The sequence below is a fragment of the Myotis daubentonii genome, chromosome 2, assembly GCF_963259705.1.
Source record: "Myotis daubentonii chromosome 2, mMyoDau2.1, whole genome shotgun sequence".
Taxonomy (NCBI): Eukaryota; Metazoa; Chordata; class Mammalia; order Chiroptera; family Vespertilionidae; genus Myotis; species Myotis daubentonii.
In genome coordinates this window covers 52250992-52375256 of record NC_081841.1, presented here as the reverse complement: position 1 = coordinate 52375256, position 124265 = coordinate 52250992, and the positions used below count along the sequence as shown (strand labels likewise).

Below are 124265 nucleotides of genomic sequence, written 5' to 3'. Positions count from 1 at the left end.
AGTGCTCAACCTCGGTGAGGGTGCTGGAGGGGCACTCACATGCGGCTCCTCGATAGAACCTTTTGGGGAAACAATTTGGCATTATGTATATAATGCCTTAAAATACTCATACCTGTTGGCCCTATCTGCCTTCAGGAAATAATACAGAATAAATGCTTATGAAAAGTTTTAACCGTTGCATGTTTATCGCTGTAAAAGGCTAGTAACTTAACTAGGCAATTATAGAAGACAAAAAAATTATGGCCCATCCATAGGATGGAGTATTATTTAGTAATTAAAAGGTATGGTTATAAAAAGCCATGAAGTGAGAAATGAATGTTAAATGAATGATAATGATGATAAATGAGATCATGTTAAATTAAAAGGCAAAATACAAAGATGTTGCCCTGTGTGGTGGCTCAGTTGGTTGTGGGGAGGGGAGTATTGAGGGTTCGATTCCAATCAGACCACATACCTAGGTTTCCGGTTCCATCCCTGGTCAGGTCAGGATCCCTAAGAAGGCAACCCATTCCTCTCTCCCCCTTCTCTCAAATCAATGGGAATACAGGATGTCCCCCAAAATGATACACGCTTTGATTATAAAGTCAGTGTTTATTAACATACAGTTCATTTTCAAAATTGAGTTATCAGTTATAAAAGTATGTATACATTTTTGGTGACCTCTTATATATCCTGGGGTGAGGATTAAAAACACACAAAGCTGTTTACAGTTTTATTCTAATTTTATTATAATATATATCGGCATAGAAAAGGACCAGACGGATATTGTCAGTAGTCATTGCCAGAATAATTTTTTACTTTTTCTTTAAACATTTCAGTATTTTCTAAATCTTTTACAAATAAACAAGTGTTACTTTCAAATTCAGCGAAAATGCTTATAAAAGATAAAATCGCCTATATCTTTCTGAAAAGAGTTTACTTTCTTTGGCTTGAGAAAGAGCTTGAGATTGTAAAAAAAAAAAAAAAAAAAAGCCAAAATTAGGGATCTGAATTCTCCTTTTCTTACCAATTGACAACTTGGGCAAGTATTTTAATTTCTCTAAGTCCGGTTTTATCATCTAGGTCTAGGATCTAGGGTTGGAAACGGTGATCAAAGGTAAAAGGAGGAGTTTCTCAAATGAAGTCCTCACTTTGTAAGTTGTCACCTACCTGAAGAAGCCCCATCCTCACCAAAAAAAAACAAGACTGTAGACACCCCCCCCCCGCCGCCCCCCCGCCCCCCACACACACATGCAAAGTCACGCAGAGGCACTGTCTGCAAATGGGTCAGTGTAGCTAGATGAGTAAACACCTTATTTTTATACTGCTCTCCTTCACCCCCCCTGCTCCCTACCCCCCCAATAGGCACCTCCCTTCTCTAGTCCATTAAACTGGTCTCCCAGACTGCACCACCCACACCCTAGGGCTCCCAGCTGTGGTGGGCACAGCACTAGGGGACTAGGTTAGTTTCCTGGGGCTGCTCTAACACCACAAACTGGGTAGCTTAAAATAACAGAAATGTATTCTCTCCCAGTTCTGGAGGCTAGAAATCTGAAACCAGGGTGTCAGCAGGCCCATGTTCTCCCGGAAGGCTCTAGGGGAGAACCATGCCTGGTCTCTTCTAGTTGCTGGTGGTTCCCACAATCCTTGGTGTTCTTCCCCAATCCTTGGCTGTGGAAGCATAACTTCAATCTCTGCCTTCGTCTTCCTATGGTCGTCTTCCCTCTGTGTGTGTATCTCTGTCCAAATTTCTCTCTTCCTATAGAGACACCAGTCACTGAATTAGGGTCCACCCTAATCCAGTAGGAGTTGACGTAATTTTAACTTGATTACATATGCAAATATCCTACTTCCCAGTAAGTTCATAGTCACAGGTTCTGGGTGGACATGAATTTTAGGGGCCACTATTCAGTACAGCATGTGGACCAGCCGCTGTGGTTGGGAAGGGAATGCTGAGCCCTCAGGGACACGTCTCTGAGGCCCAGGGGAAGGGACTGTTCTTTCCTACACCTCACTAAGTGCTGCCACTGTGGCCGCACGACCAAGAGTCCCAGGGGGGCCCTGCGGTCGCTCTGCTCCTAAACCGCAAGGTCAGCCGCATACCTGAATATACAGCCCAGGCAACCAGACCACGGGGTCTCCACATCCAACGCCACCTCACTCAGCCCACTCGCTAGCAAGACATTCCACCTCCCTAACCCTCGGTTCACTTGTCTGTAAAATGGAGCTGATAATCGTTCTGCCTCATAGAGGAGTGGTGAGGATGGCTGAAGACATTGCATAGCGCCTAGCAGAGTCTCTGATGCATAGGAAGGGATATAAAAGGAATGGCTATTCTTACAATGACGATTTGGCCTTTACTATAATCCTGTGAAGTGGTTGAGGCATGTCAGGGTGTGTTCAGTTTATGGGCGAGGCAACTGAGACCTAAGCAAGGTAAGTGACTTGCCCAGGCTCACATATAATTAAGTGTCGAAGCCACAGCCTGCTGGTCCTGTCCTTCTTCAACACTGAAGCATCTCATGCTTTTTTTCAGGGACTGACCTTCAAGAGCCAGCTGAAGGTGGGGTCCGGGAGGGAGGTTAGGAATATCCTTCACACCCTATTCCTGAGAGTTTGAGGCACCCGCTTAAGCCAGAGATGTCCCAGGTGACGCATCTGCCCTGCCTTTTAGGTCCCAAGCTGCATGGGGACAGACTGTGCTCCCTGCTGCAGCCTGGCTCTCTTCCCACCCCTGAGGCCTCAGCGAAGTGTCCATTTCTGTCAGCCTCTTTGACTTTAGGGCAGGACCCATATCACAGGCTATGGACTCCTCGTCAGCCCTGCTCTGTCCCTTTGGCAGAGATTCCCAGAGCTGCCAGGATTCCCCTTTCCAGGAAAAAGTCCTCCCCGCTGGGCTCCACCGACGAGACCACCTGGTGCTACAGCTGGCTTCTTGCTTACAGCAAATCAAGACACCCCACCCCTTGGTGCGCAAATGAGCAGCGTTATTAATCCCGAGAAGGGGGCTCTTCAGTCATCCAGTCTACAAACACTAAACACATAGTATCCAAGGCACAACGTATAAACATAGGTAAGTTCTTGCCCGCATGGAACCTACAATCTAGAAAAATATGCATTAACAAGCAACAAAGTGTTGACCTGGCTGTTGTGACTCGGTTGGAATGTCGTCCCGTCGTCCCGTACACCGAAGGGTTGGGGGTCTAGGATTTGATAACTTGAAGCCCATTGGTCATGTTTACCTGGGTTGCAGGTTCGCCCCCAGTTGGGGCATGTACAACAGGTAACCAATCGATGTTTTTCCCCCACATCGATGTTTGATGTTTCTTCTCTCTCTTCTCTCTCTCTCTCTCTCTTCTCTCTCTCTCTCTCTCTCTCTCTCTTCTCTCTCTCTCTCTCTCTCTCTCTCTCTCTCTCTCTCTCTCTCTCTCCCTCTCTCTCTCCCTTCCCCTCTCTAAAAACCAATAAGAACAATGTGTTATAGCATACACCTGAAAAGGGTGAGCGAGGGCAGTTAGGAGGGCATGATGATATAAAACTCTGTAGGGACAAGCTGAGGAGGCGGGAAGGGTTTCAGGAACAGGCCATGATACAGCCAACTCTTGGAAGATAAAAGAATGTTTCCTAGATAGACAGGCTTGTATGGGGCAAGGGAAGGCAGGAGATGGATCCTGGCACAGGGAGCAGAATGAGCAAGACACTGCAATGAAATTGCCTGGCACTTAAGGGAACAGTGAGCAGCATGGCAGCACACCCAGGGAGTGCAGCGTGAAGAAGGATGGTGGGGGAGCTGAAGGTAGTGTTGCAGAGACAGACAGACATGCATTTACACTTGGAAGTACACTATTCTCCAGAACACTAGAAGGGTTCTAAGCAAGGAGGGAAAGTGACCGTATCTGTGTTTTAGAAAGACCGCTTTGCTGATCCAAATAAACCTGAACTTTGTGCAGATGGTTGGAGAAAGGAAACCAGAGGCCATTCCAGTAGCCCAGACAAGATAGGAGGTGGACCTGACCCGAGGCAGCAGCAATTGAAATGGGAAAGAGAAATAGGTTCAAGAGGTTTTAAAGAGGTATGAACTGCAAGAGCGATTGGATATGAGGCGTGAGGAGGAGGTGAGGGTGGCCCCCAATGACTCCAGGGTAACCTGACTTGCCCGGCTGCTTGGTGGCTCCGATGCCAGACAGTCCCACTTCTCCCGTATGAGTCTGGGTCTCTAGAGACTCTCCCAGGACTGCAGCTCAGAGCCTGAGACTCCCTCCCGATTGAAAACGACAACTGCGCCCTCAGCCGCCAGCCCGCTCCGCACGCACCTCTGCACTTTTGTATTTTACTTCCGCACTGCGCCTCCTCTGAGTCTCAGTATGCTTTTCTCTTTCCTTCTAGTTGTAGAATTTCCACTCAGCCAGCCTTCCTGTGGTTCTGGGTGATGTCTGTTCCGTGTTTTAGTTGTATTTTTGAAGTGGTTGTGTGAGGCAGCAATCTCTGGTGTTTACCTATGCTGCCATCTTTGATTTCTCTCGGTCATCTATTCTTTAAAAGAACTTGGCTGTGATGGGAAGGGGAGATTTGGGTTTTCTTCAGAATGATAGACCATGTTCTCCCTGCTGAAGAAACAACTCAAAATGCTTGATAAACCAGCTAGAAAGTGAGAACACCCAAGTCAAAACTAAGGAACAAAGATAGAAGAGCAGAACACCAAAGCTGGCTTTCCCCTTGAGAACATTTGGATACCAGGTGAACTTGAACTTTGATTTTCATTTTTTTTTATTTTTTTAAATATACTTTTATTGATTTCAGAGAGGAACAGAGAGGGAGAGAAAGCTAGAAACATCAATGATGAGAGAAAATCATGGATCAGCTGCCTCCTGCATGCCCCACACTGGGAATTGAGCTCGCACCCCAGGCATGTGCCCTTGACCAGAATCGAACCCAGGCCGATACTCTATCCAGTAAGCCAAACCAGCCAGGGCTGAACCTTGGTTTTCTAAGGCGAGCTGGATACAGGGGACAGGACACAAAACCTAGGTCTGCCCAAGGTTAAGGTCCTTGGGCAGTCTAATAAGTGACCATCCGCACAAAGCTGTGACCCACAAAGGGTGATAGTACCCTCATGTGACCAATGAACTAGGAACACTCTTCCAGAAGACTGGAAGGGAAGTTGCCTGACCTCGATCTTGGCTCTGAGTGAGAATGGGGGGAAAAAATCTTCATTGAGGATTCATAACCCACAGGTGGCCTTCATGATTTAATTTTATTCCACATTCACCCTACCTGGGTGGTTTGAAAAACTACACACTATTTAGATTCAAGTGATCCTAGGCTGGTGGTGCTCCTTGGTTGGACCTGGAAGGAAGAAGAGCAAACCCTTTTCAGAGGAACCCATCTTCAACTCGGACTACAAGGAATCCTCACAGGCAAAATTCCAAGAAATATAATCTGCATAGTTAAATCCAAACAAATAGACAAATAAATAACAGTCAATTTAGAATTGTATGCCCAGAGAAAATATCTTTTAAAAGTTAGAGCTTAATTGAAATGTATAAGTTGTGTATGAATTCGTGTATACTTTGTCAATTGTCAGATATTGACTAATAGAAGAAAAACTCCCACGGTGAGCGAAGGAAGGAAATAGAATGAGATAATAATAATCCAAAAGGAGGCAAGAAAGGAAAGGAAAAGGGATAATATTAAGACGGAATAATAAATAGAAAGCACAAAATAAGATGGTGAAAATGAATTCAAATATATCCATGATTATAATAAATATAAATAGACTGAATAATCCAACTTAAAAGTACAGATTTCTAAACTAGACAAGAGAAAGAGAGGAAAGGGGATTTCCAGGACACAAGATCCCAGAGGGATTTCCTTTGTTTTGTTGCTTTCCTAAGAAGGAGAGACTGCAACGCAGATCATTATAAAGGAGCCAAGAGTTGCTCAAAGACACAGGAAGAAGGAGTAAGTGATGACACCAGAACCCAGGGTGGATGAGGGCACAGGATCAAGACCCAGAGGTACAGGGAGTAGCTATGGCCTGGAGGAGAATATTACCCTCTTGGAGGCTTGAGGAAAGAGGTGAACAAAGAGGTTTTTAGGCATGAGAGGGTCACTTGGATGTCTTCAGTCATGGCCATCTGCTTTGTGACAATATGGTCAGGAGGCAGGATGGTATGTATGGTGGGTGTGCTCTAAGAGAGTGGTGAGAATTTGTAAAAGCCACTGTGGAGCATGGAGTGGTGTCCAGAGACTTAGAAAAGCAGGAAGTGATTGCCAAGATGGCATTAGGCTAGGGTTGCGAAACAGAGAGTAAAGGTCATGACATGCCTCTTTGTTTGATGGTTCAATTTCCTCTGGAAATGGCCAGCAACCCAGGGTGGGACCAGAAAAGGAGATATTTGGAGGCTGAAGGGGTAGGAGGTGAGGTGTAGGGATTGGTGGGAGAGCAGATGGGCCAGGAAGTTGAAGGAAGCAGAGGGAGGGCCGCTTAGGCAATGGAAGGAACTTGAACTTGAAGTGTCTAGTGCAGCCGTGGGCAAACTACGGCCCGCGGGCTGGATCCGGCCCATTTGAAATGAATAAAACTATTGAAAAAAAAAAGACCGTACCCTTTCATGTAATGACTAGGGGCCCGGTGCACGAAATTCGTGCACTGGGTGTGTGTGGGGGGGAGTGTCCCTCAGCCCAGCCTGCCCCCTCTCACATACTGGGAGCCCTCAGGCGTTGACCCCCATCACCCTCCAATCGCAGGATCGGCCCCTTGCCCAGGCCTGACGCCTCCACCAGAGGCATAGACCCCCATCACCCTCCAATAGCCTGATCGGCCCCTTGCCCAGGCCTGACACCTCCGCCAGAGGTGTCAGGCTTGGACAGGGGACCCCCATCTCCCCCCGATCACTGGCTCTGGCCCCCGCCCAGGCCTGAGGCCTCTGGCCCAGGAATCATGCCTGGGCAGGGGACCCCCATCTCCCTCTGATCGCTTGCTCCACCCCCCTCCCAAGCCTGACGCCTCTGACCCAGGCTTCAGGCCTGGGCAAGGGGACCATCATATCCCCCCAATCCCCGGCTCCGCCCCCCGCCCAGGCCTGATGCCTCGGCCAGAGGAGTTGACCCTCATCACCCTCCGATCACCAATCACCGGATCGGCCCCTTGACCAGGCCTGAGGCCTCCGGCAGAGGTGTCCGGCCCGGGCAGCGGGGACCCGCAGCTGCAGTGGCCCCGCGATTGTGGGCTTCGCTTTAGGCCCAGGCAAGGGACCCCTAGCTCCCGGGACTGCCAGCTTCGACCGTGCCCAGCTCCCATCGCTGGCTCCACCCCTACTTCCTGCTATCACTGGCCAGGGCGGCAAAGGCGCCTGATTCTCCGATCATGGCTGGGGGGCAGGGCAAAGGCGGCCCCAGGGCCGCCTTTGCCCTGCCCCCCAGCTCTTAGCTCCCCCCTGGGTTTCCGATCACTGTCAGTGGCAGGGGGCTTCTTCCTGCTTTCCCTTTCGCCTCCCTGCATTGTGCCTACATATGCAAATTAACTGCCATCTTGTTGTCAGTTAACTGCCAATCTTAGTTGTCAGTTAACTGCCAATCATAGTTGGCAGTTAACTGCCAATCATAGTTGGCAGTTAATTTGCATATAGCCCTGACTAGCCAATGAAAAGGGTATCGTCGTACGCCAATTACCATTTTTCTCTTTTATTAGATAGGATGTTTACTTTGAATTTATATTAGTTCACACAAACACTCCATCCATGCTTTTGTTCCGGCCCTCCGGTCCAGTTTAAGAACCCATTGTGGCCCTCGAGTCAAAAAGTTTGCCCACCCCTGGTCTAGTGGCTGAGGATGGGAAGCTGGTTAGAGGGACTGATACCGGCCCGAGAAGCCCAAAGGCCCTGGTCAGCATCAGGGACTTGATGTGGTCAGCAGCATGCAGTCTGTGCTCAGTGGGCTCTTGGGATGGGGATGAGCTGTTCCATCTTGAAGAAAACCCTCCCGAGGCTTTTCTTGTTCACTTTCTGCTCCAGAGGCCATTGCGTGATTTTAGAGGCAAGCCTTCTTTCTTTTCTCTAACCCTCACACTGACCTTGTTCTACCCCAGTGCCTCCTTGGTAAACAGGTCTGGTGCCCTCAGCCTTGATGATTCATATTTCAGTTTCTATCCCGGCATGCCCAGTGGCCAAGCAGGATGGCTCTCCTGGTTATTCTCCTTCTGTTTTGAACCTCTGAGCTTTTGCCTATCTGGCCCCCCTCTTCTCCAGGCCCTCAGTGAAGCCACAGTCCAGAGTCTCATACCACACATTTCTGGTACTGCTACTGCTACCACGGCCCTACCTCCTGGCCATGCCTCCCTGTAGTTACCAGGCACACCTCGCATAACTGTGTTCCGAGAAGGTCCCTTTCATTTTGTCGTCTGACTTATTGAAAACACACAGGCTCCCTATGGACGCATAACACCCAGTCAAATGAATGCATCCTAAATCTGGAGCAGATTTTAGAAAGTATTTAGTTTGATCCCATTGTTTTTACAGAGAGAGAACCTGAAGTTCAGAGAAGATAGTGACTTGTACAGCAAGATCCAAAACTGGCCATCAAGACCTCTCCATGAAGCTCTCTGTTCCTCCTGTTTCACAGACAGCCGCGTCTTCCTGCACAGTGCCAGCCTGAGACACGATGGTGAAGGTCAGAGTGAACAGATTTGGCCTTAGTGGGCGCCTGGCCACAAGGGTTGCTTTTAACTCTGGCCAAGTTGATTTTGTTGCCACCAGTGACCCTTTCATTGACCCTAACTACATGGTCTACACGTTCCAGTATGATTCTACTCATGGCAAGTTCAAAGGCACAGTCAAGGCTGAGACCAGGAAGCCTGTCATCAAAGGAAAGTCCATCTCCATCTTCCAGGAGTGAAATTCCACCAATATCAAATGGGGTGATGTTGGTGCTGAATATATTGTGGAGTCCACTGGTGTCGTCATTACCTTGAAGAAGGCTGGGGCTCCAATAGCAGTACCAGAAATGTGTGGATGAGCCAAGAGGACCATCATCTCTGCGCTTCTGCAGATGCCCCCATGTTTGTGATGGGTGTGAACCATAACAAGTGTGATAACTCCTTCAAGATTGTCACCACCAACTGCTTGGCCTCCCTGGCCAAGGTCATCCATAACGTTGGCATCATGGAGGGATACATGAACCACCCAGAGGACCGTGGGTGGCCCCTCTGGGAAGCGGTGACAGGATGGCCAAGGGGCTGTCCAGAACATCATCCCTCCTTCTACTGGTGCTGCCAAGGCTGTGGGCATGGGCAAGGTCGTTCCTGAGCTGAATGGGAAGCTCACTGGCTTGGGCCTCCATGTCCCCACTCTCAACGTGTCGGGTTTGGATCTGACCTACTGCCTGGAGAAGCTGACCAATCCAATGACATCAAAAAGGTAATGAAGCAGGTGTCAGAGGGCCCCCTCAAGGACATCCTGGGTCATCCTTAGGACCAGGTTGTCTCCTGCAACTTTAACAGTGAAACCCACTCCTCCACCTTCAAGGGTGGGTCTGGCATTGCCCTCAATGACCACTTTGTCAAGCTTGTTTCCTGGTATGACAATGAATTTGGCTACAGCAACAGGGTAGTGAACCTTATGGTTCACAAGGCCTCCAAGGAGAGCCCCCTGGACCACCAGCCCCAGCAAGAGGAAGAGAGGCCCTCAGCTGCTGGGCAGTCCTTGCTCCAGATCGATCCCCCAACACACCGAGAATCTCCTGACCCCCACAGGTCCCATCCCAAACCCCTGAAGAAGGAGAGGGGTTTAGGAAGCCCTACATTGCCATGCACCATTATCAATTAAATTCACTGTACCCCCCCCCAAAAAAGACCTCTACATGATATCCATCCAGAATATTTCCCCTACACATAAAAATAGTGTGCAGAGACTGACCATTTACCCTCCTAAGAGCTTTATGTAGGTTATTCATTAACTCTTCACGACAAGCCCATAAGAGAGGTACTACTATTCACCCATTGTACAGATGAGGAACTGAGACATAGAGAGATTTTAGAAAACTTGGCCAAGGTCACCAGCTAATTCTAGCCCTGACAGCTCCCCTATTGTCCTGGCTTTCTCTCTCTCTCTCTCTCTCTCTCTCTCTCTCTCTCTCTCTCACACACACACACACACACACACACACACACACACACGTCCTCCTCGTTCAGTTCATAGTCTTCCCGTGCCTGCTTCCGCTTTCATATCGGGATGACAAGAGTGTATGGCTCTCACCTGCCTACACCCCCTTCTCCTAGGTGAGTGCACAGTCTGCCCTCTGGCCACAGATGATTGCACCAGGGTTGGGCATCTGAACCAAGGGAAAGCAATAAAATAAACTGGCCGAGCTAATCAGCTGCTCTTTCATGAGCATTTGAACTAACGAGGCATAGAAACCAAGTTACTTAGATGGTGGTGGGTGCCACAGAGGAGTGCCTGGAAGCCACGTTGGGTCATGTGGTAGCAGGGAGAGCCAGGAGAAGAGAGGGGGCAGAGGCAGGGAGAAGGGGGGGGGGGGCGGGGAGGGAGAGAGATTACCCAGGTATGCCTGCTGGTAGGCGTGTGTGCACACATGCCCTCCAGCCTCGCCCACAGTCACAGTCCTCAGCACATACCCAGCCCTCTGCCTTTTCCCATCCCTTGAGATTTGGCGGTATTTCCCACGGTACATTTCTTTGAGATTTCCATGCATCTTTCCAGGAAATCCTCTTTTCACTTCCACTGGTTTGAGTGTGTTTGTCTTGTAGATTAGGAGCCGTGGCTAGAACACCAGCTCAAGGAACTCTTCCCTGCCTTCAGAAGGAGCTCGGGTCTGTTTCCTCCAGGAAGCCACCCCACCCCCACCCCCCATCTATTGGGTGTGTTCATGTCTTCTTCCCAGACAGATTACAATCCCCACCACTTCCATTTCCCTCATGACATTCAGTAAATACTTACTGATTGATAGAATCTTCTGACTTTGGGACACCCATTTCTAATTTTGCTATTTGAACTTGAACTATATTGCTATCATTTTATGTCCTAGCAAACCCCCGTGTCCAGCCATCATTTCTTTACCCTGGAACATGTATTGGATGTCTCTGTATTGGATGTCTATGTGCCAGGCACTGGGCTAGGCCCTGGGAATGGTTCGAATGAAGTTCTTAGTTCTTGCCCTCTGGGAGTTTTCTCCTGCCTGTTCCTCCATCCCCTTCCTCACACCAAGTGCCCACCCCTGTCTTCAACCTGTCCTCACACTCACACTGCTCTCTGCTCAGGAAGATGCCCTGCAGTTCTCTCTCCCCCCTCCACTCCCCCTCCTTTTTGATCATTCTGTGGTACAGGAATTGACACTAGCGTCTGAGTGTGTGTGCCTTTATGCTATTTTAAGACCCCAGCACTTTGCGAAAACCTGGTGGAGAATACTGCCAAACCCGAGGGGGTGGGGGCTGAGCAACCTGAGCCTGGGGCCGACTGGGTGTCTGGGAGCCAGGTTATCGGAGCCAGCTACAGAGCTGGCTGGGACCTGCGCTGTTAGCTGTTAACCGCTGCTTGCCTGACCCAGTCTGGCCCGATCCTGCCTTTACCTTCTCTTTGTGGGGCCCAGCCCTCATTTCCCCCCTGGGTTGCTTAGGCGTTTGCATACCAAGCAGCATGTAAAATTGTTGTGTTTCTGAAAACACACACACGCACACACACACACACACACACACGCAGAGAAGCCTTGAAATTCTTCTTGGAACAGGTCCAGGGATTTATTTATGACATTCCCAGGGGGTGGGAGAGACAGAAGTCTGGACTTTGCAGACTGAGTGCTGTGCCGTCATCTTATCAACAGAACCACCGGCTCTAGCGTGCACTTACTAAATACCCACCGCATGCCTGGGCCAGGCTGGGGAGGGCGGGGGGGGCGGTCGGACGGGGGGGGGGGGGGAGGGGAGGCCAGTGCACAGGTGCTCAGTACTCCCTCGTCCCCCTCCCCACCAGAGGAATAACAACATGGTATTGACATACTATGACCACCGGTCCCCCCTCTGCTCACTCTCCCACCAGCCCCCACTTCCTCACTTTCTGGCTCTCCTTCTCCCTGTGTCTGCAGCCTCTCCCCTTTGGCCACTCCACTTTGGGGGCCATGCTGTCCTGTGCATGGATGTGTGGTCCTCTAAAGAAAAGCTTCATGACTGGCTTCTACGCAAGTGCGAAAACTGGGAGCTGGTTGCAGTGTGCGGACTCTTCTCTGATCCGCTGCAGCTGGACATTGAACAGAAGCGGGGTTTATGCTGAGGCGTGGCGGGGTCTGGGGCTGCTGGAGGAAGCTGGGGTGTCCACGCCCCTTCGGACGGTTTCAAGTCCTGAGGATGGACGTGGGCCTTTCAGAGGGAACTGGGTGGAGGCAGAGAGTCAGGCCGATGGAGCGGCGGAGAGGACCTTCACTCTGCCCCATCAGGCCTCTGCCCCTTCTCTAGTCCAGCATCTGAGCGGGAACTTGGCAGGACTGGAGGCTGCCGTTGCCTCCCTTGTCTCTGTAGAGGTGGGAAGAAGTGGGTCTAAAGACGTCCTCACTTTCCCATGGAGACCCTGGCTCTGAAGGGAAAGGCATACGATCAGTATCTGTGCCATGATAGATCTTAAGCAAATGTGATTTTCTTTCAAGACCGAAGAGGCGAGCTCTCAGTTGAAAATATAGAATGGTCTGTCGGTGACGAGACAGAAAGACAGATAGTTAGAAGGCCACTGCACTTAGCGCAGGCATCGTAGGATTTTAAAAAACCAAAGGCCACCATCCAGAAACTAATCAGATCAGGGGACAGGTAATCAAATACATGAAATAAAACATGGGCACTGGAAGAGCACTGGGGCCGCTGTCCTTCAGGGATGACAGAGACCTCCCTACCTTACCCAGCCGAGGCTCCAAGCTCTGAAATGTAGGCTCCTCACTCTTCTTAGGAAAAAAAATCCCAAAGGTTCCAGTGGCCTCACAGACCTCTGGACGCTTCTCCCTCCCTTGGGAAGCGGGGCCTAGTTATGCAGAATGAGTTGGGGTGGGGAGATGTGCCTTCTAGCTGCCTCCCCCAGGGGAGCAAGCAGGTGTGAGCAGGCGCACCTGCCTGGGAAGCCTGGTGTGAGGAGGCGGCCTGACCCGGCTGGGAGAGGACAGCCTCGGTGGGCCGGGCCTGTGTGCGAGCGTGTGTGGACGTTAGAGAACGGGTTGGCACCGTGCTAAAGGCACAGAAACACGCCCCTCCCCCCACAAGCCCCTAACGCTATACTAGGCAGTCCTGACCTGCCCGCCCATGTGAGCGCAGGGCGGCCCAGATCTGCTTGGCAGAAAAAAGACCCTGGGCTCAAGTCCCATCTCTGCTACCTACCAGCTGTGTGATTCGGGGCCCATCACTTAACCACTCTGACCTTAGCGTTCCTCATCTGTAATATGAGAAAAATAATTTTTATGTTGAAAAATTTGGGGGACGGTAGAATGAAACCATCGTTTACCAATTGGCAAAGGCTGTGGACAGGAGAGTTATGAGTTCTTAGAGGCCCATAACGCAGACTGCCAGGTTTTAACCTCACCACACCGGTCTCCTAACTCGCAAAGCCGGGATAATAATGGTCCTACCTCATAGGTTTGTCGCGAGGATCAAACAAGTCAACACAGACACAGCACCTTTAATGGTGTCTGGTCACAGCAAGCACTCAAAACATGCCGGGTGTTGCTCTACAGATTGCCTAGCACGGAGCCTGCGCTCACACCTCTGCTGTCTTTTGTCTCAGGACCAGCCCCACTATAGAGAGCCTGTCCCAGCTTGCCCTGCCTGTGGCTTCTGGCCAGTTTGGTTTTTTTACAATAAAAAAATCTGTTTTTCCCCCTAAGCTGGTCCTTCCCAGGCGTGCTGTTGCCATGGGAACCTCCAGGGGCCGCTTGGATTTGGCGGAGAGAGGGGTTGTGTATTAAAACCAAGGAATCCCGACAGTGGGCCAGCCACCACGCTAACCCCAGAACAGATGTAGACAGTGGTGGCCACAGGGAGGAATTTATGGGGGTCACGCCCCGCCCTGCTACAGCCGGCCAGGTGGGTGAAATCCCATGATGCAACACTCTCCACCACCAGGCCTCCATCATCTTTGCAGAAACGGAGCTTGTAGTGAATGAACACCATTGCTTCCTTGTGGGGCTGAACCAAATGCACGGCTTAGAATAGAGATTTATAATTGATTTTTTACTCCTCTTTACCTTTGGGACAAAGTTCGCTGCGCCATAGTAGCATAATTAGCCTCACTTAGATGGGGAAACTGAGGCCTCAGAACACCTAAGTGACTTGCTGAAGACATTTAGGAAAATGTGAAACCTGCACCGAGAACACAAGTCTTGCGATCTCTGTCATTACACCGAAATGCAAGGGGAGGGAGGGAAGAGGGCCAGAGCTGGTCCCCAGAACCCAGTGCACACATTTCTCTCTCCTGGGAGGTGATTCTGAGAAGACAAAACAACAACAACAACAACAACAACAACAACAACAAACACCACTCTTCTCTCCTCCACCACTGAAATGCCACTCTTGAAAACTGAGGCAGCCATTTTTTTAAAAAAGAGCAAAACCGCAACCTATCAAGAGCCTTAAAGCATTTCTAAACTTGGACCTCATAATTTCACTCCTAGAAATTATCCCAAGCATATCCATATACTTCCTGACCCTACAATTCTATTGTAGGAATTCATCCTAAAGAAATACTGTAATCCAACATATGCATCAAGATTTGACTCAGGAATGTCATCACAGTTTTGGCTGAAACAGCAAAATATTGGCAACAAATGAATTTTCAAAAATAGAAAATTATTCATGCAAAGAACATCTATATAAAGGATTATAGAATAGTGTTTAATGACAAAAATATGTTGATGATATAGTTAAAGTGGGAGAAAAGCAGGTTATAAAATATGTATAGTATAATCTAATATTTATTATTAAATTAGGCAAAAAAGAGCTGGAAGGATATTTAGCAAAATGTTTGCAAGAGTTACTTCTGGGTGCTAAAATTACAAATATTTTCCTCTTTTTAAAATTTTTTAAAAAATATTTTTATTCATTTTTAGAGAGAGAGGAAGAGGAAGGAAGAGAGAGAGAGAGGAAGAGGAAGGAAGAGAGAGAGAGAGAGAGAGAGAGAGAGAGAGAGACATGGATGTGAGAGTGGAACATAGATCGGCTACCTCCTGCACACTCCCTCCTGGGGATGGAGCCTGCAACCTGGGCATGTGCCTTGATTGGGAAGCAACCTGGCAACCTCTGGGTGCATCAGGCAATGTCCAACCAACTAAGCTACACCAGTGAGGGACTCTTCATTATTTATATCATCAACATTTTAAAAAATGACTAAATGTGACTATTATAATTAAATCTATATAAACTTATATAAATTTAAAGGAATCATCCCCAAAGATATACATTGCGGCATGATTTATTGTACAAAAAAATCCCAGAATATATATGCCTAATAAATTATATAATATAGTGTATTGAATATTATGCAGTCATTACAATGATTATGAAGTCTGTGTAGCAATATTAAAATATTTATGACACATTAAGTGAAAAATACCAGAAACAAAAGGGAATGTGCACCATGGTTTTAAGTATGTGAAGTATGCATGCAAAAGAAAATGTTTGCTTCAGTTTGGTAGGGCAAGGTCATGTGTCATTTCTTTCAAAATTACCAAAATATGGTTCTTGGCCTTTTCAATTAAAAAAAAACAAACTCATGGGATGATTACAATGCTAAGCCTTGGGGCCTATTTTGGAAACTATTCTAGAGAAATTAGTGCAGAGTTCTGACATCCCTTAATCAGTCCTTACCTCCTTCATCCATTGAATGTGTTAATAAACAGAGTATTGTTATTATTTATTGAATACCTACCATGTGATACATATCTCATTTCTAACTTGCACACTAACTCTGTAAGATAAGTGCTCAGGACTTTGTTCCTTCCAAGTAATCCAGTCTAGCTATTTAAGAAAATATTTTTTTATCATTTTGACTTTAAGGATCCAGGGGTTTCTGCCAGGCTCAGGGCAGCTGGTCTCAGTCAGTCACTGGAAGCCGGATGTCCAACAAACAAGACTCTTTCTCTCTTTCTTTATGCTGACCAGCTTTCTCTGCTTCTCATCCTCACAGGAATATATGGCTCCTGGCAGCCTGGGGTTTCTGCTCCGTCCAGCACAGGAAAGACGCCAGTATGACTCTCTCTGGATCCCAACTCCTAATTCAGGAGGTAGGACTGAGGGTCCAGCTGGGATCAGGTGTTCACTTCTGACCCAGTTATCTGTAAGGAGTGGGTCATATCGGTAAAAACATGGCTGCCAGGAACCACCACTGTTCACAAATAGGGAAGAAAGGACAGTTCCCAGAAAAAGTACATGAGAGTGGGTAGGTAGGGGCGGGTGAGGTAGTTGAAAAGGAAAAGCAATATATGCCAGACATAGCAGGTATTCTTATTTCTCTTTCTATGGCTGAGGGAGGACGCTGAGGCTCAGAGAGGTTAGTCATCAGGCTTAAGGTCAGACCTTCAGCTCAAAAACAACAGAGCTGGAATTCAAACCCGGCCTGCTTCACTTGGGAGTCCACTCTGTCACACCACCACACACATTTACTCAACATCAAGTTAGTCAGACTAGGAGTGTCCTAGACAGAGGGACAGTGCGCAAAAAGGCCTGGAGACAAACATGGACTGTGGGTCTAAGGCAGGGGTCCTCAAACTTTTTAAACAGGGGGCCAGTTCACTGTCCCTCAGACCGTTGGAGGGCCGGACTAGAGTTTAAAAAAAACTATGAACAAATTCCTGTGCACACTGCACATATCTTATTTTGAAGTAAAAAAACCAAAATGGGAACAAATACAATATTTGTATTTGCATGTGGCCCGCGGGCCGTAGTTTGAGGACCCCTGCTTTAAAGAGCTGAAAGGAAGAAGTCTAGTGTGGTTGGAGCACAAAGACGAAGGAGGGCTGTGGAAAGAGATGTGAGCAGAGTTATGGGCCTGGTCAGATCAGGCAATAAGGGCCTATTGATAAGGAGTTTGGAATTTCAGCTGAGGGCAGGGACATTCAGGGGAGAGCATTGTGGAATATTGATTTGTATCTTAGAGGAACTTCTCCAGCTTCAAGTGAAGGTTGAACTGAAGAGGCTAGATGGACGCAGGAGACGAGGAGGAGGTTCCACTAACCTAAGCGAGAGATGCTGGTGGCTGGGTAGGGATGGAGAGAGGTGATCAAGCTGGAGAGATAATTTGAAGATAGAATAGACAAGACTTTGTGTTTGACTGATTGATTGATGTGCCGGGGTGGGGGGTGGGGGGTGGGGGGGTGATAGGGAGATAAACCATGAACAAATCTCATACGATTGCTTGAATAGTAATATCCTCTGAGCATCAGAGATGCAGCAGGTTTGAGGTGACAGGTAACAAGTTCTGTTTTGGGCGTGATGAACGTGGGGCGCCTGGGAGACACCTCAGGCACCTTCCAGAAGCAGCTGGGTCTTGAGGTTGAGCTCAAGAGGGAGGTGAGGGCTGGAGACACAGATGTGAGCATTAGAGCCAAGGTGTGGAGAGCTCACCCAGGAGGCACATGCAGGTGGAGAAGGGGGCCTCGGACAGAACTGGGAACACCAGCATTTACAGGAGACGCCTACAAGGAAGTCTGAGTAGGAGTTCTGGGAGAGGCAGGAGGGAGACCTGCAGGGAATGTCAGGAAAGCTGTGGTGGGAGTGACCAGCAGTCAAATGTTGCCCAAAGGTCAAATAAGGACTGGGCTCCTCAACAAGAAGGCCAGCAGTAACCTCCAAAAGATCAGTTCCCATGGCAGTGCCAGGAACAGTGAGCTGGGAGTGAGTGGGAGGTAAGGAAACAGAGACTTTCCCAATAAATGTGACCATGAGCGGGGAGGAGAGAGATTAAGGGGGTTGGAAGGGGAGTGGGGCTTTTGTTTGCAGCAAGTTCATGCCCTGGTGGGAAGGGCCTGATGGAGAAGGGTGAGCTGAGGTTCATTCAGAAGAGTGAAGGGTCATTAAGACCCAAGAACCTGAAAGGGGGGCCTGAGGGGGAGAGATGTGGGTGCGGGTGAGTTTATAGGTATGGTTTGACGTCAGCATTTGAGAGCATCCTGGGACTTCCATTTTCTCGATGAAGCAAAAAGCAAGATAAGTGGAGATCTGAGAGTCACAGCCCTCTCATGTAGACAACTGTGACAAATCTGTTTTTACCTCAATATTATGCAATCAAATGCTCAAATTCTGAAATACAAGTGTAAATCTGGAAGAATTGTGGGAAGACAAGTTTGAATTAGTGGATATTGGTTTTTTGGTTTTTTTTTAAAAAAGGAAAACAAGTAATTTTATTCATTTCAGGTACATAAAATAACATAAAATATTACCTCCTGGTTGAGAAATAATCATTTGTAATTAGCATAAAAACTGTTTGGAATGTAAATTAGTTTTTCAGAAGTACTTGACTATGCTTAAAAACAGTACTTTAGTATTTTAAGAATCCCCTTGTGGGGTGAAAACCACATTATAGTTATTTTTGGGCCTTGTTAAGTCTGCTTAAATGTAGTTAAAAAAAATTTTTTTCTGAAAAAGATACCGGGTACATCAGAAAACAGTTTCTGGCAAAGGTAAGATTGTGCAACTGTGCACTGCACAGGCTCTTTCCAAAGGCCATTTCCACCAGAGAGCAGATCTGATTGCGGGAGATTGTTACTAAGGGAACAGTGGGGCGTGAATATAAATTTCATTTCACAAAAGACCTAAGTAATGTATTGATCCAACGGGAGCAGCCAGTGACTGCACGACAGGAGCCTTTTCCTAATTGAAAATACACACGTGTAATACACACATTCGGATGCAATCATCGGCTTTCACCTTGCTCTGCAAATCTCTCCTTTTTAGCTGCTGCCCAGATGAGCAGACCAGGGAGATTAGACAGCCAGGAGCTGGGGAGAGGTACTGCCTTTCTCTCCTCTCACTAGATGGAGGAACAACTCGGCAGTGTTGACACCAAGCTGGCCTGTAGCTCTGCACAAGGGACGCTGTGACGCTATCAATGAGGACAGCATACTATTAGTATTAGAATTACTTTTAAAAAATATTTTTTATTGATTTCAGAGACGAAGGGAGAGGGAGAGAGAGATAGAAACATCAATGATGAGAGAGAATCATTTCATTGATTGGCTGCCTCCTGCACACCCCACGCTGGGGATCAAGCCTGCTACCTGGGCATGTGCCCTGACTAGGAATCAAACTGTGACCTCCTGGTTCATAGGTTGACGCTTAACCACTGAGTCACGCTGATTGGGCAGTATTCGCATTATTATTTATTGAACAGCAATTCTGGCCCAACACCCGATTGATTCCTCACAACCACCTATGTCGTATCCCCACTTCGGGATGAGGAAGCTGAGGGGTCTGTGCTGTTTCATGCCCAGGATCGTGAGCGGGCGTGTGGCTGAGTCAGGACTCAAACTCTGCAGTCCTTGGTCCTGTTTTCTCTTCCCCTGGTATGGGCCTCAGGTTAACCACGTGGTAGCATGCTATCACCCCTGGCCTGTGCAAGCCAGCAAGGCCCTTCTCAGATTATTTATTACCTCTTTCTCCAATCCCCTTTCCAATTCTATCCACCTTGTCCCCCTCACCCCACAGTCACTCTAGTGTGCTTGCTCGTGTCCTTTAATACGTGCTAAACCTGATGAAGAGTGTAGTGTTGTTTTGAATATATATGCATTCTATTATTCATTTGTGTGTGTGTGGTGAGAACACTGGCCATAGGCCTGCCCTCAGCCTATTTTACAGCATACAGTACAGTACTTTCACTCTGGGCTCTATGCTGCACAGTAATCCCTAGAACTTACACATCTTGTAGAGCCGAAACTTTGTACCGCTTGACTAATACCACCCCATTTCCACCTCCTGCCAGCCCTGGCAACCACCATTCTATTTTCTGCTTCGATGAGTTTGACTAGAGTCCTCGTGTAACTGGTATGTAGAATTTGTCCTTCTGTATTTGACTTATTTCACTTAGCTTGATGTCCCCCAGGTTCATCTATGTTGTCACAAATTTCTTTTGTTTTAAATATTAAAATTAATTAAAGGCTGAATACCATACCACTGTATGTCTGTACCACGTTTTCTTGCCTGCTGATGGACATTTAGTTTGTTTCCATATCCTGGCTACTGTGAGCCATGGTGCAATGAACATAAGAGTGCAGCTATTTCTTTGGGATCCTGATTTCAATTCCTTTGGATATATACCCAGCAGCGGGATTACTGGATCCTATAGTAGTTCTATTACACATTCTAAATTTATATAAAAGGGATTGTGCTATAAGCCTCATTCCCTTTTTGCCAGTCAATTCTATATTTTGAAGCTCTCTCCGTGTTGCTGTATGGATATCCATGTGCTGTACGGTTCATTGCTTCTGGATGATATAGCAGTCTGAAATATTGTCCACACATTTTACTTATCCATTCCTCCGAGGAAGGGCACCAAGGCTGCCTCCAGCTCCCTGCTCTCACAAGCCGCACTGTGCTGCACTCCCTCACGCTTGTCCCCGTGTGGACTCCATGAGAATTTCTCTGAGTTATGAACTCAGATATGGCTTCACGAGGTCAAATCACACAGGCTTACCCACTTGCACTAAGGCATGCTACAAAGGCTATATCGGTTTTGCCCAGCCTGTGTGACTCAGTGGTTGAGTGTCAACCTATAACCAGGAGGTCACAGTTCGATTCCCAGTCAGGGCACATGTCTGGGTTGCCGGCTTGATCCCCAGTGTGGGGTGTGCAGGAGGCAGCTGATGAATGATTCTATCTCATCACTGATGTTTCTATCTCTCCCTCCCTCCCCCTTCCTCTCGGAAATCAGTAAAATTATATTTAAAAAATAAAAAGTCTATATCAGTTTATACTTCTACAAGGACTGCACAAGAGTCACAATCACCCCACATCCTTGCCAATACTTGGCATTGTTCACTTTTCTAATTTTGCCATTTTGATGGATGCTAGTTGTTATGTCATTTAAATGTGCATTTCTCTGATTGCTAGTGAGCTTGAGCATTCCTTTCTATACTTGTTAGTCATTTGGGCTTCCTTTTTGTGTGAATTGACTCATGTCTTTTGGCCATTATTTAAATTGGAGGGGGGGGGGTCTCCTTGATTTGTGTTTCTCATATATTGTAGATATTAATGCCTTAACAGTTTTAGGGATTGCAAATATCTCCTTTTGGTTTACCATTTACGTATTCATTTCATTAACTCATTAATGTTAAATGTATTTATGGTGTATAGTAGAAGAGTGACGTGATATCATTATAGCCATATATTTCTTTGTTTTGCAGTCTGTTTTAAGGGTCTTGTTGAAGTCTTTTCCCACCCCTGGGTCACAGGATGTTCTCTTATATTGTCTTTTATTGGCCTTGCAGTTTTGCCTTTCTATTTTTGGTGCTGTTAATCCTCACCTGAGGATATTTTTTCCCATTGATTTTTAGAGAGAGTGGAGGGAGGGAGGCAGGGAGGGAGAGAGAGAGAAACATCAATGTGAGAGAGGCACATCGACTGGCACATTTCCCTCAGGCCCCCCCCCCCAAACCACTGTGCCCTTTAACCATTATCTTCACTAATTTTCGATGCCACCTTTTTCCCATTTCAGTTTTCAGGTGAACACAGACCTAAGTTCTTTATTCTGTTCCACTTATCCACTTGCTTTTGTCCATTTGCCTGGTATTATTCTACTTCTATTACTATCGCTTGTCTTATGCCTTATTACCTGCTGGGGCACGGCTTCACTCTTTCGCTGCTTCAAAATGAACTTGGCCAAATTCACACATCCTTTGACCCCGGAATTCCACTTTTTAAAAGTTATCAGCCGAAACCGGTTTGGCTCAGTGGATAGAGCGTCGGCCTGCGGACTGAAAGGTCCCAGGTTCGATTCCGGTCAAGGGCATGTACCTGGGTTGCAGGCACATCTCCAGTGGGAGATGTGCAGGAGGCAGCTGGTCGATGTTTCTCTCTCATCGATGTTTCTGACTCTCTATCTCTCTCCCTTCCTCTCTGTGAAAAATCAATAAAATATATTTAAAAAAAAAAAAAAAAAAAAAAAAAAAAAAAAAAAAAAAAAAAAAAGTTATCATACAGATACCCTTGAACTAAGCAGAACTATGTACATACACGTTTAGTCATTGCAGCATTATTTCTCATAGCCAAAAATTGAAAACTTCCAAAAATAGGAGACTGGTTTAATTATGGTACATCAAGTAGAATACTATGTTGCTGTTTAAAAGAAAGAACGTTCTATCTGCTGATATGGAAAGATCTTCAAGATACATTATTACGTGAAAAATGGAAGGTGTAGAACAGTGTAGACCAGGGGTCCTCAAACTTTTTAAACAGGGGCCAGTTCACTGTCCCTCAGGCCGTTGGAGGGTCGGACTATAGTTAAAAAAAAAAACTATGAACAAATTCCTATGCACACTGCACATATCTTATTTTGAAGTAAAAAAACAAAACGGGAACAAATACAACATTTGTATTTGCATGTGGCCCGTGGGCCGTAGTTTGAGGACCCCTGGTGTATAGAATAGGCTACTTGTATATAAAAGGTGGGAGGGACAAGGCTCCATATTCAAATTCAATTATATACACATAAAGACAGTCTGAAGGGACAGAAACATAAGAAACTAAGACCAATGGTTTTTGGGGGGTTAGGGAACCTGGGCAGGTGGGAGACAAGGCTGGGAGGAAGGGGTTTCATTGTCTGCCTTTGAGTCATTTATTTTTGAATCATGTGAGTGTATAACTTATTCAAAAAGTAACCTAAAATAAGGAAAAAATGGCTTAGCTCCTCATGAATTTATATTCCTCTATATAAAATTTAGAATAAATTTATTGAATTACTAAAAAAAAAAAAAAAACCACCAAAAACCTCGCCTGGAACCTTGACTAGGATGAAACCTTTGTCTCTTCACTACTCGGCTCCTTCCATCAGTGTGAGCAGCGCAATGGCAGAGATGAGGGCCGGAAGCCAGGAGAAAGCCCAGTCAGGTGGTAACCAGGACTGAGAACAGTGAAGAGTTCATGCCCTGACAGTTTGGCTCAGTGGATAGAGCATCGGCCCGTGGCCTGAAGGGTCCTGGGTTTGATTCCGGTCAAGGGCATGTACCTTGCTTTCGGGCTTGATCCCCAGGAGGGGGCGTACATGAAGCAGCTGATTGGTGTTTCTTTCTCATTGATGTTTCTAACTCTCTATCCTGCCTCCTTCCTCTCTGTAAAAAATCAATAAAAATCCTAGATAATAAAAGCCTAATATGCTAAGTGTCTGACTGTTTGTTCAACTGTTTGACCAGTCACTATGATGCGCACTGACCACCAGGGGTCCAACCGGTAGGTTAGCTTGCTGCTGGGGTCCGGCCAATGGGGACTGGGCAAGACGGACCAGACATGCCCTGGAACCCTCCTGCGATCCTTCCCTGTCCCGATCGTGCACCAGTGGGGTCCCTCGGCCTGGCCTGTGCCCTCTCGCAATCTGGGACCCCTTGGGGGATGTCCGCAGGCCAGGCCCAGGGACTCCACTGGTGCACAAATTTGGGCACCAGGCCTCTAGTTTATATATAAAAAACGAATTCAGGAGAAAGTCTCCAACTTGTATTGGGCTACTGGTTTCCTTTTAAACAAGGCCATTCAGAACCATCTATTCCACTTCTTTCTGTGTGCAAAACTGTTGTATTGAGGAACTAATCTGGGGGAAGAGGGAAAAAGGAGTATCAGATATAAGCCTTTAAAGAACCTCTCCGTGAGCAATGACTACTGTACCTGAAGCACAAGTGTCTGGCGAAGTGTGTGTCTCATCATACACCCGGTGGCAGGTTATTGTAACTGCAGGCCGAGTGCTTGAGAACTGTGGAGCTGAGCTTACAAGTCCAAACCCCAGAAGGAAAGCCGGACATGCTTCGCAAACTTGTTTATTTTCTTTATTTTTCTAAACATCAGTTCAGTTCTTGTCCTAAAGGATCATAGATCCAAATTAGTAGAGTTGAAATTAATGAGATTTTCCAGTAATGAGCCTGAGACTAAAATTATGGAAAATTCACTAATTATAGACTGCAACCACCTAACCACGACTTGGGGGAGAGAGAGGGAGGGGAGACGGAAAGTGGTAGATGAAACCTGTGCCTGACCATTCTTCCTTCCTCTTGCCACAGCCCTTTCCCCTGGGCTTGGTGGCCTCATAGCGCCCAGGGCTTCCTGCCTCTGAGCTCCTAACTCGCCCTCCCCCCACCTGGGCCCTACTTCTAAGGACTGTGTGAGGCTAAATTCCTGGAAACTACAAAGTAGGGCCCAAGAGGAGGTGGGGGACATGTTTTCTCCTGGGTTCTGGGAAGCAGTGGGGTAGGGGAGCTGGGAGAAGGAAGAGGGTAGTAAAGGCAGACAAAATGCCCATTATACCCCAAGCCCGTCAATTTCCTTTTTTCATCTCTTTATCAGTGTTTGTGACTGAGCTTCTTATCAACAGGAAACGCCTGCCTAAGGGGATGAGGCAGGTCCAAGGGGACTGGACGCCAGGGACCGGGAATTCTGGGTAATGCATTGCTGGTGTCCAGCCGGACTAAGTAGCCTTCTGCTTCCCAGGACCCAGTATGGCTCCCAGGCTTTTTGCCGAGGCACCTGGTGAACCATTAGGAAGATGGCACACCAGACAGGCCCCGAGGCTGAAGGGAGCCCTGGGTGGGGCTCCAGGCCTAGCCCTCTTGGGCCAAGGACAGGTCATCAAACAGCTCAAGCTATGACATGAGCATTGCCCTTGTCCCTAAAACCCACCAAACCCCCTCTTTTCTAGCTGAGAGGCCAAGTGCTGTGACAAGTTCTCAGATGACTTAGTGGCAGTCACCCACTGGCCCTTCTAGTGTGTTTGCCTCAAGGCCTCAGAGGAGGGTGCCTGTGCTGGGCATCCAGGCCTGGGACAATCAGGTGCTTGGCACAGACTTCTGAATGAAGGGGAGCAGGGGGCTCTAGCATTGGTTGACCTCCTACTGTGTGTCAAGGTGCTTTACAAACATTGATCGTCGGGTTAGGATACTGGTCTTCCAGACGGGGTTCCCAGGAGAGGGAGGGACTAGGGGTCAGATTTCCCATGAGATAAAAGTCAAATCTTAGTGCTGAAAATAAATGCCCGCGAGGGATGTCTGGGCCAAGCAAAGCCTTACGGGTGGCGGGTAGGAACAGGTTTGTCCAGACGTCTCTGTATGGGAACTGGCTGTCCTCCTCGCAGAGGTGGGAAAGGTTTGTGTAGAACAGAGGATGGGCCACCTTGTGGCTGGCTCCTCGCTGCCCTCTGCCTATCAGCTGCCCTGAGCAGCCACATTCTGCCTCTGGTGATGGCGGTAATAAAGGAAATTCCAGTGTGCCTCTTGCCCTGTCCCCGTGTCTCCCTGGACAACCCACTCTCCCCCCACCCTACCACTTGCTCCTGCAGTGGGGGATCTAGGTCAGTAAGAGTGGGTGGGTGAGAAAGAACAGAGAAGAGACTCATCCAGACATGACACCCTGCAGGGCAGCAGGGACACACTTTAACCTGAAAACTGCCTGAAAATAGACTGTGTCTACGACATTATGCAAATCATATGCAAAGTCGAGAAACCCTCTGTCTCTATTTCTAGCAAACTGAATGTGGCCCTGATGGAAGCAGCCTCTTCCAAGAGTCGCCCACCCAGAGTGACGACTGCGCAGCTAGCATCAGTCCCTCCCTGGGAGACTGGACTCGGGACATGCACCCCGCCACTCCCCTCCCAGGGCTCGGTCTTTTAGGCATGAGGCCTTTGCCATCTCTGGGTCTGATCATCTTGATGCGAGTAAAGATATGGGGGAAGCAGAACACGCTTCTTGAAGGCTGATGTGAGGCAGGACTGAGGGAGAAAGTGACCTTGAGGACCCGGGTACTGCGAGGGGGCAGGGGTGTTCCCCAACGTCAAAGCTCATGCTCCAGGGACCACCGTCACCCCCACTTGGGCATGTTACAGACACTCATCACCCCTTAGGGAGGGTCCCCACAGGTGATCCCCTCCCTCTTTGTAGAGGTGAGAACATTGGAACCTGGGACTCCCAGGAAAACAGGGCAAAACTGCAAAGAAATGAGAGGTTTTCTTTCTTTCAAAGGCAGACAGGTTCCCTGAGGCTCCACTCAGAGACGGGGCTCAGACAGGTGACCCCCCAAGAGCTCTTCTAACCCTGCAGGGCGATGAGCCAATTCTCCTTCCCCAGATCCCAGCCAGACTTCTGGTAACTCCTTTTCTGCAGCTTCCCTCCTGCCTTTCTTCCCACTCTGCAACCAGTGTGGACACCAGGGTGTGGCAGGCACGGGGTGGGGGAGAAAGGCTGCCCTTGTCGGACGCCAGGAATACCCTCACTTCCCCAGAGCCGGCTGGGAGGTGCCCTGGGAAGGAGGGTACGCACTGTATGTTATTTCCACATACACATGCTCCAGGCACGAAGCCCACTGGGGGAGAGGGGGCTGCCGGGAGTAGGGGAGGACCTCCGTAGTAAAGAGAATTGGGGTGCCCTTTCTGTACATTCCAGGCAAGGTGGAGACCCCATTTGAAGAGGGAATTGAAAACAGAGAATTCAGGCAGGCAGGTCCAAGCCGCCTCTGAGTGAGGAGCGGAAACCTCCTTCGAGGTGTGGTTTTTAGGGGACAGTACCTGCACCGGGAGCTCACCCCCGCCGGCGGCGCCGGGGCGGGGCGAGGAGATCCCCGGGAAAAGCCCACCGATCCGGATCCGTGCAGGGGCGGGAGGGCGGCGGCCGCTGGGCAGCCCTGAGGCCAGCAGAGGGCGGTGTGGCCGGCGCCGCCAGCAGCCTGAACCGAGCCCGGCGTCTGAACAGAAATTTGGGGCCCTGCACGGGTGGGGTGGGGGAGGGGGGAGGGAGGTGGGGTGGGCGTGGGGTGCCTGAGCGAATTATGAGCTGCCAATTAAGGGCTAAGTCCCGGCATGATACCCTCGGGCCTTCTCCCTCCCCACCCCCTCCGGCTCCCTCTGAGGCGGGCCACTGCAGAAGCACTGGCCTAGGAAGACTCCGCTGGAGCTCAGGATTCAACCACGGTTTTATTGAGGACCTACTATGTGCTAAGCACCAGCTAAGTGCTCTCACAAACAGTATCTCCAGGTAAGAGACTAATTTTGACCTGGCCCACCTTCCCGCCCTCAGGCAGAAGCATTATGCAGACAGCTCACCAGTGCCCACATCCCTGCCTGGCCCCCTTTTCTCAACCCTCCCCCTGTCACTCCACCTCCTGCCTCAGACCTTCTCCTCTTAGGGATTTTCTAGGCTGTGAGGAGCTGCTGCCTTCAGTTTCTGGCTGTGGAGTCTCCGAAGGCGCCTTTTGGCCCCTAAATTCATGAGAGAGAACCTTTCAGGGCAGGACTGATTCCCGGGCTGGGTGGGTTCCAGCGATGAGGAGACACGAAGCCAGCTGCCCCGTGGTGATCTGGGAACCCAGCAGGTCCATCTAGCTTTCTGTTTTCACCCAGTTTCACTTCCTCGTTCTCCCCCAGGACCTTGCACAATGCTGGGAGCAGGCCTGGGAAAGTGCCCTGGGTGATGGTGGAAGGGGCTGGCCTGGGAGGTTGCCCTGGGTCATTTACATCAGGAGGCTGTTTCCCAAGGGCTGGGGGCTGTGAGCTCAGGTCTTCCCAAATGTGGGGCTGTCCTTGTCCCTAGCATGAGCCCCACCCCACCCCCACAACCCCCCAGCCCATCCACCTGCCTAGGGTAACCTCCTCAGTGCAGGGACATACACCCTTGACTTCCAAACGCCAAAGTTTCCCTGTGTTTCTCTACAACCATCAGGTTCTTTCTAGGCACACACTTTCTGGGGCGTGGCCCAGGGTGTGAGCCTGGGCCAAGGGGCAGTGGGGAGCAGGAACCTGGGTGCTAGAGGCTTACTGGCTGGAGTCAGATTTCTCCTGAGCCTTGGAGGCCCTGCCGGAACCCAGCCTCACCCCTCTCAGCTCTGGGTAGAGAAGGCAAAGCCACAGAGGGGGCTAAGGCTGGCTTAGACGAAGAACCAGGTGCTGGGACAGTGAAGGCTCATTCTTGTCACTCAGCAAGCATCCAGGACCAGAGCCTGCATCTCCGGCTCCCAGCTGGGCCCTTCCCCAGCCATGCTTGGCCTCTGTGTCCTCTCAGTCATTCTGAAAGTCCTGGGCCTTACCCACCTGACCTGCCACTTCTCCAATGGCCTATGACACTGCCACACCCACAGCAGGGCTCCTTGGTTTTAATGCCCCAATAGGTCAGCTAGGATGGGGTAGAGGAGGGGCCCAGGATGGGCCCCAGCTCTCTCAGGCAGCTGGTAGGCAGCTGGTAGGCAGCTAGCAGGGGTCTTGTCCAGGAGACAGAGGCCCATGGTATCATGGAGCTGAGATACAAACTCATGGGTCCTGGGTGTCTGGGGCTTGGCCAGAGGAGAGGGCCTGGCAGGGCAGGGTGTCTACTGAAGGCTGGGCGGGGCCCTGTGCCCCGTGGCAGCTCTGGTAGGGCAGTGGGGTTGACCGAGGGCAGGGAGTAAAGTGCAGGACCAGGCTCTGGGCCCAAGAGACTGGGATTCCCTGGCTTGGCCATCCTGGCACTGGGGCCTCCTTTGCACTCTGTCCTGGGTGGTAGGGAGTGCGCCCAGGGCATGGAGGTGGGGACAGAGCCAGGCGTCAGGGAGCCTGCTGCTCGGAGCAGGCCAGACAGTGGGGAGATCGGGTTTCAGCCCAGCTGTATTTTTGGCTGGATGGGTTGGGGGCAGAGCTGGGCAGGCACAGCTGCCCCTAGAGGGGCACCCCCTCTCCAGCACACACACACTACCTCCACCCAGACAGACCACCATTTACCGCCCACCCCCACACACACACTGCAGGCTGAGGAGAGTCAAGTGTCAGCCTGTGGCTAGTTGATCACTTTGGGCTTCTCGAAGCTGTTGCTGAGTTTCTGTAGTGTCTTCTTGATCCGCAGAGCAGTGAGGCGGGCGGAGGGGTTGGGATACCAGCACTCCCGAATCATCTGAGCCACCCCTGAGAGGACCTAGGGGGAGGGAGAGAAAGGCAGGGGAGAGAAGCAGAGACATGGGTCAGGGAAGATGGAAAGGAGGAGGCGAGGAGAATGGCCCCATAATGGGGAGACACAAGCAGGAGACAAAGGACGAGAAGAGGGGCGATGAGAGTGTGAGAAGGAGGCGGAAGGAAAGACGTGAGCGGTAAGTGGGGGATGGAGGGATCCAGGCAGGGATGAAAAGAGTAAGATGAAAAATGGAAGAGGAAGAGTGGGATGAGAATGGAGAAAGGCAGGCAGGACGGAGGTGTAACTCATCTTCAGGAGCACTCAGGCCCCCTTGGTGAGTAGGGTCGGTGGAGCACCTTCCCCCACCCTCTACTGCCACCGAGACCCAAGAAAGGGGAGATATATCAGTCTCGGGGCTCCCACACCCCCATCAGACCCCAGTGCTGAGGGCTGTGTCTCCCAGCCCCACCAACCCTGGCTGGGCCCCGTGAACACTGGACGAATGGGTGGTGAGCACTGCCCCCAAAATGCACATGTCCAGGGAGGAAGCCACCCAGGAAGTTCAGATTTAACCCCCTCAAGCTGGTTCTGAAGAGGGATTGTATGCGTGTGTACATCTGAATGCATGTGTGGCCTTTTGTGGATATGTATGTTGTATAAAAATGTACATGTGTCTATGTATACATACATGTATGTATGTGTGTACATTTATTCATTCTTTCAATAAACATTCACTGAGCACCAGCTGTGGGCCAGGCACTGTCATAGGTAATGGGGAGATAAGGGTTACAAAGGAGACATGCTCTTTGTCTTCACGGGGTCAGCATTCTGGCACATACTTGCACGTGTATGTATCTGTGAGTGAATATTTAAGTAGAAGCCTGTGCGTGCCTATATATGATTATATACAAGTGAGTATGTGTATTACAAAAGTATGGGAAATATTTTGAGAAAAGATGAAAACAAACAACAAAAACTTCATAGTAAGAAATGTAGCAGAGAACCTCTGATTTCCCCAGCAAGGTGAAGGTTCTGAAAATCCCAGAATAACTAGAGTCCCTCTGGGGTGCGCGGGCCGGAGAGATGGGAGGGTGTGTCCAGGGAGGACCCTGGGATCTGCCCCCTAGAATCTATCCCGGGGAAGCTGAGGCCTCAGACACAAGTTCCTGGGCCCAGAAATTCCAGCTGTGAGCCGCCACCCCCCACCCACGCCATCCCAGCCCCGCCGGGCCTCACCGGATCTGCAGCCAGCCTGTTGTGGATGGTGGGGGTCTGCTGGTCAACACACACCACCTTCTTCATGTCCTCAAAGCTGGGATCATTGGGCACCACGTCATAGAAGGGTGGCTTATAGTCCTCCACAATGCCTGGGAACCGGGGGCAAGGGGGGACAGGGCAATCACTCGGGACCCCAAGAAGGCCCAATACTACCTAGAGGAGAGCCTTGCCCTCCCTCTGTCCAGGGGCCAAGATACCAGTTGTCTGACCATGGTACCCTTTAGAGGGACACTATAATGTTATAAACATATGTCTAATAATAATTACTACTACCATTTATGTTGCACTTACCATGTGCCAGGCATTGTGCTATAAATACTTTATATGCATTATCCTGTCTTTACAATAATCGTATGCAGTGGGTACTGTGATTACCTGTGTGTTACAGATGAAGAAAGTAATGCTCGGAGAAGTGGAGGCCAAGGTTACACAGCTAGTAATGGCAGAGCCAAGACTTCAACTCCTCTCATTGGATCCTGAGGCCAGACCTTGTTCCAGCCTTTCCATAGCTGCTTCCTACGCAGGCCCGGGCTCTGCTCCCAGGTCCCAACTATCACAGATGCCATAATGCCCATGTTTACTGTCCTAACTGCATTGTATTAAATCCTCACAGTAACGCTAGGAAGTACGCAATGCTATGGGAGCCCCCTCTATAAGCCATGAAATTAAGGCCAGAATGGTTAAGGAGCTTATCTAAATGCATAGGTAATAAGGGAGAGTTAGGACCTAAGCCCGGAAAATCTAACCAAAGGCCATGCTCTTGACCTCCATGCTACACTAAAGGGAAGGTAGCTGGCTGATTGTTGGGTGAGGGTGTGGAACCAGGAGAAGGGGGAGAAAACGTCTCTCTTAAAAGAAAGGAATTTTTACCCAAGTCCAAACAGCACCCACCCCTCTCAGGGATGGCACCCCCTCAGCCAGCACCTCCTATACCAAGTGCACAGTCCTTAGCAGGAGCTTTCTGAACATGATGCCTGCGGAGCTGCAGACGGCCCAGGCAGGAGAGGCCAGGCTCGGAGAAAGTGCCCCACGCCCCACCCTGCTTCCCAGGCCGGCCGTGGACCAGGGCCACAGCCACAGCCACAGCCCGGAGAGCCTGCGCCAGCTGTTCTCCCCATGGCGGGCTTCCAGGCCAGCCCCCGAGCTGCTCGCGCCCTAATCAGTGCTGCACAGAGGCCCGAGCGTGTCTAATGGGCCTTTAATCAGTGCCGGGGCTGACACCAGATTACAGTGTTTATAATGCGCCACGAATCTGTGTGGGGCTGATTCCCTCGCCCAGGAGCCTGCAGTCAGCCTCCCCTCGGCCCTGGCTGGTGCAGCCTTCCTTTCCCGCCGGCAGCCTGGTCCAAGGGGCCTCAGCTCCGCCAAGGCGCCCCCTTCCCTGACCCCAGCCCCTAGAGCTGACTCGAAAAGCTCATGGCTGAAGGGGCAGGAACCTGAGCCCCTTGAGTCTCCCAGAGGGACTGGTTAGACCTCAGCCTCCACCCAGCGGTGACTGCTGAGAGCAAACGAAGCCGGGCATGGAGCTGGCCCCTCACAGATGCTCAGGAAATGAGAATGTCCCTCTCCCCAAGGATCAGAGCTCCAGTCATATCTTGAGGGTTGTCTCCAAGCTGTCAGGACTCCTGGCAGCCCCTCCCCATGGGCAGCCTCCACAAAGACTGACCAGCCTCTCCACCCAGTCCAGACGCCACCCATCCTCCATGCACCCCAGGCTGGGGAGGCACTGGCCACAGGGCTGCCCACGGTACGGGGCCAGCAGGGATGAGGTCCCTCTGCCTGCGCCAAGTCACTCTAACTCTGAGTCCCCTGTGGCACTTATAGTAACAAGAGGAAGCAATAAGCAGGCAGTGCAGGCACTATTGTATCTCGCATGTTTTGTGGTCAAGGAAACCAAGGACCAGAGAGGTTTAAGTAGCACAGTGATAAACAGCACTGGCCCTAGAGTCAGAGTGCCTGGTTTCAGACCCTGGTGCTGCATCTAACCAGCTGTAATTCTGTGCCTCAGTCCCCTCATCTATAAAATGGGGATGATACTGTGTCAGGGATTCATTATGACAACAATAATTGCTACTAATATTTACTGAGCTCCAGATCTGTCCTAAATACTTTATTTGAATTATCTCAACAATTGGAAACTATTTTTATTCTCACTTTACAAATGAGGAAACTGAGCACAGAGAGGTTAAGTAACATGATGATGGTCAGTGGCAAAATCAGGAATTGAACCTAGGCAGTTTGATTCCCAACCTACGCTCTTAACTACTGAAGCGATACCAGCTTTCTGCCAACAGGGACGATTTTTTTTTTTAATTAAATCTTTGTTGTTCAGATTATTACAGTTGTTCCTCTTTTTCCCCCCCATAGCTCCCCTCCACCCGGTTCCCCTCCCATCCTCCACCCTCACCCCCCCCCCCACTGTCCTCATCCATAGGTGCACGATTTTTGTCCAATCTCTTCCCGCATTCCCCACACCCCTTTCCCCCCAAGAATAGTCAGTCCACTCCCTTTCTATGCCCCAAACAGGGACGATTAAATAAGACAATACATGTATATCACATGGCATCTGGCACATATTTAAGCTCAATAAATGTTAGCTGCTATTAATATTCCTGTTATTATCACTTACCCAAGATTTCACAGCCAGAATCACAGACTCACAGACTCAGATGAACCTTAAAAGGTTGCTCAGCTGAACAAGCTGGTGAGTAGCAATGAACGGAATACAGGCAGTGCGGCCCCAAGCCCCTCAGGCCACAGGCACCAGCCAAGCCAGGAAGCCCCCATCTCCTGCCTTGCACCCCCCCCCCGCCCCCGCCTCACCCTGTGCAGGGTGGGCCCTCACCATTGACGATGGTCCGGCGGGTGATCTCCCACAGCACCAGGCCAAAGGCCCAGATGTCCGTCCACTTGTAGGACTCGAAGCAGTCGGTGCGGATCTGCTCATCCAGCACCTCGGGGGCCATGTACCGCTTGGTGCCCACTCGCGGGTTGTTGCCGATGTCCAGATAATCGCTACCCTGCGAGTGCATCACAGCCAGGCCTGTGGGTACCAGGGCTGTCACTTCTGCTGCTCACCCCAGCCCACAGACAGGGTGGCCCCAGAGGCTGCGGTCGGGGGGCAGGGTGGGGCTGCAGGCAAACGGAGACCTGCTCTGAGGGGGGCTGGGAGAACAACTGTGTAGCGCTCTCTGGGTGCCCAAGAACCCAGCGAGATGTGAGTGGGCAAGGCAGGCATTATTACGCCCATTTCACAGGGCAGGACCTCAAGGCCCATGAGTAAGAGCGATGTGGTCAGTGAAGCCCAGAGGATAACCGGGGTTCCTGGCTCCTTGCTCCTTTCTCCCGACTCCTGGAGCCCGGGGTGGGGTCGGGTGGTGGAAGGAGTTTACGCTTCAAAAGAATGTTAGGCAACCCGTGGGGCTCTTGCGGAGGGGAATGGAGACCGCCAGCATCTCTTTAAGCTTTAAAGCGCCGATCAGAATCGCCGTGGTCGCCAGGCACGCACACAGACACCTAGGCGACGGTGGAGCCAAGTGGACAGCGCACGCACGGCCTGCGAAGGGGCCGCCCCTTCCCTGCCCCGCCCCTTGGAAAGGCCCACCTTAGTCCCCACCCCCCGCAGCTCACCCAGGTCTGCGATGCAGCACTGCAGGTTGCTCTTGACTAGCACGTTGCGGCTCTTGAGGTCGCGGTGGGCGATGGCCGGTTTGCCCTGAGTGCCGAAGATCTCCACGTGCAGGTGCGCCAGGCCGCAGGCCGCGGACACGGCCAGCCTCAGGGCCAGGCGGGGCTCCAGCGTCTGCCTCTGCAGAAAGTCGTAGAGCGAACCATGCTCGTGGTAGTGCGTGATGAGCCACAGCTGCGTGCTGGAGTTGCGGGAAGTCATGTCCGAGGCTATAAAGCCTATGGGCAGAGGGTCAGGTGGCTCAGCCAAGGGTTTAGAGATGAGGGAGTCTGGACTGGCCAGCGTCAGGGCTGGAGGCACAGGATGGCCTGCGTCAGGGCAAACTGGGCAAACTGGGGCTGGGGTGGTGGCTGCTCTGGCTTAGGGCAGAGAGGAAGCCGGAGTCAGAGGTTGGTTGGGGCTGAGGCCAGGCTGGGAGTCCTTCAGGGTGGGGTCAGTGACCAGAGGCTGGGGACTCCAGCCTTGAGTGCAGGGGATGAAAGCCGGGGCCTGGCATAGTTCCCCCACCCCCACCTCCACCCCCTCCTCTACCCCCTGCCCCCACCCCACCCAGCTTGCCTAGGATGTTGTCGTGTCTGAGCAACACTGTGTTGTAGATCTCAGTCTCCCGGAACCAGGACTGTTCATCCCTCGAGGAGAATATCTTGACCGCCACACTCTCACCATGCCACAGGCCTCGCCACACCTCGCCATAGCGGCCCTTTCCTGATGCAATGGCAGGGGGGTGGAGGGGAGAGCAGGTCACACAAGCCCCTGGGCACAGTGGTCCCCAGCTGCACTGACCCATCTGCAGAACCCCTGACACTCATGCTTAACCTAATCCCTACCCCCACCCCGCTTGCAGGCCACCCCCACCTGCCCCTTGTTCCCTACTGGCTTCTGCAGAAGGACCTAGCCCTGACTGGTCTCCACCGACTCCGTGTCCAGCAGAATTCCCATTCTGAGCCAGGCCTGGCCCCGTCTGTGACTCCAGAGGCCAAGAGCTCTCTTACCCCTCCAAGCTCATGGGAGCCCTTGGTCCCCATCCCCTAGGCTCACCCACTGCTCACCCACACACTCCACCAGGGCGACCTGCCGTGCCACCGTCCTCTGCACCAGGAAGGGGAGCCCTGAGCCACTGCCCGTTGTGCAGTCACTGTCCAGGAAGTCCTGAAGGTACAAAGAGGCCACTGAGAGCTGTCCCTCACCCAGCCCCCTTCTCTCTCCCCACCTGGCCCCTGCTACTGTGGCTGCATGCTCCTCCCTCACCCACCCACTGGCATCTGAGTGTCTGTGATTGTGCCCTTCTTGGCTACCTGTCACTCTGCATCCCTCCGATACTGTGGCTTCTGCCTATTCCTCCCCCTGCTCCCCCCATGCCCCATGTTCCCCATGCTCATACCCCCAACATGCTGTCCCCCTGCTCGGAGGCCTTCAGGATGAGTCTGGATTCGCCCAGCTCGCTGTGCAGGCGCTGATGTTTCTCCTGCCTCCGCCGGACATGCCACAGGCCCAGGGCACCCAGGACCACCAGGACCAGCAAGGCCAGCACAGGGCCCAGGATCAGAGGCAGCTGGCTGTCTCCTTGCGGCTGCTCCGGGGTTGGGTAGGCTGCCAGAGAGAGGACACTGAGACCCGGCTGCCATCGGGACATTTCCCCTCCCGCACCTTGCCACTGCCATTAGGTCCCTGGGTCCTGCCCCCCATCCTCCGGGCAGGCACGAGAGGAAACAGGGTGAGAGGGCAGGGTCTGAGAGGTGGGGTAGGTGGTGCTGAGGCAGCAGACATACCCTCCAGCTCCAGGGACACGTTGTGGTTGCAGAGGGAGCTGTAGCAGCAGTAGTGGTTGAGGACATCATTGGGGCGTGCCCAGCAGAGTTCTGGGTGCAAGTTCCCACAGCCACGATGTTCCTGGGGGTGCCGGCCCTCCTCCCGCACCAGAACTACAGTGCACCAGGTCCCCTGGCAGGTAGGCGCCCTGCATCGTGGGCCCTTACACGTGCAGGTCAACAGTGAACCCCGAGAGGGCTTCACAGGGTCACCTGGGAGACACAGCAGAAGCTCAGTCACTCTGAGCCCAGTTCCCCAGGCTGAGCCCAACACCCACTGCTCTTTCCCCTCTGACCTTTCAGACAAACCCCTTGAGGCCTTGGTCCCTGAGTTCCACCCTCAGATTATCCTTCCCTCCATGGGGCAGCTGAGACGATGAGAAGCAGGCCTCCATCCCTTCCCTGATCCCAACCCCTCCTCCCCAGTTCCAGGCCCAGCCCTGGCCCCCAGCCCCAACCCTGAGGATTCTTCCAGGCCCTCCCTGCCAACATCCCCACTCTCTGCACCCCCCAGCTAGAGCAGAAGAGGGTTGGGGTAGCCTGTCTCCTGCCCTCCAGCCAAGCTCCAAAGTCCCTTCTCCCCAACTCCTCAAACAGCCCCAGCAAGAGCTGAGCCCCTGTTCCCTACAGGACTCACCCTGGGTCAGGTTCAAAGCCATCAGTAGCATCAGAAGACATCCCCTGGGGGGGTCCAAGCTCATGGTCCTGGAGAGAGGCGCAGGAGAGGGGGTGCAGCAAGACCTGCGAAATGTGATCCCCTCAGTGTTTTCAGCCACTGACCGTGGGTCCCTCCCACCCAGAGGAAATCACTGGGAGTGTTTGGGGGGGGGGGGGGGGCAGGCAGGGCTCCTCCCGACTCCACTGCGCCTGGCTTTGGGGTGGGGCCTGCAGGGGAAGTCCTGGTTCACTTCCCCATGGAAACCATCCTGTTAGGGGTAAAGGGTGGGGAGCCATGTTTAAGTGACTGAGAGCTTGGGGAGACTCCCAGCCCCATAACCCTGATGCTGAGCTACAACTGGAGGGCACAGAGGGCTCAGGGCTGGGGTGAAGGACCATCTCTTCAGTAGCACCCCCTTCTATCCTCTGCCTCTTGCCCATCCCCTTCCAGCCTCCCCCCTGCCCACCCATTTCCCAGTGCCCCACCCCTCCCCAGCCCTGGCTGCCTCAAACATAAACAGGCTCCTGTCTTCACTTCCTGCCATTCAGAGTCCCGCCAAGCTGGGAACAGGAATCAAGATTGTTTAGATTGGGGTCTGGATAGAACAGGCAGGAGTCACGCACAGCATGGAGGTCAGGACACATTCCCAGGGCAGGCCGGAGCGGCACAGGGTCTGGGGAAGCCACCGGCGGCTGGAACAGCCCTGTGACCGAATCCGAATCCGAGGGGACACCTAGTGACTCACAAAGCCCAGCTCTGTTAGAGATGACAGGATTAAGGCTCAGACAGGGGAAGAGACTTGTCCAAGTCCAGACAGGATTCAGTGGCGGGACCAGGAGCACAACCCCAGTGTCCAGACTCCCAGTCCAGTGCTCTTTCCTCTCTGTCTCCCAATCCAGGTGGCGGCCCGTGTCCGAGCCCTCAGGGCTGTAGCCACCACACCGAGCTCCCACAGTGCTGGCTCACGAGGTGAAAGGAGCCTCCTGCAGCCAGAGTGTCAGAGGCCCTCTCTGCGCCATCCCCGGGCCCCCTCCTCTCTCCCTGCTGTCCTGGAAAGGGTGGGGGCAGGGCCGGCGATGTGGGAGGGAAGTGAAACACACTGAGACACGGAATGTTTGACCTTCCACGGCTGGCTAAGGTTGACCTTTTCCAGAAGTTGGATGGAGAAGGTTAAGGGGAATAATTCTGGTCTATGACAGTCCCCAAACCTGGTCCCAAACCAACTAGTGCTTCAAAGTTACCCGCTTCTTCATTTCTTAAAGGTTCAGAACAAGAAGATAAGGGCCGGGGCCGCAGCAAGAAGGACTGAGGTCAGGCAGTAAGAAGGACTTTCTGAAAGGTGGCAGAAAAGCAGGGGTTTGCCTGTGGACTGGATCCCCAGATAGGGGCCACTAACACGAGGGGCGGGAGTGTCGTCCCCCAGGGTGAGGCTGACTATGGCCACAGAGGCTCAGAAGGCCATGGCCTAAGAATGGTGCCAGGTGAAGATACAAGATGCTAAGGCTCTGGGGCAGGATGGCTGGGGGTGGGGGGAGCTTTGTATGCCTCTTTGCTGGTGGCAGCTCTGCCTTCCTGCCTGGGCTTCCTCTGCCCCAGAGGCCCAGAGCTGGGGGAGGAAATGGAGCCCTGGGCTGCCGCAGCTGTGTCCCCAGCCTCTGCCTGACCTCCTGCCTCTTGCCCCTCCTGGCAGGCAGTGAGGACTCCAGCAGGCACTCCGCAGTGGGACTGGAGGCTGAGAGGGAGCCCCAGACAAGCTGAATGTGTCCACTGGGGTAGAGGCCGGAAGCCATCCTTGGCAGTAGCCTTGGCTTGCCCAGGGAGCAGCTAAGGAAAGGGTATGGGGCAGGAAGGAAAAAGTGGAAAACAATGAGGATAACTCTGGCATCCTCCTAGGATCCTTTCCCATACTCCACTTTTCTGACCATGCCCCAGGGCAGGGCACCCTCTCACCTACTTTATTCGGCATCAGAATCACCTGAAGGGCTTGGTTAGAAACGTACATTCTTTGGTCTCATCCCCACTCCAGATTCTGATTTGGTCAGAATCTGGGATCAGCAAGAAACATGCTTTTTTTAAAAAAAATCCTCACCCCAGGATATATTTTTATTTATTAGAGGGGGCTGGGGGGAGAAACATTGATCGGCTGCCTACCATATGCGCCCCAACCACATATGCAACCTAGGAATGTGCCCTGACCGGAAATCAAACTCACAACCTTTTTGGTGTACGGGATGATGCTCCAACCACCTGAGCCACCCCATCAGGGCAAGAAACATGCATTTTAAAAAAGTTCCCCAGGGAATTCGAATCAGTGGGTACCATAATGTCCTACACCACATAAGATGTTGTCTCCATGCTTTCATTTCATAGGACCTGCTGGTGAGTGGGAGTGGGGTGCAGAGGACAGGACTCTCACTCCCATCCAGGGACCTCCCCCTTTACGGGAGAAGAAAGAAACACAGGCTAAACATGAAAGTCAAGGTCTTGGAAACACTGTGGAGGGAGGCCGGGTCCAGGGCTTTGCTACTGACATCCAATCCTCCTCATCTCCCAGGCCCAGGAACGGTACGGGGAGACCCACCTCTGGTCTCATCTGGGAGTGTCGGGGAGTAAAATTGTGACTGTCTGATTTCTAACTGTGCCCAGTGTAAGGTTAAGTACAGGAGGGTGCCGGCCATTCCAAACTCAGAGCTGACCCCGTGTGATTCATCCTGCAACCTGACTCTAGCACAAATGGACTCCTGGGGACTGATGGTATCCTTTCGTTTCTAAGCAAAACTTCACGAAAGATCTCCTGCTGACAGTAGCATCACTGTTATTGGCCAGAAATCACAAATGCTAAACTAATATCAAACATTAACTTACCACTATGAAGTCCTTAGTAATAAGAGTTAACCTTCTCCGAGTATAACTTATGTGCTATGGACTGAACTTTAACGGTTGACCTCATTTAACCCACACAACATCCCAATGGGGGAAACTGAGGCTCGGGGGTGTTAAATTTGTTGCCCGTAATCACCACGTGTGTCTTGATCCACATACATTACTGATCATAAATCCTTCTTTGGTCACTTTATTCCTCCAACTGTTTGGTGTTGGGTGAGCCCCACCAAGGAGGAAAAAGAGTGAGTGGGTCTCACCAACATTAACAGATTGTCCACTGCTGTCACCAACAGGTACCCGGTGTGGCTTTGTTTAGATGTGGAGATAGAAGTCATGTTAGCTGAAGGCTTAGTCACAGGTGGGAGAACCAGAGTAGGGGGTGCTGGGAAGGTGGGTGTCAATCTCTGCTCCCCAAAACACCTGAGGGATTGATAGAAACTGCCCCGGTCAGACGCACTGGCTCAGCACAGCAAGGAGGCGCCTCACTCCGCCCACCCGCAGGTCCGACCCAAACAGGAGAGGCCGGACTGAGCTGCTCCCACCAGGCTGCCCGACCAGCTGCCCCTTGCCAGACACAAAGCACTTTCTCTGCATCACTTCACGAACCCTGAACAGCAGTGCGATACAGCACCACGCCTGTGCAGAGGAGCGCGGAGGTTAGGATCTGGCTCTGGCTCATGTAAACTTGAATTCAAATCCTGTCTCTGCCACGTGGAGCTATGAGATTTGGAACAAGTTACTTAAACTTTCTGAGGTTTAGGCTTCCCTGCGTAAAATGAGGAGAATAATAGTGCCCATTTCATAGGTATCATGTAGTAATATTAGTTAGCAGAGGAGTAAGTGGTACATAGTAGGCACTTAACACATGTTAGCAAAGCCCAGCCATCCATGTGCACCATCCCTGGAGCTTGGGACAAGCCGTTGCCGGCTGTAGGACGGGTATAATAACCCTTCTGCCACGCTGTGGCGAGGATTACACGAGAAATACACGTCTGCACAGTAAGCACTCAATAGATGGCAGCTCCCTTTAACCCCCCAATGAGATGGAAGGGCAGGTCCTAGGACAAATGGGGTAGGGAGGGGTTAGAGAGGACAGACCTGATGCAGCCAGCAGCTGCCCATAAACACAGGAGGGTGACAGCTACTGTCCACCTTGGCCCTGACCTCAGAGAAGAAAAGGGGGGCGGCTTCAACTGCACTGGCCTCCAGGGCGGACTGGAAACCTGGGGTTGCTCCTGCAGGGAGCCTGCGACCCCTCTGGCCTGCGAGCTGCAGGAAGGCCACGGCAAGGGGCGACCTGACCACGCAGGGTCAGAGGCGAGGCGCGGGGCTGGAGTCACAGCCTCAGATCTAAGCAGGAGCCGCAAGGGCTGGGCTGGCTCAAGGCGTTTGACCTGGCCCCTGTCTCCCAGGTCCGCCAGCTGCCAGCAGGGACAGGGGACCCGTTCTCCGTGGGTGAAGCACTCCTGCCCTTTCACGTGGGTTACAACCGGAGAGCAGAGACGCCCAGGACCGGCCAGTCCCCGCCGGGTTCAGTCCGCCCCTCCCCGTCTCAGGTGGGGGGTGGGCCGCCGCGGGTGGGCGAGGGATAGCTGTGCCCCCACGAGCTGGGCTGACCCTGCGGCGACCTCACCGAGGGGCTCTGCCCCAAGGAAGGGCCGCTCGGGTGGCTCAGGCCGCCCCCCTCCCCGGCCCCGCCCGCCGACCTCTCTCACCTGCGGGCCGGCCCGGCGGCGGGCGCTGGCGGGTGCGGGGCGGCGGCCGCGGCGGCACCGCGGACCCCGGACGGCGGGCAGGGGTCTGGGCGCGGCCCCGACGAGGCTGGGCCCTGGGCCGGGAGGGGCTCGCTCGGCGCTGCTGGCGCGGCGGCCTCCGGGACTGGGAAAGGGGCCGGAGCGAGAATGTTTCTTATTCCAGCGTCTTCCTGCTTGGCCCCGGCCCCACCACTCCCTCCTAATAAACCGTTTCCTATTGCCCAGCGCGCCGACGGGCCGCCGCTCGCCCCTCCTGGGGCCGCAGGGCCCGGGCCTCCCCCGCGCGGCTCCGGACCCGGGGCAGCCCCCCAGCGCCCCCTCCCCGGCCCCCCAGCTCCAGGATCGCGGCCGCGCCCCCGCCCGAGCCTCCCACATCCGCCTCCCCGAGGGGGCGGGCCTTGGACTCGGCTGCAGGGGTCGCCTGGGGTCCGGCCCGGAGCCAAAGGGGCTGGAGCTCCATGGGAGGCACCGTCTGAGCGGGGGTCGGGGTGGGGTGCGGTGGGGGCGCCCCCGGCCACTCGGAGCCGCGGAGGGGTGACCGGGCATCTTGGATGGCGAGCGGGGCGGGCTTAGGGGAGAGAAGTGACCCGTCCTTCCCACCTTCAATCCCCGTCCAAGGGCAGAGCGTGGGCCCACGGGGGGGGGGGGGGGTGCGCGAAGATGTGGGCCCCTCTGCTCCCGCCCTCGGGGAGTCCCCACTCGTCCAAGTCCTCAGCCTCCTCCCTCTGTCCCTTCACCCCCGCTGGTCCCCTCCCGGCTTCCGCAGCCTCTGCTCAGCGCGGGGAGAGCAGGCCCAGCGGGGCGGCGAGGACAGCCTGAGCCCCTCCAGCTGGCGGCCTGGAAGCCAGTGGCCAAGGCGCCTCTGGCCACCGTGGGCCTCGGGGGTGGAGGGAGAGCTAGAAACTTTTGGTACGGCTCCCTGTGAGGCAGCCCCCCGCCCCCCGAAAGGGAGCTTTAGCCACGGGGACCAGAGCCTCCGCCGGACACTGCTGGACAAGGGGGCCCAGGCTTTGGGAGGGAGCAGAGTGGCTTCTCCCCGGCACCCTGAGAGCAAGGTGATTCCTAGCCTCCTGGTTACCCACCAAGACTCCGAAGTCCGGGAATCCACCTAGTCACAGAAGCTCAGGCCACCGACACCCCCCGGTGCCCCAGTCCCCATCTGTTAGGTGGACATCACACACAGCCTCATAGGATTGGCTGAGTCTGACGTAGGGTAGGCCTCAATGGAAGTGTTTAATTCCATGAATAAATAAAGAGGCGGAGGAGGGGTTGGTCTCAGCCAAGGAGAAAGACATGGGTATTAGAAGCAAGAGCAGACCCCTATGCTGGTGGGAATGCAGACTGGTGCAGCCACTACGGAAAACAGTATGGAATTTCCTCAAAAAATTAAAAATCAAACTGACCCAGTGATCCCACTTCTAGGAATGTACCCTAAGAATACGGAAACGCCAAGAAGAAAGAATATATATACCCCTATGTTCAAAGCAGCACTATTTACAATAGCTAAGATCTGGAAACAGCCCAAGTGCCCATCAGTAGATGAGTGGATTAAAAAGGCCGTGGTACATTTACACCAGGGAATACTATGCAGCTGTAAAAAAGAAGGATCTTTCACCCTTTGAGACAGATGGAGGGACCTGGAGAGTATTATGCTAAGTGAAATAAGCCAGTCAGAGGAAGACAAGTATCACATGATCTCACTCATATGTGGAATCTAATGAACAAAATAAACTGCCGAACAAAATAGGTTCAGAGGCTTGGAAACGTGACACAGGCTGATGGATCTCAGAGGGAAGGGGGTGGGAGGTTGGGCAGAGAATAACCAAAGGATTTATATGCACACTAGAGGCCAGATGCACGAAATTTGTGTGGGGGCAGGGGGAGGACCCCCCCTCAGCCCAGCCTGTGCCCTCTTGCAATCCAGAACCCCTCACTCCTAACTGCCCACCTGCTCGCTCCTTACCGCTTGGCTCACTGCTCCTTAGCACTGCTGTGGAGGCAGGAGAGGCTCCCGCCACTGCTGCTGTGCCCGCCAGCTGTGAGCCCGGCTTCTGGCTGAGCGGCGCTCCAGCTGTGGGAGTGCACTGACCATCAGGGGGCAGCTCCTGCATTGAGCATCTGCCCCCTGGTGGTCAGTGTGCATCATAGCAACCGGTCATTCTGGTCATTCTGCCTTAAGGGTTGCTGGGCTTTTATTATATAGACTAGAGGCCCAGTGCATGAAAATTCGTGCACTCAGGACAGGGTCCCTCAGCCCAGCCTGCACCCTCTCAGTCCTGGAGCTCTCAGGGGATGTCCAACTGATGGCATCCTCTGCAGGAGGCGACCGGGCAGGCAGATCAGGGGACAGCGCCAGCTGGCGAGTGGCAGGCCCTGCCCCTTCCCCCGGATCGCCTTTCCGCCACTGCTGGTCACCGCCACTGCCTGCCCCCTCCCTCCCCCCGATCATCCCTCCACCGCTGCTGGTTGCTGCCACTCCCCAATTGCTGTCCCATCCCTCTGCCTGCTGGCATGTGCCTTGGCTGGCCTGGTGCCTCCTGCTCACCGGCCCTGTCCTCCACCGACTGGTCATTCCGCCATTCAGTCGATTTGCACATTACGCTTTTCTTATATAGGACTAGGGGCCCAGTGCACCAATTTGTGCACCTTGAAAGGAACTGTGGGCTGCGAGGCTATGGTGGGCACAGGGGCGGGTCTCAGCCCATCCTCCATGCCCCAGCACAGCCCCTCCCTTCATGGCCCCCAGCCCCCTCTCTGCCAGCAGCCCCACTCTCACTGCTGCCACTCCCATGCACTGACGGTGCCAGCCCCACTCATACCTGCTGATGGCGAGGAGCAATTGGGGCTGGCGCCAGCAGCGGGTGCAAGTGTGGCTGGGTCCGTTAGCAGGTGCTAGTGGCAGTTGCTGCCCCAGTCACCCCTCAGGAGCAGGGGGAGGTGGAGAAGCCTTCAGGAGTGATCCGGGCCAGCAGCCGCCACTTGCACCCACTGACAATGAAGAGCAATCAGGACTGGTGCCGGGTGCCGGCAGCAGGTATGAGTGGCAGCTCCAGCACCAGCAGTGGGTGTGAGCAGGACCATTGCCGGCAGTGGGTGCAAGAGGCGGCTGCTGGCCCCGATCGCCCCTCAGGAGCAGGGGGAGGTGGAGAAGCTCTGAGGGGTGATCGGGGCCGGCAGCCACCACTTGTACCCACTGATGGTGCTGAGCAATCGGGGCCAGCGCTGGGCACCGGCAGCGGTGAGAGCGGCAGTTCCAGCACTGGCAGTGGGTGCGAGCACCAGGCAGGACTGCGGCACACAGGAGCAAAGAATTTTAAGTAGCCATCAGAGGCTTGCCCCAATAACAGCGATCGGTGCCCCGCCTTGGTCTGGCACCCTCGCTCACCTGTTCCACCATCCCACCACGACCAACACCCACCATGTTCTGTGGGCACCCCCTGGTGGTCAGCACACATCATAGCGACCAGTTGTTTGGTTGTTCTGCCATTCAGTCTATTTGCATATTAGGGTTTTATATATAGAGATATGCATAATCAATGGACATAGACAATAGTGTGGTGAAGGCCTGTGGTGGGGTGGGAACTGAGTGGAGGAGGGCAATGGGGGAAAATGGGAGACATCTGTAATACTCTCAAAAACAAAGATTTAAAACAGGAGCAGACCTCTAAGGTGTCTTGCTCTAATATGGAGATTCTGTAAGATGGGCAAGGGACCCCCACCCTTTGACGGCAATGGAGGCTGGGGGAGACAATAGCTAAAGGCATCAATTGTTGACTGACCTCACTTCCTTTGCTGCAACCCTCCCGCTCCACGCCGCCGCCACCCCCCCCTCCCTGCAGCTGCTTCACAACATGAGCCTGTGAATTCCAGAACCAAGGCACACCCAAATTTCAGTGTCAGGACAGACCGGTGTCCTGCAGCCAATAGGAAGTACTATAGGATTACAGTGTCTGCTCTTTCAGATTATAGCGGCCACTTGGCACTCTATTAGCTGGAGACATGAGCGTGTGGCCGCGCGGCCGTCTTTCATACCCACTCTCTCCCCTGCCCTGCCATGGCTTCTGATAAACCTCTCCCAGCCCCAGCCCACGGATCTCTGTCCTGGGACGTGGAAGTCGGGCTTTCCCAAGGGAAGCGTTCATTCTGAGACACACCCTGAGAACAGAAACATCACCGTGGACCGGAGCTGAGAGTCGCCAATGTGAGTCAGTGGGGGTGGGGGACTTTATCTGGAAACGGTCCATGAAATAGATAAAAGTAGAGCACTTTTGGAGGAGGAAGACAGGGCCGGATGGGGGATGGGCTGCTCATCAGTGCTGCAGTCTACACTCCCCACCCCCTCGGCCCCCAGGCATTGAGTCCTCTGGACACTGATTCATGCTCTTGGGAGCTTCTTGTGAAACTCATGGCTCCCACAGCATGCAGAGAGGCTGGGGCAGGCATCCCAGGAGGGACAGAGCTGGAGAAAACAGTGGAGGCTGAGCCCAGTGAGGAAAGGGAAAAGGAATTGCAGGCTGCGTCCAAGTCTACAAGAATTAATTACACAGAAGGACCAGCTGTTCCCCATCATCAGCGAGGACAGAACAAGAGGAAACAGGCCCGAAGGACTGAGATGTAAATTTAGATACTCGGAAGGATTTCCCAGCAGTGCGAAGCAGAGGCTTGCTCCTGGGAAGAGTGTGTGGGTGAAACCTCAAGCGGATTCTCACCTATGGAAGGCCGGTGCCCCGGAGCTGGCACGAAGGCAGAGGAATGAACAACTTGATTTTTCAGGACCAGCGACGAGTGTTGAGTTTAAGTATCGCTTTTACCACCTGGGGAAGGGCCAACTCCACGGTTTTCACCTTCTGAAGATGCAGGGCGCCCCATGCCATCTAATGCTCTGCTGCTGCCATCTTGAAATTCTTAATAATATGTTTGAACAAAGGGCTCAGCATTTTCATTTTGTGCTGGGCCCCACGGATTATGTAGCGGGCTCGGCACCAGGATGAGTAGGAAGGAAGAGCAGGGGAGGAAATTAGCAGAGGGTGAGCTGGGCTGTGCCTCCCTTCAATGGCAGAGTGGGAGACTTAGGTCAGACAACCTAGGGATGTTTCAGATGAGAGACATGAACAGGAGAACAGGGTACCCGAGGAGGAGAACTGCGTCTCCTTTGGGGGAGAAGGGAGGCAGATACCTGTGAAGTCCATGTTCCATCTCTTCCACACAGAGGGGGGATCCCCAGCTTTGTGGGCTGGATGCAGCTACGTTTTGCCTGGAGGAAGAAGTGGCCCCCTCCGTCTCCTGCAGCTCAGGGCAGGAGGTGCCACGGGGCCCTGGGTTCCAGGCCTGGATCCAGCTCTCTGGGCCTCAGTTTCTTCCTCTGAACACCGAGGTGTTTACACCGGAGAGTTGCAAAGATCCTTCCCAGCCTTGTATGATCTTCTTTGACTCTAAGATTTGGGAAACTACCCGGTCTTCAGGCCTTGTCACCACAGCTCAGTGTGGCTGGCGCTAAGGTTTGGGGAGGGTGTGGACAGCCCAGCACCTTAGGAAGAGGCTGGCAGACAGGGGCCCGATTGGGTGAGCCACCCAGTCACCTTCCTGCTCCTCTCCGGCTCCTCCAGGATGTCCTACAGGGCTCATCCCCTCCTGGCCCACCCCTGAGCCCTGGGATGACTCATCTCAGGATGGAGCCTCTTGAGGAGGGCTGGCATGTCAGGGCAGGAGTCTGAGATGACACGGTACCCACACAATGCCTCGGGGTGGGTTGGCCTGCAGCCTGGGCTCTGATGAAATGCTGCTCCAGGACGGCCTCCTCCCTGAAGCCCAGCGACCTCTGGAATGTCCCTCCCCACAGGCCGCCTCGCCTCCAGGCTCCAACTCTCCCCTACCCCACTGGTCCGGCCAGAGGAGGGAGAGGAGAGGGAGGGGAGGAGGCCACTTTGGAGTTGGAGGCGCGATGTGTGGACATCAGCTCCCATACCTGTAAGGAAGGGCTGGCGATACCGCCTCTGCCAATTCTCAGAATGAAAACAAAACTTCTGGGAGCGTCCTCTACCAGCTGAAAACCCACACGGATGTTCGGATGTTCGGTTTGTTTTGAGGGAGGGAGGCCCAGCTGTGGGATAGGGGAAAGAGCATGAAGCTAGAGTCAGGAGACCAGAGGTCTGGCTGTGAGACGGGACCTCTGTTTCTTACCTGCTCAGAAATGGGGGCTGAATGGTGCCTCTCCTACTAAAAGCTGCCTGAGGGCCTTGTTATACAGATGAGTGTGTCGCTACCACAGTGGACTTTGAAGTATGAAGCAGCCATTCTGAAAAAATATTCAAGGCATTCCTAAAAAACACAGGGTAAGAATAAATAAATACGTGAAATTCTCAAGGTTTCAGCCATTCATTTCTTGGACATTTACCTCGATAACCTAAGTAATGTTTACAATGCTATCTCCAGATGTTGTTCAGCTTCGTTGAAGTATAATTGATAAATAACATTGCAAGATATCTAAAGTATACATCTCAATGACTTGATATACGTATACATTGTTGTTGTTAATCCTCACCTGAGGATTTTTCCCGTTGTTTTTCAGAGAGATTGGAAGGAAGGGAAGGCGGGAGGGAAGGAGGAAGAGGGGGAAGAGAGAGAAAGAGAGAGAAACATCCATAGGAGAGAGACACATTGACCCGTTGCCTCCTGCATGCTCCCCGACTGGGGCTGGGGAGTGAACCTGCAACCCAAGTATGTGCCCTTGATCAGGAATTGAACCTGAGACCCTTGGGTGGTTGGGCCATTCCTCTGACCACTGAACCACACCGGCCAGGGCTTGTGTGTGTGTGAACATTTAAGTACTACTCTCTAAGCTAATTTCAGTTATACAATACAGTGAGTCACCATGTTTTACATTAGATTCTGAGATCTTATTCATCTTATAGCTGAAAGTTTGTACCCTTTTAACATTTCCTAGTTCCTCCATTCATCCACCCCCAGCTCCTGGCAACCATTTTTTTGTTTGTTTTTTTGTTTTGTTAATCCTCACCCGAGGATATTTTTCCATTGATTTTTAGAGAGAGTGGAAGGGATGGGGAAAGACAGAGAGAGAGAAGCATCGATGTGAGAGAGATACATCCATTGGTTGCCTTCTGCATGCACGCCCATCAGGGCGGGGTATTAAACCTGCAACCGAGGTACATACCTCCCACCAGAATCAATCTGGGACCCTCCAGTCCTTGGGCCAACCCTCAATCCACTGAGCCAAACCATCTAGGGTGGCAACCATTTTTAAAAACTCGATTTCTATGAGTATGACTTTTTTTACACTTCATATATAAGGGATACCATGTACTATTTGTCTTGCTGCTATTTATAGATTTTAAAACTTCATAATTTAGGTCATTTAGTTTCTCTTCCTCCTAATTATTTATCGTTATGTTATTTTGTAATAATACCCCTTTAGTTCCTGTTCTATTAGGGTCACATGGTATCCCTTGACCCTTCCCTAATTAAGCATAGTGGCCCCTCCACCCTTCCCTAGAGCTGCAATTTTGTACAAAAAAGGAACATGTGCCAATTAGCTGAGGCACACAATCCCCACTCAGGATGGGGGGACGCCTGCAGGGCCTGATGAGCCCTTTGGATGGCACAGCAGTTCCTAGAGGCACCCAGATTTTGTCCACTAAGGAAAAGCAGGGCCTGCGTTTGCTGGGGTGAGGGTGGCCCACGTTGGCCCGCAAGGGTGTGGGGGTCTGGTAGGCTCTGGGGTGGTGCTGAGCAGACCCTCGCAGCTTGGGGATAGAGTCTGAGGGGCTACGGGGACTATTCCCAATGGGGAGGGCTTGGTATTTGGACAGGATGAGGTTCCCAGGATTGAGGGCAAGTCCTGGCCCTGGCTGAGAGGCAGAGCCTTTGACCGAGGGGCAGCTGGCTGGGCGAGGCCAGAGGCCGGCGGGATTTCCTCTAGCTCCAGGCACTCGAGGGGTGGGACCAGCTTGCTGGAGCTGGACACAGGAATCTGCCTTTGTTTCCAGCTTGAGGGGAAATGCCATAATCCTGCCCCCTTCCCACCCCGCCAGCATCCGTGCCCAGGCTCTGCCCTTCCCAGCGCCAGAGGGCGCGGTACTGAGGGCCTACAGCAGTCTCTTATCTCCAGAGCCCCCCATCCACAGGCCCCTGTTCCTCATTCCCCGAAGGCAAACCCCTGGCCCGGGAGCAGGAGACGGGTCAGATTTAGTGCCCAAGGCTGGTCTGGAGTAAATCGCCACAAAACAGTTTAGGTTTCAACCCGCTCACCTTTCTCCTCTTCCTCAGAGGGACCTGCCTTTTCACAGCGAAAGAGGGTACCTAGGCCTAAAGGGAGGACTTGCGGGCAGGCCTGGCCCTCCCTCAGCCCCCTCACTCCTGCTGCACGTGGTCGGACAGACTCTGACATGTCAACGGAAGTCGCACAGGCGGTGTGGGCCGTGGATGCCCAGGGGAATGCAAAGTGTTGTGAGCAGAGGGGACAGAAGGACGGGCTGGGCCAGGAGCCCCAGGCAGTGGGCGGGGGGGAGGGGGACCCTGTCTTTATTTTTTCCTGGTCAGTGAGTCTATGTGCTGTGTACCTGTGTGAGGGTTTAGGGGTGCTTGTGTGTGTGGCCTCTCTGGCTGTGACTATGAGTTCATGGGCCAATGGGCCTGTGTGTACTTCTGTGCCAGGAGCCTGATGGTCCCTGTGGGACCCTGGCTGACCGTGTGTCTACATGTGACACTGCCTGTGTGACTGTGGTCAAAGCTTCACAGTCCATCCAACCCCAAGCCTCCTCCCTTCAGATTTAGTATCTTCCTTAACCATGAAAAGGCTTGATCCCTATGAAAAAGGGGAGCAGCGAGCGGGTCTGAAAATCTGCATGAACCCTGGCCGGGGTTTCTCAGCATAGCTGGCTGACATCTGATAGGGCCGGCAAAGGGTCCTGGGAGATGGGGGTGAGGGAGGGACTGGCGGGGTGGGGGGGGGTGGGGGGAGGGGCCCGGCTGGCCTGGTGGTTGGTGTGGTGGAAGATGCGTGGATGTGTTCAGCCATTTGGAATGTATGACTGCTGGAGAAGAGGGAATCCTCTCTAGATGCCCCGTTTGGGGAAAAGGGGACAGAAACCAATGATTCCCCACCTGTCCTCTGTCCTCCCTTGCCTTCTCTTGACTCAACAGGGATTTCCTGGGATGACTGAGATCTGCGGCCCCTAGAACCAGAGCAGCCCTGAGAGGAGGAAGGAGACGATAAAGGCCCCTCTGAGCAGCGTGGACCTTGGTGGGGCCTGAATTCAGTTCCTTTCTGTACACATTCATTGAGCCTGTACGGGCTGGGCACTGAGCCAGGGGTCAGGAGACAGACGGGGTTTCTGCCCACACAGGAGTGAGGGGAGGGTTCCCAAGGAGTCCCCACACGCCTGGCTAGCAGCCCAGGATGTGTCAGGACAGCCAACCCTGCAGTCCCTTCTGCGGGAGCCCCTGTCTCCAGGGTGGGGGGTGGACACATGCTCACCCAGGGAGCACGGTGGCGGCTGTCAGTGCTGGGTGACGGGAGTGGGCCGCAGGGGCCTGGGGCTGGGGGCGCGGGACCTTCCTGGAAGGCTGCCCGGGATGAGCATGTGTCTTTGTTTCAGGGCCCCCCAGAATAGTATCCTAGAATCACAGGGGAGGCCATGGGCTCCAAGGACACGTCCGCTGGCCTCCTCCAGAGAGCTGTCCCCGTGGCATTTCCTCACCCTGCCTCGCAGCCCAGTAACAAAAGCTCTGCTCACTGGGCGCCCAGCCAGGCGCCGCCCAGTGCCTCGCATACCTCTCAGTGGTAGGTCGCACAGAAACCCTGGGCAGTATTTATCATAACCATTCGATGCTACAGGTGAGGCTGGAAGAGGTCCTGGGCGGCAGGGATGATAAGAGGCAGGACCAGGAATCAAACCCCGGTCTGTGGGCTGTAGCAGGGCAGCTTCGCTGTGGCCTGTGTTCTGCACAGCCCGAGCCTTGTCCCGGCTCCCTGGCCTCTGCGGACAAGCACTCAGTTGGGAAGCCTCAGGGGCTGGGCTAGGCGCGGGGAGAAGCTGGGTGGTTAGTAGAGAGGCTGACTTTGGCTGGCACAGGCAGAGCAGCCAGCAGCCCTTTCCTCTCTGGTAGCCTGCAAGGCTGTGAAGAGCTGAGAGAGGATTAGAGAGAGATGGCTGAGCCCGAGAGGAGGAAGTGCAGAACTGCAGGCCGGGGATGCTGGCTGCCCTAGAGCTGGCCGGGGACAGAGGGGTGGGTGTTCTCCAAGGTGGAGAGTAAAATGTCCACCTGAGGCCCAGTCCTTACTGCCAGGTCAGCCTCCCGGCCAGGGTCCACGCCACGCCCGCCGGGAGAGAGAGCCCCAGAAGGCTAGCTCTCTGGCCCTGAGGATGCTGTGGCCATCCCTGTAAGACTCAGCCAGGTGGACGTGGGCGGGAGAGGCGCAGAGGCCAGTGCTGCAGGGGAAAGGACATCGTCGGCTTGAGAGTCCCACAGACTTGAGCTCCAAGTGCCACTAGCCACTTACCAGTTGGTGACCTTAAGCAAGTCCCTTAACCTTCATGGCCTCCGTTTCCTCCCCTAACAAACGAGGTGAGGATTAAGTAGAACAATAGTGACTGAATCAGGCCAGGTGCAGCGCGGAGTGCTTCGTTATTTCACTTAGTTCTCACAACGGCCCTGGCAACGTTATTATTACTTCCAGCCTACAGAGGAGCCTTGAGGTTCAGAGAGGACGAATAACTTGCCAAGGTCATATGCCACCTTCTAGACCAGTGGTTCTCAACCTTCCTAATGCCGCGACCCTTTAATACAGTTCCTCATGTGGTGGTGACCCCCAACCATAAAATTATTTTCGTTGCTACTTCATAACTGCAATTTTGCTACTGTTATGAATCGTAATGTAAATATCTGATATGCAGGATGTATTTTCATTGTTACACATTGAACATCATTAAAGCATAGTGATTAATCACAAAAACAATATGTAATTATATATGTGTTTTCCGATGGTCTTAGGCGACCCCTGTGAAAGGGTCATTCGACCCCGAAAGGGGTCGCGACCCACAGGTTGAGAACCGCTGTTCTAGACAGAAGTGTGTAACCACCAAGCTGTCCAAGCCTGTCTGCGGAGTTTCTTTCCCTGTCTGCCATGCCTGTGCCGGCGCTGGCTCCATGTGCTCCGACGTCAGCAGTGGGTGGGAGGGAAGAGCTCTAGCTCCACCCTGAAGGCCCAGAAACAGCTCAATCAACCCCAGTACCCCGGGCCCTCCCATAGCACCTCAACTCCCGGTCGCACTTCACATGTCACAGAGCCTGTTTACCCATATCATCTACGGGATTGTTTCAATAGCCCTGTTTCCACCCATTTAACAAAGGAGCGGTCAAGAGAAATGTACGTGCCTTCTTAGGGATCACACAGGTGGGAAACGGCAAAGTTAACCTTCAACCCATTCCAGTCCCCCATGGCTGCGTTCAGAACCCTCTGGAGAGAAACCACACACTATCGTTTTCACCCCAGTGTGTGTGTGTGTGTGTGTGTGTGTGTGTGTGTGTGTGTGTGTGTTCTCCAATTCAAAGAGCAGATTTATTTTTTAATTTTTCAAATTTTGGTAACACATGATTAAAAAGTCAAAACATTCTGAGCAGAAGAATTCCAAATAAATCCATAATTTATGCAGGTAGCCCACCACCAGGAAGATGGAGCATAACTCCCCACTCCGTAAGTGTGGGCTTCATGCAGTGACTTCCTTCCGAAGAGCACAGTATAGAGAGCAGGAAACAACAGTCTCTTCACTAAACGGCGTGGGAAATTGGACAGGTGCATCCAGAAACATGCAACTAGACCACCAACTCACACCCTCCACAAGAATAAACTCAAAATGGATAACAGACTTAAATGTAAGTCTCAAAACCATAAAAATTCTAGAGGAAAGGATAGGTAGTAAAATCTCAGACATCTCACAGAGCAATATTTTTGCCAATGTGTTTCTGAGGGCAAGGGGAACAGAAAAAAATAAGCAATGAGATGACATCAAACTAAAAAGCTTCTGCACAGCAAATGAAACCATCAGCAAAACAAAAAGGAAACTCACCCGATGGGAGAACATATTCACCAAGGATTCACCTGATAAGGGGTTAATTTCCAAAATATATAAAGAACTTATACAACTCAACACCAGGAAGACAAACAATTCAATTAAAAAATGGGCAAAGGACCTGAATAGGCACTTTTCCAAAGAAGATATACAGATGGCCAATAGACATATGAAAAAATGCTCAAGGTCACTAACCATCAGAGAAATGCAAATTTAAATTACAGTGAGGTATCACCTCACACCTGTGAGAAAGGCTACTATCAATAAATCAACAAACAACAAGTGCTGGAAAGACTATGGAGAAAAAGGAACCTTAGTACACTACTGGGAGGAATATGGACTGATACAACCACTGTGGAAAACAGTATGGAATTTCCTCCAATCAGAAAGAATATATGCACCCCTATGTCCATAGCAGCACTATTTATAGTAGCCAAGATCTGGAAACAGCCCCAGTGCCCATCAGTAGATAAGTGGATAAAAAAAACTATGGTACATCTACACAATGGAATACATGGTTGTAAAAAAGAAGGAACTCTTGCCTGGCCGGCATGGCTCAGTGGTTGATTCCCAGTCAGGGCACATGGCCGGTTGGTGGGCTTGGTCCCCAGTGTGCGGCGTGCAGGAGGCAACCAATCAATGATTGTCTCTCATCATTGATATTTCTATCTCTCTCTCCATCTTCCTTCCTCTCTGAAATCAATAAAAATATATTTTTTAAAAAAGAAGGAACTCTTACCCTTTGCAACAGCATGGATGGACCTGGAGATTATTATGCTAAGCGAAATAAGCCAGTCAGAGAAAGACAGATACCATATGATCTCACTAATATGTGAAATCTAATGAACAAAATAAGCTGATGAGCAAAATCGAACCAGAGGCATGGATACATGGAACAGACTGATAAATGTTAGAGGGGAGGGGTGGGGGGACTGGATAAAAGCAAGGGAAGGGATTAGCTAAAGAACAGATATGCATAGCCCATGGACACAGACGATAGTGTGGTGTGGGCCAAGGGAGGGGGAAAGGGCCGAGAGGAAGTGGGCACAGGGGAGGGGAGTTGGGGGGCATCTGCAATAGTGTCAACAATAGAAATGTTTTTTAAAAAGAAAGAAAGCAGGGAAGAAGAGTGATTTTACTGTGGAGAAACATGACAAACACTACCTCAGCCACGAGATCAAGGTCAACTCCACCATGGTAAGTCATGTTCATAGTACGCACCCTTGATATGATGTGATGAGAATGGTCCATCACCTTTGCTATCTTTCTCCCCAAAATCCATAACCCCAGTCTAATCGTGAGGAAAACATCACACAAACCCCAGTTGAGGGTCACTACAGAATACCTGACCAGCATCAAGGTCACCAGGAACCAGGAAAGCCTGGGAAACGCTCACGTCTCCAGGAATCTACAGAGACATGGCAACTAAATGTACAGTGGCATCCTGGATGAAATTCTGGACAGGAAAAGGACACGAAGTGAAAACTAAGGACATATAAATACTGTATGGATTTTATTAATAATAACAATGTATTAATATTGGCTCAAATTGTAACAAATATACTGCACTCATGCTAATAATAGAGGAAACTGGGTGTAGGGTATATGGGAACTCTCTTCACAACATTTCTATAAATTAAAAGTGTTCTGCCTGGCCGGCGTGGCTCAGTGGATAGAGCGTCGGTGTGCAGACTGAAGGGTCCCAGGTTCGATTCCGGTCAAGGGCATGTACCTTGGTTGCAGGCACATCCCCAGTAGGGGGTGTGCAGGAGGCAGCTGATCAATGTTTCTCTCTCATTGATGTTTCTAACTCTCTATCCCTCTCCCTTCCTCTCTGTAAAAAATCAATAAAATATATTTTTTTAAAAAAAGTGTTCTACTAGTAAAAAAAATGAAGTGGTTTTTTTTTAAGAGTCAAAAGGTTAAAAAAGATAGTTCAATGAAAAGTCTCCCTTCCACCCTGGTCAGCTGTTCATCTTTTTCCCAAGAAAATCCCATGGTTCTTTCCAGGGAAGTTCCAGTGAGACCGAGGGGGGTTAGTGTTAGGAGACCGCGTCCTCACTGGTTCTCACCCTGATCTCTGTCTGCCGTTTTCTAGCTGGATGACCCTCGGCAATTCCTTACCCGCTCTGTACTCCATGTCCTCCAAGATAAACTCCTCAAAGGATTATTGGGAGTGTTAAATGTACATAGTAAGCACCTTATATTGGTTGCTTTTATTATTACAAATATACAAGCAAATATATTTGTGCAACAAATATGTTAAGAGCCCTAGCCAGTTTGGCTCAGTGATTAGAGTGTTGGCTTGTGGACCAAAGGGTTCTGGGTTCGATTCCAGCAAGGGCACGTATGTTGGTTGCAGTCTCCTCCCCAGCTCAGACCCTGGACAAGGCCTATGCAGGAGGCAACCAATTGATGTGTTTCTCTCACATCGATGTTTCTCTCTGTCTTTCCCTCTTTCTTCCACTCTCTCTAAAAATCAATGGAAAAAATATTCTGGGGCAAAGATTAACGAAAAACAAACAAACAAACAACACCAACAAAAATAACATCAAAAAACCCCCCTCACAAATTCAGCCCTGGCTGGTGTTTCTCTGATTAGAGCATTGGCTCATGCACCGAAGGGTGTCGGGTTTGATTCCGGGTCAAGGGCATGTACCTGGTTTGCATGTACCCTGGTCAGGGTTCGTGTGGGAGGCAACCAAACGATGTGTCTCTCACAGCGATATTTCTCTTTTTCTCCCTCTCTCCCTTCTTCCTCCCTTCCTAAAAATATAAAGGGAGTACCAAGATTTATTTAACTAGTTAATGAGTGAACCAGCAGGATGGATCACAGGAAGAAAGGAAAACCATTATTGACAGTCAGTGGAAAAAAAGAATGCTGGAATAAGATGGCAACGTTGATACATTGGGAAAAAATATCCTCAGGTGATAATTAACAACCAAAAAAAGAAAAGAGAAAAATTTCAAAACTTGCAAATAAGGCACACACAAAATTACTCGGTGCCCCTTCAGAGATATTTTAGACCATTGGCTAATCACCCCACCTATGGGTCGTCTAGGGGAAGTCACTTGGTTTGACATACAATTTCCTAGTGATGGGGCCCAGACTCTGTAAAGTGAAGAGGGTTAACCTGTAGACGATTGAAAAATAGCAAATCATTTTCGTCTGGTCGAGGGGAAAAAAAAACCAGTTATGATTTTATTGCAAGGCGGGAATTAACCTTTTGTATCAACTTTGCAACCTTATTCCAGCATTCTTTTTTTCCACTGACTGTCAATAATGGTTTTCATTTCTTCCTTTGATCCATTCTGCTGGTTCACTCATTAACTAGTTAAATAAGTCTTGGTTCTCACTTTGTATTTGCACTAGTCAAGTTTAGCTCTGTGCAAAGTTGACAAATAGTAGCATGCCATACGCACTGTTCTACCCCTTGGCTATTTTTCACTCAAACCTCTGGAAGATAGTTTCATATCAGAGCATAAAGAGCTGCCTTGCTCCTGTTTTATCACTGTTTTATCACATGGGTGTACAGTAATGACACCCAGATCATTTAGCCAGTCCGCTGTAGACACATAGGCTGTTTCCACTCTTACGCTGCAAACAGTGTTGTATGAATGACCTCGTGCATCGGATGACAGGCAGGAGGGACTCCACAGGGCAGGGCGCCTGTGGGAGGAGCTGACCCCCTGCTCCCAGTCCGGCCTAGCCCATCTTCCCCTGGCCCTGTGCACACCCGGCCTCCTTCTCCTGACTCCTCCTCTGCATCCGGAGCTCCTGGTATCGCCAGACAGGAGGGGCCAGCCTGCGATGCCCTGCAGGCCTGGGCTCTGGCTCACGCCGGCTGGGAGATGAGGGTGCCTTGGAGAGGAGGATCTGGGGGACTGAGGGCTTGGGGCTGGCACTGTCCCTGGGCTGTAGCCACTGAGGGCACATGCTCAGCACACCTTGAGGGCTCTGGTGAGGGACAAGGCCCCGGGGGCCAGGGACCACCTGTGGAGGCTGGGGGGCTGGGGGAGGGGGGGGAGCGGTGCCTAGCAGCTCTGGCACAGACTTGCTTCGGGTCCCAAGTGCAGGTGGGCGGTCAGGGCACAGAGTGTGGCAGGCAGTGGTGAGGAAGGGACTGGCTAGGCTGGTCGTGATGGTCACAAGGTGGTCCAGGACACGCCCCTCCTGAGGAGACTGGGCAAAGGGGAGGCTCAAGGTGGCCTGTAATCTCTCCAGCAGAGAGGGGGCAACCTGAGCCTGGGCCTGGGCCATGAGCCCGGGCAGGGCTGGCCACTCCGGCTGGTAGTGCTGGCTGAGCTGCTCCGCCTGGGGCCGCCGCCGCAGCTGCCGGGTCCTTCGCACGGTGTGGAAGCTGTCGGTCAGCACCGCCCACTCCAGGGCCATCTTGCCCCGAACAGGATCCACTGCTGTCAGGTCAGCCCCTGGGAGGGGGCACGGGGCGATGCTGGGACGGGGATGGGTGATTTGCAGGAGGCAAATGCTTTAGCAGCAGGACTGACTGATTTGGGTTAAATTCAAAACCAGAGGCCCACTCATCTTGTTACGGCTGGAATCTGGGAGTGGCTACAGCCCAGAGACAGGACCAGTCCCAGATCCTAACCTCTGTTTGAGATGGTGAAGGAAGCTGACGTACAGGGAAGGGGAAAGACTTCAGAGAGACACGCTGGGGGCCTCCAAACCCAGAACAGAATAGGGACTCCTGAACCAAGGGCCTGACCGGGGCGGGGTGCAGGGGGGGGGGGTTCTGCTGGTCCTTCTTTTCATCACCAAACCCCTTTAATCCTGGGGGGAGTAGCAAATACTCTGAGTCAAAGGTGGGGGTGCAGAACTCCCTCCCTTCACACCCCAAACCCAATCTGAGGGATGGGGAAGGGCAAAGCTGCAGGCTGGGGCCCCCGGAGTGACCAGCCGAGGGCAGCTCCCCTGAGGGAATAATGAGAGCCTACGGCTCCACAGACAGTGTGGGCTTCCCTCCAGCCCTCCACGCAGCCACACGTCTCTGCACCGTCACTGCGGTCCCGGAACCCTAGCGGGGCAGAGCTGGAATCACCCCGGGGAAGGAAGAGGCCCCGAGAGGGAAGCCACACAGCTAGTGGCAGAGCCAGGATGCGGAGGCGAGGGTCTGCCTCCAGGTACCAGCCTCTTGTATTTCAGTTCTCCAGTTGGCAGTGGTCGGCAAACTGCGGCTCGCGAGCCACATGCGGCTCTTTGGCCCCTTGAGTGTGGCTCTTCCACAAAATACCACGTGCGGGCGTGCACGTACAGTGCGATTGAAACTTCGTGGCCCATGCGCAGAAGTGGGTATTTTGTGGAAGAGCCACACTCAAGGGGCCAAAGAGCCGCATGTGGCTCGCGAGTTGCAGTTTGCCGACCACTGGTCTAACGTATCCTCTCGTTTTCTTTTCTGGGACTTCCGTTAACAATGTAAACAGAGTTATCTATAGCAGGACTTAGACTGTGAGAAGCCCAACCCCCTCCCCTCATCCAGGAAGCCAGCCTAGGTTGATCCTCGTCTCCACCTCTCTCCTCTCTGCAACTATGACAGCTGACTCGGTGTCTGTTGGGGTGTCTGTTGGGGTGTCTGTTGGGGTGTCTGTTGGGGTGACTGGGGAGGGACCGGAAGCCGTGCATCCTGGTCCGTGCAGGCCTATGCACCTGCCATGAGCAGGGCCGCCAGGCATTCAGAGCCTGCATCAGCGCCGTCAGCCCCCGGTCTCGGCGCTCCAAGTCCAGGCCCGAGTAGTAGTTGCGCAGGAGACTCAGCGGAGGCGCGTGGCCTGCAGAGCACCGAAGGCGGATCTGGGACCCCAGGAAAGGGGTGGGGAAGCCCCGGACCCACCGTCCACCCAACACTGCGGCGTCTGGGGTGGAGAGCGTCCTGCGGAGTGCGGCGCTGTGGCCGGGTCTGGAGGCCGGCACTGGCAGCGGGTGGGGTCAGCAGCCTCCCACCTGCTTGGGCAGCCAGCGTGAGGGCTGTGTCGCCTTCTGCGTCCTGTTGGTTCACGTCCAGGAACGGACAGCGGCTGGGTAGGGCCACGACGCTCCCGGAGCCGCGGTAGCAGGCGACCAGGAGGCCGTCTGGGGGCGGGGCCGCTCAGCCCCCTGCTTCCCTCCAGGAGCTCCCGGTCCCCTGCCGCTAAACCCGCACTGTCCCAGAGGTATCCCTGCCGCTAAACCCGCACTGTCCCAGAGGTACCCCTGCCCCGGAGACCGCTCCCTCCTTCCTGAGGACCCGGCACTCCCAGGATGCGTGTGGTGCGGCCGGCCCCAGAGCTGCCCTGGGAAGCACCTGGTAGCTCACCCTCCCATTGCCGTCCGCCTGGGCGGCCTCCTCAGGGGAGACCCCGTCCTCCAGCACAGCTTGAAGCTGGGCGGAGTCGTTGCGCACACAGGCCAGTACAGGGCCCCCAGCCTGCGGTCTGGGGCGGGGGTCCCACTGTCCGGGCAGGACGGTGCCTCGGGCATGTCCAGTGCCCCCTCCACAGTGGCAGCTCTTCCTCCTCCAGCCTGGGGGCAGAAGCGAGTGCCCCCTCCGCGCCCAGCTGACATCTATAACACAGAATGGAGGGGGGCAGGGAGGGGGCTCACCAGCTGCAAGTCTCCCAACGCTTGCCCTTGCCCGGGGAGAGCCTTTTCCACTGGGTATCCCTTCCCACCCAACCTTTGAGGGAGGATAGGTGGAGGCAGGGAGGACACATGGAGGCAGGGAGGATACTGGAGGCAGGGAGGACACGTGGAGGCAGGGAGGAATGTGGAGGCAGGGAGGACATGTGGAGGCAGGGAGGAATGTGGAGGCAGGGAGGACACGTGGAGGCAGGGAGGACACATGGAGGCAGGGAGGACACATGGAGGCAGGGAGGACATGTGGAGGCAGGGAGGACACTGGAGGCAAGGAGGACACGTGGAGGCAGGGAGGACACGAGGAGGCAGGGAGGACACTGGAGGCAGGGAGGACACGTGGAGGCAGGGAGGACACGAGGAAGCAGGGAGGACACTGGAGGCAGGGAGGACACGTGGAGGCAGGGAGGACACGAGGAGGCAGGGAGGACATGTGGAGGCAGGGAGGACACGAGGAGGCAGGGAGGACACGTGGAGGCAGGGAGGACACGAGGAGGCAGGGAGGACACTGGAGGCAGGGAGGACACGTGGAGGCAGGGAGGACACGAGGAAGCAGGGAGGACACTGGAGGCAGGGAGGACACGAGGAGGCAGGGAGGACACTGGAGGCAGGGAGGACACGTGGAGGCAGGGAAGACACGAGGAAGCAGGGAGGACACTGGAGGCAGGGAGGACACGTGGAGGCAGGGAGGACACGAGGAGGCAGGGAGGACATGTGGAGGCAGGGAGGACACGTGGAGGCAGGGAGTACACGAGGAGGCAGGGAGGACACGTGGAGGCAGGGAGGACACGTGGAGGCAGGGAGGACACGAGGAGGCAGGGAAGACATGTGGAGGCAGGGAGGACACGTGGAGGCAGGGAGGACAGATGGAGGAAAAGAGGACACGTGGAGGCAGGGAGGACACGTGGAGGCAGGGAGGACACGTGGAATATCCCCAAAAAGGCAGGAGTGGTTCAAGGGAAGTGAGGATCCCAAGGAGATTCCAGAGGGCGGGGCTTCTCTTTCCCATGGGACCTCACCTAGGGTTGGGGGCTTCCTAGGAGGCAGTCACTGCTGGGGCCCACAGCCTCCCCCAGACTCCTGGGAGCACACTCACCAGTCTCTGGAGCGCTGGAGTGGACTCTCCCCAGGAAGCAACGCAGGTGACAGATGGCTAGACTTAAGCTGGCTCAAGCCAGTTAAGTAAGGATGGGGGCCGGAAAGGCAGGTGCTCTCCTCCGCAGCCGCCCAAGACCCGCCCCCAGGTCCTGCCCCACGTGGGGCCCAGGTCCCAGCTGCTCTTCCCTGCGGGGTGGCTCTGAGAGGAGGACCCTCCTGTCCTCCAAAGGCGCTCACCTTCCACCTTCTGGGGAGACCAGCTGCAGGAAACACATCCATGGAAGGTGGAAGGGTCATGAGGTCTCTGAACACCCCAAGTCCCTTTCCCTTTGGCAGAGTGTGACTTGATGAGGCCGTGGGTGTGAGTGTGGACATCTCTCTAAAGAGGGCTGACACTGGGAAGGGCGGGGAGGGCTCCTGGAGTCATCTGAGCCTATTTGTTTAAGTTCTGGGGAAATTAAAACTTAAAGAATTGCCTAATTAGAACTACAGAGATTATGATATATTACGTTTAATGGAATAGTTTTTTGTTTTATATATTTTACTAGAGGCCTGGTGCACAAAATTCGTGCACTAGGGGGAGGGGGGGGTCCCTCAGCTTGGCCTGCGCCCTCTCGCAGTCTGGGAGCCCTCAGGGGATGTCCGACTGATGGCTTAGGCCCGTGGAGAGTGGGCCAAAGCTGCCAGTCAGACACCCTTGGCGCTACCACGGAGGTGGGAGAGGCTCCCGCCACTGCCGCTATGCTCGCCAGCCATGAACCCAGCTCAGGGTTTCTGGCTGAGCGGTGTTCCCCCTGTGAACACCTGCATTGAGCATCTGCCCCCTGGTGGTCAGTGCACATCATAGCAACCCATCGTTCCCTTGTTTAGTCAATTTGCATATTAGCCTTTTATTACATGGATTGATTTTTTACAGAGAGGAAGGGAGAGGGATAGAGAGTTAGAAACATCGATGAGAGAGAAACATCGATCAGCTGCCTCCTACACACTCCCTACTAGGATGTGCCCGCAACCCAGGTACATGCCCTTGACCGGAATCGAACCTGGGACCCTTCAGTCCGCAGGCCGACGCTCTATCCACTGAGCCAAACCGGTCAGGGCTAATGGAATAGTTTTGGTGTGGTAAATTAAACATGAAATATTTAAGTTGTATTCATATTAAGATACATTAATTTAATTATTCAAATTAAGACATTTATAATTATGTCTTACTTTAATAATAAATTATTCCTCAAAGTAATATTGATATTAAAGGTAATGGATTGGTTTTGGACCTCAGGTGTAGACAATTGAGCCAGTCATATTTCACTGTTTATACCACTCCCAGCCTTATATAGTTTCTTTTATTCCTGATTTCCATAGCTCATTCCCCTCCTACTTCTCTTTACCAATTAGCACATATGTCCTTGAAACTGTACATTTCATTGAAAAATGTAGTGCTGATTGTGTATGTTTTAACTAACACCTTAGAATTATGTGACCTTGGCCTTTACTCAGTGCTGCTTTCAAGACCTATCCTGTTGCTCTCGGTGCAATGTTTCAGCCAGTTGGGCCTTTGGTCATTAGTAATCCAAAGCTGACCTCATGGTGTGGTTGCTGACCTAGACTGGCTGCTCCACACGAGCCCAAAACTCCTTTCAGTGTTTCTTCTGAGCCGCTGAGCTGGAAAGCTAACCACTTCCCAGATTCCCCTGAGCAAGGAATCCGTGATTTAGGTTCTGCTCCTGTGCAAGGCATAAATTTAGAACAGCGCTAAATAGCATGGGACATCCGTTTTGCTGTCACAGATCACCACAGATGCACTGGCGCTCTGGTGAGCAGCTTCCTGATCGTCAGCTTCCTGTAGTGGTGAGTGTTGTTTTCCTGATGGCAGGCCGGGGTCATGTGCCTCTCAAAGCTGGGCGTTGCTCCTGGGCCTGGAGCCTGCTTCTCCCTCCTTTTCTCTTTAAATGAGCCAGGTTTGTTTCTGCAACTGAGCCCTACCTGATACAGTGATGTAAACAAATAAAGGTTTATTCTTCACACAAGATAAAAAAATTCCTGGATAAGAGGCTTTTGGTGTTGATGTAACTTGATGTCAGGGCCTTTTCTGGGAATCTCTTGACTTTTCCTCATGGTCACAAAATGGCTGCGGTACCTCTACCAATCCCAGTAAAATGCAGTGAATCCTACTAGATGATGTGTTAGTCATCACTGGTTAAGTGCACAATCCCTATTTATAACCCCCCTTCTCTTTAGTCACCTTTTGGTTAAGTGTGACCATGTAACACAATTGTGGCCAATGAAATGCAAGCAGATGGGCGGAGCTCCTGGAAACACCTTGCTGTTCTAATAAAAGGTGTGGGGCATACCTTTTTATCTCTTTCCCACCCCCACCCCCCCACCCCCGCTTCTTCCTTCGGCATTGAATTCCATATGTGCATCCATCACATTTTACTTTTCTTCCTTTTAGTGATGGACACCTAGGTTGCCTCCAACTTCCTGCCTCTACAGGTAATGCTGCAGTGACCATCCTTGTACATATCTAGTTGCGGGCCTGCCAGAGAGCATCTCTGAGATTGCTGGGTCATCGGGCACATACATGTTATTGACCGGGTGCTGTCAGGTTGCTCTCTATTATGCACTCACCACTGGTATGTGCACACCAGCAGTGAGTGCATAAATGTCTCCCTACATCCTAGTCACACTTATAATTATTTGGCCTTCTAATTTTTGTCAATCAGATGGCACAGAACTATAAAGTGGTATTGCTATTATTTTACACTGGATTTTTCTGGTTATCAACCAGATGGGCATTCTCCACATACCTGATAGCCATTCTTATTTCCCCTCCTATGAATTGCCTGTTCATAGCCTATGTTTAATGTTCTATTGAATTTTCCTGTTTTTACATTTTTGTTTTTCAGGAATTCCTTTTAATATTCTAGATAATAATCCCATTATCAAGTTTAAATGTGGCAACAGTGCTATAAACCTTTCTGCTAGCTTTACCTGTGATGAACTTCATTGAAAGAAATTCTGAATTTTGATGTGGGTAAATTCATCAAAATTTCTCCTTATACTGTGTGCTTTTGGGTCTTGTTTTAAAAGAATTTCCCACGCTAGGATCACAAAGATCTCATTTCTTGTATTAATTTTACAGTTGTATTTTACTCTTTAGTCTTTTTTTAAAATATATATATATATTTTTTTTTATTGATTTTTTACAGAGAGGAAGGGAAAGGGATAGAGAGTCAGAAACATCGATGAGAGAGATACACCGATCAGCTGCCTCCTGCACATCCCCCAGTGGGGATGTGCCCGCAACCCAGGTACATGCCCCTGAGCAGAATCGAACCTGGGACCCTTCAGTCCGCAGGCCGACGCTCCATCCACTGAGCCAAACCGGTTTTGGCCTCTTTAGTCTTTAATCCATCTAGAACTTACTTTCATACATGGTGTGAGCAAGAGATTTGTTATGGACTGAATTGTGTCCCCCAAAATTCATACACTGAAACCCTAGCCCCCCAATGTGACTGTATTTGGAGATAGGGCCTTTGTGAAGATACTTAAAATTAAGCGATGTCATATGGTGGGGCCCTAATGCAATAGGACTCCTGTCATTTTAAGAAAAGGAAGAAACACCAGAGGGTGCACTCATTCTCTTCTCCCCAACCCCCCATGTGAACATAGAGGAAAGACCATGTCATGACATAGTGAGAAGACAGCCATATACAAGCCAAGGAGAGTCCTCATCAGAAACCAGCACTTGGCACCTTGATCTTGGACTTCTAGCCTGAAGAACTGTGAAAAAATAAATTTCTGTTGTTTAAGTCACCCAGTATGTGGTATTTTGTTATGGCAACAAGACTGGATTTCTTTAAAAAAAAATCTTTATTGTTGAAAGTATTACATATGTCCTCTTTCCCCCCATTAACACCCTCCAGCCCAGCCCACCCCCACTCCAGGCCTTCAACACCCTATTGTCTGTGTTCATGGGTTATGCATGTATGCATACAAGGTCTTTGGTTGATTACCTCCCACCCACCCACCTTCTCCCACCTTCCCTCCAAGATTCCTCATTCTGTTCCATGCTTCCATGTCTCTGGATTCATTCCATTCATCAGTTTATTTTTTTTAATTACTAGTAGATTCCACATATGAGTGAGGTCATGTGATACTTGTCTTTCTCTGACTGACTTATTTCACTTAGCATGATACTCTTCAGGTCCCTCCACGCTGTCTCAAAGGGTAAGAGATTCTTCTTTTCTACTTCTGCATAGTATTCCATGATGTAAATGTACCACAGGTTTTTGTGTTTTTAAAAATATATATTTTATTGATTTTTTACAGAGAGGAGAGGGAGAGGGATAGAGAGTTAGACACATCAATGAGAGAGAAACATCGATTCAGCTGCCTCCTGCACAGTCCCCACTGGGGATGTGCCTATAACCAAGGTACATGCCCTTGACCGGAATTGAACCTGGGACCTTTCAGTCCACAGGCCTACTCTCTATTCACTGAGCAAAACCGGTCAGGGAGTACCACAGTCTTTTTATCTGCTCACCTACTGATGGGCACTTGGGCTGTTTCCAGATCTTAGCTATTATAAATTGTGCATACATTCTTTCTGATTGGTGCTTCTGGTTTCTTAGGATATATTCCTAGAAGTGGGTTCACTGGATCAAGTGGCAGTTCCATATTTAATTTTTTGAGGAAACTCCATATTGTTTTCCATAATGGCTGCACCAGCAGTGCACTAGGGTTCCCTTTTCTCCACATCCTTGCCAGCACTTTTTATTTGTTGATTTGTTGATGGTAGCCATTCTGACAGGTGTGAGGTGATACCTCATTGTCATTATAATTTGCATCTCTGTGATGATCAGTGGCTTCGAGTATTTTTTCATTTGTCTCTTGGCCATCTGTATGAAGAATGGCTTTCTTTAAATCTGTCATCCACTTTACTAATTCTCTCTTTGGTTGTATCTTATCTGCTGTTCAATCTGTCCATTTAATTATCTTAAAGATCTATGATTTCAAACGTTGTGAAATGAATTGACATTGTTGTAATAGGCTGAATAATAGCTCCCCAGAGATGTCCATATCCCAATCACCAGAACCTGTCAATAAGTTACATTACATGGCAAAAAGACTTTACAGATAAAATTAAGTTAAGGAGATTATTTTGGATTGTATGGATGGGCTGAGTCTTGCTGATAGTCTTTTTTCCTTTTGTGTTTAATGGGGTTTTGGGGTTGTTCTTTTTTGTTTGTTTACTGTGATGTATTTATTTTCTCTGATTTTTTTTTTTTTTTAAACAGAGAACATGACTTTGCTTCTGCCAGGCACTTAGAGGTACCACCAGACCTGAACCACTTTAAACTAAATTCCTGACTGGGAGAGTTTTGGATTACCCAAGTTAATATAAACTTGGGCTGCAGATCAGCTCAAGGATCATCTAGTGGTTACAACTCAGAGATAGAGCCTTTTCATCTGTTTAGCCCCGAGGCAGCTTACCTTAAAGTCTTCTGGAGGTGACAGTGGGGCAGATTTATTTCAGATTCAGTCGTACGTTAAGGGCATACCCTTTGGTGTCATAACTTTTTAAAGAAATCTATTAAATTCCTCACCTTGGTTCTGTCAAAGATAAAGACTGCAGAAATTGAAGCTCAAGTTTGTCTAGTTCAACAAATGTCCGCAGACACAGTAGATTCCTTGTTCTACTTCCCTGAGACCCTGCCTTCCCTCATCAGGGGTGGGGAATGTCTGGCTCTCAAAGTCATTTGGTCTGGCCCTTTCAAGGCATTACGGGTGAGTTAATTAAATGTTTGACGAAATATAGCAGGCTAATTTTTAAGCTGATAATTTTGTTGGCCCACGAATGATGTTATAAATATCCAAATGGCCCTTGGGGGGAAAAAATTTCCCACCCTGCCTTAGATTATAACCTAATAAAGTCTTGCTAGCTAGCCATCTCTTCAATGCTTTTAAAAATAACCTGCATTTGTATTTTAACTAGCACTCAGAAAGATCTGTCCAAAGTCCAGCCAGTCATATTACCAGAAATAGAATTTTCTCTAATCCTAATTAAAGTAAAAATTCAATGAGAAAATGGACAAAAGACATGGCAATTAATTCATAGAGGAAATACAAATGGCCAATAAATATATGAAAAGATGCATAATCTCACAAGTAAGCAGGAAAAGGCAAGTTAAAACAATAATGGCCCTGCTGGGATGGCTCAGAGGTTGAGGGTCGACCCATGAATCAGAAAGTCACAGTTCTATTCTCGCATGCCCAGGTTGTAAGCTCGATCCCTGGTGGGGGACATGCAGAAGGTGGCTGATCTATGATTCTCTCTCATCATTGAAGTTTCTATCTCTCTCTCCCTCTCCCTTCCTCTCTCTGAAATCAATTAAAAAAATGTTTTTCAAATAATAATGAACCCCTAGCCAAGTAGCTCAATTGGTTAGAGCATCAACTTGATACACCAAGGTTTAAGGTTCAATCAAGCACATACAAGAATCAACCATGAATGGATGGAACAACAAGTCGATGTTTCTCTCTCTCAAATCAATAAATTTTTAAAAAACAATAATGAAATATTACTTTTGGCCCATCAGTTTAGCAAAAATTAAACATTAATAATATTAAGTGCTTGCAATGTTGGGGGAATGTAAATTAGTGAAGTTTTTTTGGAAAGCATTTTGACAGTTTCTATCAAAATAACAAATGTATATACACATTGACCCAGAAATTCTGTTTTTAGAAATCTTTCCCAAAATAGTACATGCATATGTGAGTAAAGATATACTGTATATACTTTGCAGTATTGTTTGCAATACTAAGAAAAAGTTTAGAAAGAAATCAAATGTTCATCAATAGAGAAGGGCTTGAAAAATATGTGCATGCATATTATCATTGGGAATCTAAAAAATAATTAGATTCATATGGACTGCTCTGAAAATATCTGAGACATGTTAATTGAGGAGAAAAGAAGCTCAATTAGTGTCGGGGGGGGGGCATGCGTGCACTTGGCTGCTTACATGTATATAAATATATACATAGAAAGGGCTGGAACAGCTCTCAACGTTGGCAGCACAGCGTAATCACTCAGGGACTTTTTAAAAATAGTGATGCCTAAAACCCTCTCCAGAGATTTGAAGTAATTAAGTCTAGGACAGTGATGGCGAACCTTTTGAGCTCAGCGTGTCAGCATTTTGAAAAACCCTAACTTAACTCTGGTGCCATGTCACATATAGAAATTTTTTGATATTTGCAACCATAGTAAAACAAAGATTTATATTTTTGATATTTATTTTCTATATTTAAATGCCATTTAACAAAGAAATATCAACCCAAAAAATGAGTTCGCGTGTCACCTCTGACACGCGTGTCATAGGTTCGCTATCACTGGTCTAGGGCATGACTTGGATAGTGGGAGTTTTCAAATCTCCCCCTGTGGTTCTAATGTGTAGCTCATTAAAATGCAAGGGAGGTGAATAGGAGCGAGGTGAAAGGAGAGCATCACATTTTGCTTTTTAAACTTGTATAATGTTTGAATCTTCCACCAAGATAATTGCAACTTGATAACACAAGAAAAAAAGAAAAGAATCAGAGAAATGTCCCTGACTTTCCTTCTTTTCCTCCCCAACCTCGCCTATAATCAGTTCATCACTCCTTGGTGCTATTTCTGTACTTCATTCATTCATTCATTCATTCATGCAATAACTAATCATCAAAACCTACCTTGTGTCAGGCACATATTTTGTCTTTTGTACACTGGTTATCATTAATCTCGTTCTTGGCTGTTTCCCTGGCCTTGGTCATCTCTGCCTCCTGCATCTAGCACAGTTTCAGCCACTCAGGAACCATGAGCTCCCTGACAGTTTCTCCTGTGGCCTGAGAGCCCCCAGCACCATTCAGGAATGACCATAGAGAAAGGTAAGACTTTAACCCAGCGGTTCTCAACCTGTGGGTCGGGACCCCTTTGGGGGTCGAACAACCCTTTCACAGGGGTCGCCTAAGACCATCGGAAAACACATATATAATTACATATTGTTTTTGTGATTAATCGCTATGCTTTAATTATGTTCAGTTTGTAACAATGAAATTGGGGGTCACCACAACATGAGGAACTGTATTAAAGGGTAGTGGCATTAGGAAGGTTGAGAACCACTGCTTTAACCTATGCTGAGAGCCCCAAAGACATCTAGCTAGTAAAAGGAGATTTCACAATTTGCTTTTCAAATTCCCTTCTCTCAGGCCTAATACAGACCAGCCCGAGCCTCCACCTGGGTCCTATTTCTGCAAGGCCATGCTCAGCCAGCAGGTGGCAGCCTGGGACAGGAATTGGGAGAGCACCCCCACCTGACATAGTTGACGCTGTAGCAGAGGGTTGGGGGTCAGATGAAGAGGTAGGGTCTTGGCAGGACAGGTGCACAGGAGGAGGGTGGTGGGGGTCGCATTTTTGGCCCAAAGCATGAAGTGTAGAGGAGTTATTTCTATAGCTCAGCTTGAGCCCACCTGACGAGTTACCTAGGTTTGTGAGGTTTCTTTTACCTTCCACCAGTAGAGATATCCTGTTCCGAGGTACCCTGTACAGGCCTCTGTCCTCAGGAGGACTCTCTGCTGGTCCCTTCCTGGCCCCTACCCAGTTCCCCGGGCTGGGTCTTGACCCTCCCTGTGTATGTCTGCTGATAGAGATGGCTGAGGTGGTGGGGGAGGGGAGTTTGCTGGTCAATGTGTAAAATAATGGATAGCATCCCGGGTGATACGGGACACCTCAGTCAGTGCCTTCTGGAGTCTTAGGGTGGTGCCTGGGGGATCGACAGCAAAGGACTTGTACCGGTTATGCTCCTTGTGACCTCTTAGCTGCTGGGGCTGACAGGAGCCCACCAGACGCTCTTCTTGCCACTCCCATTTCTTTTCAGCGTCGCTCTCTTCACTGCCTTCTGTGTGTCCCTCTTCTTTCTGTCTGTCTCACTTTGCCTTTTCTCTCTCTTTTCAACCCTTGATCTTTCTCATCTCACTGTCAGGATCTTTCCACCTTTCCATCCCTCTGACAATGACAGCGTACACTGGCTGGAGCACCAGCTTGGTTCTCTCTCTTGCTCTCTGTCACATCTTCCCTCCAGCCATCGGACACTCCTTTAGGCTGGGGTCTGCAGGAGTCTTGACTTGTGGAGTTCAACCAGAAGACAAGGGGGAGGTTTGGGGGGAGTGCACTGGGAAACCCACAGAGAAAGAACGCACGCAGCAAACTCTTGCGTCTGGTTTGGAGCACAGACCTGTCCCCTTTAGGAAACCAAAGGTACTGTCATCTCATCCTCTCCCTTTCTTCCAGGATTTTTTTTTCCTGCTCAGCCCCCTACTCCCACCTTATAGGCCTGGTGGCAGGTGCAGCTGGGGCCAGCAGTCAGTGGGGAATTGGCTCAACTCAGCTTAAGACTAGACATGGAATGGGACCCAGAGGGTGGAATGAAGAATGGAGGAGGTGGCCTCTGACCCCGGCTCTGGCCCCTTCTGGGGGTCCTGTGTGACCTGCCATAGGTCATGCCCCCTCCTCCCTAACCATGATCTACATCACAAAACCCACAGCTCGTAACTCAATGCCAGCCAGGGAAGTCTGAGATTGATTTAGGGCCCCTCTGGCCAGCTTACCCTCACTGGACTAAGGCCCCTAGGGAAGGGGTGGAGATGAGGGTCATGGGTGAAGTTCAGACAAGGGGTCCTGACCACCAGTACATCATACCTGTTGCAGAGCCTTTGGCGTGCACTCTTAGTTGATTTGCTGGGGGAGGGGTCCAGGCACAGGAGGTCAAGGTTCCCACTGACCAGCCTGTTTTCTCTGACTCGGTTCAGGGCCATGCTCAGGGAGCTGTGTGCACGGCCCAATTTAATTCCGGTGTTTAATTCAGGATTCAGGCCCCAGGCATCTGACAAAGCAAAGAGAGCCCTGTCACCCACGGAGAGGGCAGGCAGGTAGGTCCTCAGAACGCCCCCCCCCCTCCACCAACCTCAGTGCCACGGAGCTGCTCAGAGCCCCGTCTCCCCAGCCCAGATCTCACCTGGTGTGTTTCCTGTTGTTAGTTTCCATCTTCCCGCCATTCCCTTCTGGAAATATTTCCCCTATGTAAAACGTTGGCAACTTTCTTGACCATCACTCATACGAAATACATCTACCCAGGACACATGAGCATATGTATAACTAAAAGCAAAGTTTTACAAACCTTTGTGATGCCCTGTGATGTTTTCTGCTCTATTCTATTTTTTTATAAGCGGAAAAAAAGGTTTTGAAGATGATTTTACAAACAATGAAGGGTCTGGCACTTGCTGCTTGTGGGTAACCGCTTGCAGTGTTACACCTTCACAAGTTGTAAAGCTCATTTTGCAAACATAAACATCCATGTTGTCTTCAGAAAAGCCAGTGAGAAGGTAAGGCAGGCTTTCTCATCGGCCCATTTTACAGATGAGGAAACAGACTCAGAGAGGTAATGAGCCCACCTGAGAGTATCCAGCCAGTGGACTCCAGGACAGGTCTGCGAGGGCTGGTGTGCGGCCGACATCCTAGTAGCTTCTCTCCCTACTTCCCAACCTCCCAATTGACATCATTATCTTCCCAGTTTGAGGGCCATCCCCTTCCACGGGGAAGGTGGAGGGAGAGAGCAGCTGAGTAATTTTGTTTTCCATGTCGTCTGTTAACACGGCACCATCTGCCAATTCTACTCTCAGCCCCTCCCTCTCCCCGAAGGCTGGGTGGGGGAGGAGGCAGTTTTCCCGGAGTCTGGACCTCTAGGCCCTCCTCACCCAGGGACTCAGAATAGCGACAGAAAGCGCATTTTCCTGCCCAGAACCAACAGCAGCAGACCAGAGCTGAGATGGGAGGAAGGACGCTGTGACACCAAGGGAGGAAACAATAGGATCCACCCCTGGCTCACTCTCAGGGTCTTGTCTTCACGTCCACACCCCCCTCCACCGTGGTGAGGCTTGGAGCTGCGAGGAGGATGCGCTGATCCCCTGGCAGGAGCCCTGCTGGCCCACGGGGTGAAGGCTAAGGACGCCCATCTTACAGGGAGCCCCGGCAGATTTATGGGGCCTCGGGTGTGGCCGGCTGTTACTCAGCCTCTGACTTTTTAATTCCCGTCTCCTCACCCACCCGCCTCCTTCCCTAGAAGGCCTTTGTGCAGGACAATGAGGAATCTATAAATTCCAGGGGACAGGGGTGTGGGGGAGGGGAGCACCAGCCGTGTCAGGCCCGCACAGAGCCCGGGGTTGGCCTCCATGGACTGCCCATCTCATCCGATCCACACGGGAGCCCAGGGAGAAAGGTGGGCCAAGTCTTATCACCGCCTTTTACAGATGAAGAAACTGAGGCACAGAGGCAGAGGGTTCTCTAGTTCCTGCTTCATCCACTCCATCTTTCACTCATGTATTTATTCTCCTCTTACTCACCCCCTGGTCACTCCCTCACTCAGACATTCACTCTACAAACACACGTGGTCTCTCACCAAACGCCCATTGAGTATTAACTCTGTGCAGGCCAAGTACAGAAGAGGCAACAGGTGGTACACCCTGGAGGGGCACAGAGCAATGGCTGTGACTCAGGAGGGGCCGGAGCATAGCTCTAACCCCATCTTTCCAGGTTGGCAACCACACCCTTCCCGGGCCCTTTCTCCAGCAAGCCCTCTGCTAGCACTTTCACGAGCATTTTTTAATTCAATCCTGGCAGTGGGTCTGGGAGTTCGTGTTATGTAAGCCTCCCCCAGCATTCTGCTAATGTGGCTCCAAGAGGGAAGTGGTTGCCCACGATCACGCCCCGGGGGGGTGGCAGAACACCAGGACCCAGGCCCTTGCCTCCACACCACATCTGCACCCTGAGTGCCCTGGGGACCCAGCGTGGCCTAAACTTCCTCTTCTACTAGTACTTACCCCTTGCCCAAACTAGCCCCATGCCCCCCCACACCTTCCTCCACCCCCACCCCCCACCACACACACACACACACACACACACACACACACACACACACACACTCCTTGATCCTTCCCTGTCGTTCTGCCCCAGCTTCCGGCATAGTTACTAAATGCCCCAGACTCACCTATGGGCACTCACTTCACCCATCTATCTGCTGTATGATAATAATCAATAGATTCAATCCTTATGGTGCACCAGGGTGATTGCTGAATGATCACACATTCTTGCGTGTGTCCTGGTGAGTCTTTGCTTGTAAACTGAGGATATTAGTATTTGCTTCATCGTGCAAGTTAAAAGCAGTTAAGCAGCCCTGGCTGGGTGACCCAGTTGGTTGGAGCACTGTCCGGTACACCAGAAGGTAGCAGGTTCGATTCCCAGTCAGGGCATATACCTAGGTTTCAGGTTCAATCTCTAGTCAGGGTGCATATAGGAGGCAACTGATTGAATCTCTCTCTCTCTCTCTCTCTCTCTCTCTCTCTCTCTCTCTCTCTCTAAATCAGTGAAAACATAACCTTGGGTGAGAATTAAAAAAACCAAAACCATTACTTAAGCCACGTAAAGCACTCAGAATAACCCTCGGCACACGGTAGATACCCAGTAAGCACCGGCTGCTGAGATATTGACGTTGAAAACCACAGGCCTGCCCATGTCTAAAAAGCATGCGGGTGAACACAGGTTAATACAGGGGTCAGCAGCCAGCCCCACCCAGGGAGTAGCCCCTTGGGGTGACGAGTGGCCGGTGGGCTCCCCAGGCCTCCTGCATTCCTAAATGTGCGGAGTGTGTTGAGCACCTGCTAGGTTTGTGCCAGGCATTGTGGTGGCAGAGAACAAGACAGACCAGACCCCCACACTCACGAACCAGCTGGCATTCTGGGAAGGGAGGCAGACCACAACCAAGTGAACGAAGAAGGTAATTACAGAAAGTGGTTAGTTCTACGGAAGAAACAGACAAGGCTAAGTGACACAGGAGGTTGGGCAGAGGGTGTGGGCTGCGTTAGTGTTGTGGTCAGGGTGAAGAGGGAGTTGACATCCCTGTGAAGGATCCGGCAGAGTGTTCCAGGCAAAGGGACCAGCAAGGCCAAGGCCAGAGGTGGGGAAAGGCTTGTCAAGTTCAAGAAACAGGAAGGCAGCCAGTGTGAGCAGCAACTGGGCAGAGGGGAGAATGATGGAGGAGAGGCTGGATAGGCAGGGTCCTGGATAGGAAGTTGGGGCTTTTTTCTCAGCGAAGCCGTAGGAGGCTGTTCAGCCGAGAGTGGCATGCCCTGAGTTGTTGTTTTGTTTTTTTCTTATTTGCATTTTTGAAGGTCACCCTGGCAGACGTGTGAATTGACCCCCTGGGGAGCCAGGAGAGCAGACAGGAGCCTTTGCAGTTGTGCAAGGCAGTGACAGGGGCTTGGACCCTGGGTGGGGTGGGGTGGGGTGCGGGAGGAGCTAATTCAAGATCTACCTTAGAGACAGAAGGGACACATTTTGCGAAGGAATTGGACAACACGGGGAGGATGGGAGAGAAATTCAGGAAGAAAGAAAGGGCCAGGGAAGCCCGATTGGTCCAGTTGTCTCTGTCCTGGGCCCGAGTCCCCCTGCCTCTTGGGCCCTGCCCCTCGCCCACGGAGGCCACTCCAGCCATGCGCTCGGCCCTCTCTAGTCTGGAGCTAAACCAGGGCCCTTTGTGAGAGAGAAAGCAGCCTTGCCTTCCTTCCTTCCGAGCGAGTCAGCACCTGCCAAGGCCCAAGGCTTGGGTTTCAGACGCCGTGCATCCCCTCCGCCTGCCCCGTGTAGAAAACAACCCGTGCAGCCGCCAGCTCCCCTGTGCAGCCTGGACCACCCGCCCCACCTGAACCGCGGAGCTGAGACCCACGGGCGCGGGGCGTGTTGGGACACGGGCCCGAGAGAACTCGGGGCGCAGAGGCGGGAGCGGGAGGGCGGGGGGGGGGGTTGCCTTTCCTAAGGGAATCTCTCAGCCGGTTCCCGAGGGAAGGAAGCCCCCGCTCCCCGCGCTCCTCCCCCCGCTGGACTGCCGGCCGCGAAGGCCGCCGCCCCTCCGCCCGCCCGGGAAAGCACTCGGAGCCGATCTTCCGGCCTCGGGCTACGGGAGGGGGAGGGTCCTGGCCGTAATTGCTGCCATCTGCTCCCTCCCCTTCCCCTCCCCCCACCCGGCCTGGGGGAGGGGCTGGGGCGCGCGCTCACGCCCCCTCTTCGCGCACCTCCAGCACCTGGGGCGCCAGCGGGGGGGGGCCCGCGAGCCCGCCGTGGGGAGCCCCGGGGACCTCCCACCCGACTCTCGTCGGCGGGCGGGCTGGGGTGCTCCCCGCGGAGTCACACGATCACAGGACAGAACCCCAGGGTCGGGTTCTGCTCCCGGGAGTCCGACTTCTGGGGGATCCCGGGCTGTCCTTCCCCGGCTCGCACGCGCGGCCGGCGCTCGCTTCGGGATATTGACTCATCGATCTCCGGACCGGGCGGATGTGACGGGGTGGGGGTGGGGGGAGAGGGGGGAGGAACCGAAGGTCCAGCCTGGAACCCGGGGGAGGAGGCGCGGTGGCTGCAGGCAGAACTTGGCTTTCAGACGCAGCCGGCTGACCACCCCCCAAGCCCCTTCCTCCCTCCAGCTACTGCTCCCCGGGGCCGTGAGCGCGCACCTTCGCGGCTGGGAGCTGCTCCCTGGTCTGTAAGATCGGGTACCCCCGGAGCTACAGCTCGGTAGCCGCGAGGGCGAGGCGCGCACCCTGGGGAGCCCAGCGGCTTCAGCCCCCCGCCCCTGCCCCCCCCCCCCGGGCCCTGGGGAGTGAGGCCGGGCTGCCTGGCCTCGTGGAAGGTGCGGCGACCTCTGGGAACCCGGCGGAAGCGGGTCTCCACTGGGGAAAGGGAGGGTGAGGAGGGACGGAGGGCGGGCGGTCCTGGGGGCACCTCGCTGGTTTCAAGGCTGTCTCCTGCGCTCTCTGCAACGTCCGCTTCAGGAGCCGAGGATGACAGCACTGAGGTCCTTGGGGTGTTCACAGGGCAGAGGAGAGTCCCCCACTGCCCTGGGCAGGCAGCCACCCCCCAAGCACTTACACATCTTCTCACACACACACACACCCCACACACACACACACTCCCAGAGGTCTAACAATGCCCCTGGTACTGAAGCCCCAGTGATCCTGAGATTAGGTTCCCAGACACCAAGCCTAGCCCACCTCCTCAGGTCCAGGTCCCCCAGTGACACAGGGTCCTTCCTGCCTAGGACCCAGGACCTCAGCATGTGGCACAGAATGCCTGCTCGCCCTCTCCCCCTGCAACCTGCCCACTTAGACAAACTTGGTTTGCCACAGAGGCCAGCTCCCGGGGGCCGAGTTACAATCCCCTATGGGTTAGGGCAGTAATGGCGAACCTATGATTTTTCTTTGTTAAATGGCACTTAAATATATAAAATAAATATCAAAAATATAAGTCTTTGTTTTACTATGGTTGCAAATATCAAAAAATTTCTGTATGTGACACGGCACCAGAGTTAAGTTAGGGTTTTTCAAAATGCTGACACGCCGAGCTCAAAAGGTTCGCCATCACTGGGTTAGGGCCTAACCCATCCCATCACCAACCTGATGGCCTCAATCCTCAACACAGATGAACCCTGGGAGGCCAAGCAGGCCTGCTGCCAGCCTGAGGGACTCTCCCTGCAGGGAGGTGATGCAGTGGGAGAGCATCTGGAATCCTAGGGACCATTGGACTACCTGAGGAGTCAGGGTCAGTGGTTTCTGGGCTAGGCCTTGAAGGAGAAATAGAAGAGTACCAGGGGCAGCGAAGGACGCGTAGTGTTCCAGGCAGAAGGAACGGCTAGTGCAAAGACTTGGGAGTGAGGAAATAAATGTGTCTGGGGGAGGCTGAGGAGTTCGGTGTGCCTGGAGCAAGAGTGTTGGAGGGGAGGGGTTGTCTGGGACAAGAAGACACATGTGCGAAGGGAGGCCGAGGTGACACATAAGGCAGGTCAAGGAATTTAGACTTGGGTTTGTTGTGGCAAGTTGAAGTAAGGACAGACAGGGAGGGACAGACAGGAACAGACATGGCTGGAAGGAGTGAAGTTGACTGGAAGTAAGATAAAAGGGTCAGTGCCAGTCCAGTGATAAAAAGGCCGCTCACTCGCTGGGCCTCACATCTGGGATCTAACAGGACTTGGTGGGGACTGCGGTGCACATGCAAGCCCACAGACGCCTTCTGAAGGCCGAGTGGGCGCTCAGCCCTCACCAGGTACTGCCATGCAGGAACGCGAGCTTAGTGCTGTCAGATATTTTCAAAGAAAAGTTAGAAATGTAGATTTTTTTACGTGTTACCCCCCTGATTTTTAAATGCTGAAAACTAGTTTTAAAAACCTTAAATGGTGAGTGTGTCTAAAGCACACATAACGCCAACATATCCGGGAACACAAACTGCTGGCCCAGTTGCTAAAAAGCTATTGAAAATTTTGTAAGGGGAGCAATGATTTGAAAAACAGGCCTGGGTTTTAGGCTGCCCCCTCTGGGACAGTAGGGAGGGATGGCCTGGTCAATGGGGACAGCTGCCAGCATCCAGGCCAGAGGGCTGAGGCCTGAACCACGCAGCTGCCCAGAGAGGAGGGAAGGCTCCCAGGCACAAGTGTAGCGGTCTCCAGGGATTAACCTTCCCGGGGTTAAAAGTTTGTCCCCTATCCCTTTGTCCCCTTTAAGGGATTGCAAACACATCATTGAGTGGGTGGGGAGGCCCTGTGGAGTGGGATGCCCCTGAAAATCGCTAAGATTGACTCTGGCAGGCCACCCCTAGACACTGGGTAAGGCATTCTGAACAGCCCCAAGAGGGAGGGGCTCTTGGGGGAGGGGCTCAGGAATCCGCCTGGCCTTCAGGAAGACCCCAGCCAGCCCTAATGGGAACCACACGTGGGGTGAGCTGCAATCCTGGAGTGCCTGTGATGGTTGGCTTTGGAATCGGACACTTGGCTCCGGTCACTCCTGACCCACTGAAGCCTGAGGCCTCCCAGCCCCAGCTCCCCTGCTAATCGCTGCCAGACACATTCTGCTCTGCACCCAGCTCTGGGGCCCAAGTCCTGGAGAGGGGGTGCTTCTCCTGGGGCCCCCACTTCCTGCTAGGAGAGCAGCTAAGCCCTGGAGGAGTAAGGGTTCTCAGGCAAGAATTCTAGGTGTCCTGCTGGGCCAAAGGGTGATGCTCTCAGAATAACAGATTAAGAATTCCTTTCCAGTGTTCCCCAAAACAGTTTCCTTGAACTTCACCCCCCTTCCCGCGCCCCTCCCTCCCTCCCAAGCCCTGAGCGTCTCTGGCCTTGTAGAGCCTGGTGTCCTCGGCCTCCATCCCTCCCCGGCAGCATCTGCAGGGCACTCTGTGGCTCTGGCCGTCTTAGCCTTCCCCATGCCTCCCAGGGGTCATTTCCTGCAGGACCTCAGGCTCCGGAGCAGGGAGCAGCCCAAAGGGCAGGGGGAGAGCCCAGTGAGCAGGTGGTTTGTCCTGAGGATTCGCTGTAAACACTGGGCAAGGGAGCAGGTCTCTCCTAGCAAATTCCTGGTGCTTTACTTCCCGCAACTCAAACACCTCCTAGCCCAGGGACTGGAGCTGTGTCAAAAGATGTCTCCATACACATGGAGGGCCTAGGAAAACTTCCAGTTCTCATTTGTGAGGCTCACTCCAGCCTTTGAGTTATGCCTGTCATTACACCCACTAAACCCTCTTCATAACCCCCCCAACTTTGGTGTATATATCAGTGTGTGTGTGTGTGTGTGTGTGTGTGTGTGTGTGTGTGGTGGGGGTGCATTTCCTGTTTAAGAACTGGACACTCCCAAAGGCCCCCTCTCGACCCTCAGGTCCAGCCCCCTCCCCCTGGGTACCCTCCTTGAGAACTTCCAGGCAGCCTGCTCAGCATCAGGCCAGGGGCCCAGGAGCATGGACAGGCTGCATTCCTGGGGGAAGGGGAGTGGAGAGGAGGGTTGCACAGAGCCCCTCCTCTGTCTAACATGAACCCCACGCTGCCCAGCCCGAAGCCCTCCCAAGCCATGCTGAGGATGGTCAGCGTAGTGCCAGGAAAGCCCCTGGCAGGGCGGCAGGGCCAGGGACCAGGGGCCTCTCCTAAGGTGAAGCCCCGTGTGCCCTGGAGCTATGCCCTTCCTGGTGGGACCTGAGGCTCCAGCATTGGTAGGGCCCCCAGGGGTCGCTAGGTAAGGGGTGGGTGGGGCGAGGTGGCCAGGCCTGAGGGGACACGGGCCAGAGGACTAGGGCATATTTTAACCCACGTTTTCTTCAGGGTAGCCCACTCGACCAGAAGTCTCTAGAGAGGGCTTAGGAACTTTCCAGAGAGAAATCAGGCCAAGCAGAATGGAAACCAGGCGGCAGCAGTTGGAGAGGGGGGAGGGGGTGGGGAAGCCTCGCCTGAAGCTGGGGATTCTGGGGGTTGGGGTTATTCCTCCAACCCAGTCTATTCCCCTCCCCCAGCCTGGTTTCGGGAAGCTCTCCCAATGAATATTTAATAGCTCAGCGCGGGGCCTGATTGAATTTTAATGCGGGCGACCCGAGCCCGTAGCCCCGAGTCCAAGCAATTAGTCAGGAGCCATTAACGCTGACCGAGCTGATTTATGGGCGGGGACCAGGCTGGGTGAGGAGGGGGAGCCCAGGCGGCGGACGCCCCGGATTGGGCGGGCAAAGTCATCTGCGTTAGCCAATCCCAACAGCCTCCTCGGGTTGCTTTGCATCTCATTTGCATAGCACTGCCAGTGGGCAAATGTGGGCGCTGGGCGGTGGGGAGGCGGGGCAGGTGGAGGCGGGCCTCGGACTGAGAGCTGCACCCCGGTGTGGCTCTCCGGGGGAGGCCTGACGGGCGTTGACGTCTAGGAAAGTCGCTCCACGTTTGGCACACGGGATTCCCCATCGGACACTCCCGCAGTTTAAAGGGCCTCTCCCCCAATCCTAGCTGCGCACAGCTGGGAGGAAATGCCAAAGGAGAAGGAGGAGAACAGAGACTAGGGCCGCCTGGGACTGCTGAGTCCGAGGACCCAACAAAGGCCCTGTGGTTAACATAGGCGGGAGCCTTATGGAACGCATACTGTCTGCCTTGAACTGTGATGCCATGGGTCTCATGGCTCTCCCACCTCCCTGGTCCACCTCCCCTCCCCGCTCCCACATCCCCCTGCACCTCTCAGAGGGGCCTCTGCACTGATGCTGATGGGGCTTGTGGGTTCCGGGTGCTGGATTATGCCTCAGAGGACTGGGAATGACGCCAAGGGGCTCTTGGGGAAGATGGCCCTCCTCCCCTCCCGCCCCTCAATCGCCCTGACCTGTGTGAAAGGGCTGGGGCGCAGCCTGGAGTGCTCTATTGAACTGTGCCCGACCCCTTAAATCATAGGTCAAGGATTTAGCTGGCCTGTCTGCTGCCATTCTGGCAGGTGGCCTCCTCCTCCCCAGCCCCCGCCTCTTTCTGAGGTCATCTGGGGATGTGGTGTAGATCAGGCATCCCTACCCTCCTGGGCAAACATCCCCTTGGGCCCAGGTCTTATCTGAGCCGGAGTGGTCCTTATGGAGGGATGGGCAATGGGAGGGAGTGGCTAGAGCTCTGGGCTCGGAGGCCAGCCTCTACAGGGAGGCTTGTGGAGAGGTTGTCAGGGAAGGAGGAGGCATTAGTCAAGGAAGTCTTCCTGGAAGAGGAGGAAAGAGTAGACACTGGAAGGGAGGGAGGAACCAGGTCAAAGGAAAAGACAAGAAGAGGCAATTCTCTGCAGGGGGACATCCTGCTTGAGGCAGGAGAAGGGAATGTGAGCTCCAGACTCTCTTACATGTCAGCTATAGTTGGTACTATGGCAGCCGCTGCCCAGCGTGAGGCTTCCTGCCTGGGCAGATGAGGCAGGATGGTCAAAATTATTACTACCTAATGGGCACTTACTATGTGCCAGGCACTATGCTAAACACTTGGGATATATTGTTCCATCCAGTCTTTACAGAAACTAATGAGGTAGGTATTCGGAGAAATCCTGTGTTAGAGGTGAGGACTCTGAGGCTCTGAGAACGGTGGTAACTTGCCCAAGATTGCATAGGTGGCTGGTGGCAGAGCCTTGTTCTTGTTCACCACTTTACACTGCTCACAGGCACCTCAAACTCAACTTATCCTCTTCTTTTAAATCCCCCCAATCTGCTCCTCCTTCCATGTTTCTTATTTCCCTCTACCAGCATCTACCTGATGATAGAAACAGATACTGCCTGTAATCTTCGCCAAAAGCCTAAGAAGCAATCCCATCCGCACTGTCTTTGGGTATCATCAGCCATCTGCAGGTTTCTGAATTCTGTTCCCTCCTCTCCTCGTACCTCTGCAGGATTCAGGCCCAGCGCACCCTCGCCAGGGCCAGGTGAGGTAGCACAGGAGCCTCACTGAATTCTTACTATGTGCCAGGCACTGTGCTGAGTTCCCTGCGTTTTCTCTCAGTTGTCACCAGAAGCCTGAGAATAAGTCCTGAGAACAGGTGGGGGTGGGGAAGTCAGGGGAGGTGAGAAGTGAGAAGGCCCCAGCTGTACTGGGCTCGGTTTGATGGTGGGTGGGGAGCAGACCCCACCAGATCAAGCAGAGTTTCTGTCTCTTGCCCTTTCCAGCTGTTCCTCGAAGCCCATAGTTTCCAGGGCTGGATCTGTATCTTGACCTCTGGGTGCCTCTCCCCCATTTTTGCAAGAGGGATTGGGCTTCAAGTGACAGAAGACACAACTTAAAAATGGTCAAAACAGTAAGGATGTTCATTTACTTACTGTGTCACAAAACAGGAAGCTCCAAGGTGAGGCTGTTGGTTAATTCAGTGACAACAATGTTATAAAAAAACCAGCTTTCTTTCTTTCTTTCTTTCTTTCTTTCTTTCTTTCTTTCTTTCTTTCTTTCTTTCTTTCTTCCTTCCTTCCTTCCTTCCTTCCTTTCTTCTTGCCTTCTTTTATCAACTTTATTGAAATATAATTTACATGCAGTAGAATGCAGATTTTAAAAGTGCAGTTTGATAAGTTTTGACAAACGTATACCTGGTAACCACCATTCCAATCAAGATATAGCTCACTGACGTTATTCCAGAAAGTTCTCTCTCTCATCCATATGTGGTCAATCCCTCCCACACCCCCTGCCACAGGTAACCACCAATCTGACTTCTACCTCCATAGCTTAGTCGTGCATGTTCTAGACCATCCTATGAATGGAATAAAATTGTATACACTCTATTGTGTCTGGCTCTTTTGCTTCAGACAATGTTTTTGAGAGTCATGCTTTGTGTGTGTGTGCGTGTGTATCAGTTCATTTTTATTGCTGAGTAGAATTCTCTACTATGCATATTCCCCCATATTTCTTCCTCTTTTCCCTACCATCCTATCATGTCCTTGTGCCCTGACTTCTCTTAGAGTCACAGATGGCTGCTGCAGTTCCAGACATCACATGCAGACAGCTCCGTCCAAAGGCCAAGAAAAGTTGTTTCTCCTTTGGCCTCTGAGAAATTTTTCCAGAAGTTTCCCAAAGAACATCCTCTCATGTTTCATAGGCCAGAATCATATTTTACATGTCCATTCTTCAATGAAACACTGGCAGAGGGAATGGGATTCCCACAGTTGTCTCAGCCTAATTGAGATTCAGCCCTGGGGCTGGGGAGTGGTTCACTCCCCTGAAGAACATGGCAGCCTGGTTCCTGAGCAAAATCACGGCTCTTTTAGCAAGAAAGGAGGGCAGTGGTTATTGGTAAATAACCAAGAATGACCTTCTTCCTTATTAATAGAATTTTGTTCAGGGAGTTACCTATCAAGGAACATAACTCTGTGTCCAACTCAGGAGTAAATCCTGATGCATCTACGTCGATCCTGGTAATCCTGGCCCCTGACCAGGGGTTGGTGTAGGCTGGAGGGCAGTGGAAGACACTGATTGTGGCCAGCTAACATTCATTCTTCCTGTATAATAAAGAGTCAAAGTTTATTTAAGGTGACACAGTGTCCTGCTAAAAAAATGTTTCTAGTGTGTTTTTTGCAGGTAGGTGTGTCCATGTGACCAAGTCCTGACCAAGAAGATGTAAACAGGAATGTCCCATAGGCTATCCAGCTGACTCTTCTGGGGATGAATGCTTCGCCCTTCTGCTTTGGTTCCTTCTCGTCTACAATGTGGATATTATGGTTGGAACCCTAGCAGCCACGTTAGAACGTGAGGTGAGTTGGAGAATGAAATCACATGAGATGGGTGGCACCTGGCTCCCTGATGACACCGAAACTGCCTTACCTTCACAGTTCTTTCCTATGAGAAAGAATACATTTCAATCTTGTTTAAATCATTCTGAGTTTTGCTAACATATTCAATTGAACCTAATCAGTTTGAGTGCCAGCTCATAAGAGGCTAACACAGGCAGTAACAATTTCTGGTCAATGAGACAAGAGGGGAAAAGTTTTGGATGTCTCTGGGAAAGATTTCCTCGCTTTTAAAAGGAGGCCCCTGAGAGTAACAGTCGGGACCACGTGGGATGATTGAACTGCATCGGCCACTTTGTGACTTGAGGAGAACTGTCCACAGGGAACAGCAGATGTGCTGAGGGTGTGAGATTCAAAGATAGAAGGGACCTGGGTCTCTGAAGCAGGTGTCGAGTCTTTGAATTAATCAACTCTGAGGCCACCATTTCTCATTCTCTAAAGTGCACAGTTGGTCACACTTGGACATTTCTGAAATCACCCTACATCTTATCATCATCAGCATCGTGGTCTGCTGTCAGTCATGCAGCCATTGTGCTTAGCTGTCCTTCCTGCACGTGTGCAAACGGAGGGACCTTCCTGCTGTCGTGGCAGGACAACTGCAACCCTGTGGTGTTCCAGTCCTCACGCCATGGAAGGATTCTTGGCGTCCTGACTGACGCCTGGCCATCTACCAGCATCAGCACTTCCAGGATGGATGCCAGTGGCTTAGGAGCATGTGGTAGGCAGTCTGCAAAATAGCCCGCCATGGTCCTCACCTCCTGCTAGTCACACCTTTATGTAGCCCCTCCCCACTTTGTTCTGGGTTGGGTTTTTTTTGTGACCAATGGGGTAGAGCAGAAATCATGATATGTCACTTTCAATATGAGATTTTAAAAAGACGATGGCCTCTGTCTCGAATGCTAGCTTGTGCTCTCTCTTGGGTCATTTGCTGTGGGGAAGGCCAGCTGCCCTGTCAGGAAGACAGTCAGACCACCTGTGGAGAGGCCCACGGGGTGAAGAACTGAGGTACCCAGCCAATAGCCAGCCAGGAACTGAGTCTGCCCGCAGCGTGTGAGTGAGCCCTCCGTGACTGCCCCCCACCCCAGCCCTACCCCCGACAGTTTGAGTGCCAGCTCATAAGAGACATTGAGCCAGAACCACCCAGCTAAACCATTGCCTGGTTCCTGACCCAAAGAAACTATAAGATAATAAATATTTGTTGCTTTAAGCTTCTAAAAGTTGGGATAATTTTTTTCACAGTAATAGATAATTCAGTCGAACAATCTTTTAAGAAACGCTATAGCACCAATACTCGTGATGGCCCAGATGGCGAGTCTATGTGGAAAAACACAGACATTGACAGCTCAGAGTTGAACAGTGATTCCAAGAATCAGACTCTGAATTCAATAAAGTTGAAAGAAAGCCCTAACCAATTTATTTTGCCCAGGTTTTCCTTATTACACATGCACAAGAGTAATAATATGTGTTAAAAATATATTCCCATATAGATCTAAAAGAGCTTTTTTAACAAATAAAAATTCTAAGTGCTAAGAAATCCCTGTGTCAGTTTAATTGGCAGTACTTTTTTCGTTCCAATGGCACAGGAAGTAACAGTGCTTCTTAACATCAGTGGCACATCAGTTGGATAAAATATGATCGTGTATTTTCCTCATTGGACAAGCCATTGCGGGGAGAGTTTTCTGGTACTTACAGCAGAGGATTTTAATCTGGGGGAGTACGGGAGTAGGGTGGAGGAGGAGGTGAGTAGGGGGAAGGAGAGAACAAGCATATGAAGGAGAGTGGGAGTAGGTTTGTGGCAAACAGCTAAAAAATATTGATAGGAAATCCATGCTGTTCACTGTTTAAGTGTGTTAGTCCTAATCCTCCAGTGGGTTATTAGGAGCCTGGAATCCTATGTCACCAATCGCTGGCTGTATTGGAAATGCCTGCATTTCCCAAACAAAAATGAAGACATGTGACCTGACACAGGAGTTTTGCTGAATATCATTCACAGATTTCGCTGAATCAGACAGATGTCCCATGAGCATCTGTTCATCCTTCCGCAGGATGCTCCCTGAGGGAGAGAAAAGCACCTATCAGCAACCTCCCTTTACAGATGGGGAAGCTCAGGTCTCGTGTTAAATTCACAGGAAAGAGGGCAGACCAGGACTCGAACTCAGGCCATCTGGCTCCAAAGCACGTGTGTGTGTGTGTGTGTGTGTGTGTGTGTGTGTGTGTGTGTCTTAGCCACTACATTGGGGCATGTTAGATCTGTGGGGAATTTAGCACTGGATCCAAGCTGCTGATTTTACAGTTGAGGAGACAGGGGCCTAAAGAGAGAGAAGGACTTGCCCAAGATCCACAAAGAAGGGGTGCCTGGGCAGAACTCCTGCTGTGTGGATTAGAGTAGCGAAAAGGAAGCGAAAAGGAGGGGGCTGTAGACTTGGGTGCACTGCCCCGCCCCACCCCGCCCCCAATGCAAGTGCCCCTTCTTTCCATTTCGGAATGGGTACAACTTGGTGAGGGGAGAAGGGGGCTGGGGAAGCCACCCAGCCTCCTCCATTCTCGGGATTCCGAGGCAGCCATTGTCCTGGGAGGAATGCTCTGCCAGCAGCCCCAAGGGGCGGGGCCTCTTTCCAAGCCCCAGACAAGCCGGCTTTGTGCTCTCCACTCAGGGCCCCTCCTGGCCTTCACCAGCCAGGCCTTCTGAGCATTTTTCAGGGTTTCCAGGCCAGGCCACTAAGTGATGAAGCTACTAGCAAAGGGATGGGCCTTGGCAGATGCACTGGGCCTTGGAAGGCCAGTCTGGGAGGGCTGCCTGGAGGAGATATGAGAGCACCGCCCTGGGCTAGTGGTTCCACAGGCTAAACATATGTGTCCTCATTACTAAGAATTTATCCTAATAAGACACATGCAACAAGGCGGATGTTACAAGTCTGTTCACTAAGCCTTTATTTTTGGAAAAGAAATTCAACAACAAAGGAAACAAACTAATTCTTGCATGTCCATATGATGGAATATTAAGCTGTCAAAAAATTACCTGGTATATGCCTGGCCAGGTAGCTCAGTTGGTTAGAGCATTGTCCTGGATACACCAAGGTTGCAGGTTTGATTCCTCCATCAGGGCACATACTAGAAGCAACCAATGAATGCATAAGTAAAAGAAACAATAAATTGATGTTTCTCTCTCTCCCTTCCTCTCACTCTAAAATCAATTTAAAAAATTATGTGGTATAAATGTATTTATAGACAGAAAAAATATATTCAAAACATTTGTCTACAGATTACAAAATAGTGTGGAGATCTCTCTCTTTATATATCAATATCTGGAAAAATGTCTGGCCTGTTCCAAAGTCTTAACAGTGGTTATCTCCAGGTGATGGGATAAGGGTTTTGGATTGTTTTGTTTTGTGCTTGTCTGTATTTTCTAATTTTTGTAAAAAGGTGTTTTCCTTGTGTAACAAAAGTGCCTGCGGGTCTCTGATCTTCAACCGGTGCACTGCAGTGCCTCCCCACTCATGTCCATTACAGCACCTGACATTTCCTCGGCCACCCGCCTCTCTCCTCCACGGACCATGAGTTTCTCTAGGAAGCACTGAGGTCTTATTCAAAGACCTTACTCTGATGTAAGTCTCTACTCCTAGAACTCAGTACACTTAGGTGCCAGTACATACTATTGAATGAATGAATGACTGTTCAAACCTGGAGCCCTGGTGAGGCAGGTCACATCAGATCCACAAACCTTGTCTTTGTAGATGTGTCTTTTTATACTTACTGTGTTCTCTGTATTTGTTTCCCTTTTGTTCTTTAACATTAGCAACGCCTTTTGGAAAAGGCTGACAGCGAGAGTTGTCATGGGATCTGAACCAAAGCTTTAAAAAGGCAGGAACACTCCCCCTTTTCACTACACACACCAGTAACTGGAGGCAGCCACCCTGGGGGCCAAGGGCACAGAGGAGAAGCCCTCGGTCAGCTCCCCTTCCTGCCTGGGGGAGGGTTTCTATCCGGGACCAGGGCTTGGGAAGGATGGGGCTCCACACGCTGAGCCATGCTGAGCACAGACCCTCCCAAACCCCAGACCCAGAGAGGATCGGGTTCGAGGGTGGGCTGTGGATACTGAGGCCGGCCAATCAGGGAAGTCATCCTGGAGGAGAGGCCTGGAGACTCGTTTAGGACGGGGAGGAAGCCAGGGCAGAGGGGAGGAAAGGGGGAACATGCCTGGGCAGTTGGCCACTGGATGATTTAAGTACAACCAGATGTGCTGGGAATCTCCTGTCAGGCGAGCCCCCGTGAGGACAGAGTGGGGGTGGGGCGACCTCTGGGCCACTTGGGTTTCCAGTTCCCTGTTCTGCCCTGGGTCTGTAAGCTGCAGGGAAGGGAGAAGCCCAGTGGGGTTCCAGAGGAGCTGGCGTGCAGGAGCGTGAGCCAGGCAGGCTTGGGTGGAGTCTTCCCCTTTGGATGAGGTACAGGAAGGGAAGGATTCCTCCAGGAGGCAGGGTATTGGGCTCAACACCTGGGACCTAGAAAAAAGGGATTAAGGGAGCTCTGGGGTAGGAACTACCAGTTCTGCTGGGGGCGAGGGGTAACTCCCCAGGCAGAAGAGGGGAGAATGATACCCCAGGGAGAGACTCTGATGTATTAAAATGGCGTGGATGCTTAGTGAGAGGTTCTGTGGGACTGTGATAAAGGCGCAGGGTGAGATGACAGTCAGGGTGGCCTGCTGGCCTAAAGGCTGTGCTGCAGGGTGGGGGCGGGGTGGGGGTGCTTCTGCTCACAGGCCAATGGCAGAGCCAGATGCAGGCTGAAGATTTTGGAAGTGGATCTCAGGGTCCCCAAGTGTTGGGCTCCTCGGGGAGAGGGGGGTACTGATGGCAAGTCCCAGCTCCTCCTCCCAAGCCTTGTGTGGTCTGGCACAGAGCTGTGTCTGCCCAGAAGAAAGGACACTTTTTCTAATTCTACGAAGAGCCCCTAGGCTGGCTGTGGGGTGGGGGTGGGGCCCAGACAAAGCTGGAATAAGCACCAACGGTAAGGTTGTGAGTGGTTGGACAGGGCTGGGGAGGCATGGGAACTGGAAGGCCAAGCAGCCAGAAGAGGGCTAGGGCTTCCATTTGTGGGCGAGCAGCCTGAGCCCAGTGAAAGTGGGGGACAGTAGCAGCCAACAGGGTGTGGTGTCCACTGGGCATGCACCCCAGTCCCCAAGCCAGGACGCATTTCCTTCCTTTCCTGCTTCTTAATGACTCCTGAGTGGCTCATGCCTAGGACCACAAAGAGAGGTCTCCCCACCCTTTCCTCTTCCTCTCTTCCATTTCTTTCTCCCTTCCTCCCCCCACCCCATCCTTCCCCAGGGCCCTTGTCTTTCCTTCCTCCTCACCCTATCTGCTCCTCCCTGCTCCTTCTCTGGCTTCACACATCTTCCCTCTAACTCTCCTCTCTCCCATTCACACCACTGAATGCTGATTCTCTCTGGGCCAGCTGGGTTATTTTTTATTTTATTTTATTTTTGTGAAGTTTTCAGAAAGGTCCTGTTGCAAGTCCCTGGATCAGGAAGGTCATGGACTCGCACACCCCTGCATATATTCACATGCCCCTACCCAAGCCCAGCACTAGGAGCGGGGTGGAGGATAGGATGTGACACAAGCAAAAGGGCTGGAAAGAATGAAGGGCCCTCCGCCAAAGCCACACTTTACTGCCACCAACACCACTATTATTATCCAATCCACTGCTGGGCACTTGACCTGCTGGGGGGTGATCACCAGACGCCCTGCCCAGCATGTTCTCAGCAGGGGATTCTCCAGGCACAGATCCATTGGCTGGGACAGCCAGAGGGTCAGCAGGGCGTCTTCAGAGGCAGACCCCCCCCAGGCCCCACACATGAGGGCCGAGGGAGAGACATGATGAAGGGCCATTGGCCAGGATTCAATGTCAGCCCAGGAGGCTGGATGATGTATTAACAGGACTTTAATGAGCTCGCAGAGGGGGGTCACACTTCATTGCCTGAGTACTGGTGCAGGATGGGGGGCTGAAGGGTGAAGAGACCAGCCTCACCCCCACCTGCGAATGTGACGCATGCCAGTTTACCCATCAGAAACAGTTCAGCACCTCCCAGATGCCGAACCTTGGAGTCCAGCAAAGGCCTCCTCAGCACGCTGGCCCACCCTCCTCTCTCACTGGGAAGGCCTTCCTGAGGTCTAACCTCGTCCTTCCTACCGGCACTGGGAGGGGGGTGCAGAACTAGACCCCTGCTACAGGGGAGCGCCCTATCAATTCTTTCCTCCATTCTAACGCCTGTCATCCACCCGGCCCCGGCCCCAGTGACACCCAGCCACAATGCCCTGGCAATGCCAGGTTTGCCCTGGTGCTAGTCTTGGTGGTCGAGGTCACTCAGCTCATGTGGGCATTGGTCTCTCTTGCCTCTGACCCTTGGGGAGCCTGGCAGGCGGGGTGGAAAGAGCACAGTGGATTCTAGATCCAGCTCTGCCGTGTGACCCGAAGCATGCCACGTCTCTCTGGGCCTCAGATGCTCCGTCAGGAAGAAATACTAAACAAGGTCCTTCTACCTCTGTTATCTGTGGGGTGGTCCCTGCAGCACGGAGTTCAGCCCTTCTAGGGAGGTGGCTATAGCCCACTTCCTCCTACCTTTCTAATTCTGAAGCCAGGGCTGCCTTCCCATTGAGACCCTTGATAGATACCTCCCCTGTGCTGGGGTGTGGTCCCGGGGGTGTGTGTGTGTGTGTGTGTGTGTGTGTGTGTGTGTGTGTGGTGGAGAGGAAGAGAGGATTATGGAGGTGGAGATCCTGATCTTGGTGAGTTTTAAAGCCTGATTGGGTGCTGGTCTTGTTTCCATGGTTGGGCTGGGAAAAACATGGGAGCTATTGAGTCCCCCCCTCCTTTTTCCCTGAGGGTGCAAAGGGGGATGCCCTGAGAGGTCAGAACCCAGAACTCCAAGAGGAACCATCACTAGAAATGTTTAGAATTCTTCACCACACAGAGCACAGACACTACCCTGCGGGCTGGTGGTGAAGGGTGCAGGGGCAACCCTGTCCTACTGGTACTTAGACTGAATTGCATGCAAAAGGGGGGGGGGGGAACCCGCAGAAGAGAGGACCCTCAGACACTGCCTTGGGACCCTCAAGTCAGGGGTTCTCAACCTGCGGTTCGCGACCCCTTTGGGGGCCGAACAACCCTTTCACAGGGGTCACCTAAGACCATCGGAAAACACGTATATAATTACATACTGTTTTTGTGATTAATCACTATGCTTTAATTATGTTCAATGTGTAACAATGAAATTGGGGGTCACGACAACATGAGGGACTGTACTAAAGGGTCGCGGCATTAGGAAGGTTGAGAACCACTGCTCTAGGTGCTCAACATCTCCTCCAGGAAATCTATCTGCATCCTCCAACCTACGCCCAGCCCCATCTATAACCTCCTGGGGCAAGACGGGTGCTGCTACGGGTCCCTCACCCTGCAGGCTTCCTTTCCTGGCCGGATCACTTCGGAAGCTGAAGCCGCGTGCCTGTGTGTCTGATGGAATTCTGTCTCTCCGTGGACTGGACGGTGCCTTTGGGACCCTCTCAGATGTCCCCAGCACCTACTAGCCCCATGCCGCACAGCGACGGTTAATGGACACCTTGGGACACTCTGAGTGTCCACCCTCCGTCTCCGCCTCCCACCATTCAGCCCGCCTGGCCTAGAGGGGAGGTGGCCTTCCTGGGGAAACCCTGCTCGGGGAAGCACGTTTGTAACTCACACCCCACCCTCGGCGGCCGCGTCCCGGCTCGCGCTCAGCCCCGCGCCCTCCGCTCTGAGTGGCCCTGCGCAGAGGGTGGGCTTGCCGGCGGTGCGTCCAGCCTCCGCATCCCGGGCTGGCGCGGCCACGGCTGGTACAGTGGGTGCTCCGTTCACCTCGGGGAGGGGATGGAAACGCGAGTCAACAAGGCTCTGGCCGGCCCAGGGGCGCAGGCCGAGGGGAGAGGGGTCCGGGAGCTAGCGGACCCGGCGGGCGGGCTGCCTTCCCCTTTGCCCTTCGACCCAGGAAGCCGCTCACACCGGCCGGACTCGCTCGCGGGCCGCTGCCCAATCCCGGCCTCCCCCTCGGCGGCCCGCTCCCCCACCCGACCGGCCGGCCCCGCTCCACCCGCACCCCAACTTCCCGCCCCGACGGCCAGGCAGAGGGGCGGGCCGAGCGGGCCCAAGGACACTGCACACAAGGGTCATTGGCTCCTTCGCCCCCGAGTGGCTAATTTATTTCAGGGACCGTGGAGGCGCGGGGCGGGCCGGCCGGGGGCGGAGAGGAGGGGCCGCCGAGCCCGGGAGTGGGGGCGGGGCGGGGCCGAGGGGTGGAGAGGGCCCGCGAGGGGCGGGAGTTGGGGGAAGGGAGGGGCCCCGGGGGAGGGAGGAGCGGGAGGAGGGGAGGGCAGCCAAGGCGGCGAGGGAGGGCGCTGGGGGCGGGCGAGGGGAGGCGGGGGTGGGGGTGGGGGTCCTGCCTGCGGGGGGAGCCGGGGCGGCCCCTTGTCCGGCCACCCCCACTGCCCAGTCCCGCTCCCGGCCGCGGCGGCCGCAGCAGTAGCGGCTCCAGGATGGTGAGCGCCGCTGCCCTCCAGCCCCGGCCTGTCGCCCCCGGCCCGCGCCCCGGCCCCGGGGCCGGACGCCCCCCGCGGCCGCGCACACTCACCTAGGACCGGCCGGGATGCCGAGGTACGGGGCGCGGGCCGGCCGGGCAGGCGCGGGAGCGCGCGGCCGGCGGGGTCAGGGGTGGTGACCGCTCGGGCCGGGTGTCCGGAGCTTTGTCCGCGGGCGCGCGGCGGGGCGAGGGTCGGAGAGGGCGGGGGCTGCAGGTCGCGGGGTTCAACTAGGCGGCGGTCGAAGGGCAAGAGCCGCGAGAGACCCAGGCGGGCGCGTGGGGACCGGGGGTCGCCGCCCCGGGGAGGCGCGGGCCGGGGAGGGGTCCTCTCCGCCGCCGACGGGCACCCTCCTCGCCGCCCCCTCGGTGCGGAGGCTGCCGCAGTAGCGAGCTGCCGTCTCTGGGGGGAGCTTGCGGGATGGGGGGTGGGGAGCAGGATTTGCGGGTTCGGGTCCCAGAAGGATCCGGTGTCCGGAGCCCGAGGGCCGGCCCGCAGGCCCCTCCCACTCCGTCAGGTCTTTGTCCAGCGGCGTGTGTGTGTGTGTGTGTGTGTGTGTGTGTGTGTGTGTGTGTGTGAGAGAGAGAGAGAGAGAGAGAGAGAGAGAGAGAGAGAGAGAGAGAGAGAGAGGTGGGGGCTGGGTTCCTGGCCCGGATCCCCCAGCATCGTGACGGGCAGTGACAGGAGACGGAGGCCACTGGGGGCCCCGCGCCCCTAACCCTAACCCTAGCCCTTCCTTTCTTCTCCCCTAGCCGGGAGAGCAGAGACCCCCGCTCAGGGTCAGGGTGCTGCGGGGAGCTGCTCTCACCTGCACCCACGGGCTGCAGCCTACAAGGGAGACCCACTGACTCCCGCTCTAGACGGAGCCCCTTAAACTTGCCCACTCCGCCAGCGCGCGCGTGGTCTGCCCCAATCCCCTCGCTGGGAGCCCGCTCTGTAAAGGGCCCTCCGCAGAGCGCTGGGCACACAGTAGGTGCTCAGCAAACGTGGGCCCCCTTGCCCGGCCCCTCCATCCCGGGTGCCCTTCCTGGGCAGAGGCGGCCTGGGCAGGGGTCTGCGCGAGGGAGAGTGTGAGCGGCCTAGGGCGCAGGGGTTGGGTGGGCGGGTGGGTGGGCTGTCGAAGGGACGGTCACTAAATCAGGATTAGGCCGTGGGGCTGTCAGGCTGCCTGGCCCGGTCGCCATGGATACCTAATTTGGAGGAGAATAGAGGACGGGAGAATGTTTGTGTTGTAGTCCGCACGGCTGCGGCGGCTGAGCGGCCTCCCGACCCGGCCCAGCAGCGAGGACCCGGGACCCGGGTCCAATTCCATTCTGGGCTTCTGCGGCGGCAGAACTTCGCGGTTCTCGGGCCCAGAGCCTTCCCCGTGGGTGCTTTAGAGTGGGCCGGGCGATGCTGGGTCAGAAGGACTCTGGCCATGCCCAGGGAGCCCTCGACCGTCCCGAACCCAACCTGAAACCCCGGTGCATCCGTCTGGACACGGCGGGGCCGGGGTCCCCCCGAGCTTCTCTCCGGGAGCAAACGCCGTCCTCCCTGTGCCTTAGCCCAGAGGCCGGACGCGCCGGGAGACTGGGTGCCGCGGCTCTGCGGAATCCCAGCAGCCACACGGGTGCCCCCGGGGCCGCCCGAGCTGCGGGGGCAGGAGGCGGGGCCGGGCGTCCGCGGGTGGGCGAGAAAGGGGCGGGGCTTGTGGGCCCAGCGGTGCTGGGTCCCGTGACAGGCCTCGTAAATCCCCCTTCCTCGTATTTAACACCATTTCATTTATTTCCACTTGATTCCATTGGGGTCCGCAGCAGCCACCCTTGTAAGGGGTGAGCCCTGTGCCCTCGCTGTAATGTCTTCTGCGGGAAAGCCCACTTGGGCCAAAGGGACTTCAGCTACTCGAGGCAGTGGAGCTGCTCCGGGAGAGGCCCCCAAGACCCCATTCCTCAGGAGGACCCCGTCTTCCGAGGAGAAGGAGAGGCGGGGAGAGACACCGGACGGCCTCGGAGGCCCTAGCCTAGGCCCTAGGGATTTTCTGGCTGCGGTATAAGGGGGGGCTGGGCCAAGGGTCCTGGGAACGGACAATGCCAGTTCAGGGACTGGGAGAGGTCCTAGCGCCCTGATTTGCTGTCCTCCTAGTCCGGCCACAGCGTTTTATGGAGCAGAGCCCCCGCCCCTCCCCCACCTGGCTGCTGCTTTATGGCTGAGGTCTCAGGCTCTCCACGCAATTTCACGCCTCTCTGCCTTCGCTCTTGCTGTTCCCCCAGCCAAATGCCTTCCCCATTGTCCCTGTCTTTCCACAACCGCCCCATTCTTCAAGGCCCAACTCGGGTGCCACACTTCCTCCGTGTAGCTTCCCCAGAGCCCCCAGCTCCATGTTCTCCTGGCCCTGCACCTGTGCCTCCCTCCAGCCGCGTGGCTTTGCCTCCTGGAGGGTGGAAGTGGAGCATATACTTCCTTGTACCCTGCAGAGGGGCTCAGCACCTTACGGGTACCCCATAAATATGTGTTGGCTGGATTAAAGGGCTTTCATAAGGACAACCTGCAAAGCATAGAATCTGGACATTTTCAGGCAAATGGTGGGTGGGGGGAGACCCCTGGGTGGTGGCTCTCTTCCCCTCATTGCTGAGTCTCCCCCTCCCCCCACGTCGGGGAGGACTTTGCCCCTTCCTTTCCCCACAGACCAGCATTCTTTCCCTGCCATTATCATCCTGTTAAACAGAGAGGCCAGTCAGGGTCCATATGGATCACATTAACAATTGCTTATTATCTGGGCCAAGACTGCCCCCACTCTCCACCCCAGCGCCTACTGCTGCAGTTGCTGGGCCCTTAGGAGCCCAGTCTCCCTGCCTCCCTGTCCCCACACCATTGGTCAGCCAGGGAGACCAGGGGACAGGCTGGTCTCCCTCACCCTCCCTGTGCCTTCTAGCAGAACTTTGCTTCTTCTTGGCTTGTCTGGCAGGCAATGACTCCTTTACCCAATTTAATGAGAACCAGGTTCCCCACAGGAGCACAGCTCAGTGAGGTTTCAGGGCTGCAGCAGGGAGCGGTGGACCCAAGGCCCAGGTGCACCTGTGGTCTACAACAGCCGCTGCCTTCCAGGTGACAGAGGCGAGCCCCACTAGGCCAACCAGGGGGTATACTGGTGTCTTCTGCCACCTCAGCCCTGGGCTGGTCCTGCTGTCTTATGAGAGCTGGCAGGCTAGTGAGGAAGATCAAAATAGGAGAGAATCTGCAAGACTGGGCCCAAGACTTGTGCTGCAGTCAAAGAAGCAAGACATTTGAGAGTTTCCTGGGGCAGCAGCTGAGTTAGCCTTGAAGGTTGGGGAGTAGTTTATGTTGAAATGCATGTAGCCCAAGAATACTAGGCATAGAAGAGGCCTTCAAGATTACCCAGTCTGGGGGTCCATAACGTTTTTTATTTACAGACGCCCTCAAGGAACCAGCAAAAGCTGTCCCCAGAAAAGTGCACTTGCATCAGTTGACACTAGACTGCATTCTGCTTTAGAGATTCTTGGACCACCACCACCACCACCCCCACCACCCTTGGAGTCCATGGGACCCTACACCTAGTCCACCCCCTTCGGAAGTGCTGAGGGCAGAGTTAGCCTGCAGCCCAGCACTCCTTCCTTCACAGGCAGCGCTGTTTCATGGCCTTACTACTGGCAGGTGAACAGGATGAGCTAAGGGACGAGAGGTAGTGGATCAAGGTGACAGGCCAGGCTTTGAATGGGAAAGGTTCCCACTGCCCAGGCCAGGGTATGGGTTCATCATCTCATCTCTTGAGTGTGGGCCTGGAGAGACCATGTCCAGGGCTGATTTTGTCTTAGGATCCATTTGTCCCCAGGAACCAGGATGAGTGGCAGGGAAATCTAGCTTCTCCAAGCATTTCATAAATGTCTTGATAAATCATAGCTCACACTTATGCAGCACCCATTAAATATTCTATATGTCATCTGTGAAATGGGACCAAGAACCGTACCTACCTCATAAGCATTATTGTGAGGATCAAAGGAGTCAGGAGTCTGGAGCTGGGATTAATCAGGGATTGATAAAAAGATGTGACAAAGAGGCTGCATTTTGCTCTAACAAACCTATTTTGAGCACCTGCTGTGACCAGCACTGTGCAGAGTGCTGGGTGTACCTCAGCCAGGCAGTGAAGAGCTCCCAGCTTGGGTTGGGGATTCCTGGGCACCTGTGTACCAGGCCATGAGCTGGGCCTTCACACCTCAGGTCTCCTGTGACAACCCTCCGTTTCTCCCATGGCCAGGGAGGGCATCCCTAGCCCTGCATTGCTGGCTTTCCCACAGACACCTAGTGTAGCTCATGGCCACACTCACTGCACACTCAGCAGGGCCCTGTGCCAGGCCCCGGGTATTTTATCCAGGCAGCCATTCATCCAACAACCATTCTTTTCGGATGTGGTCCCACTTTCAAGGAGCTTGCAAGGCAGTTGGGGATCGAGAAGAGGCAAAGGGACAGGCTATGCTTTCAGGGCCTCTCCTTGTACCCCCTGTGGAAGGGAGCCACTGAAGGCGTGTGGGCTGGGGGTGACCTGCTCAGAGCTGTGGAATGGGCACAGGATGACTGGAGAGGAGAGACCCAGGGAAAAGGCCAGTACTTGACAGCAGGGCGTTGCATCACCAGTGGAGTTTCAGAGACGGAGTTTCCCCAGGGGTCGGCTGTTCATAGGCGACAGAGACCCTAATTCGGTGAATGAGTGGGGAACTGGGAGGGTCTAGTTGCTGCTGTCTGGCCTGTTTGGCCCTTGGATCCTCAAGAGTCTGGAGTGTTTGTTCTTTTTTCCCAAGCCAGTGGAGAAAGAAAAACTGGTGAGATTCAGGTTCTACTGAAACAAGAGCACCCTGTCCCCTTCATGTGGTTCTGCCCTGCCCCTACCCAGTCTGCCTCCGGTTTCCCTGGGGACTCTGGCCACCAGGGGACATCACCCCTTCATTCGGCTCCTCGTTCATTCGTGGCCAGACCCTCACTTCTCTACAAAGGGGATCCTTTATAGACAGACTGGGTCCTGTGTGGGATGCCATCCCTATGTCACCGTCTCACGCTGAAGTCTTCAGGCTGAAGTTTCAGGGTCGAGCTGCCTGCCTCTTTGGGTTGGGGAGGGCAGCTGGAGGACTGCGAGTGGTCAGTTCAGTGTGGGACTTGGGTTGACAGTGCCTGTTAGACATGCAAGTGGGGATGTCCCAGAAACAGGGCAGAGAGGAGGGGAAGAGCCCTTCCCCAGAGAGCCCCTCCCAGGAGAGGCAGCTGCTTCTGCCGAATGCCTGTTCTGATGGGGAGCTCAACACGTCCAGCGACAACCCACATGTCATCAGACAGCTAACATTAAGCCAATATCTTTTTAAAAAACAAATTTTGATTTCAGAGAGGAAGGGAGAGGGAGAGAGAGAGAGAGAGAGAGAGAGAGAGAGAGAGAGAGAGAGAGAAGAAACATCAATGATGAGAGAGAATCATTGACTGGCATCCTCCTGCACACCCCCTACTGGGGATTGAGCCCACAACCTGGGCATGTGCCCTTGACTGGAATCAAACCTGGGACCCTTCAATCCGCAGGCCAAAGCTCTATCCATTGAACCAAACTGGCTAGGGTCAGACATCTTCCATGAAGGATTCACCTCATTCGAGGAGGGGGAGGAACAGCGGGGCTGCAACGAGCTGCATAATCTGCCACCCGACAGTCATTCAGGTGTCTTTCCCACACGACCATTCCCCTAGCCCTGGTCTGTATGCAGCTGGCTGCCCTGGCTCCCTGATCAGTTTCCTGGTTTGTAACATGGGAGTAAGAGTTGCACCTGCTGCCAGGGTTATTGTGAGGATTAAATGAACTAATGTGTTCATTTAGCACAGTGCTTGACATGTCTGTGGGGATCTGTACAGCAGCATAAGGAAAGGGTTGCTGTGGTTGTTCAGACTTTGCCTAGCACCCTCCCCCCAAGTTCTCAGTCTCGCTCTGTTCCTGTGGCCCTGCAGGTGTGGGGGACCGCCCCCTTGAGGACAACCCTGCCCACTCACACCCAGGTAGACCGGCCAGGCTACATAGCTGGAGTTACTCAGCTCAGCACCCCAGGGCTGGGAAGGGTGGAGGAGGGGACAGAGGCACGCTGGGGAAGCCTGGGTGGGCTGCCTGGGCCTGCTTCCTTCCTTCTGCTCAGGCCTGGCCCTGCAGGGGTGTGTCTCCGACAGACCTCCAGGCACTGGGAGGGCGGCAGGTTGGAGCCCAGGACCATAGGATCACCTAGACTTTAAAACTTATGTATTTTGGAGGTCACATGCCATCGAAAAAGATTCAGCTCCACCTTGGATCCTAAACCTGGCTTGGTGGGTGGGGGGATGGGACTCTAGTCTCGTGGGCTGAGACATGTGGTCCATGACCCCTGATGAGTTCATGGATAGAATGAAATTTCAATGCTATCAATTCCCTCCGTGGCCCCATGTATTTTTAAATTTCTTCCCCAGCTTTACTGAAGTATAATTGACAAAGTAGTCCTGTGTATTATTTTTTTATTGAGGCATAATTGACATATTGGTTTCAAGTGTACAACATAATGATTTAATAATATATTTGCAAAATGATCACCACAAGAAATCTAGTTCACATCTCTCACCACACATAGCTATATTTTTTTCCGTTGTATTTTTACCTTATGCATTGAAAAAAAGTTATTTTTGAGAACAGACAGCGTATTTACCAGACTGGAAAGAGAGCATCTGACTGAAAACTGGTAAATAGCCCCGAGCTCATCCTCCTTCCCACACCCATGCAGGGCCCAGTCCCCAGGGACCCAGAGATGGGCGCTGGGCGGGCCTTACCCAGCCCCGGAGAGCTGTGGTGCCTGAGTGGGATAGTAACCACCGCCCTCTCTGCCTGGTGCCTGCGTGGCTTGACTCCACTCAAGGCCCTGGGAGCCCTGTGCACAGCTGTCACTGTCTCCATATGTGGTGGGAAGCCCCAGGGAGGGGTCGGCTCTAGCCAGGGCAAAGCACAGGGTTCAACTGCAAATCTTGCCTCAATGCCTCGATGAAAAAGCGCCTCAATGAGAAAGTAAATCATCTTTAAAAATTACTTATTATAAGTAACTAGAGGCCCAATGCACGAAATCTGTGCAAGGGGCTTGGGTCCCCACCACTGCAGTGGCTGCCTCTGCCCTGGCCCTCACCCACCCCAGTAGCTGTCTCGGCCCTCACAGCCCTGGCTTCATCTGGAAGGTCATCTAGAAGGATGTCTGGTCTAATTAGCATATTACGCTTTTATTATTATAGATTCCTCTAGTAAGAAAATACTCCAAAGGCCCTTCTCTTATCGCCATTGCATCAGGGAAAGTTTTCTGAGGGAGGGGACTTTGGGAGGGTAAAGGACATGGTGGAAAGGGAGCAAGAAGGGGCTGCTGGGCGAAAGAACTGCTGTGCAAAGGCCCAGGGGCAGGGGTGTCTGAGCAGGAAAGGTGACATCAACTCTTAAATAAGGCCTTTGAGTGGCAGGATAGACGTGCAGGGGACCAGTTCAGGCACCAAGCGGAAGCCAGCAATAGTGTCAGAGTGAAAGTGGCCTAATAGTCTGGGAGCACCCCAGCTGCAGTACCAGGAAGGCAGTCTTCTAGGCAGAGGGACTGACAGAGCAAAGGCCTGGAAGCGTGAACATGTATGGCCTAGAAAAAGGAACCATTGTGGCTGGAGGGGCTAGAAGAGACCAGATTGGCAGGATCCAAGGCTGGAAGGAAGGAGAAACTGACTCACTGCTGGTGCCAGGCTAAGGGGTTTGGTGTCTACTCCATGGTAAGTGGGGGTTGAATGTGTTTTAGATAGAAGGACCACCCTGGCAGCCATTCAGAGAAGGACTAGGAGGGAAGACACCTGAGGTCAGATGCTGGGCCAGCTGTGCTGGGCGAGGTGAGAACTGTGGGTCATTTCAGAGAGGGTGTCAAGGGGACTCAGCGACCAGCTGGATGGGTGGAGGCTGCAAGAGTGGAGACACAGGGCCTCCACAGTTTCCAGCTGGGTGAAGGACAGACTCTGGGGAGAGAAGGCAGAGATGTTTTCCCTGGAGGGTCTGAGGTCTTAGTGGGCCTCCAGGGGGTCCTGTAGAGTCCACCTAGATCCCTAAATCTTCCCCCCAACCCCGAAGTGCCCAAGGACCATGAAAAGTGTGGCTCAGCATGAAGTTGGTGTGGCAGGCTCTCCAAGAGGCAGAAGTTTGGGGGTGGATGGGCATGTCAAAGTCCCAGGGCTCCTCCCTCTGTTGTCAGAAGAGGAGCTGGTGAGAGATGCCTCAGGACATGTTGTTCAGAGGGGCCAGGTGTCAGCCTAGGGAGGTTTGGGATTCAGGGATGGAGCCCAGTTAGCCCCACAGCCTCTGCAGACCCACCTGACAGTCAGCCCGCAGGGCAGGGCTCTCTAATCTGTGCTCAGCAGGCAACTGGGACAGTTCTCTTTTCTCCTGGAGTCCCTCAAGCCCATTGGATGTTTTTGGCATCAGAAAGCATCCTCCTTTCTCTGCCCCCTCTGGACCCCTCTCCCCACGCCCCTCTTTCCAAGGCTGAAGCTACTAGCCAGCCCCCTGAGGAGCCAAGTCAGAGCCTGCCCTGGTGTCCTGCCCCCACTCCAGCCAAGCTTGACAGTACACCTTCCTTCAGTGCCCTCACACCAGCCTGTGAGGGACCTGCCATGCCCTCCTGCTTCTCCCTGGAAGAAGCAGAGATTGAGACCGGGGCTGTGAGCTGCACATGGATGCCCTGGGTTCGCCAATGTGGACTCAGGGGCCCCAAGCTCTGGGTCAGTTAAAAAAAAAAATTATATATATATATATATATATATATATATATATATATATATATATATATATAAATGATTTCAGAGAGGAAGAGAGAGAGAGAGAAAAACATCAATGATGAGAGACAATCACTGAATGGCTGCCTCCTGCATGCCTCACACTGGGGATGAAGCCCATAACCCGGGCATGTGCCCTGACCGGGAATCGAACCATGACCTCTTGGTTCATAGGTCGACACTCAACTGGGTCAGTCTTTCAGGCTGGCCTTCAGACACCTGTCTATCTCAAGTCGCTAATGGTCCAGTCTGCATTTGTGGGTCCCTGGGAGCAGCCAGTGACGGTGAGGAAAAGGGAGAAGGGAAGGAGTGTGCCCTGCTATACAATGGGCCTGCACACAATGCCCGCGTGGCAGCCTGTTGTGGGACTGAGTGGCAGGGAGAACAAGCCCAGCCCGGTGTGCAGTGGCCTCCCCAGGAGAGAACAGCCCAGCCTTCCAAGCCTCTGGAATGCACAGACATAGGGTGACCGCTCCCTCCTTTTCTGTCCCTCTCAGGGCCCAGGAGTTGAAGTCTGTCCTGAACCTGTTCCCCCTAAGCTCGAGTAGTGAGAAGAGGGTGTGCAGGGTGGGCAGTTCCCAGCCTCAAAGACTCCCTTAACTTGGCTTCAATGTGCAGCTGGTCTCAAGCAGGCATTGGGGAGAGGCCAATCAGCCTCACTGGCCCTTCATGGAGGGATGCGGCCTGGTAGCCTCAAGGAGAACTTGTACTTGCTGCACCCTGGTAGCCTGGAACCTCCCAGAGGTACCGTTGGTTTAAAAGAGGAAGCCTTTTAAAATATATATACTAGTGGCCTGGTGCATGAAATTCATGCACATTAAAAGGAGATTAATTAGAGGAAATATTTTAATATTGCTACTTGCCCTTTCTCTATAATAGAAGTGTCAGAGATGAAAGAAAATTAGTAAATGTATATGAAAATCTTCCGCCTGTCAGAGTCTAGGGTGCACTACGGGACCCAGAGTCAAGTCCCCACCCACCCACGTGTGCCTCAAAATCGCGTGAGACCCAGATCCAGCCGGCCCCCCTCATTGGGCTAGATCCAGACCTGGCCGGTCCCACCCTTGTCAAGCCCCACTGGGTGGGGTCACAGCCTCAGGTCCCCAGCCCAGGCCGGGACAGGGGACACAGCCTGAGGTCCCCCATCAAGCCCCGCCAGGAAGGGGAGCGGCCTCCCGTCCCCCCGTCAAGTCCCGCTGGGTGGGGGGCGCAGCCTGAGGTCCCCTGGCCTGGCACCAGGGCAGGGGGCACGGCCTGAGGTCCCCCGTCAAGCCCTGTCAGGTGGGAGGTGCAGCCTGAGGTCCCCTGTCAAGCCCCATGGGGGCGGGGATGGGGGCGGCCTCAGGTCCCTGCTGATTGCTCCTTAAGGCTCATTGTGGGAACTCAGCCTCAGCTGTGGGTGCAGCCATCTTTGTGGTGGAGGGATGGTTAATTTGCATGTTTCTGTCTTATATAGGAGATATATATATATATATTTCAGAGAGGAAAGGAGAGAGAGAAACATCAATGATGAGAATCATTGATCTGGTGCCTCCTGCACGCCCCCTACTGGGGATCGAGCCCACAACGGGGTCATGTGGCCTTGACTAGAATCAAACCAGGGACCCTTCAGTCCTCAGGCCGATGCTATCCACTGAGCCAAACCAGCTAGGGCAAAAGAGGATGCTTTTTTACAAGAATGGCTTTCAGTTGCTGAAATTCCTGCAGCCTCACTAAGTGAAGGGAACACAATTTAGGTGAAGACAGATTGTGTTTTCTTCTGGGGAAAAAGGTAATAACCGGGCTAGGGGGAGGGAGGTGGCGGTGCAGAAAGGGACTCAGAGCAGCCCAGCAGCACACCATCGGAGGGGCAAGGGGAAACCTGCAGGGCTGTTGGAAAGACCGGGTGGGCGGGGGTGGGATTCAGAGCTGGAAAAGTGATTAGTGGTGGTGATGAGGCTGAAGTCAGCGCCTGCAGCCCCGGGCAGCACAGGAGAGAAAAAGAGCTGTTATTCCCAGAGGACAGACAAAGGTGGCTGCCCGGTGGGCCACCCCCAAAAGGCAGCCAGATCAGAGGGGGTACAGGCAGTTCCCTAAGCCCGGGGATGGGTGCCCCTCCTAGGGATTCGGGGTGGGATCGTGTCTGCAGTTAAAACACTGGGGGCCTGTGACCTGGGCCAGCTCCTGGCTCCCCAGGACCTTCTGCAAAAGTAGGGGAGCCCAGGACAACCCCCACCTCTGGGGCGGTAGAGGGGCCGTTTGATCAGCGAGTGTGTAAATTGGGATTTTATGGATCGCTTATTCGCTGCTGGAGCTGAGGCCCCCAAATTCCTCTGTGCCCCAGAACGCTTAATCTAGTCCTGAACTTTCCCCTGGGCCGGAGGGAGGCCGGCTCTCCACAGGCCCCGCCCCCTGCTGTGTCTCCTCCCAGGCCCCCGGCTTTGTCATTGCAGGTCGAGCAGTTCAAATGTGCAAATACACTCCCTGGGGGCCACTGGGCAGTGGGACTTACCCTTCAGTGCTGTGATTGGCCAGAGACCAAGGCAGCAGCAGCTGTGTGTGTGTGTGTGTGTGTGTGTGTGTGTGTGTGTGTGTGTGCGCGCGCGCGTGCGTGCCTGTTTGGGGGAGGGAGTTAGAGTTAGAGGGTGTCCAGCCTGCGCAGACCACTGGGCAGAGACAAAGAAACTCCATCTACCCTGGAACAAGGATTAACGCCAGAACAAACCTCGCCCCTACCTGGACAAGCTGGTTAGGGAGCCTACCTGTCCCTCTTTACATCCTCTTGTTAGATGCTGACATGGTGGGGACTTACTCAGTGTGTGTTGAAAGGATGGATGGATGAGTGACCACATGAGTGGCTGCACCTTTAACTGCGGTTGTGTCTGCTGGAATAATCCAGCACCTACGCATTCCTAAATCTCCTAAGAGGCCCCTCCTCCCCTCACCGAGATCTGCTTTTAGCCGGAGCCTGGCTGACACAAGGCCGGACATGAGGGACTGGCCAGGCCTCGGGGGACACAGCTGTGACCCCCGGACTCTGTTGCCACTTGAGAGTGCTTTCACTGTGGTCACGTTTCTCCCTGCCAGCCCCCATCTGTCCTTGGGACTTGATGAGGATGAGGATGGTAAACCAGGGGGGATGGGTGTTGAGCAGCTGATGGGGAGGGAAGGGAGCACAGCCTAAAGGGCCAGATGACAGACAGCCCTGTCCTTCCATCCTCTGCTCCTCTTCCGCCCGCCCCTCTCCTCCCTGCGGCAGGCAGGACAGGCTGGGCTTGGGGGGAGCCCTGCCTCCCTCCTTCCTGGGGAAGCTGGAGCTAAGCTCACCATTGAACTGCCTGGGAATCCTAGGGAAGGAGTCTGAGTCCTAGGGAGGTCTACCCAGAGAGCCTAAGAAGTGAGACTCCTGGACAAGAGAAAGCGCAGAGAATCCCGTTGTAGCGGGAAGCACCCTGGCTGCAAACCTAGTGCTGGCCAGGATAGAGCTCTGTCCGTAGGGCTTCCTGAGAGATGGGAATGTTGTGAGTCTGCGATGCCCAATCCAGCAGCCACGACCACACATGACTGCTGAGCGCTCAGAGCGTGGCTAGTGCTATTGAGGAACTGAAATGTTAATGTAATTTATCTTTAATGATATATTTTTATTTTTAATAATAATTTAAATTGTAAAATAACTAATACATTTTAGTGAATTTAAATTCAAGTAGCCACCTGTGGCCAGCAGCTGCGATTTGGACAGCATAGGATTAGAGTCTGTGTTGAGGGATAGAACCAAACGCTTGGGTGCAAACCCCTTTCTGGCTGTGTGACCTTGGCCAGGGCTCTTCTCCCTCCCCAGTCTGTCAGACCACCCAGCCCCAGTGTGGACATATGCAGTTAGGGGTCATCTACTCCTGTGGGGGGCTGAGCTACTCTTAAGTGGTCCTAGGCCACAAGGGGCCAAACACCCAGGGACAGACCTACAGCCCAGGGTGGGAAAGGAGTGGCTGTATGGAGCTTAGACTTTGCAGCATCTTAGGAACTTCCATGGGGTTGCCACTCCTAGGAGGCTCCCTGGAAGAGGGGGCTGAAGGCATGCTTGGGCTGGAGCTGTGCCTGAGCGCTGAGTTCTGGGACGGCCAGGTGTTGGCACCTACGCAGCTTGACCAAAGCTGGCAGAATGTTCTAAGAGTCCCCGCGTCCCCTCTTACCAGGTGTCAGGAACTTCGGAGAATCACTCCCCCTCTTTGAGCCTCCACATCCTCCTCTGTAAAATGGGGAGAATATGAGTGTCTGGCAGGGAAGTTGTGCGAGTGAAACTGAATGGTAACCATGAGAGTTCTTTGCAAACACTAGTAGGCTGGGGGAAAGGGAAGGTTTATCCTCAAGGGTGCTGGGCCCCTGGCCTGGCCTGGCCTCTCAAGAGGACAACAGATGGTCACAGCCTGTCTGTGGCCCTGACCGCGGACACAGGAGGGATTTCTGCACTTCCCCCCCCCCACCCCGCCCAGTGTGTGCACACAGCCCAGATGGGGGCCACTTGGCCAGCCTCAGTCAGGCTGACCTCCTGCTGTTTGGCATTTGACATATGAAGAGTCCAGGCCCAGAGTACACCCCCCCCACACACACACACCCACCCCCACCCCAGAGAGGAGCCAGACTGGCGGGGAGGCCTCTCTACCTTGAGGAAGCAGGATCCCAAGGGCCCTGATCTCTTTACCATGTGTCCGGTGGCCTTTGATGGGAATTCCATTGCCCCTTTTGTCCTCTCCCAGAGGCCTGGCTGGGGGAAGAGAGGAGGAAGAGAAAGAAAGAAAGAAAGAAAGAAAGAAAGAAAGAAAGAAAGAAAGAAAGAGAGAGAGAGAGAGAGAGAGAGAGAGAGAGAGAGAGAGAGAGAGAGAGAGAGAAAGGAAGAAGGAAGGAAGGAAGGAAGGAAGGAAGGAAGGAAGGAAGGAAGGACGGAAGGAAGGAAGGAAGGAAGGAAGGAAGGAAGGAAGGAAGGAAAGAAAGAAAGAAGGAAGAAAGGATGGAAGGGCTTGTTGGGGTGGCTGGTGGCTGGGCTGAGAGCCCTTCAGCTGCAGGTACCCCTTCCCTATCCACCAGAGATAATTCCCTGGCTTTGCCACCCTCACCATCTCATTGGGCTCAAATATAGTCTCCCTACCTTTTTAAAAAATTTGGACATGGAGGCAATTTCAAGCCTCTTTGCTCGTTAGCCATCCAGCCATCCTTCCATTACACAGGCCTGTTAGGACTTCCTGTGTGCCAGGCACTGTCCTAGGTGCTTGAAATATGACAGTGAACAAAACCAAGCCCCTGCTCTCATTGAACTTTCCAGTGGGTACAAGAAAACAGAGCAGCAGGGAGCTCAGCTTATGCGAGACCACCAGGTTGAGGGGACAGTGAGGTGGCAGTCGAGCAGAGACCTGAAGTGAGTGAGGGGGGGTGTGAGCCACGGGGAGACCTGGGGAAAGAGTGTTGAAGGCACTGCACAGCAAGGTCAAAGGCCCCGAGGTGGGAGGCCTCGGGGGCCAGCACAGCGGGGGGGAGGCCCAGGGGTAAGGGAAGCAGAGCGTCAGGACCTGCTAGGCCACAGGGAAGACTTCGGCTTTTCTTCTGGATGAGAAAGGAGCCATTGGAAATTTCTAGGTAGAAGAACGACAGGGTGAGACATGTTTTCTAGGTGGCTGCTGTGTTGAGACTAGAGAGTGGGGGACAAGGGTAGAAATGGGAGGTGAGATAGGAGACCACTGCAGCCGTCCAGGTGAGAGATGTCGCGGGAGGTGGTGAGAAGTGGTTGCAGTTTGGATAGATTTTGAAGCCAGATTCGTTGGTCTGAGGAGAGTTAGAGATGCCCCCAAGGTTTCTGGCCTGAACAGCTAGAAAGGCTGGAGCTGCCGTTTCCTGAGATGGGAAGCTGGGGTGGGGGTGGGGGTGGTGGGGGGGTGTGGTGAGGAAGTCAGAAATTTGGTTTTTGGAGATGTCAGGTATGCCAATTAAATATCGGAGTGGAGGTGTCAGCAAGAAGGTTGGATGCACCGGTGGGGAGTGCATGACAGAAAACCAGGCTGGAGAGCCACGCTCAGGAAACCTCAGTGCATGGACGATGGTCGAGGCCACAAGACTGGGTGGGGTCTCTCAGGAATTAGTGTAGAGGGAAGGACCCACAGGCTGAACCCCGGGCTCTGCGAGGCTGGGGGTGGGGGTGAAGGAGGGCATGGCAGAGGCTGAGGAGGAGAGGGGCAGGGAGCCCAGCACGGACGTTGTCAGCTGAGGCTGAACTGCTGAGCTGAGGCCACTGAGAACTGACCATCAGGTTTAACAACGTGGTCACACCCCACACCGCACGCAGGTGTGAAAGGCTGTTTGGGAGGGGAAGCATCAGGAATAGCAGTGTAAGTGTCTTTCAAACTGTTTTTTGTTAAAAAGCAAGCAAAGAGCAAAAGGATGTAGTTGGAGGGAGATGGAGAGATTGTTTTGAACGTTTCCCCCAGTGGTGGGGGACTAGCAGCATGTGTGTGGGCTGATGAGAGTGAAGAACAGGGGGAATGATCGTGCAGGAGAGGGGAGAATTGAGGGAACAACATCCTTGAGTGTTGAAAGGGGATTGGATCAGTGCAAGGAGGGAGAACATCCCCTGTTCTTGCTGTCAGGAGGGACCTTCCCCAGCTTCCCCAGGAAAGCAAGGCCTCGCTTAGGGCTGGGAGGATGCATAAAGGAGCAGGACTCGCCAGGGCCCTTGAAGGATGGGAGTCAGCTGGGAGAGGGAGGGCACTCCAATGGGTGGGACCTGGTGAGCACAGGCATGTAGGCCCTGAATGAGCAGGGCTGGGCTTTTTTTAGATTTCTTTAGGGCCTGTGCATGGAGAGGAAAGCTGGCTGGCATTTCATTACTGGGGGACCAGAGAAGCCTGGGACTTCCTGCCCCAAGACCCGAAGAGAATGAGCCCGACACCTGTCCTGGCCATTCCCAGTCCTGGGTAACAGGCAGCCTTTCCTCACCTTCCTAAGCCCCTCCCCCTTCCCCAGCTGCAGCTTCACCGTTTCTCCATCCAAGGAGCACAGGGACATGGAAGCACAGGTTCAGATTCTTGTGCATGGACCCCTGCTCTACTTAAGGGTCTGCTCCTCCGTCTGTCTCCTTGCCTTACCACAGCCTGCAGGAGTGGGGAAAACACTGCTCAGAGAGAGGGGGCCCCCATCTGGACCCTGGGCAAGCCACACCTCCTCTCTGGGACTCAGTTTTATCATCTGTAAATAGTATCTACTGCGGTGGGGCGTTGTGGGCAATGAGTGAGTGATGACACGGATGTGCCAGCACTCCCTGCTCAGCTCTGGTCCTTCGCCTTCACTTCAAGTCCATGTATATACCCCAATGCTTCCCATCCCAAGACACCCATTTTAGGTGCTATCCTCATCCCCCTCCAAAAATAGCATCCACTGAGAACTACTGAACTCATTCTTCTCTTTTTCTTTCCCTCCCCTCCCCTCCCCTTCCTTCCCTTCCCTTCCCTTCCCTTCCCTCTCTCCATGACCACTTATGCCTTATCTTCTCTGTTACACAATAGAGTCTGTGAGGACGGCTCGCAGTTTGACCCAATCTTGCATCTCTAACACCCGGCATTGGGGGTGCTGGCTAGGAACGGGACGGGGTGCCTGCAGAAACAGGCTGCAGCCCTTGCAGTGAGTTTGCAGCTGCCCCTCTGGCCTCCTTGGCTAATCCCCTAAACGGCCATGCTAGCCCAGAACCAGGCCCAGAAGGTCCCCCAGGCAGGGTTGTGCAGGCCCAGCTGTGCTGGGAGCTGCGCTCTGCCCTGAACCGGGGGAAGAGCTTCCTGTGTGGTGGGTGCTAGGGCTGTGGCAGGTGACTGGTCCTGGGGCGTCCTTTTGTCACTCCTCCCTCTCCTCTTGCAGGGCAGGGCCCAGCGGCTGGGGGAACAGTTGTGAGCACTAGACAAAAAGCCTGGGACAAAAGGCCTGTGGGAGCCGCAGTGAATAGATTAATGAGATTTCCATATGAGGGCCAACAATGGGATTCTCCACTCCAGCCCCTTTGTTCCTGGCTGAGATAATGGAGCCCTGGGGAGCTTGCCCAAGAGGGGGCTGCAGCAGCCCCTGCTCCTCACAGGCCTGGAGCCGCCGGGCAGCTGCCCCTCCTTCCCTGCCCCGCCCCCAGCCCTGCTCGGCCCAATCCCCTCCCTCCGGGTGGGTAATGGAATTCTGAATCATAGAATTCTGTACGCTGGGGAAGGGGGTTAGGAGGCAAAGGCCTCCTTAGAGAGTTGGAGGGGTGTTGACACTGCATGGTTGGGGTCTCTTACTGCTGCATCAAGTATAAAGTTTACTTGAAAAGGTTCCTAGTGAGAGAGAAGTTTGCAGTCCACCATCCACACCAGCGGTCTCACTTGACAACTGAAGAAAGTGAATCGGATAGAGATTTGGTGTCTTGCCCATGGCCCCACAGTGACAGCTCAGGGCGTTTGCTGCCCTGGGGTGTCAGGGTGAGCGTGGAGGAGGCGTGCGTGAGAGAAAAACAGTCTCCTGATGCTCACAGGACACCGCTTCACTTCTGACACCAGCCGTGTGGGTTTCCACACCAGCCAATTCGGCCACACGAGCTGGGTGTCCTGCAGATTTAGCTAAATTCTGACACTGTTTACCTGGAGATAGCATCCGATCCCACAGGCTCGGGGCTCAGTCCCACAGGAAGGCCCCAGTGCAGAGGGTAATCACAAGTCCGGGTGTCACCTGTGCTTCTGACCCAGGGACTGTAAATCAGAGATTCCCACGCCCCTTCCTTTGGGTTCCGTTAATTTGCTAGAGTGGCTCACAGAACTCAGGAAGCCAGTTTACTGACTAGGTTACCAAGTGTTATAAAAGACTGTAACGAGGTACAGCCAGATGGAAGAGGTGCACAGGGCGGGCACGTGGGAAGGAAGGCAGCGCCTCCGTCCTCTCCCAGGGCACCACCTCCCAGCACCTCCACATGGCCCCCAACCCAGAACCTCTCTGAGCCCCAGCCCTCGTATTTTTGTGGAGGCTTCATTATGTGGGCATGATCTAGGCATGATCGACTAAATCACTGGCCACTGGCGATTGAGCTGGGTCTCCAGCGCCTCTCCTTTCCCAGGAGGGGATGGGGGTGGGCTGGGGCCGAAAGCTCCCCATTCCTAGGTTAACCATAGGAGCTTCCCATAGCCTGTGTCAGGCCCACTGCAGGGAGTGCCCTCCCTGGGCCCATGGGGGCTGGAGAGGTCCATGGGGCGGAAGTCGGTGCACTGAGTGTGCTGGCCGTTTGTGACGCTGAATCGCTTCTCATTGATCCCGGAAGACTTCCTAAAAACGAGGGGTGAGGGTGTGAGGAGCTTTTCACTTCCTCTTCCATCAAGTAGTTCCTTCCATTACTGTCTACTGCTCGCCCGCGTTTGAAGGTCGGCACTCCGTGGGTGGAGTCGAGTGGATCAGCCTCTTCTGTGTGGAAGGGCGCGTGGCCTTCGAGGGTCTGCAGAGAAAGAGCTGCTTCAGAGCCTGGTCTTGCTCCCCAAAGGGTGCAGTTTCAGAAAGTTACCTTTCCTCCAGAGTCCAGCCACCACCAGGGAAGTCCCAGACCCACATGAGGAACTGTCTGCCCAGCCCAGGGGGGTGAATACCTATCAGATGGCAAGTCTGCAGGGAAAGGGACAGCTCTACTGGGCTGTTTTGCCATGAGAGGACACAGATGCTCCTGCCTGGGGGGCACAGGCCACACTCCCAGGCAAATACAGACACATGTTTCCATAGGGCCAAGGCAAAGATGAAGGCCAGGTAACGTCCTCAGGCTCTTCCCGGGCTGTGAGTACCCGAGGGCTGGACCAGGGAGTTGGTGCAGCCGAGATAGGGCCTGGGCTCCTGGTCAGACTGTTGCCCTCAGAATCCTGCTCTGTTATGTGATAGCTGTGTGAGCTTGAGGCTGTATTAATCTCTCAGTCTCCCCACCTGTCAAAGGGGAATGATGACAATGGCATTGATTCCATAAGCCTGTTGTGAGGGCTACACAAGATAAAACAGGGGCTGGCCCTGCCCCCAGTGCAGGGTGCTGGGAAATGGCATGAGGACTGTTCTATCATATCAGCTGGGATGAAACCCCCTCACAGAACATTCTCCCAGTCACCTCAACCCCAAGGGGAAGGGACGTGTTCAGAGTCACTCAGTAAGGATGGGCCACTGCTCCAGTTCTTAATTGTACCATTTACCACACTACTTTGTACCCCATACTGGACTGCATACATTACATACATTATTTTTTTTTCAATCCTCAAGACCGCTCTGCAAGGCATATGTGATGCCCTTTAACAGATGGAGAAATTGAGCTTCAGTGAGGTCAGGCAACCTGACTAGGGTCGTAGAATAAGTGAGTCTGGATTCAAACCCAGGCCTCCCTGATTCAAAGCTCACACTTTTCCCCAAGTCCCTGGTGATGTAGGGGACTGGAGTATAGTCTGTGAACCCCGAAGGGAGGCAGGGTCTCCTGGGAGATCCCTCATGTAGGAGGCTGCATGGGAGGGGCCTGTGAGCTAGGTCACAGGTAGGCCCAGAGTCCCAGTGTAAGAGCAAGCGGACTGTCACTGGCCTGGGTGTGGTGGGTGTGGTGGGTGTGGTGGGGGTGGTGGGGGTGGTGGGGGTGGTGGGGGTGGTGGGTGTGGTGGGTGTGGTGGGTGTGGTGGGTGTGGTGGGATGGTGGGTGTGGTGGGGGTGGTGGGTGTGGTGGGGGTGGTGGGGATGGTGGGTGTGGTGGGTGTGGGGCAGGGAGACAGCATGCTCTGCCCTAACCTCTGGATTGGCAGGCGGGGAGCGGGGTGGGAGGAAGGCAAGCGGGGAGGCTGGTTGTGTCAGAAAGCACCCAGCTGAGTTTGCATTTAAAGCCCCAGAGAGATGAGACCGAGTGTGTATGTAAGCGACAGGCACAGACATGCACATGCGCCTGCAGCTGTGCACCCTCTGCACAGCATGGGTGGTGCAGGCGTGAATGCCGGCGTGTGCCAGGCTCCTGCGGGCCAGCATGCTCAGCCCGGTGCAGGATGGCAGTCTCACCTCCTCAAACTTCTGTCTTCTCCCCTTCCTTGGGCAGTGGCATTCTGGCCAGACCTTTGTTCTTCCCTTGGAAGAGGTGAGAGGAAGTCTTGAGATCAAACACTTTGTGACTAAGTTTAGAAGTTGCTGACCTGGCCCTCTGCTCCCCAGTCAAACCATTCAAGGATCTCTAACAGAGGCCAGATCATTGCATTTAGACAACGACCTGAAAGGATCTTGAAAGAAGGGGAAGAAAGATGGGCTGGTGGCAAGTGGAGACTTAGGGTCCAGGAGGTCTTTTGAGGACAGGAAACAATTATGCTTGCTGTGGGGAGGGAGCCAGGACACAGTAGCGAGAAGGGATAGTTAATTAATGAGGCCAGATCCCAGCTGAACCAAGATGGGATCAAGGGCTGGGCTGGATGGACCCTCAGGCTTCCTGCCTGCGAAGTGGATGTAGACATAGACAAAGGTGCAAACAGAAAGCCAAAGTGGTTAAAAAGGAAGAGAATTACCTAGAGTGGAAGGCCAGCACCTGGAGGGGTTGAGGGTAGAGATCAGGTGGGCTGGATGAGCTGCCAGGGACAAGGGCCCCTCTGGGTTGGGCTAGGAGCAGCTTGAGGGGCTAATCCTGGAATAGATGAGAGAGAGGGGGCGTGGTGCTGGGACAGGTTTGGAGAGCCACGGGGGGCGGGGGGGGGGGTTCCTGGCATCCACACTGCTGGGTGGAGTGGTTCAGTGATGGCCCAGGCTGAGTGCTTGGCCTTGAGGGTGGGGACCTGAGTGAAGAGGAGCAGAGGGGGAGAAGGAAATGCCTGTGGAACTGCCCAGACACACAGCCTTCCCTGCCCTGTCTATGGATGTCCTTCCCCATCACTCCCAGCTGAATGTGTTCAGGGAAAGTGCTATCATCAAACTTCTTTTCTCCATATGAAGGAGCCAAAACACAGATAACAATGAATAGAAAAAAAACAAAACAGGTTTAAGGGTCCATGTGGTAATACAACACGGGGCGTCGCAAAAGCAGGTTTACAGTTGTTTGTATAGAAAATACAATAATTAATAAATAATACAACAATAAACTGTGTTTCCAGTACTCACAACAGTAAACCCACTTTTGCCCCACCTGTGTTTGCACTTGTATAACTCTGATATTACGTCTTATGACCCTGCAACCAGATCCCTTGTGATTCCTGATGTCCCTGGAAATGACCCCCTCTGACACCAGCTAATGCCTCTGCTCTTTGAAGACCCTCAGTAGGACCCGCATACCTGCCCACAGACCTCGCACTCAGCTCTACTGCCTCTGCTCTGCTTTATTGTCATTGGTGTTCAGGGTCAACTCTGAAGGCAAAACAACCTTAAAAACATTCCTTTTTTAAGCTTTAGTATCTAAGGCTCACGCCCTCCCAAGGCAGTGGGGATGAGGGTAAATAGTTTTAGATTCAAAGACTGTCCTCTCCCATTGATGTCAGGTCATAGCCTCTGGAGGTGGTGCTGTCAACAAACTGCTGTAAGTACGGGCAACTGAAGAGAACCTGAGAAGCCACTTGCTTATTTTCAGCTCTTCTTCTACTGCTCTCTCTGCATACACCTACTTCCAAGCCTCCGGTGACCCAACATTTCTTGGTACTCCTTCTAGGCTTGCAGTGTGTGATTATGTAGGTTGCTCATTGCACATGAGCCCTATTTCTTTTTTGTTTTAATATATATATATATATATATATATATATATATATATATATATATATATATATATAAAATTTAATATATATATAATTTTATTGTTGACAGTATTAGAGATATCCCCTAATAACCCCCTCTGCCCACCTTCTACCTCTGCCTTAGGCCTTCACCACACTATTTAAAAAATATTTATTGTTGAAATTATTACATATGTCCCTCCTTTTCCCCCATTGACCCCTTCTAGCCCACCATCAGCCCCTGCCCCAGGCCTTAACCACCCTGTTGTCTGTGTGTATGGGTTATGCATATATGCATACAAGTTCTTTGGTTCATCTCTTCCCCTCTTTGGCACCCCCCACCCCCACCCCCACCTTCCCTCTGAGATTCCACAGTCTGTTCCATGCTTCTATGTCTCTGGATCTATTTTGTTCATTCCACGTATGAGTGAGATCATGTGATACTTGTCTTTCTCTGACTGGGTTATTTCACTTAGCATAATACTTTCCAGGTCCATCTATAGTGTCTCAAAGGGTAAGAGATCCTTCTTTTTTTACAGCTGCATAGTATTCCATTGTGTAAATGTACCACAGCTTTTTAATTTTTTAAAAAAATATATATTTTTATTGTTTTTAGAGAGGAAGAGAGAGGGAGAGACAGGAACATCAATGATGACAGAGAACCATTGATCAGCTGCCTCCCGCATGCCCCCCACTGGGGATTGAGCCCACAACCCAGGCATGTGCCCTGACTGGGAATTAAATCTCAACCTCCTAGTTCATAGGTCTATACTCAGTCATGCCCGCCAGGCTGTACCACAGCCTTTTTATCCATTCATCTACTGGCGGCACTTGGGCTGTTTCCAAATCTTAGCTATTGTGAATAACATTGCTATGAACATAGGGGTGCATATATTCTGATTAGTTTTTTGGAGGTTTTTGGGTATATTCCCAGAAGTGGGTTCACTGGGTCAAATAGCAGTTCCATTTTTAACTTTTTGAGGAAACTCCATATTGTTTTCCATAGTGGCTGCACCAGTCTGCATTTCCACCAACAGTGTACTAGGGTTCCTTTTTCTCCACATCCTTACCAGCACTTGTTGTTTATTTATTGACTAGGGGCTCAGTGCACGAATTCGTGCACCTTGAAAGGAACTGTGGGCCTTGAAGCTGCAGTGGGCACAGGGGCAGGTCTCGGCCCATCCTCTGCACCCCCACCTGGCCCCTTCTGCTGTGGTCCCCTGTCTGCTGGCAGCGCCCCCCCCCCCCGGGGGGGCCCATTTCTGATGATTAGTGACTTTGAGCATTTTTTCATACGTCTATTGGCCACTGCTTGCACCTGCTGAGAGCACAGAGCAATTGGGGCCAGCGCCAGCAGCAGGTGCAAGCAGTGGCTGCTGCCCTGACCGCCCCTCAGGAGCAGGGGGAGGTGGAGAAGCCCTCAGGGGCGATCAGGGCCAGCAGCCGCTACTTGCACCCCCTGAGGCACCAAGCGATTGGGCATTGGGTGGCAGCAGGTGTGAGCGCCAGGTGAGACCCAGTGCGCGCGGGAACAAAGACTTCTCAGTAACCACCAGAGGCTCACCCCGATGACTGTGACCGGTGCCCTGCCTTGGTCTGGCACCTCCGCTCACCTGCTCCACCATCCTGCTGTTGCTGCCGCCTGCCATGTTCCATGCGCGCCCCCTGGTGGTCAGCGCACGTCATAGGGACCGGTTGTTCTGCTGTTCTGTCTATTCACATATTAGCCTTTTATTATATAGGATAGGATGGTAACCACTCTCACAGGTGTGAGGTGATATCTCATTGTGGTTTTAATTTGCATTTCTGATGATTAATGACTTAGAGCATTTTTTCATACGTCTATTGTCCATGTGTATGTCCTCTTTGGAGAGTTGTCTATTTAGGTCCTTTCCCCATTTTTAAATTGGACTTAATTGTTGAGTAGTATGAATTCCTTATGTGTTTGGAGATTAACCCCTTATCAGATGTGTCATTGGCAAATATGTTCTCCCATACAGTGGGTTCTCTTTTCATTTTGATGGCGGTTTCTTTTGCTGTGCAGAAGCTTTTTAGTTTGATGTAGTCCCATTTGTTTAATTTTTCCTATTTCTCTTGCACTTGGAGATGTATCAGTGAAAATTCTGCTACATGAGATGTCTGAGTTTTTACTGCCTATGTTTTTTTCTAGGATTTTTATGGTTTCACAACTTACATTTTGAACTTATTCTTGTGTATGGTGTAAGTTGGTGGTCTAGTTTCATCTTTTTGCATGTGCCTGTCCAGTTTTCCCAAAACCATTTGTTGGAAAGACTGTCTTTATGCCATTGTTTTTGCCTTCCTTGTCAAATATTGACAGCAATGGTGTGGGTCGATTTCTGGGGTCTCTGTTCTGTTCCATTGGTCTATATGCCTGTTCTTATGCCAGTAACAGGCTGTTTTGATTACAATGGCTTTGTAGTATAGTTTGATATCCAGATTTGTGATCCCTCCAACTTTGTTCTTCTTTTACAAGATTGCTGTGGCTGTTTGGGGTCTCTTTTTGTTTGTTTGTTTGAAGCCCTATTTCTTAAGGCACATGATTCACATCATAGACACAGTAGATATGTAGATTTATTATGACAATTTTCAAGAATGTGGCAATAAGTTGTCTTGAGGAAGAGAATAGGGTATATGAGTTAACCCAGTCCAGGCTTCCTGAATGTATTGTGCTCTGTATCTTTAAAGGTGTTGGCACCCTCTAGCCCTGTGGTTGGCAAACTGCTGCTCACGAGCCACATGCGGCTCTTTGGCCCCTTGAGTGTGGCTCTTCCTAAGCCTTAGGAGTACCCTAATTAAGTTAATAACAATGTACCTATCTATATAGTTTAAGTTTAAAAATTTGGCTCTCAAAAGAAATTTCAATCGTACTGTTGATATTTGGCTCTGATGACTAATGAGTTTGCCGACCACTGCTCTAGCCTGTCTGGTCACCTTGGTCCCTCACCATTCAAAATCCAGTAAAGACACCACTTCCTTGGTGAGGCCTTCTCCACCAGGTGTAGCATGTTCCCTTGAGCCCCACCTCACAAAAGATGTCTATCTGTCTCCACATCTGGCTGAACCATCATATTCACCTTGCAATCTGCCCCCGCCCGCCGCGCCGCGCCCCCCCCCCCCCCCCCCCCCGCAGCATAACATTTAGTATTTTTTGAAGAAAGAATATTGAAACTGTAAGGCTAACTTATCTCATTAAAAGCTTAGGTTTGAGAAATACTCATCAGCAAAAACCATCTCTAGTATGCCGTTTAGTCTTTGAGCTTTTACCCTCGGATCAGGCTAACCCATTGGAGCCATGTGCCCAGAGAGTGCACTTCCCCAGGCCCTGAATCGTTTGACTAGTTTGGCTCATGCCTTGACTGTTGAGGGGCAGTGTAAGAAACAGCCATGTAATATTTGCGTTTGTGGCATGGCTAAGAGGACATTATTACATCTCATAGGTTTGCTGCCTGAGGTCCATGAAAAATAAGCCCTGTGATCTCTATGCTAGGAACATTTTGCTGTTTTTGAGTATGGCCATGTTTTTTTACTTTGCAAAGTGAGTTATTTGGTTACTGGGAAGCTAAGACGTGCACTTGACTGCAATGCTGTGAACTAACTTTCCCCCGTCTTCCCTGGATTGAGATTTATCTAAATAACCTCTCTGTATTGTGATGAACCTATTCTGGGAATGAGACAGATGGCAACACTTGCCCTGGGCACACAGCCATCACGTGCAGAATTGGGTCTGGAACCCAGGTGCTCTGACCTTATCAGGCAGAGACTAAAAGAAATCAAGTGGAAAGGAAGTGAATGCTTCTAGATCAGCCTCTGGGATTTCCCAGGGATGGTGCGGAACTGCCAAAGACATCTATATCCCTCACTTGAGGCCCCAAGGGGGCCCTGGAGTCTCTAGGAAGATGGAGGTGAACAGAGCACTTAAGACTATCAAACTGTTGGGCCATTAGGTCAGGGGCCCTGGGCAGGCCTCTCATCATCACACAACCTCAGTGTCTCTTTAGTGCCTACCTAGCACATGTCGGGCATGCAACACACAGCTGTTCCTGAATGAGCCCCACGTGGGCTTGGCTATTTCCAGGGCTAGCATGTTCTACCCTTCACTACATTAGGTCTGGAAGTCAGGACCATTGTGTTCTAGAGGTCAGGGCTGGTGTGGCCAGGACAAATAATAATCATTGCCTATAAGATGCAGTTAGTTGGTTGCCAGAGGGAAGGGGGTGGGAGGAGAAGGCAGCCCCAATATATGGTGACAGGAGAAGATGTGACTTTGGGTGGTGGGCACATGGTACAATATACAGATCTTGTAACATAGACACCTACACCTGAAACCTATATCATGTTGACCAATGTCACCAATAAATTTAATATAAAAAAAGGTGAAGTTAGGGCCAAACATGTCCTTTCCAGATCCCTCTTGCTCTGAGGGAAGTATTTTCAGATAACTTTAACCCTGAGACAAGAGGGGTAAATCCTGTACTGCAAGCATGTCAAACTCAAAGGCTAACAGGGCCAAATAAACAAGGTTTAACTTTATGTGGGCTGCAAAAAACCCAAAAGCTTCAATTTTCATAGAAATGTAGGTTTATTTCGATAGAGACATCCTGAATACAAGGGCTGAAATAAATGAGTAATCGTTAACATAAAATAATAGAATATTTTAATAAAAATTAATATTTTTTCTTGAACATTAACTTACCAGACACTGAATAACTGCACAAATTAATAAGCGTAACGCAAATAAATCTATTTTTCTTGTTCTCCGAAAGCTAAATATTTCGTGTTGTGCACACCAAACAAGTCAGTGCAAGAGTAATGACGCAGCAATCGGCTGCTAAAATATTTGCTGCTGGTATTAGTGGAGAGAAATGGTGCGCCTGCATGTAAGGCGCGAAAGGGAAATGAATGCAACACGATTATAGTGATCAGTAATTAGTGAATGTTGTAATTCGTTATTAATAATTTGTATAACAGGATATTCTAAAGGTTAACCAGTTAACTGCCACGCGTCCAAAACGGGATGATATTGGAATTTCTTCCACATGCGCTGGAATATTTATGACTTTAAGTTACCATAATTTTCTTTACAAACCCAGAGATGTCACTAACAAGTCTAATTTTAAAATTGGGTTGATATGCAAGGTTTGCGGCTACAGATGCACGTGGTGTGTTGTGGGGAAGATTATGAAATTATTATTAAAACGTTTCTTACATACTGTTATATTGGCTGGGCCGCAAAAATATTAGTTGTGGGCCACATGCGGCCCGCAGGCTGAGTTTGACATGCTTGCGGTACTGTGTACTTGGTGCTGGAGAAGATTCCCCAGGAGGGTGGTGGGCGCGGGAGAACCAGCCTGTCCCGAGCTGCATGCAGTCTCGGTGGGTAGGGAGGTGGGCGCGCGGGGCGGTGGGCGCGCGGGGCGGTGGGGCCCTGAAGGACCTCACCACCCCTTCTCTCTTGCAGCTCTGTCGAAGATGCACTGGACACCGGAACACGCCCAGCCTCTCAACCAGTGGCCAGAGCAGCACCTGGACGTCTCCTCCACCACCCCGTCGCCAGCCCACAAGTTGGAGCTGCCCCCCGGGGGTCGCCAGCGCTGCCACTACGCTTGGGCGCACGACGACATCTCCGCCCTCACGGCCTCCAACCTCCTCAAGCGCTACGCCGAGAAGTACTCGGGGGTCCTGGACTCGCCCTACGAGCGCCCCACCCTGGGCGGCTACGGCGATGCCTTTCTCAACGGCGCCAAGGGGGACCCCGAGCCCTGGCCAGCGCCAGAGACACACTACCCCTTGGCCTCGCTCCACGAAGGCCTCCCGGGAACCAAGTCGGGCAGTGGGGGCGGCTCCGGGGGCCTCGGGGGCTCCCCGGTTTTAGCCGGGAACCTGCCTGAGCCCCTCTACGCCGGCAATGCGTGCGGGGGCCCGCCCGCGGCGCAAGAGTACGCGGCCGGCTACGGCGGGGGGTACCTGGCCCCGGGCTACTGCGCGCAGACGGGGACCGCGCTGCCCCCGCCGCCCCCGGCCGCGCTGCTGCAGCCCCCGCCCCCGCCCGGCTACGGCCCCTCGGCGCCTCTGTACAACTACCCCGCGGGGGGCTACGCCGCGCAGCCGGGCTACGGGGCTCTGCCGCCGCCCCCCGCCCCGCCGCCCACCCCCTACCTGCCCTCGGGCCTGGCGGCGCCCACGCCCCTGCCCGCGCCCGCCCCGGCCCGGCCCGCGCCCGCCTCCTACGGCTTCCAGGCCGCCGCTCCGGGGGCGGAGGCCGGGGTGTCGCTGAAGCGCAAGGCCGCGGACGAGGGCGCGGAGGGCCGCTACCGCAAGTACGTCTACGAGCCCACCAAGGCCCCGGCGGCCGACGGCGCCGCCTACCCCGCCGCGGACCACGGCGACGGTCGAGGCCACGGGTTCCGGGCGAAGCCGCCCGGGGCGGCGGAGGAGGCGTCGGGCAAGTACGCCGGCGGCGTCCCCCTCAAGGTCCTGGGCTCCCCGGGCTACGGCCCGCCACTCGAGTCCTTCGACAAGTTCCCGGAGCGCGCGCCGGCCCCGGCTCCCCGGGGGGCCTTTGCCTTGCCGTCGGAGGAGCCCCCCAAAGCGGTGGACCCGGGGGCCCTGGAGCTGGTGACGAGCAAGATGCTGGACTGCGGGCCCCCGGTGCAGTGGGCGGACGTGGCGGGCCAGGGCCCGCTCAAGGCGGCGCTGGAGGAGGAGCTGGTGTGGCCCCTGCTGCGGCCGCCCGCCTACCCCGGCAGCCCGCGCCCGCCACGGACCGTGCTGCTCTTCGGGCCGCGGGGCGCGGGCAAGGCGCTGCTGGGGCGCTGTCTGGCCACGCAGCTCGGCGCCTCGCTGCTGCGCCTGCGCGCAGCCTCGCTGGCCGCGCCCGGGGCCGCCGAGGGCGCGCGCCTCCTCCAGGCGGCCTTCGCGGCTGCGCGCTGCCGCCCGCCCGCGGTGCTGCTCATCAGCGAGCTGGACGCGCTGCTGCCGACCCGGGAGGACGGCGCGGCCGCCGCGGGCTCGCTGCTCGCGCCGCTCCTGGCTTGCCTGGACGGCGGCTGCGGCGCGGGGGCCGACGGCGTGCTGGTCGTGGGCACCACCTCGCGGCCCGCAGCTCTGGACGAGGCCACCCGCCGGCGTTTTGTCCTCCGCTTTTACGTGGCGCTGCCGGACGGTACGGCCCGCGGACAGATCCTGCAGCGGGCGCTGGCCCAGCAGGGCTGCGTGCTGAGCGATCGGGAGCTGGCGGCCCTGGTGCAGGGCACGCAGGGCTTCTCCGGGGGCGAGCTGGGGCAGCTGTGCCAGCAGGCGGCGGCCGGGGCGGGCCTCCCGGGGCTGCAGCGCCCCCTCTCCTACAAGGACTTGGAGGCGGCGCTGGCCAAGGTGGGCCCCCGGGCCACCCCCAAGGACCTGGACTCGTATGTGGAGTGGGACAAAATGTACGGCTTCGGACACTGACGGCGCGAGGGGGAGGCGCGGGAGCCGCTACCCCTCCCTCCCCGGTCCTGGGAGGGATGTCTGTAACCCACCTGGCTGGGAGGGTGCCGTGATGAATGTGGGGAGGGAGGAAAGGAGGCTGTTGGTGGATTTTTTTTTCCGTGGGAAGGAAAATGCTTCTGCTAGGCAGATAGATGCCATATGCGCTGTGTACTCAGGTTTTTTCTATTTATTGTGGACGGGAAGCTTGCCATCTCCGCACCTCAGACGGGCAAGTCTGCCTGGGGGGCCTAAGGAACTCCTGCGCTCTCACCACAATTCTTGTGTCTCCTCGCTATCTGGATGCCTCCCTCCTCCTCCCCCCACTCTCCCCTCTTTCTTTGCTTTCGCTTAGTTTTCTCTCTCTGCCTTATTGTCACCACTCCTCCAGTCCCCCGATCCTGGCCCAGTTTCTCGTTTGCTCCTCCCTCCCCTATCTCCATCTATCACCCTCTGCTCTGTCTCCATCCCTTGCTCTCTAGCTTCGGTGCCTCTTGGTCCTTCTCCCTGCCTTCTGTCCCTCTCATTCAAAGACTGCAGTGTCCCTTTGCAGGAGATCTGGAGGTCCCGCGGCGGCGGCGGAGGAGGGGATAGGGAGTTCCCTCCCACCCCATTACCCAGCTGAAACCTGGGTCTGGCGGGAGGGGAGGTGTCAAGCAAAAACCACCCAAAGAAGGGCTTGTTGTTGTTTGTTTTTGAGGGGGGAGTCCCAGGAATGTAGCTTGTTTAATATTTAGGCCTCTTATTTTTGTAAGATGTGTAGAACTTGCTGTTTTTCTTTTTATTTTGACAACTCAGGAAGAAACTGACCTCAGAAAGAATGTTAGACGTTGGCTACTCTCCTGTGTGATCCCGCCACCCACCCTGCCCCTCAGGGGAGCACATTTTCCCGGAAGACTTGGAAAGTGAGACTTGTGGGGCAGGGCGGAGGAGGACCCAGGGCTACGCTTAGACCCCTGCTCTTCCTGGGACAGAGGGAAGCAGAATGTATTTGTAGGCTTCCTCCCAGTCCTAGGTTGTAGACAGGGGTGCTGGGGAGCGTGTTGTGGGATTTGAGAGCAGGTGAGTCTGGCCCCCTTTCTGCTACTCCTCCAACTGGGTCCCACTCTCAGCTTAGTATTTTCTGTGAAGGGTTAACCAGACTTGGGTTGTCCTCGCCTACTTCCTGCCCCAGACCCAGGGTAGCCTGAGAGGCCCCCATGGGAAGGTGACAGAGGCAGAAAGTCCTCAGAGAGGTCAGTCCACCTGGCCACTGACCAGGCAGAGGTCTCCTATAATCCAGGCTAAGGGGATTGCCTCTGGAGGGAAAGACAGTTTGGCCACAAGTCTGGTTGGGCACAAAACTGACTACAGACTCAACCTTCTCTGTCCGCTAGGAGGCTCTGATGAGCAGTGAGCATCCGACACAGGAGAGGTTCTGTGGGAATATTCCTTTCTCATTCTCCTGGGGTCGACGTCTTGGCAGGCAGTGTGAGGGGGGCAGGCTGTTTTATGCTAACATTGGGGGTTTATTCTCAGTCACACCCACACTTTCCACCAGAAGCCCAGGCTTGGGCTCTCTTCTGAGAACCGTATTCCTCCTCTTCCTACCAACTTCCCTTGATGGGACTTCAGCCGCTTGCCACCTCCCCCTCTGGAGCCCATTTCACAACTCTGACCTTTGGTCCAAAGTTGGGGGGGGACAAGCCCTCACCCCTAACTTCTTTTCTCTCCCACCCCAGCCTCCCTCCCTGTACCTGCCTGCCCTTTCAGCTGCTACAGTCCCAGCTGGAAGGGTGTGCAGGGGGAGCATTCGGGTGCCAAGGTGCTGAGGGCCGCCAGGAAAGCTGCTCTGTTCCCCCTCTTCACGCCTTCCTCTCCTCGGAGCTGGCTGTTTGCAGGACTGTTGCCTCAGAAGCAGGGGGGTGGGCTGCAGGGTCTTGGCTGTGAAAGGCCCTTAGAGGGAGCCAGGAGTGAGGAGGTTCTCTCAGGTGTGTATGTATATGGGGGGAGGGCTTCAGGGAAGTGGGGTTGGGATCCCTTCCCTTCAAGAGGCAGGCGGCTCTGGGGGTTGGGGGGCCTCGCTGACTGAGACCCACCGCCTCTTCTACTGGCCTTGGGGAACTTTGCACAAGGAGACATCCCCTAGTCTACTAGCACCTACCTCATGGGCACTGGGTTGGGTGGGGGAAGGCAGGTCCGGCTCTGGCAATGTTGGGGGGGCATACCAAAGAATCCAGGGGCAGGGGTTGGGGGAGGGCAGACACAGCAAGCTGGCCCTCTCCTTCCTCCACCCAGATTGGGGTCGGGGTCCTCTCCTCCAGCTGTAACCATTTCTACCTCATTTTGCTGTGTGTTGTACATGGACGTATTTATCTCCTGTCTGAAGATGCTCTGCAGTTGTGGTCTGTCTACCTCAGAAGAGACTGTATTTTAAAAGAAAGTATTACACAGTATTAAAACGATGACATGTGGTCTCCAGAGGATTTCTTGGGGGTAGCAAGATGTGGGGAGCCCTCTGGGGACGGCGTGGACATCCAGGCCTGTCAGTGCCCTTGGTGTGGTGCTATGGGTGTTACTATTCCTTGAGCACAACATTATTGTGGAACCCCTGCTATTCAATCTGGCACAAGCAGTGCCACCAGGCACTGGGCCCTGAGGCCACCAGGTGAAAGGCTATACTCTCAGGCTCCAAAAGCCCCTGGGTAGGGAAAGCTCTCATGCAATTCTGAGCTCTCAGAGGCTCAGAATTGGGCCAGACTCATATCCCCAGAGCTCTGAAGTGTGGGGGGCCAAGAAAGGCTTACATGTTTGTTGAATGAGTGAATGAAGGAATAAGTGAGTGCATGGAGGGAAAGTGGGCAGAGGGCAGAGGGCAGAGCTAGCTGAATTCTAGTCTTAAGGTCCCAAGGTCCTTTATCCGCCACCATTTGCCAATCCCCAAACTATCTGACAACTCAGCATAAACCCAGAGACTGATAAAACTAGGAAGGAGCATGATGCTGAAAAAACTGTGTGGAGATACCCGTGAGGTTTGGAGTCACAGCTTCCTTGACAAATGCTCTAAAATTGCTGAAAATGCACCAGAGTCCAAGGGGAGTAGTGGCCCCAGGGCTCAGTGCTTGGTATATACACCAGGCTTTCAGGAGACAAAGCAAATGGTTCTCCCCACTGAGAGAAACATCTGGGGGTGTGCCTGGGCATGAGGGCTCCAGGGCATTGCCCCAGGGTTCAGTGACCCCAACTCTCTCCGGCCTTGGATGTCCAGACCCCCCTTGTACTCTAGTTGGTTTATTATGCACCTGCTGTATGCATGGCACTGAGAATATAGAAATGATTAAGCACAACCACGGTTCTGAAGAGCCCACAGTAGAGGGTAGGGAAAGCTGAAAAATGGATCCTTTGAAAACACAGCTGCATAGAGCTGTTTGAGGAGGGGCCATACCAGAATTTTTATTCTCACATCTGGCACAGTATTTGGTACATGGAAGACAATGAATAAATCCTTGAATTAATTAATGTACAGATACGTGTCTTGATGTAGGATGCACAGTTATCTCAAGAATGCCCGGGCCCTG

The 124265-nt window shown here is 52.9% G+C and overlaps 3 protein-coding genes and 1 pseudogene across 4 annotated transcripts; 2 read left to right on the top strand and 2 right to left on the bottom strand.

Moving 5' to 3' along the window:
• Positions 1-8635: 8635 nt before the first annotated feature.
• On the top strand, positions 8636-12260 carry LOC132226538 (glyceraldehyde-3-phosphate dehydrogenase-like; annotated as a pseudogene).
• A 14832-nt stretch (positions 12261-27092) lies between these two features.
• ACVRL1 (activin A receptor like type 1) lies at positions 27093-46731 on the bottom strand. Of its 2 annotated transcripts, none has more exons than XM_059682933.1 (10): positions 46299-46731; positions 36465-36568; positions 35789-36040; positions 35401-35609; positions 35069-35168; positions 34578-34724; positions 33962-34237; positions 33177-33374; positions 30290-30420; positions 27093-29077 (listed from the first exon to the last, which is right to left on the bottom strand). In XM_059682933.1, exons 1-10 carry the CDS (start codon positions 46316-46318, stop codon positions 28943-28945), a joined length of 1572 nt encoding a protein of 523 aa, XP_059538916.1. In that variant the 5' UTR covers positions 46319-46731; the 3' UTR covers positions 27093-28942. The 2 variants fall into 2 exon arrangements, with proteins under 2 accessions (XP_059538916.1, XP_059538917.1); XM_059682934.1 differs by having other exon boundaries at positions 36465-36532.
• An 8694-nt stretch (positions 46732-55425) lies between these two features.
• Positions 55426-61212, bottom strand: ANKRD33 (ankyrin repeat domain 33). Its single transcript, XM_059681145.1, is given in 7 exon segments — positions 55426-57642; positions 58888-58998; positions 59171-59299; positions 59519-59614; positions 59617-59697; positions 59700-59770; positions 61175-61212. Coding segments are annotated over 7 exon segments (1251 nt in total). The 3' UTR covers positions 55426-56917.
• Positions 61213-91503: 30291 nt separating this feature from the next.
• On the top strand, positions 91504-122546 carry FIGNL2 (fidgetin like 2). The gene is made up of 2 exons (XM_059682932.1): positions 91504-91763; positions 118703-122546. Exon 2 carries the CDS (start codon positions 118714-118716, stop codon positions 120688-120690), a length of 1977 nt encoding a protein of 658 aa, XP_059538915.1. The 5' UTR covers positions 91504-91763; positions 118703-118713; the 3' UTR covers positions 120691-122546.
• The last annotated feature ends 1719 nt before the right edge of the window (positions 122547-124265 follow it).

Coding starts and splice junctions, on each gene's coding strand:
- ACVRL1 (XM_059682933.1), bottom strand. CDS start 46,318: ATGGAACATGGACTTCACAG. Junction 36,041..36,464: donor GGCTTTGAACCTGACCCAGG/GTGAGTCCTGTA, acceptor TGTGTCTCCCAG/GTGACCCTGTGAAGCCCTCT. Junction 30,421..33,176: donor CCGCCGGACCATCGTCAATG/GTGAGGGCCCAC, acceptor CCCGGTTCCCAG/GCATTGTGGAGGACTATAAG.
- FIGNL2 (XM_059682932.1), top strand. CDS start 118,714: ATGCACTGGACACCGGAACACGCCCAGCCTCTCAACCAGTGGCCAGAG.